Raw genomic sequence first — 121,896 nt, 5'->3', positions numbered from 1 at the left:
CATGGTTGGGCAAGTCTTTCTCACACCCAATCACTCGAACACTGATTCTCCTTCCTCCCTCTCTCACTTGTGATTACATTGGGCTCCCCTGGATAATCCAGATTACTTGAAGCAATCAGCAGCCTTAATTCCATCTGCTGCCTTTAATTCTCTCTTGCCACAGAACAACTTAACAGATTCCCAGATTAGGGTGTGGGTATCATTTGTTCTTGTTTAGTCTCTAAGTCCCATGTCTGACTCTTTTGTGACCCCCATGGGCTGCAGCCTGCCAGGCTCCTCTGTCCATGAAATTTTCCAGGCAAGAGTACCGGAGTGGGTTGTCATTTCCTTCTCCAGGTGATTTCCTGACCCAGGGATTGAACCCGCATCTCCTGCATTGGCAGGCAGATTCTTTACCACTGAGCTACCAGGGAAGCTCTGTGGATATCTTGGGTAGAGGGGTGAGTGGGCATTATTCTGCCTATCACAGTTATCCAGCACGTGATTTAGCAAAAATTCTATTCATAAGAAGAGCATGTGATAAGAACAGTGATGGGAAGTAACTCTCAAATATTAGGAGACTTGTTGAAACAAAGTCTTTGTTATTTGGCAGAGCACAAAGGCAAGAATAAACTGAAGATAAAGGAATCAGTTCAGAGGGAGAGAAAGCTCATGTGACTACTTTGTCCTAATGTGAGCTTTTTAATGTGTTTTATAATCACAGCCACGGGCTTCCCCAGTGGCTCAGCAGTAAAAAATACACCTGCAATACAGGTGATGTAGGAGACATGGGTTCTATCCCTGGGTTGAGAAGATCCCTTGGAGGAGGGTATGGAACCCCACTCCAGTATTCTTGCCGAGAAAATCTCATCGACCGAGGAGCCTGGCTGGCTACGGTCCACAAGGTCACAAAGAGTCGGACACAACTGAATCGACTGAGCATGCATGCTTGCATAATCAGAGTCACAGTTTTCAGATTTAAGCATTAACAAATGAGTCACAGGCTTCTGTTTCGTGTCCAGTTCCTTGGCTTCTCCTGTCCGGGTGCTCCCTGCATGAATAAGTAATTAAACCCCCTTGTTTCTAGGTTTGCTAAGCTTTGAAATTACTCTTCCACAAAAATATTTTCCCTCACTTTTCAGGGAAAGGGGAGAAAAGTTCAGTGCATCATTCTCTGGCCACTTCTGCTATCATAAAGCTACAATGGCTGTTGTATTTTCAGCCTGTTTTTTCTATCTGAAGGAACTAGACACTAGATTCTGATAAAGCAGTTTCTTCTTGGAGAGCTGGCTACAAACATTTGTTGACACGGCTCTTCCTACAGAGTTGCCCATTTGAAATTACAAAGAGTGGTAGGTGTAGAAAACTGTGGGTTTTCATACTGAGTCTTAGTTCTGTTATCTAAGTACTTTCTCCGAATTATTAGTGTAGAAGGAGAATAAGACATGACAGTTTAATGTGTGGATGTGGAAGCAATGATGGATGGGCACCTTTCTTCCCCACCTTTGGTGCTGGTAGGTCTCTGGGACAGAAGGGAGAACTAGAACGGGCTCTATGCAGAGGGAAACAGGGGACAAAACATAAATCTGAATGGAAACCTGGCTTCCAGGTTTTTGATTATTATGGATTATCCAGAAATGTTTCAGAACACTGGAGCAAGTGCATTGTGCTCGTTCACTGGAAATCCATTATAGGCCCAAGAAAGAAGTTAGAGCAAAAATCAAAAGGGATTTTAACTGTAGAAGAAAGGCCAGGAAATGGAAGTTGGAATAGCCTCTTAGATCTATATTCTCATGTCAGAATTCGGCTTTTTCTCAATGAAACTTTTTAACACCTCAGAAAAAATTTATTTCGGCAAGCACCAGTGGAGGTCTGCCTTTCTATGGCATCCATCATCAACTGAGGCATGAATGACAATCTCTGGCCACAAAGGAGCAGAAGATCTCATGAGGAGGATAAGACTCATAGAACAGGTAATAGTATGAAACACCATTTGAAAATTTTTATTCTGGAAACTTTCAAACATATACAATATAGAGAGAAAGACATTATCAGCCTCCATGTACCCATCCCTTGCTCCAATGATCATCAATATATGGCCAACCTGGTCTCATTCATCCCTCTCTCCACCCTGATACCTGCTGGATTATTTAAAAACCAATCCTACACATCATTTGTGTGTGGCATTTACATTAAGTAATGTAGATAGAGCTAAAGGGGTTCAGGGAAGATGAAGGATGTAGGAATCTTTATGAAAAAAGTATGACTTGATTTAGTTCTTGAGTGATGAATTACATTGGATAAGCACAGAGGAGGCACAGGGAGGTGGGAGAGAAAAATATGAATAGAAGAAGGAACATTAAAAAAAAAAAAAAAAAGGAATGGGTATTTCCCTGGCAGTTCAGGGCTAAGACTCCGCACTCCCAATGCAGGGAGCACAAATTTGATCTCTGGTCAGGGAATTAAGATCCTGCCAGCCACAAGGTGAGACCAAAAAAAAAAAGGAATGAAGTACAGATGCATGCTATAATGTGGATAAACCTGGAAAACAATATGCTAAGTGAAATAAACCAGACAAAACGATCACATATTGTATGATTCTATTAGATGAAATACCCAGAACAGGCAAACACATAGAAAGAACACAGATGATTGCCAGGGGTATAGGGAGGTCAGAATGGGGAGTAACTGCTTAATGAGTATGGGTTATATTTTGGTAGAAAAAAAGTCTGGGAACTAGATCGAGATGGTGGTTGCACAACATTGTGAATGTCCTAGAAGTAAATTGTTCACTTTAGAATGGTTAATACTATGAGACTTTCACTCCGATTACAAAAAGAACAAATGAACATAAATGATTAACACCCTTTGTGAGGTGTTCCAGGCACAAAGTGACAAACCAAGGATAAAAGGGCACCATTCTGGGGGCTTGCAGTCCTGCTGGAGGCAGCAGCCAGGTGAAGGAGCACGTGCAGATGCTACAGCAGAAATGTATCGAGGTGCACAGGAAGGACATGAAGAAAGGGGCTGCTCAGTTCCATCTGGGTAGCACTGACCGGGACAAATATGAGTCAAGCATGTAACGTTAAATTTTCCTGGCAGCCACGTTAAAAAACATAAAGTGAAACAATTGAAATTCTTTTAATGCTATGCTTCATTTGACTCAATCTCTCTAAAACATCACTCAAGCATGTAATCAACGTGTAAAACTATTACTGAGACATTGTGTATATGTTTGGCATGTATTTTTTCACGTGAAGTCTTTGAAGTCCAGTGTATATTTTACACTCACAGCATGTGTCAGTTTAGACCGGCACATTTCAAGTGCCCACTGGCCACACGTGCCAGCGGCTGCTGTGTCACCCAGAGCAGCTTCAGAGGGACAGGAAGAGCTTCCACGGTGGCAGAGCAGAGTGACCTGGGGCTTATGCTGCTCCAGGCAGACCAAGTTGCGGGTGGGGGTCATGGCCCGATGGGAGCTGAGGTCTGCAAGCTGTGAGGGCGATGTGCTAACCCTGTAGCCAGGGCAGAGGGCGGAGCCTGATTTTGATGGAAAGGGAGTGTAATAGGGAGGATGTTTTAATGCACATCTGGTATTTTTTTCTCTGATTTCCCAGGAATGGAGATAAAGAAGAGGAAACAGAGGTCGAGTTCCCATTACACATAATTGATTTAATGACCACTCCCCACACCCGACTGCACATCTCCATCATTGTTTTTCAAAGTGGAAATAAGTCTTGCAAAACTTGGATGTGAAACTTTTTCATCTCAACTTAGTCATCAGTGCCTTACTAAAGGTAAAGGTGAAGTTCAGGGAACTCTCTCAAGGCACCTGATTTCAGAAGTGTAAGGTATGTTCCCATAACCTTTCTCAACTTCAAGGTTATTTTGAAATAATTCAAACATATAGGAGAGTTACAAGAACAGTATGAGAACTCCTGTATAATCTTTATCTAGATTTACCATTTTTCACATTTTGCCAACTTTGCACACTATCTAGTTTACATCTATTTGTGTATACATACATACCTATTGTTTTCTATGAACCAAATTGCAGACACCATGCTCCTTCACTCTTATTTTCTTCAACTGATACTTCCTAAGGATAAGGCATTCTGTAAACATAAGTACAATGCAGTTGTTAAAATCAGGAAGTTTAACATCAGTGTACTACTACTATCTAATCCCTAGTTTATTTTCAAATTTTTCTTCCTATCCCAACAGCAACCCCTGCCCCCTTGTCCTGACTTTGGATATAGTCCAAGATCATGGCTGCATTGTGTTTAGTTCTTGTGCCTCTTTAGTATTTTATTTTTCAAGACATTAATATTTTTTAATATTGACCAGTGTTCTATAGAATGCCCCTCATTTGGGGAGTTATCTCATGCTTCCTCCTGCTTAGATTCATGCTCTGCATTTTGAGTTGTTGTTGTTGTCCAGTCGTTCAGTCGTGTCTAACTCTTTCTGACCCCTTGGACTGCAGCACACCAGGCCTATCCCTCACCATCTCCCAGAGGTCACCCAAGTTCATGTCCATTGAATTGGTGATGCCATCCAACCATCTCATCTTCTGCTGCCGTCTTCTCATTTTGCTTTGAATCTTTCCCAGCATCAGGGTCCTTTCCAATGAGTCAGTTCTTTGCATCAGGTGGCTAATCCCATAGGATTGATGTGTTTGATCTCCTTGCTGTCCAAAGGACTCTTAAGAGTAATCTCCAGCACAGTTCAAAAGCATCAGTTCTTCAGTGCTCAGTCTTCATCATGGTCCAACTCTCACATCCATATCTGACTACTGGAAAGACCATAGTTTTGACTACACGGAACTTTGTTGGCAAAGTGATGTCTTTGCTTCTTAATATGCTATCTAGGTTTGTCATAGCCTTCCTTTCAAGGAGCAAGTGTTTTCTAATTTCATGGCTACAATCACCATCTGCAGTGATTTGGGAGCCCAAGAAAAGGAAATCTGTCACTGCTTCCACTTTTCCCCTTTCTACTTGCCATGAAGCAATGGGACTGGATGCCATGATCTTGGTTTTTTGAATGTTGAGTTTTAAGCCAGCTTTTTCACTCTCCTCCTTTATCCTCATAAAGAGGATAAAGAGCCTTTAGAGCCTAAAGAGGCTCTTTAGTTCCTCTTTGCTTTTCAGCATTAGAGTTGTATCATCTGCATATCTGGTCGTTGATATTTCTCCTGGCAATCTAGATTCCAGCTTGTGATTCATCCAGCCCAGTATTTCACATATAAGTGAAATAAACAGAGTGACAATATACAGCCTTGTCATACTCCATAAGTACTCTACATTTTGAGTACTGTGTAAGTAACATTACTTCTTTTTTATTGTATCACATCTTCCAATAACTTTTGAACTTTCTATTCATTAAATTGAAAAGGCTATTACTGAAAAGTAAGTGTACAAACACTTAGCACAAGACAAGGCACAGAGCAGGCTCTGGACCACTCTTGTTGATTTAGGTTTGGAGACTTTATGCCAGTAAAAGAGAGCTATTACAGTTCTCACATGAAATTTATAAAACAAACTGAAGCTTCCTTCACATAAAAAGTGGCAAGCTTCTGATTTAAGTATATATGGGAAAATTCTGAAAATGTTTAGAATGTGGTTCCATTGAAGACATTTACATAAATGGAATGAAACAAACCTCATCTCATGCACTTTCTCTTGTAAGAACAGATCAGTTTTTATAAGGAGGCTACATTCCAACTTGCTCGCTCTCTTTTGGTGATGGTCTCTGCAAAGAAATCAGACAGATGAAGGACTGTCTTCAATAGGTGTGGTTCACTCATATCTATCTTTCCTGGGAGAACAGGGACACTGAATTATCAAATTCAGTGGTGTGTGAATTAGCATCAGGAAAGGGCAGAGAATAACGTAAAACGAGAGTCCCTTGGACTGCAAGGAGATCCAACCAGTCCATTCTGAAGCAGATCAGCCCTGGGATTTCTTTGGAAGAATGATGCTAAAGCTGAAACTCCAGTACTTTGGCCACGTCATGTGAAGAGTTGACTCATTGGAAAAGACTCTGATGCTGGGAGGGATTGGGGTCAGGAGGAGAAGGGGACGACAGAGGGTGAGATGGCTGGATGGCATCACTGAGTCGATGGATGTGAGTCTCAGTGAACTCCGGGAGTTGGTGATGGACAGGGAGGCCTGGCGTGCTGCGATTCATGGGGTTGCAAAGAGTCGGACACGACTGAGCGACTGATCTGATCTGATCTCTGATGACATGACTTATCATGCATCTTCTGTTCAGAATTTCCTTCCAAACACAGATCACAGCATGTTATAGAACTGGATGCTGTACCATCTGACCAACTTGCTCTCTTTACCTTCAGCATTTTCTTAGTTCAGTGGGTTTGGACAATAACTTTCTTGCACATTTACTTACCTTTCTTTTATTAATCATGTCAATTCTAAAGCTTATGTAGCTTTACAGCTAAATGGTATATATTCACTAATCCTTTACATGAAATGACTGAAAATGATACAAAGGTTTTGCTCAATACCTTGAACTAAACACAGAAATGCAAAAGAAACCCAGTTCAGTGAAGAGTGTGCCAAGCTGCATGCTCTGCTACTGAGCTGACATCTATGAGCAGAGTCAGCTTTAGGTCCCAGCACCATGGGCCTCATCCCCTGCTTCTCCCAGGGACCCAGGGTAAGGGGATACACTGGAAGCTGACATCAACTCTGAAGAATCCCCTTTCTTTTCATTCACTTGCCAGAGCAAAACTTCTATGACAGTTTTTGAGTGTGTGTATGTGTGTTGGGGGCCAATATGTGTGTGTGTATGTGTGTTGGGGGCCAATATGAGTATGTGTATGTGTGTTGGGGGTCAGTAATAACAGGTCATAAAAAGTGTAATGTTTGACTTGAAGCAGAGAAAGCAACTCCATAGCCATATTTGAATTTCTTGGAGAAGTTTGGATAGACTGTGGTTCATGGCAGGAGTCAATGCTTTAGAGTTGAAATTTTTAAATATGTTTTGCTGTTTTTCTTTTGGCCAATTTCTGACATTGGAAACATTTATCTACAGAGTCAAGGCTATGCACTGAACTGGCCAAGAAAGTTGCCTTTGTGAAAATAGTGTTTTTTCACTATGTACAAATTTGTAATTTCTCACCACTGCCCCCCATCCCCCCAAGTTTCTGTGGGGGATGACTGAGTAGATTGGCTCATTTATGTTCATGGCTGGGTCTTACAGGCAGGTGTGACTATCGGAATAGGATGGGACAAGAGTAGGGGGACAGATCCCACAAAGTCAGACTGAAAAAAAGTTGGAAACATTGATATGCAGCAAGTAGAGCAGCCAAAAAAAATTTTTTTTAATATATAAAACTCACCACATCATAACATTCTCTTTACAGAGCTGGCATTTCGAGATTTCCAGGTTTAAAAGTTATCTTTGCTTGTTATTGCTTGTCCTTGTTTGAGTGTGCCTTCATTTGCTCAATTGAGTGTGCAGAGGTTCATAAACAGAACGTGAAACCTGCGAGGCTGGAGAATCAAAGGGGCCACCTGTTGGGGCACGCTCCCAGAGCCAGCAGCTCTGACTCCAGGGGCCTGGATCACATGCTGAGCACCACCTTTGTGTCTCCTTGGAACCTGTGTGTTCACATCCTGGCCCTTCTTTCCTACATGCAACAGCATGCTTTGGTTGAAAGCCACTACTATCCTTCTGTTTAACCATTGCAAAACAGCACCCCTGTGATCCTGGTGGACCAGCTGTTATGCATATAAGAGTTCTGACTAGAAGAGGGCAAGCTGTGGGATGCCATTCGGTTCATGACCTCAGTCCATGTGACTGTGCAGTTATAGAAGGGTCCTGACTGTGGACCACTAAATTTCAATAGAAAAGACCATGCAGAACTTGTAAAAGTGACTCAGCTAACTTAAGTGCTTCTACAGTTTAAAAACCATTTGAAACAACTTAGAAAAGTTATTCTCTTTTAAAATGAGTTATCAATGGTAGGGAGGGTTGGAATCAAGCTACTGCTTGGTTCCACTCAGACAAAAATAGTTCAAATTTCTGGGCTGCCTTTCCAAGTTCAAAGATCAGCCTCATCATTAGTTAACTGTTAGGCAGCCACTAGTCATTGTCACTTATTCCTCATTTTCTGATGCCACTTGAGTTTTGGGTGGAGAGCTCTAGCTCTGAAGGGGGCAGGGGTCCAGCCCCTGGCCTAAGTGGTCACACGATCCACTTCTGGCTAATACCAAGGGCACAAGTCTCAGGGATGGGGCATCTCAGAGAATATTTTCTTCTCTTAAAAGAGGAGGGTATACTGGGTCATTTCTTTACCCATGTTGCTGCCAGTTTTCTGCCTTTGAACATGGTCACGTGAAGAAACTCTCTGAGGAGCTGTCTCTATTCTCTTGCAACCCTGAGAGGACAGGGCAAGAGAGCTTGAGCTGTTGAATCGATGCCAGTCTTATCTCTGGCTCCCTTGTTATATTAGGATAAAAAACCCTATCAATAGGGTATTCTGTTACTTGAAGCCAAAAATAGCCCTGGGTGTTATAAATAGCACTAGGTGTTAAATAGCACTGGTTACCTCAAGGCTCTGTGCTAAGACATCAGGGAAATAAAAGATCTATTGGATATGACTTCTATCCTTAAGGGGCCTGCAATCTAGTTGGCAGATGAAGGGCCAGAGAGTCAATACTTCAGGCTTTGTGAGTTGTACAGTCTCTGTCACAACTACTGAGCTCTGCAGCTAGTGAAAAAGCAGGTGTAGATGAGATGGAAATGAGCAAGTTTGACTGGGTTCCAACAGGACTTTATTTATGGACACTGACATTTCATAGGTTGCTCAAGTGTCACAAAATATTATTCTTCTGTTTTTCCCCTCAACCATTTAAAAATGAAAAATCTTGTTTAACATGCTGTACCAACTGTGAGATAGGCTAGACTTGGTTCATGCGCCCACAATTACTGACCCCTGTTCTGGACAAAGGAAAAGCCTTGAAAAAAAGACTGTATTCACAGGAAGGGAGAGTTGAAAGTTTTATTGAACTGCTTTTACTTTTAAACAAAAGATGATCTCTTGGCAATTGAGAAAGGCAGATCAAGAGTGGGGGAGGACTGGAAAACCAAGGTAAGGAAAAAGTATTCAAGGACCTTCATGCTTTTGAGGTTTAGTTTAAGAAGTTCTCTACTCCCCCAGGTCACTGAGATATTCACCCACACTTACTTCTATTAATCCCATTGTTTCAGCTTTCAGATACTGGTCTTTAATCAGTCTAGAGTTTACCTGGGACGTAGTGGTAGGTGGGGATCCAATTTTACTTTCATTCATGTAGTAGCATGATTTCCTAGGACCATCTTCTGAGAAGCCCTCTTTAACTTGGTTCGTTGGAGGCAACTTGTGTCTGCCACCTGGGGACTAGGAGAGTCAGATGTATAGATGGGCATTCTAGGATACCAGGCAGTAGGGAGAAGAAAAGCCTAGAAGTCCTCACAGCAGCTGAAGATTGAAGGGGGAACATGACACGTAACACACATATAACATGTGCATTCACCACTGTCACACAGCCTTTTCACAAAGCCCGAAACAGAGAGTCACCTTCAACCCAGAACGCTGGGGTCGGGGGGTGGGTAGTGGAATGGGAGGGAGGAGAGTGAATAGGAGAGTAAGTAAAATATAAAACAAGGGAATAGACTTCTGTGTAGCCTAATGAGAATGTGCTTCAAACAGAGGAATAAAATTAGCTCAACTCTTCATCTAGCTTAAGTTAATGAGGATCTTGAAAAACCAGATCTGTTTCATGTTGTGACCTGGGGTTTCCTGATCATTCCTGCCTTCTGAGGGAGAGCCTGCAGACTTATCCTGCTACAGAAAGGAAAATTCCTCTGAGGGGGAGTGGCAGATTACTTGATGAGTGAAAAAATGCCAGAGGTTTTGTCAAGCGTGGGCAAGTGTGAGAAAGGATGAGAGCAGGGCTGTAGGAAGACCATTTCGGCAGAGTTGTGAGGCTAGATTAGAGAGTTAATTGGCCTCCATCCAGAATGATGACAATGGCAATGACAATGATTGTTTTCCGTATATTGGACAATACAGTTTTACTTTCTTCACAATAACCTGCCAAGATGAGGTGGTAAGAGAATACTCTCATTGTTCTGATTTTTCAGATGAAGGCACTGAGGCACAGAGAGGTGAGGTAATTTGCCCAAGGTCACACAGTAAGTACTGGAACTGAGAGTTGGACATCTGCAGTCTGATTCTGGACTCGGCCACTGAACCCTCTTACAGGGCTGAAGTCTTCACTAGATATTTAAAGCACCTGATAAAGCTATATCATTGGTACCACTCAACTTCTGCTTGAGTGGTATTACTAGTTTAACTATAAAAGGTTGAATATTTTCAAAATATGGGGGCATTCAGTATTACAGGGAGCAACATATAGATTTTTTTTTTGCCTTAAAATCTTTCAGGAATATTTATTTCTGTGGTTTTATTTCTCAGTAAACTCATATGCCACCACTTATTTTTAAATAAAAAATATTGAGAGCCATATTCTTGGCTGATGCCACTAAATATACTGTGAAGTGTTCTTCCTGAATTTGGATATTGAGAATGACATAGGTGAGGAGTGGTTTTGATGGAGGTACAACTATGACAAATTAACTGGTTAACAAACCTTTTAATCTCTAATTATATTATTTGTAACTTAATCAGTGGAAAGGATCTTGGCATGCCTTCATTAGTCTCAAAAACAAATGATTGCATTTTGTATAACCAAACAGATGAAAATACTGTCAGTGAGCACAATATAATGAAGAGAAAAGAAAACGGTTAGAATAATGTCAGTGAGCTGAAGAAAAGGGAAAGTTAAAGATTTTTGTATTCAGAGCTGTCCAGTGTTAAACTGATCTTTCAGGCCAATGTTTTGGAGTGTGTTCAAACCAAGAAAAAAGAGTGACTTTCTTCATTAGCCGGAGATAACAAGAGGCATTTTCAGTGGAATTTAATGCTGGGTAGAGAGACTGCAGCAAGCATGGAAATAACTGAGTCTGAACTCATTGAACTGATTTGTGCTGTTTACTGATGTTCAGAAATAAAAAGACCCCATTGATTCAAGTTTTCTGCCCCCAAATCCTTTCATCAAGTGTGCAAGGAATTGGCATGACACTCAAGGCCACAAAGAGCGACGCCATGAAAAAGAGACGCGTAAAGGAAGTGGACTTTTCTGGCAGGAACACGCCACGGCCTGTGAAAGGGAACACTGGATGTCTGTGGGGCCAGGCTGGGGGCCACAGCTGTCAGATGGGGCCTGAGCGGAACACGTGGCTTCTGCCTAAGGAATTGGGTTTCTGAGAAAGAATTAAGGCTCGGCTGAGGTGGTGGACGAGAGCTCAGAATGGTGAAAAAGACAGCTGGGGTTGGCACCAGGAGAGCATACCAGGCCCCCTGAAAGGCAGCGAATAAGGGCCATTATTCAATGACATTTCAGCCCCCCAGGGCTCAACCAGACCTGCTGAGAGGAGGTCCCCCTGGGTGGCTCACACTGGACTCTAGGACACACAGAGCTGGGCTTTGAAGGCTTAATCCAACTTTTAAGAGGAGATTATAAAAACATGCTGTGCTAGGTACATCTTTCAGAAATACAGCCGGCCCTAAAGGGATACCTTTGTGAGACAAATGAAAGGAACAATTAGGAACATCAACGCGAACAAGGAAGAGGAGCAGGAGAGGCAGGAGGAAGAGGAGGGAAAGGGGTTTAAGACGGAATTCTTTCTCTATACACACCTATCTATATGTATATATATTTACATTTTACTATGGAAATTATCAGACATACCTAAAAGCAGAAAGACTCGCTGTACATCCATCACCTGGATCTACTGATTGCTAACATTTCAGTGTATTTTCTTCATAAATTTTGAACTATATATTTCTTTACCATTATTTTAAAATAAATCCCAGATACTTCCTGCATATTTCCACATGTGTTATTAAAAAGAATATTTTTTTCAAGGTTGAAATTGCTTTTACTGGGGCCAGCACTGTAAGCCCGCCACAGCTGGGTTAGTGTTCTGCCCTAAGAGGCAGCTGAAGCCTGACACCTCTGCCCTCCACCTGCCCCGCCCCCACCACTCCTACCTGGGTTAGTGGAACATACAAAACTTAGAGTTTGCAGGCAGGGGTAGAAGCCACCAGGACCTGGGGCTGGACAGAACAGGTACGTGTGGCAACAGACTAGGCTGCCTCGGTCAGCACAGACCACCCAGGTGGCATCATTGGGCCCAACACGGGGGCTAAGGCTCCCTGGGAGAGGCAGGCAGGTAGCACCCCAGGGTAAAAAGAATGTTTTTTGTAACTCCAAATTATAACAGTTCTAACTTATTAATTCCTTAATATCACTTCATACTTAGCCCACTGTAGTTATCTGCTGCTGTATAACAACTCCAACTTAGTGGCTTAAAACAGCACAAATTCATTATCTCCCAGAATTCATGGATATGGAGGGCCAAATGTATTATTAATTAAAACAATGGTAGTTAGTACTTTAGCAAACACATACACATTCTGTGACAGGTACCGTTTTAAACAATACTTTACAAACCTTAACTCATTTAAGCTGTCATAACAACCTTACTTAGGCAAATGCTATTACTACTCCCACTTTGTAGGTGATAAAATTGAAGCACAGAAGGTCAAGTAATTTTTCCAATGTCATACAGCTAATATAAGTAAGCAAAAGTCGCTCAGTTGTGTCCAACTCTTTGTGACCCCAAGGACTGTAGCCTGCCAGGCTCCTTTGTCCGTGGAATTATTCAGGCAAGAATACTGGAGTGGGTAGCCTTTCCCTTCTCCAAGGGATCTTCCCAAGCCAGGGATCGAACCCAGGTCTCCCATGTTGCAGGCAAATTCTTTACCGTCTAAACCACCAGGGAATCTTCCCAACTCAGGAGCCTAACCGGGGTCTCCTGCATTGCAGGTGGATTCTTTACATGAGGGAAGCTCAATAAATGATAGAGGTATGATATGAATCCAAGCAGACTGGGTTCAAGACCCAGACTGAACCCAAACCCAGAATCTGTGCTTGTACCACTACATCATACTGCATTTTCTTCCACTTCCTACTATACATCTCTACTAGTATATCTAAAAGATACTTTAAAGTTATCATGTACAAAACTGAACTCCTTATTTTCCCCCTCAAACCAACTGCTTTCACAGCATGATGGATATTGTGGATTTGCTTGTTCAATGTCTATCCCAAGCTCCTTCTAAAGTGCCTTCCCATACTGCAGAAGCTAGAAAACTAAAAACTGCATTTCCCAGACTTTCTTGAAGCTAAATTTCGAGATGTCAGTTAGGTTTCTACAATTAGATGCAAGACTTGAATTTGGAACTGATGTGAGGAGAGGCAGGACACATGCCATCTATTCACTAATGAGGAGCCCAGAAGAAGAGGCAGAGCTCTGAGGCCAGCGGAAGTTTGGGTGGCTTCCTAGTTTACTCAGAGGCAGCTTGCTGACTGTGGCAACTATGGTCATGAGACTGAGAGCTGTTCCTAGAAGCTCAGTATACAGCCTATATTGTTTGCCCTTGTAATGATCCCATACGTCATTTTAATACCTTGAAATATGTTTTTCTGTGTAAACTAGAGTGGATTTTTCTGTTAGAGTAGACTTTGTTCTCTGCAACTGAATCTTGACTGATGGTGATAGTCTGCCTTCCCTCAGCAGCTGTTCCATTTTTCCTGGGGGTGTGTGTGTGTGTGTGTGTGTCAAAGTTATGTAACTGCACACGTAAGTATGAGCAATATGCCATTTATTATACTTCAATAAAGCTATTAAATTAAAATGAAAATGTGATCTATTTGAGTTAGTTTTTATATGATGATCAAAGTTCATCATTTGCATGTAAATATCTAATTGTTTCAACACCATTTGTTCAAAGACTGTCCTATCTCTACTGAACTGCCTTCAGATATTTATCAAAAATCAACTGGCCACCTCTGCTTAACAACCCGGTAGTAAATGGCCCTGTGAAGCCACTGTGGTACATCCTAGGGGCGTTACTGGGGATTTTATGGAAGGCATCACGTGTCCACTAGAAACTCCGCTGATCTCAGCACATGGTATGCTTAGCCTTGACCTGAGCAGCTGCTTGTTTGTGTTCTCCTTTTAGGAAAAAAAATCAGGGTCACCATGGGCTCATCACTCGTTACTGATTCACTGTCTTGCTGTGAGGAAGCCAAGAGGCCACTCCACCACCACCGTTAGCAACCGCAGAGCCTGTTCTCAATACATTTTGGTGACAGATCTCACTCTTGGCTCCATTTTATCTTTCCTGCTCTCACTTTCTCACTTTCCTTTTGCTTTGGTTTCCTCACTTACTTGTTTAAAGTTTTAATCTTATTATGTGTATTTTTGTAAGTCATCTCATATCCTTTCTGGAAAAGGTTTTACTTCAATAAATAAATGACAATTGTTAAACTAAACTAAATCCACCAAAATCGAGTACCTTCTTCCCATAAAATTCTTATAAAATATCAAGAGTTTTGCAGCACCTACTTGTTGCAGCATATCATTCACAGGGGCATTCTGGCACAACAGTGAGTGTGGGCAGTCCCGTGGAGTCATGGGATTTGCTCTGTGAGGGCCTGAGCGTGGTATTGAAATGCTTCCAGGCCAGCAAGTCCTGTGACCCCGAATCAGCTGTTTGGGGCTCCTGGGGAAGAGATTACTACCTCCTTCTTCGTCTTTCTCTAAAGTAAAATAAACCCAAGTGAAATCAATGGCCACCAAACATATAAATCCCTGGTGTCGCCTCTGATACCTAAATGCAGCACAATTAGTTCAGTCTGTGGATTCTGCTTTGCTGCACCATCTATGCAGGAAACGGGGAACACAGAGAGCCAGCCACTAAATTAACTTACCTTGGCTGTTTGGAATATTGCAGGAAGAAGGATGGATGAGGGTCAGGTATCACATTTCTGAACTCATAATGTTTCAGGCAGCACAAGACAGCAGGGTCTTCTCAACCTGGGTCACCTTGTACTGCCTTCCTGGTTTCTGTCATATTTGGGTACTTTTTATTGTAGCTTTTACTTAATATTTATCTTTGTATCTATTAGTGACACCTTAATCTCATCCTAAGCAATAGTACCTGTAGACTCACAAACTATGTTTTTTTTCTATTAATATCAGTAGAAAAATGATCCACTGTAGCTAAAGAAAAGTAATCTATTGTAAAATAAATACTGGAAACCATTTGAAATTTTAAAATGTGTTCACATACCTCCCAAAGTCATCTCGGGCACCTCTAGCGGTAGACATGCCACACTCTGGGACCCCCAAAGGAGAAACTATCCTGGGACAGCATAGAAGTGTTGGTTCCAGTAGAACTGGGGAGACTAGAGATTCTGTCTTTTAAAGAGCCATATACATACATGCATTATTATAGACTGAGACATTGAATACCATAAATGTAACTGATCACTCCCCAAATTAATCTGGGGCTTCCCTGGTAGCTCAGAAGGTAAAGCGTCTGCCTGCAATGTGAGAGACCTGGGTTCGATCCCTGGGTCAGGAAGATACCCTGGAGAAGGAAATGGCAACCCACTCCAGTACTCTAGCCTGGAAAACTCCATGGATGGAGGAGCCTGGTAGGCTACAGTCCATGGGGTTGCAAAGAATCGGACACAACTGAGCAACTTCACTTTCACTTTCCAAATTAATCAAATCAGCAAACAATCGTATACTGATCCACTCCTCCCCCCTTTTTTTGGCCATATTATGCAGTATGTGGTATCTTAGTTCCCCAACCAGACATCAGACCCATGCTCCCTGCACTGGAGGGCTTCCCTAGTAGCTCAGGAAGCATGGTAACTCCCTTGATTTACCTTCTTAATTAGATAATGGAAATAGGCCAGCTGGGATTTCTTCTGCTTCAAGCCTTATTTTCTCAGTAAAAATTTTGTTTCAAGTTGAATAACATTCTTCTTGAGCTCCTTTCTTCTAAATCTCATGAATAAATAGGAACTAGGGACCCACGCAGAGATAAAATGCTACCTTCACAGGATAAAGAATCACTCATGTACCCAGATCTAGAAAAAAAAAAAATTAGGCTTTGGAAAACCAAAAAAAATCACGAGATAGGGACCATAATTTGTACACCATTCCTGACTCTGTTTTGAAGCTTGTGATAAAATTGAGTCTTTAAAGTAAATGTATCTACTAATGCCAATAGTGCAGCATTCGTAATACCCTTTAAAACAACGTGAAAAGAGAAAGGGTTAGTCGCTCAGCTGTGTCTGACTCTTTGCAACTCCAATGATGGTAGCCTGCCAGGCTCCCCTGTCCATGGAATTCTCCAGGGAAGAAGACTGGAGTGGGTTGCCATTTCCTCCTCCAGGGGATCTTCCCAACCCAGGGATCAAACCAGGGTCTTAGCAACTAAACAACAACTTGTTCATTCAGTTTACCAAGTACCAGTAAGAGAAAGTTTTATTTATAAAATATCAGCAAATGCTGTGACCTGAAGGAAGGCTATATTCCAAGCGGGCTGGGAGTTTTCCTGGGTGCCCCTGTGGAGTTGAGAATGCTGATGGAGAAGAGCAGGGTAGGAGAGGGGACAGTTTCAGTCTGTGTTTTTACTCCCTGCTGGGCATGGCGGGGAGGAGGAGGAAGAGGACTTCTGTTCTAAGGACTGGAAAAGGGGTTGGTGGCGTGTTGTCATGGAACTGAGAATGTGGAAGCTCAGGAGAAAAAAATGGGGAAAAAATGTTCTGCAAGTTAAAGAAGAGAAAGCTTATTTATCAGCAATGAAAGAAGGACAGAAAGTGTAACCAGGTAGTACCTGGAGATCTGGAGGGTGTTAGAGCCAAGTTCTAGGACTTCTAAACAGAAGTTAGCCCAGAGAGGTTTGTAAAGACATTATTTTTATAAATGACATTATTTTTACAAATGCCATTTTACAAATGACATTTGTAAAGACATTATTTTTAAAATATCAGGCATCAGAAGCAGAAAGAACACATCTCTCAGACATTCTTCTGAGAGATGCTGCATTTAGTTAGCCAGAGGTGCTGACTTATAGCTTCAGAGTGATGGATTGGCAGGACAGAGGCAGTATGAGATGGGCAAGGCCAGGACCATTCAGCAGAAGACCAAGACAAGGACTAAGAAGTCAGGCATTGGTCTGGGGGCAATGTTACCTCTTTGAGGCTGGAGGGTTGTGATAGGAACTTTCTGTGGCTTGGGGCATAGCAGCTCTTAGACAATGGAAAAAGAAGAGAAATTGGAAATGTCAAGGTTTTTAACAGTTCTTGTGAATTGACAGGCTGGAAGCAGAGGCTATGAGGAAGAACAGATTAGGAGAAAGGTACCCCTCCTGCACTCCCAGGTGGCCCAGGGAGATGAGAAGGCAAGTGGGGCTTCTAGAGAAAATCGAACCTTTTCTTTCTTCTAATTTTAGGTAAACTTCATAGAGCTCATGTCTTTTTACAGCTGGACTATATTTGGTGAACGGAAGAGAATGAAGACAAAGTCTAGATATTGCAGACCCCGGTGTCCCCTCCCCCCTTCCCTTCCTCAAAGTGGTCACAGGAACATACAATGTGACACAGTGGTGGTGTGATGGAAAGTTCCTTAAAAACACAAAAATCACAATTCAGCAGTTATGAGCTTGATGAGTTTGGTCAAGAAAGAACAGTGTGAGTATGAGCGTGTATGTGGGTGGTCAAGGTCCAGCAAAGTGCATCCTGGCATTATTTATGTTAGTAAATTGCTAGAAAAACCTAAATGTCCATCATCAAAGGAGAAGTTGAATACATTATGACACATTCATGAAACGGAATACTAGGTAACTGTTAAAAAGTTACATATCATATGTACATATGAAACTCTGGCCAGGATATCAGCAGAGCCTGTGTGTTCCGTGACTGATCCAGGATCAGAGGCTGTGAGAATTTTGTTGGGAATCCTGGGGATCATTTTTCTTCACTGACTCTCAGAGAAGATGTAGAGTCTGGGAGCTGCGGCAGGAATGCTGTTAGATGTAAAGGAAGTCTGAGAAGAAGCCTAACTGGTAGTAAGACCTTAGCAAGGTCAGTTTCAGTGGAATGGTGGGTGGGAGGCAAATCAGAATGGGTTGAAGAGTGAGGCGAGACTGGGGAGGGGAGTGATCAAGTGAAGTGAACATTCAAAGAAGCATGGCTGTTACAGGGACTAGAGAGCTGGAGTGGTGGCCAGAAGATAGAGAACGTTTGCATCTGTTTCCCCACCCTCTCAAGCAAGGAGATGCTACAGCATGTGGGACGTTTCTGGGAGACTCCAGAAAGCGGGGGCGTGGATAACTGTGGTGTCACATAGCATGTGTGAAGCACTGAATTTGGAGTGCAGAAGAGAATGACCAACGTCCTCTTGGATGGCTTCAAATTCTCTGTGAAGCATGAGGAGGGATCCCTCCTTCAGAGAGAAGATAGATTAAGGGACAGTGGAGAACAGCTTAGGTGGGAACAGGTGCCCAACACCCAAGAGGAACTGTGTGGGTTCCTGGGCAGCGTCACTGAGATCGCAGGTCGGGACTCAGTGCAGCTGTCTGTAGCAGCACTCCGCCCTGCTGGTGTGACGGTCACAGAAGGCAGGCTCCCAGGGGTTCAGGTTGACCTCGCAAGCACCTGGAGGAAGCGGGTGCAGAAGAGGTACATATCTTTGAGTGACTGCCTTGGGACTTCCATGGTGGTCCAGTGGCTAACACTCCGAGTTCCCAGTGCAGGGGGCCAGCGTTTGATCCCTGTTCAGGGAACTAGATCCCACATGCTGCAACTAAGACTCAGCACAGTCAAATAAATAAATAAAAATGTTAAAAAAAAAAAAAAAGTGACTGACTGATGGGCCCTGGGATCTAAGCTAGATAAGGAAGTACATGAGGCCAGAAGGTGCCTCAGTCACTTGGGGATAGTTCTCTCTTCCCTGACAGTTTCATTTTCTCACCCTTTGACAGCCTTTACTCATTTCTGTCTCAGGTTGGGCTTGTTAGAAGCTGCTTAGTCAGTTAGAAAGCTGGAGTTGTTTCTTAAAGCCACCTCAGTCCACTTCTGCCCCCACCAGTGAGCTGCCTAAGGTGGTACTTCCTGCCAATAAGTGTTTTTTTTTTTTCCTTTTCATTTTGATGAGATTTAGCTTCTGTGGTCAAGCACAAAAAATAGTATACAGGGCAGATGGCATCTTCATAATATTTGGGAATCCTGTCTCTCTGGGTCTCTGGATTGTTTCTTTGTCTGTATGTCTTAATATTATTCATTTATTTATTTGTCTGCTCTGGGTCTTAGCTAAAGCATGTGGGGCCTAGTTCCCTGACCAGGGATGGAACCCAGGCCACCTGTATAAGGAACATGGAATCTTAGCTACTGGACCATCAGGGAAGTTCCCAGTTTCTTTGTTTTTGGAAGTAAAATAATTATTTTTCTTATTGTTAATTGATCTAACAGATATCAGTGTGTTCAAAATAATAATACCAATAATGTATCTGATAATGTATGCTTATGCATGTATATTACATATATATGGAGCTCTGGTTTCAATGAAAAAAAGCACGTAAGACCTGAAGCAATGTCCATACTGGACTGGTCCAGGGGTTCACTGGAAGGGACTTACGGAAACACTGCTGATCAAGCTCCCAGTCTTCATGGCTCTTATCAATGTGCATTTTCAATGATAACAAATACATCATCTACTATGCTTTGAAATGTGAATAGGTTGTCTTCTGTTTTCTGGGCCTATATTGTGGGAAGGAAAGCAGGGAAGGATAAATCAATAAGAAATTTCAAAGAATAATTTAGCAAACTCTATTAAATAAAAACTTTTCACACTTTCAACTCGGCATTTCCATTTCTTACAAAGTACTCCCACAGTGCAAAGATGTATGTTCTAGAATGTCCTAGTAAAAGACTGTTGGCTCATATATAGGGGCCTGGTTAGGTAAATTAAGGAATGGACACACAATGGAACACTATATAGCCTTTAAAAACAGTGAAGTAAGCTGCTCCTGCCTTCTAAGATGGCCCACATGCTGCCCATGGAATGTGCATCTCTGCTTTGTTTTCTATGGCTTGCTCTTGAATTCTTTCCTGTGTAAAGCCAAGGATTCTCACTTGGGGGCCCATCCCAGGAACTTGTCAGAGACCTGGGACATGACCATCCCCTTGGGACCAATTTTCCTGCAATAGCTTTACAAAGGAAGCAGAAGAAGGTGGTTTTCTCTCCCTCCCCACTTTTCCTTTTGTTATAAAAATGTAGCCCACTTAGTTCTTGGGGAGGAGCTCTCTTGCCTGCCTGCTTCTATCCTTCGCAAGTATCCTATATTAATAAACCTACTTCTTATCAAAAAAAAAAACAGTGAGGTAAGCCTGTATGTACTGACACGGAAGTTTCTTTGCAACATTCTGTTCAGGGTAAAGATGCAAAACAGTATTATAGCATTGATAACAATAGTTACTATTAGACTATGTATAAGGAATAAAGATTGAAGAAATGTACACAAAAGTGTTAAAGACAATGTTATCGGGAACGTGGAGTATACTTTTCATTCTATGTATTTCAATGTGGTCTGAATTCTCTATAGTGAACAAGCATAATTTTAGTGACTAACATAATTTTTTAACATAATTTCTCTGCTAAACATGTTACATTAATTATTGGTCACACAATGAGTAGGTGGTGTATATTACCTATTCTACAGATAAGATGATTAGGAAAGTTAACCTGTCCAAGTTAAAGTTTAGATTCTTTATTTAAAGAGATAATCTTTTCAAACTATGTATCATAAAGTTAATATATTCTACCCAGGCTCAGCTTCTCTTTTTTTAGAAGCTGGCTCCTCTGGCTATTTCTCTTTCCCATTGTGATTTCACTTTCCTCTCACAACTATTAAAATTCATTTCCTCTGGGAAGTTACCACAGACTCCTGGCTCATTAACTTCTCTGTAGCATTTTGATGTACTCACCACTGTGCTTTTGCATATGTTACCATTTGAGCTGGTAAAGAATCTGCCTGCAAGGCGGGAGACCTGGGTTCAATCCTGGGTTGGGAAGATCCCCTGGAGAATGGAAAGGCTACCAATTCCAGTATTCTGGCCTGGAGAATTCCATGGACTATATAGTCAATGGGGTTGCAAAGAGTCAGACATGACTGAGCGACTTTCACTTTCATTTTCTACCATTTGAATTTGCATGGTTCTATTCTCATTCACAGAATACACAGAAGAACTATACAAAAAAGATCTTCATGACCCAGACAACCATGATGGTGTGATCACTCACCTAGAGCCAGACATCCTGGAGCGTGAAGTCAAATGGGCCTTAGGAAGCATCACTACAAACAAAGCTAGTGGACATGACGGAATTCCAGTTGAGCTATTTCAAATCCTAAAAGATGACGCCGTGAAAGTGCTGCACTCAATATACCAGCAAATTTGGAAAACTCAGCAGTGGCCACAGGACTGGAAAAGGTCAGTTTTCATTCCAATCCCAAAGAAAGGCAATGCCAAAGAATGCTCAAACTACCGCACAATTGCACTCATCTCACATGCTAGTAAAGTAATGCTCAAAATTCTCCAAGCCAGGTTTTAACAGTATGTGAACCGTGAACTTCCAGATGTTCAAGCTGGTTTTAGAAAAGGCAGAGGAACCAGAGATCAAATTGCCAACATCCGTTGGATCATCAAAACAGCAAAGGAGTTCCAGAAAAACATCTACCTTTGCTTTTTTGACTACACCAAAGCCTTTGACTGTGTGGATCACAAATTGTAGAAAATTCTGAAAAAGATGGGAATACCAGACCACCTGACCTACCTCCTGAGAAATCTGTATGCAGGTCAAGAAGGAACAGTTAGAATTGGACATGGAACAGACTGGTTCCAAATTGGGAAAGGAGTACGCCAAGGCTGTATATTGTCACCCTGCTTTTTTAACTTACATGCAAAATGCTGGGCTGGATGAAGCACAAGCTGGAATCAGACTGCTGGGAGAAATATCAATAACTCCAGATATGCAGATGACACCACCCTTATGGTAGGAAGTGAAGAACTAAAGAGCCTCTTGATGAAAGTGAAACAGGAGAGTGAAAAAGTTGGCTTCAAGCTCAACATTCAGAAAACTAAGATGGCATCTGGTCCCATCACTTTATGGCAAACAGATGGGGAAACAGTGAGAGACTTTATTTTTGGGAGCTCCAAAACCACTGCAGATGGTGACTGCAGCCATGAAATTAAAAGACACTTGCTCCTTGGAAGAAAAGCTATGACCAAACTAGACAGCATATTAAGAAGCAGAGACATTGCTTGACCAACAAAGGTCCGTCTAGTCAAAGCTACGCTTTTTCCAGTAGTCATGTATGGATGTGAAAGTTGGACTATAAAGAAAGCTGAGCACCAAAGAATTAATGCTTTTGAACTGTGGTGTTGGATGACTCTTGAGAGTCCCTTGGACTGCAAGGAGATCCAACCTGTCAATCCTAAAGGAAATCAGTCTTGAATATTCATTGGAAGGATTGATGCTAAAGCTGAAACTCCAATACTTTGGCCACCTGATGCGAAGCACTGACTCATTGGAAAAGACCCTGATGCTGGGGAAGATTGAAGGCGGGAGGAGAAGGGGATGACATAGGATGAAATGGTTTGATGGCATATGTAGTCCATGGGGTCGTAAAGAGTAGGACACCACTGAGTGATTGAACTGAACTGATTCTCATTCATCTTTGAGGATGAGCTCCAGGTGAGGAACTTGCCACTTTGTTTAGAATTTATGATAATCCTTCATAGCCTGTTTCTAAACCTTCTCATTAGATTTTAGGACTGAATTCTTAATGTAACACTTGCATTTGGTGGGTCATTAATATTGATGATCAATTCCTGTAAATCAAGCAAACTTTTTCTTACACAGCACTCTATGTTTTCTCTACTGAATTATGTATATAAATGTCCCTCAGTTGAGTAGCTTCTGAATAATAATTCCAGTAAAGTCATGTCTTCTCTTGATTTTTTTTCTTAGTGCAGGGGAGGTGTGAGTCATATAGAATCACTAGGTTTCCAAATGAAAAAGCTTGATACTTACTGTGTTTACACACACACACAAACACACACACACACACACACACAAATATTATAATTCCTCTATTTCTCTGTTTCAATCCTGACAGGGTTAAATGCTATTTACATTATACATGACCAAGTAAATAAGAATAGATTTCCAGTTGGTTGATAATATGTGGTTGAGAAAAGAACCTCAAGGTAACTGGTTATCATATTGATTCTAGATTATCTTCCTCGTCAGGTATAAGTAGAGAGACAAACACATACTCTTTCCCAAACAAGTGAATCAAAAATAATTTCCATTTTGCTCCACAAACATTTTAATTACTTTCAGGATTTCATGAGCGGCAAAAATAACATGGTCTACATCCACAGTTGGTTGTTCTTTAGAACAGTTGTACTCCTTGTACTTTAGTACTAGAATGACAAGTATCATCAGTTCAGTTCAGTTCAGTCGCTCAGTCGTGTCCGACTCTTTGCGACCCCATGAACCGCAGCATGCCAGGCCTCCCTGTCCATCACCAACTCCCGGAGTTCACTCAGACTCACGTCCATCGAGTCAGTGATGCCATCCAGCCATCTCATCCTCTGCTGTCCCCTTCTCCTCCTGCCCCCAGTCCCTCCCAGCATCAGAGTCTTTTCCAATGAGTGGACTATTTAATTCAAGATTTGGAAACAATATGACAAACTACTGGATTCATAGTGATTACTTCAGAAATCTAAAAGCTACTTTATAATACAATTTAGGGTGGGAAAGAAGACTTTCTTCTAAATTAAATCTTTAAAAATTTGTAAATTTATTTAAAGTATATGGAAAAACATAGAAAATAATATAATGGATAGCTATGTACTCATCACCCACTCTATAAAATTCTACTATTGTCATAATGTTTAAATTTTTAAGAATCACAGGTATAATGCTCCCTATATATGCCTTCTAAATCTCATTCTTTTTTTCCCCCTTTCCTGGACAAACTCTATTCTAAATCTGGTGCTAATTTTCTCAGGCTGTTATTCCTTTACTATGTTTATAAGTTTATAAACAATACATAGCATTGTTTTACACTCTGTACTTTCAGTGGTATATTATACCACCTGTGCTTTTTTGGCTGTGTATATGTGTAACTCGAGTTGTACAGATGTACCACAGTGTACCAAAGTATCTGCTACCTTGTGCATGAACTTCTGGTTGTTTCCCATATTTTGCTACTGTGAATAATACTATTTAGTTTTATAAGTCTCCTTTTCCCACGTGCAGTAGTTTCTCATATATTCATGTGCATACCATCCTCCCATAAATCTCACAAAAATGGAGACTCTGATTTGGTAGCTGTGGGATGAAATTCTACATATGTATTAAGTTCCCAGATGATGTTGATGCTGCTGGTCCTAGGACTACACTTCAAGGAGCAAGGGCCTTGCAGAGGAATAAAAACGTCTAGGTTGTAGTGGATGATCATCTTTAATGTTACTAGATATTGCCCAACTGCCTCTGAAGGGCCTGCACCCATCCACACTCCTGTCAGCAGCTCACAACAGTCTCCAAAATACCACATCTTCATTAACACCATCATTGCAAGACTCTGATTTTTGCCAATTTAATGGACAAGAAGTGGTATTTTGTTATATTAATTTGCCGAGTATTATTGATTTGATCAAATTATATTAATCTGATAAATAATATTGAAGTCTGACCTCTTGAGTTTCTTCTGCAATAATTTTTAACATAAACTAATGTCTGGGTAAAGAAAACGTCTTCATTCATCTGTTTTGTACTTTAAAAACAACCTTGTACAGCCATAGCCAAGATTAAGTCTTGAGACTTTCAGGGTAGAAAGACAAGTTGCTGAAACAGATGGATGACCTGAAGGTGGAGCTGTCCCAGCTGCATGTCTCTGAACTGCCAGGCAGCACAGCATCCAAACTCTCTAAGACTCAAGTTGTTTGCAAATCTATTGTTGTTCTCACTGCCATTAACCAGACTCAGAAAGAGAATCAGGAAATTCTACATGGGCACAAAGTACAAGCCCCTGGAACTGCAGTCCAAGAAAATATGTGCTATGCATTGCCAGCTCAACATGTATGAGGAGAATTTGAAAACCACACAGCAGCAACGAAAGGAATGGTTGTGACCACCGTGGAAGTACATGGTCAAGATCTGACCATTGTAGTATCAACAGAAAACAAACTGGCTGGAAAAAAAAAAGGCTGAAGGGCGTCCTTCAAGTTAAAACAGATGGATGATAAACAGCAACAAAAACAAGACAAAAACGTAAAACTCCTTCGTAAAGGTAAAAATAGAAATTTAGAATTATGTAGTGTTCGAATGTAAGTGCATAAACCACTTTTAAACCTGGTACAGAATTTAAAAAACAAAAGAAGCATAAAAAGTAATTATATATCTATGTTAACAAACATGCAATATTAAAATAGGTAATCTGTCTCAAAAACATAAAGTGGGTGAGGCAGAACTGGAGTTTTTATGTGACTGAAGTTAAATTATGTTTAAAATATATTATAACTTTAACACACTTGATGTAATTACATCAGTAACCACAGAAAAATTATAGAATGTACACAAAGGGAAATGAGAAGGGAATCAAAATGTGTCACTACAAAAAAAAAAAAAACAAAAAAACAACTCAGCAAAGCACAAAATAAGGCAGCAGGAAGAAAAGAACAAAAAAGTTATATACAGAAAACAATGAACAAAATGGCAATATTAAGTCTTTTCCTGTCAGTAATTACTTTATATGTAATAGGTTAAATATACTAATTAAAAGACACAGATTGGCTGAATGGATAAAAAATAAGAACCAACTAATAGGCTGTCTACAAGAGGCATGCTATACATCTAAGATACACATAGGCTAAAAGGATGGAAAAATATTCCATGAAAACAGGAATCCAAAGAGAGTAGAAGTGGCTATACTAAGATAAAATAGACTTTAAAACCAAAACTATCATATGAGACAAAGAAGGACATTATATAATGATAACAGGGTCAATTCACCAGGAAGATATAACAATTATAATGTACATGCACCTAACATTAGAACCCCCAAATATATAAAGCAAACATTGACAGAACTGAAGGGAGAAATAGACAGAAACATAGTAACAATAGGATAGTTCAATACTCCACTTTCAGTTAAGGATAGAACAAAGAGATCCATGAAAAAACAGAGGACTTAACACTATAGAATAATTGAACCAAACATATACTGAGCATTTCACCCAAGAACAGCAGGATACAAATTCTTCTCAAGTACACATGGTCGTTCTGCAAGGCGGTCCACATATTAGGCCACAAATCAAGTCTTAATAAATTTAAGAAGACTGAAATCATACGAAGCATCTTCTCTGACCACAATGGAGTGAAACTAGAAGTCAACAGCAGAAGGTAAAAACACAAATATGTGAAAACTAAACAACACACTCTTATACAACCAATGGGTCAAAGAATAAACTACAAGGGAACTTAGAAAACACTTAGAGACAAATGAAAACAAAATACAACACATCAAAACCTAGGCAAAAGCAGTGATAAGAGAGGAGTTAGAGATAAATGCTTGCATTAAAAAGAAGATCTAAAATCAATAATCTAATTTTATACCTTGAAAAAAAAACCTAAATTTAGCAGAAGAAATAATAAAGATGAAAGGAGAGTAAATGAAATAGAGAATAGAAAAAGTGGAAAAAAATCAGTAACTAATAAAACCAACTGAGTGTTTGTGTCCCTTACCCAAATTCATATGTTGATGCCCTACCACCAAAGTGATGGTATTTGGAGGTGGGGGTCTTTTGAGAGATAGTTAGTTTAAATTAGGTCATGAGGATGGCAACCTCATGATGGGATGAGTAGCCTTGTAAGAAGAGGAAGAGAGAGAAATCTATTTCTTCATGCACATATACCAAGAAAAGGCCATCTTAGTACCCAAGAATGGAGAAGGCAATGGCACCCCACTCCAGTACTCTTGCCTGGAAACTCCCATGGACGGAGGAGCCTGGTAGGCTGCAGTCCATGGGGTCGCTATGAGTCTGACACGACTCAGCAAATTCACTTTCACTTTTCACTTTCATGCATCGGAGAAGGAAATGGCAACCCACTCCAGTGTTCTTGCCTGGAGAATCCCAGGGGCGGGGGAGCCTGGTGGGCTGCCGTCTATGGGGTCGCACAGAGTCGGACACGACTGAAGCGACTTAGCAGCAGCAGCAGTACCCAAGAAGGCAACTATCTGCAAGCTAAGAAAAGGGTTCTTACCAGAACTGACCATGCTGGCACCCTGACATGGACTTCAATGGTCCAAAACTGAGAGAAATAAATGTCTGTTTTTTAAGCCACCCTGTCTGTGGTGTTTTATTATGGTGGCATTAGCAGACTAAGACATGGTCTTTTAAAAAGACCACAAAAATTGGCAAATCCTTAGCTACATTAACTAAGAAAAAGAGCTAAAAGATTCTAATAACTAAATTAGAATCAAAAGAGTGGATATTATGACTGATGTCACAGAAATAAAAACGGATTATAAAAGATTACTGTGAACAATTAAATATCAACAAATTAGATAACCTAGAAGAAACGGATTGATTCCTGGAAACATACAAACTACCAAAACTAAATCATCAAGTAGTAAAGAATCTGAACAGACCTATAATGAGATTGAAGCAGTAATCAAACACTGCCCAACCAGGACAAGATGACTTCACTGAAGGATTTTATCAAACAATTAAGGAATTAATACCAATCTTTCCAGAGAATTGAAGAGGAGGGAACATCCCCAAACTCACTGTATGAAGCCAGCATTGTTCTGATACCAAAACCAGAAAAAAAAGACACAAGAAAACTATAGACAAATATTCCTGATGAGTAACGATACAAAAGTCCTCAACAAAATACTAGTAAACTGAATTCAACAGCACATTAAAAGTATTCACACATGATTAAGTGGGATTTGTATCTGGAATGCAAAGATGGTTCACCATACAAAAGCAATCAGTATAAGTAAACAACATTAACAAAATGGAGAACAAAACCCATATGATCATCTCAACTGATGCATAAAAACACATTTGACAAAGTAAAAATTTTTTCATGATGAAAACACTCAACCAACTGGGGAAAATAAGGAAACTACCTCAACATAATAAAAGCCATACATGAAAAGGCCACAGCTAATACCATATTCAATCATGAAAGATAGTTTTTCCTTTAAGATCATAAACAAGGCAAAGATGCCCCCTCTCACCACTACTATTCAACACAGTACTGAGTGTCCCAGTCAGTGCAATTAGAGTAATAATAATAAAATAATAAATAAATAATGAGCTTTCGCCCATTGACTAGAGTGAAAACCCAGGTCATTTAAAAAAGCTATACTCCAATATATGAATCTACCAGATTAACCAATTTCCTGTTGTTGGACAACAGATTGGATTCTTTTACTTTTATGAACAATACTTGAACAATACATACTCTGTAGCTAAATCATATTATACCTTTTTAATAGTTTTAATATCAGCTTCTCTCTCCCTTTCTAATTAGCTCTCAGCTGTTATACCTCTATCCTTCTGTGATCAAATAATGAAGCTAGTTAGATCATTTTACTTGTAATATAAACCTTATATGCAATTCTGTCCCTTCCTCTAAGTCCTAGGGAAAAGAGGCGGCTGTTGTAGAAGTTGTGAAATGGGGTTGTCTGTGCTTATTCGGGAGTATACTTTTAATATGACCAGCTCTGTCAGAATTGGTTCTTGCCTCATTGAGTAAATCTAGATGGTAGTACTTGCTCTTGCACCTTTTGGTTGCCTCTTCCCTTCCACTCCTTTTTAGGGTCTTGAAACTTTATCTACCTTTATACAGGGTTCATTCCATTAGTGTAGGAGAACTCTAGGAGTCAACTGTAAGTTGAAAAAAAAAACAAAAAACATTGCAAAGTCCTTATAACGAACTTGAAATCAAAGCAGGAACTTAGGGTATATTTACCATCTCTATACCAAGGATGGTTTCAAACATACACCTCTTAGTTGGAACGCTGGGGTTCCAAAACTTAGTTTGAGTCATAAGTTCTTCAAAAAGTATAACAGAGAATCTGGATCCTCTGAGGACCAAATCCTTTGCATATATGCTAAAATCATGTGGAGCATATATCTTTAATAGGTAAGATTTTCACTTAAAAATCAGTTCAACACCTGATCTGTGTAAAGAAACTATTCTCATAGTGCTAGTTATACAATTTTCTGAGGCTTGAAAAAGGAACACAGAACTCTTGACACATATGCTTCAACTAATGATGTCTCTGGCTGCTTGGATCAACCATATATATAAGATACTCCTCCTTCAATCTGAGGGCACAAGGAGACCCAAACACATCTGAAAATTCTAATACAAACTCTAGAAACAGCTGGTGAGTCCTCATCCCTCTATATACACTATTCTTGGGGGAGGAAGAGATTACTGATAATTTTAATTTCCTTGTTCTAAGTTTCCAAAGTTGTTATAATAAACATTCTATAAAAAGGTTTTAAGAAATACACCAAAAGGAATGAGCATACCTTAATAACGTAAATGGAGGTGGAAGAAAGCCTAGACTTGCTCTTCAATGACCTTTTTCCAGTTATAAAGTTACTTCTCCGTTACTTGAAAAGAAAAAAGCCTAGAAAAGATGCATCTTGAATACTTGTTTAAAAAAAAAATGCTTTTCAAAAATGCATCTTGATGCACAATACTGGATGCTTGGGGCTGGTGCACTGGGACAACCCAGAGGGATGGAATGGGGAGGGAGGAGGGAGGAGGGTTCAGGATGGGGAACACATGTAAACCTGTGGTGGATTCATATTGATATTTGGCAAAACTAATACAGTTATGTAAAGTTTAAAAATAAAATAAAATTAAAAAAAAAAAAAAGCATCTTGAAAAACTAGCTTGATCATAAGTATCATTAAACTTGTCAATAATGTTTAGTTGGAAAAAGCTTCCTAATTTTTTGTGATCTTCTTTTAATTAAAAAAACAAAGTACCACATGTACCTGGTAAAATATTCAAACACTTCAAAATGGTATATAAAATATTTCTCCTAACTTGGACACCAATTCTTTTCCCAGAGGTAGTCATTATTAGCAAGTTTCTTATTCTTCCAGAAATGTCTTATGCATCTATAAAGGATATATATACACACAAATGCTCTTCATCTACATGAGATCGTAATTTCTAGTCCTCTTACAATCCATCCACTTGATGAGACAATGTGAGGAAAAAACAGAATTACATAAAAATTAGGCCAAGATAAAAACTAGTATGAAACTGTTAACAAAAACTCAAATGGTTCATGAGATGGCCAAAACTGAGGAGGAAAAATTATGAGGTGAAAATACTTCTTAGGTACTAAAAATAAAAGCTTTTACCCTTTAAAAATTATATTTCTCTCTTTAAGAGAATCTTCTGTACACGAAAGAAAGTCACCATCCTACTGATGTTTATTCAGTAGGTAGACTAAACACTTTAGCATTTTTTCCCTACTGGTTCTAGAAATTATCTCTTTCCTTAAAAAAAAAAGTTTAAAGGTAAAACTTTAAATGGTAAGACAGTATAAAGTGATACAGAATGAGAAAAGTACTTTATTTAGTGCACCCTAAGTTTTTTCAGTTCCATTCATCATTACAGTAAAAAAGAGAAAAAAATCTGCTGCTATTTTTTGTTGTTTTACTTAAATAGCTAGACTCAAGGAAAAATGTTAAATTTAAGAACTCCTAATGTTATTGAAAATTTATACTTCTTATAAATATATATGCAATATATATGCATATACATGTGTATGTGTGTGTGTATATATATATATATACTTCCTCTTTCATATGAACCACTCAAAACAATTTTAAAAGCCGTTTTTTTTCCTGTATTTAAAATTGCCCTTTTAAATATTCAGAAGTTCCACAGGTGGTGGCTTTAATGGAATTTTTCCCAGAGCAAATTTCTTGGATTGAAACTGTTCCAGTTCTTCTGCTGTTAGTTGATCCTTGGGTGTGAATAATGCATTATCTATTGTGGTGCTGCCAAGTGAGAATGAGAGAGAAGTAGGTACGCTGCTGTTTCCAAAGGTGTCACTGGATGACTTAGAGAAAGCAGTGTGAGGTTGTGAGCCTGGACTACCAAAACCAGCTACAGAACTGCCACTTCCAAAGGCTGGGGCCACTGGAGATCCAACAGGGCTTGCTGCCATAGAAGGTGAAAATCCTGAAAATCCAGATGATCCAAAACCAGAAGCTGCAGGGGTTTTAAATGAAAATGAAGCAGCAGATGTGATTTCGGGTTTCCTTAGGCCAAAAGTCAGAGTAGCAGCAGCAATGGCAGAACTGGCAGTGGGTACAGCTCCAAACGCTGGAGTATTCCCAAATACAGGAGGGCTTCCAGAAGGGGCTGTAGCAAATCCAGAGCTTGGTTTAAAACTAAAATTCTGAGCACTGTTGCTGCTGCTGTTATTCACTGGAAAACCTACAAAAACCAGAAAAAGAAAAAAGAAACGATTAGTCAAAAAATGTAGCTATATTACTACCTTGCCCCCACCTTTTCTTTTTCTTATTTCTGCCATGTTTAGATGATGAGAAACTTATTGGAAGGAAGAAAAGTGAAAATGAGAAGTTAGGACAAACTCTCTAAACCCTGTTGGCCTTTCTGCTACACTGATCTCATCTGCACTCTAATTTACCTTCACTTAAGAAGGCAGCTCTTGAGAAATCTCAGGGATTAGGGAGTGGACCTTCACTTCAGCTTGTCCTCTACTCTCGTTGGAGCTGTCACTTGAAGACAAAACTACGCTGTTATGTACAGGAACAAGAAAGTCCTCATAGGTGCTGTTACCGTAGCTATGTAGTCCTATGAAACTCTAGAAATACCATTCCTAAAATACACGTCTAAAACCTGAGCCATAGGGTCTTTCAAAGAACATGCCCATTCTGAACACCATTTCACAATGCTAGATGAGCCAAATTCTTTGAAGCTCTATTATGGAAGGTGGTAGAATTTGCAAGGGTGACTTAATATGGCACTAGAGACACCTTCAGGCTTTGTATTTGAAACCCATAAAATCCCATTTTTCTAAATCAATCAAGTCTTGCATGACTTTTCACTTACCTGGTGACCCAAATGTTACTGTTTGCCTATTGCCAAATCCAAATGAAGGTGTTGCTTGATTCACTCCATCCTGTAAATCGGACAGCTATTAAAAAAGAGGTAGGCAAGTGAATAACTCAAGTACTTTTTCTGTACACTTTTAGCCAAATTTAATTTTCAAACGTGCACTTTAAAATGTCTTCAATTGCTTAACATAGAAAAATGCCCACAAGTGAATATGCATAGAAAAAATGGGCCCTTCTCAAGGAGTTCAGAGTGATGGTCTGGCTGATGAATTGTGTTTTTAATTTTATTTATGTTCTTAAAACATTTTCTAAATTTCTTCAATGAACACATATTAAAATCAGAAAAATACTTTTTAATTCTAGATTTCAGTGTCTACAGGTTGATCTGCATTAACCAAGAAACCTAGATATTAGGTAAGGGACCGTTAGAGGCTACCCCAGTTGACTTACTCAAATGCTTGACTTGAAGTTAATTCACAATTACATTATTAAAAGCTTACCAGTAAACTCTACTAAACATTCCCTATTCCCTTAAAATATTTTATGTTCTTGCTATTTTCTGCTGTAGAAATATCTTTCATCTCTGCTTACTGAAATCTTAATCTCCTTTTCAATGAACTTTTCACTTAATCCTGACCACTAATAAGTCCTTCCTCATTAATACAAGCATATATTATTTCTCTCATTTGAAAACCCTATTGGCATTGTTTTTAAAAAATAGTTATTTATTTGGCTGCACTGGGTCTCAGTTGTGGCACTCAGGATCCTTTAGTTATGGCATGTGGGATCTAGCTCCTCAACCAGGTATAGAACCCCAGCGGCCTGCATTGGGAATGCAGTCTTGGCCACTGGACCACCAGGGAAGTCCCCAGCATTTTTTAAAATTCAACTTTATTGAGGTATAGTTTACATAAAATAAGATGCATCCATTGAGAAATTTATTTTTCAATGGGCTTTCATAAATTTATAACCATCACTACAATCAAGATTTAGAATATTTCCATCACCCATAAAAGTTCTCGTGTGTCCATTTCCAGGCAACCCTCTTCCAACCTCTGGTCCCAGGGAACCACTCATCCACTTTTTATTACTAGAAATGAGGTTTGTCTTTTCTAGAGTTTCATATAAATAGAATCATATAGTATACAGTTTTTGTTTTTTTTTTGGGGGGGGGCTAGCTTCTCTCTCTCAGCTTGTGTGATAAGCAAATTATCATATAAGGAATGTGAATAAACAAATCATATTATATCCATATAATGGATTAAAAGAATAATTGGACATAAAGAATTGATGCATGGTAAGCCAGTTGTAGGTAGGCTATCCAAGATTCTCAATTACAGAAGGGCCCGCTGGAAGCTGTCAAAGAACACAGAACTTCCAATCTTGAAGGAAGCTCCGTAGTTCTCTGAACTCAGTTACCTCTTACACATTAGCATTGGTGATAGTGGGCCACCTCTCATCTAGAGAAAAAATACTTCCAAGAAGTCCTGCTGCTGCTAAGTCACTTCAGTTGTGTCTGACTCTGTGCGACCTCATAGACGGCAGCCCACCAGGCTCCCCCGTCCCTGGGATTCTCCAGGCAAGAACACTGGAGTGGGTTGCCATTTCCTCCTCCAATGTATGAAAAGTGAAAAGTGAAAGTGAAGTCGCTCAGTTGTGTCCGACTCTTTGCGACCCCATGGACTGCAGCCTACCAGGCTCCTCCGTCCATGGGATTTTCCAGGCAAGAGTGCTGGAGTGGGGTGCCATTGCCTTCTCCGAAGTCCTGCTGAATTCAAATGGCATGACAACAACTGAAAGGCAGAAGAAACTAGCTTGCACAAGACTCTAGTCATTTAGAAGCAGATATTTAAGGAGTAGGGTATTAGGACTTTCAGTCATTCACTAAGTTCAGGCAGCTACTACTCTCAGCTTTTTTCAGAAAGTACAAAGAAAAATCACCTAGGAAACTGGAAATATTAAATTCTAAATGTAAATATTTTATTTAAAAATAATGCTCTTAAGAACACTTTTTGGGGGCAGAAAAATAAACTTTATCAACAGAGATAATGAATATGCTGCAGTAGTATCATGTATCTTTGGGGACAAGTGCGTATATACCTCCTAACAGCATTTCTGTATAAGATAGGAACATACGGTAAGTGTCCTCCAGTCACCAAAGTGTGTATTAGTCTACATGTGACTTCCCTGGTGGTCCAGTGGTTAAGAATCTGCTTTCCAATGCAGAGGATGCAGGTTCGATCCTTGGTTGGGGAACTAAGATCCCACATACCACGAGGCAACTAAGCCTACATGCCTCAACCAGAGAGCCTACGTGCTGAAATGGAGATATCATGTACCAAAACTAAGACCCAATGCAGTCAATAAATAAAAAAATAAATAAATAAATATGCATTCATATAATTTTTCAAAGCAATTTCTTTTTAAATGCTGAAACCTGTAATACTTGAATTTATATTATATAATATTTCCCAATTTTCAAAACTAGTACTACCAAAATTAAGAACCTAATCCTAAGAATAGTTTAAGAAAAGCATAATTATCTGTGCTTTTCTGACTAAGGAACAGAGAGAAAGGAATTCCAGAACCTTGACTCTAAATGATATATTATGGTTCTTGAGAATGTGTATCATAATTCTTTAGCTTTGTTTCACAAATCCAAAATGAAATTCTTCAAAAAGGCAACAGATAAGATACTTCCTTGTAGAAGATTCTCCAATACTCACCAAAGCTATTGCAGTTGATGTATTTAGACTTTTCAGTTCATTCACCCTGTTCCTCCACTGATTTATCAACTGCTGGACAGAATTTAGCTGAAGAAAGATGACAGAAAAATAACATGTCAGTATTGAGTGTTTAAGGTAAGCTCTTCAACAACTTCATGTCTTTATTTCCAAAGTCACAATAAAATTATAAAACATTTTTATGGCCCATAACTTGTAAAATTTTCATTGACCTACCCCTACTTGCCACAGACACTCCTGCTGTAGACCCCTTTCCCTTTCCCTATTCTCCAGCTCCTTGTATAACCTAGTTAAGATCCCAAGTACCTGGCAGCACAGAGTTATTAATAGTTATATTTGGATGGGAGACAAACATGTGTACTGGTTGATATGATACTGACAGTAGACAACAGAAAATACAGAGTTTATGTCATTTCCTTTAAGCACTAAACTTATTCTCACCCAGTTTTTCAATTTTTTGATACTTGATACATGAGAAGGCTAATCTGCACCCAACACTGCATTTGTTTTTCTAGCATTCACCAAGGTGTCTGCATGTACAAGATGCACCATAAATGTCTGTCAAATGATGAAAGGGTATGATTTCTGGGACTGATTGCTGAATAATTGGTAATAAAAATAAAAGCATTGGTAGTTACTATAGTCAAAGTATACTCTCATCACTTTAGATAACCAACCAATTGTAAAGAAAATAATTTAGAATATAGTTTTCTGAAAAAAAAAAAAAAAATATATAGATCTCATCCACTTTGCCAACACACAAGTGAGCCACTATAGAGAAGACAATAATTAACAGCTAATCTGTTAGTTAGATGAATAGGAAACAAACTTACATAACTCTGTAAGTTATTGCTGGTTAAGAAGTTATGGTATTCAAGTCTCAACTCCTCTGGTGAAATGTCTGTAAAACCTGAAGTGAGGAATCAATTGGAATCTTTAAATACCAATACTTTTGATAGTATAGTAAAATGAGAGGTGCTAGATAGGAAAATATGCTAATCTTGATCATTAGAAAAATTTCATAATCATTAAGGAAAGAATTAAAAAACTAGACTCTACTTAATAAAGTATAAAATTAGAATAAAATATAGTTCATTATTAATATTTGAAGGGGCAAAATTTTCTAAAGATAAACGGAGTGTAAGGAATAATACAGAAAAGAAAAAGAGAGTTGATTCCACATACATTTGAACTTATAAAAAAAATTCTGTATGTCAAAAACTGTAACAAGCAAAATTAAAAGGCAAACAGTAAAGTGGGAATACCATAACTGCAACATATATGACAGAAGAGTTAATGAGAATGTATAATTAGCTCTTACAAATCAGTAAGAAAAATAAGCTAACATGGGCAAAGATAATGAACAAGCAATTCACAAAACAACTCAAATAGCCAGTATACAAATGAAATTGAAAAGTTCAATTTAAAATTACAACTTAGGACTTCCCTAGTGGTCAGGGAAGATTCCACATGCCACAGGGCAACTAAACTGATGTGCCACAACAACTGAGTCCAAGATGTAGAACCCTCGAGCTGCAATCACTGAGCCTCCACGCCACAACCACTGAGCCTCCACGCCACAACCACTGAGCCTCCACGCCACAACCACTGAGCCTCCACGCCACAACCACTGAGCCTCCATGCCACAACTACTGAAGCCTGCATGTTCCAGGACATGTGCTCTTCAACAAGAGAAGCCACTGCAATGAGAAGCCCATGCACCGCAACCAGAGGATAACTCCCACTCACTGCATTAGAGAAAGCCCCTGTGCAGTAATGAAGACCCAACACAGGCAAAAATAAGTAGATAAAAAAATTTTTTTAAATAAAAATACAACTTAAAATAGACACAATGTTTTATTTATCAGATTGGCAAAAATTAAAAATGGACGATCATTATTAAGGATGTGGTGAAATGGACATTCTTCTAAGTTGCCATTATGGAAATCATGGTAAAACTTTTCTGGGAGGAAAATTGTCAATAAATGTCAAAGGCCTTACAAATGCTCATACCTTTTGATTCTAACAGAATTTCTAGAATCTGACCTCAGGAAATGATTGAACATGTAAACAAAGGGTGTTACATAAAAAAATGTTCATTCTAGTATTTCTAGTAATAGAGACACTGAAAACAACAAGGCTTCTGCAACACTAGATTATGACTGCTAATTATATATATAATAAGAAATAAGTGTGTACATGTTTTGAAAGAAATAAACTAAAATGTTACAGCTGTTATCTCTGAGATCAGTTGATCTTTATTTTATTTACATATTTCTGTATTTTTCAAATTTTCTATGGCAACAGATAATAACTTTCATAATAGGAAAACTTTTTGAGGGGAAAAAAAAAAGAAGAAAGAAAAATGTTCATGATTTTTTTCTACAGAGACTTACTGGTAACCAGATACCACTAACTCCAAAGACTCCTACCTTCGAATAAAAAAACCTAAACATTCAAATCAGATCCCTCGATGCTCTGTAACAATTTATCTTTACCATCTTTACAAACTACTCAGGCCACAAAACCAAGAATCACCTTGTATTTCTCTTGTTGCCTATAAGCCTCCTGCCAGTTCTAGCTCCAAAACTGAACATGGATTTGACCCATTCTGTCTCCACTGCAAGTAACTCTCAGTCAACAGCAGCTGTCTCCTAACTCATTTCCCTTCCTCTATTTTGTGCCCCCAACCCCTGTTCCCAGCAAACCATTTCTTTTCACTTAACAGTCTAAGTGAGCTCTTTCTAATCAGATCACATCCCTCCTCCTGCTCAAAACTCTCTGTGGCTTCCTAGTGCAATTAGGCCCAACATGATCTGGCCCCTGGCTGCCTCTCTCTGGCCTAATGTTGTATTACTCTTTCTCTTGTTTACTCTCCTCCAGCTATTCAGGCCTCACTAATCTACAAGTATGCCAATCCTGTTTGCACAAGGGGCTCTGCACATTGCCCCCCAAATCTTCCCAGAAGAGACATCTCGATTCAGGACTCAGTTTCAATACTGCTTCCTAAAAAGAGATAACCACTCTAAGTAAAGAAACACTGTTCCTCTGGTTACTTTCTCTTCCTTCCATCAGTCACTCATGGTGAACCACAAAGACAGAAAATGATCTGGGTGACTATTTTCTCAATTCTTTCAAAGGTAAGTATAAATACAGTATCATTCTAGTGGCAAAGGAAAAATTAATTTATTATAAAGGATGCCTACAGACAGTGATTCTCCTACTTTCTGACTTCAGGACCCTTTTACATTCTTAAAAATAATTAAGGATTCCAGACCTTTTGCTTACATAGGTTACATAAGTTAATATTCACCATATTTGAAATGAAAACTGAAAAATGTAGAAAATATTAATTCATTTAAAAATAAGAAATCAATGTGTCAACATAAATAAAAAAACTATTTTCCAAAACAAAAAATAAAAATTTAGTGATATAAGTGGCATTGTTTTATGTTTGCAAATCTCTTTAATGTATGGCTTAATGGAAGACTGCTGTATTATAATATCTGCTTCTGCTATTTAATCTGCTTCAATCTGTTTCAGTACATTGCCTGGTTCAAGTATATAAAGAAAAACTTCTCACACAGATATGTAGCTGGGAAAGGATGACTTTAATGGTCTTTTCAGATAATTGTGGATATTCTTCTTTGGTACAATACCAAAACTTGACAGGCAATAGTTTCTTAAAGGTTAACTATAATGTGGACTCAAATCATATTAATGATATCATATTAATGAACCAAACTATTAACTAGTTTACCCACTCCAGTATTCTGGCCTGGATAATTCCATGGACTGTATAGTCCATGGGGTCGCAAAGAGTCGGACACAACTGAGCGCCTTTCACATCACTTCACTTAGAATGAATTTTTCAACCATGTAACTTCACACACTGGTCATTTGGAAAATATTGGTTCACTGAGTTATCCAGAATTTCCAAATGTTAGCACATGTCATCTTACAATAGAAAAAAAATTTGTATTTGTTAACATTACTTTATGTGTGCTCCCCATTTGCACACAGAATACTTAAAAGGTGTATGCTTATAAAATTAATAACTTTTACCTCTTCATCAGGGACATTCTTAAGTGAAGATGTCATTAAAAATTTTTTTTATTGACTACTATAATCTACTAGTAGTTTGTTGCCTGTACCTCATCAACAGCTTTACACCAACAGTACAAATGTCAACACAGTGAAAATGGCAATTAATGTCTTAGTATTATTAGGAAAATATTTCTAAATTTGTATAGCTCCTAAAAAGGATCTCAGGAATAGGGCTGCCAGATTTAGCAAAAAAAAAAAAAAAAAGGATGCCCAATTAAATTGGAATTTCTGACAAACAAATACTTCAAAAGGTAGTATATCCTAGCAGTCCAGGGTTAAGACTTCACGCTTTCACTGCCATGGGCCTGGGTTAAAATCCTGGTCAGGGAATGTTAACACCCCACAAGCCATATTGTAAGGCCAAAGCCAAAAAACAAAAAAGTGTAAGTATGTCCCAAATAGTACATGGGATATCCATATACTAAAAATGTCATTACTTATCTGAAATTTAAATTTGACTGGATGTCCTATATTTTATCTAACAATGCTGCTGAGGGATCTATATTTTACACTGAGAACCACCGCTTTAGGACATTAGGCATCATGTCCAATTCTGAACTTTTTAAAAAAGGCTTAACACTTATTACTTTTACAGAAAAATCATTATTTAAAATTATTTATTTGTATTGCTTATTGCCTCCATCCCTCAAGAACATAAATTTCATGAGGGATGGATCTTAGCTATCTTACTCACTGCTATACCCCTACCACCTAGAATGAGGCCTGGCAAAAAAGAAATTCAATAAGTATTTGTTGAATGATTAGTAAATAAATGACTAAGGAGTGGTGTGACACAAATGCTCACAGAAAATGAGCAGGTAGAGCAGAGAGAGAAATTCCAGAGTTCTGAGAGACTGAAAGGGCCCTCATTTTCCAATGACTTCCTGTTCAACTTCACAGGGCCTAGGACCACTCAGAGCAGGCTTAGGAAACTGTGGTGGTCTAGCTTTCAGCCCCAAATGAGCTATGGACTAAAGAAAGTGGGGGAAAAAGGAGCATTCTAAGGCTCCCTAACTTCAAACATTACCTCCAGAAGAGGTATCAACATGCTTTATTAAAAATAACTATCCTTAGAAAAAAACAGGAAAGAAAGAGAACAGAGTCAAAGCCCAATGGCAGGTATAATATGACTCTTCTATTCTCTGCAGGCAGCTAAAGGTTCCGAAGTAGTATCTACGGGGAATCAAGGAAGTAGAGCCTCTTCTTAGGCTTACAGAATTAGAAATGTGGCAAGTGGCAAGTCCTCATTTTACTGGTTTTCTCAAGGGATCAATATAGCTTGAACTATATCTTCCAACCTCAATCTCTGAATTACAAAGTTCTGGTAGAATATTCAGGTATTTTAAACAATGTACAAACTCCCCTAACTGTAGCTAAATTTTTCGTTAATTTCTTTTTTTGATCTGGTCTTGGTTTTAGAAAATAATAGCGGTAAAACACATTTTAAAAACACATAATTTCTAGTTACCTGAAATATTTGGTTTCTTTTTCACCGGTGAATAAGAAGAAAACATCCACTGCCCTGATGATTCCCAAACCTCCATATCTTTAACAATTCCTTCCCTAAAAAAATAAAAATGGCAAAAGATCTTTTTCTTCTGCTTGGTAAAATTTATCGTTGATAATTTTCAGTGATTGTTATAGAAAATATATAATTTTAGATTTTCCACTATATTTTCTGAAGTGTCCTTCAAAGCAGAAGTTTGCAAAAATATGAGCTGCACTTCATGATTATAAATATTATAATATCAAAGACATTTATAATTTTGGTTTTCCAGTACACTGAACCATTAACCAATGTATTTATTGAGAACTCACTATAGTACTATATACATCTTAAAGAACTGAAATATAAAATACACAATACTAACTTAACATTTTAAAATACACAATATTACCTTTAATTTTCTGTTTATTATAATTAACATCAATGATCATTTAACTGAGAAAGAACGAACCAGTAAGTAATAAAGAACCATAAAATATTTAAGTAGGTAGGACTTCAGAGATCATTTTGTCTAATTCTCACATTTTGCAAAAACGGAACAGACTTATGTCCATGGTTAATTTGTTAGCAGAGTCATGGATATATTCAGCTCTAAATTAAATATTTCCCTCTTACCCAGGATGGCACAATTAATGAAGTAAGAATGGTAGTTGATAAAAAAATAATACTAAAATTTCAGATTTTTACAATAACATCAAATATAGGAAGGAGTGTTTCATTTGTCTTATTTTACTTATTCAATTGTATATGATACATGGCTCAAAACATTTACAACTAGTTCTAATTTAATTATGGGATATAAAAGACTAATAAATATATTTAAGCACTGTCCTAGTTGCTGGGAGCTGAGGGAACACTTACTTATATACAGCCAGGCACTGTTTCAGCACCAGTCATAAATTCTACAAATGTAGAATTTTGAGAACTACAAATGTTCTCAATAAATGATAAGAAATGTACTCCACAACAATGAAGTCAAATGTTTGCATGAAGTAACTGAAGTAAAAGTTTTATTATAGAAAGAAAAATACAAGATGCTGTAAGTGACCTCAAAAATAAAAAACTGCTTTAAATCACCTCATACTTTGTAAAGAACTCATAATTTAACATAAGCAGGATTACCTTAGAAAGATATTCACAGTACAGTATCATCTATAGAAAAGTGGAAAAAGAGTAATTATCCCCAAGAAGACATTGCACTGATATAGAAGAATCACATTTTAAGTTGAAATAAAGTCTAGCATGACACCTGCAAAACAGAGATTACCTCTGATCATGGATGCTTTTTCTTTTGCTTATTTTGATTTTATAACAATTTAATAAAGTAATAGGATCACTTCTTTTTTAAGGAAATATTATAGGTGCTTTTGGAAAAAAATAAGCAAATGGGTGGTAATTTTTCTGAAGGCTTTCACTTACAGAAGCTTCTTATCATCTTTCTGGTCATCAGAGCCAGGTGAAGCAAATGGGTTCTGAGATAAGCCAAATCCCCTGTTCTTGCTAGCAGACTCTCCAGAATCAAAAGCAGCAAAAGATGGCTTTTCTTGATCTCTGCTGCCCCCCCATGGTGTAGGCTTGGAGAAACTGGATGGCTGGATAACACTGGAATATCTCTGACTGGTGGTATTCCATCCTCTTCTGTTACTACCTGAAATAAACAACAAAATAAACAATTTTACTAGCAACTCATGTTTTCAATCTCTAAAAATTTCATTATATTTTTTCTTATTATATGCAGATATTATGTAAAGATTCGACAGGCACTACATGCCCACTCATTTTAAATTACAAAACTTTTCATTTTCAATTTATAGAATTAAGTGTAATATCAACAAAGGGGCTTGTCTGGTAGTAAAGAATCTGCCTGCAGTGCAGGAGATGCAGGTTTGATCCCTGGGTCGGGAAGATGCCCTGGAGAAGGAAATGGCAACCTACTCCAGTATTCTTGCTTGGGAAATCCCATGGACAGAGGACCCTGGAGGACTACAGCCCGTGGGGTCGCAAAAGAGTCGACTGAGCAACTGAGCGCACAAACACACACACACAGTAGCAACAAATCACACAATGATCTAGTTTAACAAGACTGAGACGACTGTAAATCCACAGAAAAATTATGCTATGTTTATTAAATAAACAACTGTTTGATAATGGAGTGGACAGAAGGCATGTAACCTATATCATAAGCTCCTTCATGATAAAAAGCTGTATCTGTATCATTCTTTGCTCCCCAACTGGGCCCTATATAGTAGTAAAATCTGAAAAAAGACCAATGTATTAAGAAGTTTATTGAAAAGATTAGATTCTACCTTCTGTCCTTGATAGATGGGTAAATCTATTTGACTCAGTATTCTGAGAAAGAAAACCTATCCTCCTATTTTCCATATAAGAATTGTAGCAGTAGTTTACATATGAATAAAGTGCATTGACTTCCTCTATTATAAGCATATTTTTAGTATTCTTATAACTATCAAAATGAGCCAACAGGACTTTCTCCTTTCTGTCTCTATATTTAAAAAAAAATCTTATCACTTCAACTATATCATTTATTCATCACGTCTCAGTTGGGGCCAAGATAATTCACCATGTTTCTAACTGAATTAGGAGATATGCTATTAAATATGTACAATAAAACTGGAGTGATGGGAGATACACTACTTTAAAAAATTCATCTCCCAATTCTAAAACTACTTAACAAAACCAAAGAGGAAAGGGGGAACATTGCTAGACCAGATCCTGCAAATAAGGGTTAATAATATTGTATTTTTCTAGAGTTTGATCTTTTTTCCTTCACAACTGAAGAAATTCATTCCATCATTTGGATATAGCTTTTGGCCTTCATACTTATTGATTCTGCAAGCATTTATTTATTTCTGGGCATTAGATACACTGTTTATTTAACTAGTTTTATTTACACTTTTAAAATCCATAAATCTATCCATTCAACATTTATTCTGTACTATATTTAGAGTAAGTCTCCACAGAATGTTAAATATTACATTTTGTTGTTCCTGGAAATACTCACATTTGTCTGATCCCGAGTCCTAATTTTTGGTTTGGAGTATTTCACTAGACTAATTGTGGGTAATTCAAAAAGACCGTCATCTAGAAGAGCTATAAAAGTGAAACCACAATGCAACAAAAGGTTTAAACATCAGATGAATAGCAGTACAGGAGGAAAGAGAAGGGAGAGGTGGTCAGCATCCTGTGGTACTTTTTAAGAACTAAGTCTCAGTTCTAAGAAAGTCTAACTATTCATCTGACCTCTAAAACCTTGCATTGTACTATAGATTCACATCGGATCCCTCCTCTCCTCGAAGACAGTTGCATCATCCACAATTGATTTAGTGAAATATTCCAATTTCGACAATGACTTAGGCCCAGAAGGCAGGTCACCATAGTCCTGCATACCTTTACCTCAGAACCCAGAGTTCTTAATTGAGCAGCCCACTCTCCCGATTTTACCTCCAATTTTATAAGCATGTGCATTTATATGAGGTTTACGGCTCTGTAGCCTAATGGCAACCCACTCCAGTACTCGTGCCTGGAAAATCCCATGGACGGAGGAGCCTGGTAGGCTGCAGTCCATGGGGTCGCTAAGAGTCGGACATGACGGGGCGACTTCACTTCCACTTTTCACTTTCACGCACTGGAGAAGGAAATGGCAACCCACTCCAGTGTTCTTGCCTGGAGAATCCTAGGGACGGGGGAGCCTGGTGGGCTGCCGTCTATGGGGTCGCACAGAGTCGGACACGACTGAAGCGACTTAGCAGCAGCAGCAGCTTTTATTAGATTTTCAAAGGAGTTCTCGACTTCCCCAAAGAGCCCTGACTCTGGCCCCACTTACTAGACTCTCCCTAGAAAAAAGTTTAGAAAAAAAATTACATTAAAAGCATCAACGGGAAAAACAAGTACCCAGAATAGTACAATGTTACAGCAAGGAGGCTTCTAGGTCGACTTACGCCAATTCTGGAACCACTGCCGTGCAAAGACTAGGTAGTTTTAATACGTAATTACGACTTAAAAATTCGTTGTTTTTCACTGTAACCATGAATAAGCTGCCGTCCGCTTAACAAAGTCAGCCGTAATTCCTAATCAAAGGGCGAAAACGTCAGTGGGCGGGGCGGGCGAGGGGACGGCGCGGGCACGTCCGCGTCACCTGACTGGTACGCCGCGGCGCTGTGCCCAGCGGCCGACCCCAGGAGGGACGCCGGATCCTCGCCCGCCCGGCCCCATGTCAGGCCTTCCCCTGCTCGGCTAGCTGCGAAGGACTGAGGAAAACATTACCTGAGGGCTGCTGTTGCCGTCCTCCGCCGGCACCCCTGGGGCCGGGATGTTCGTTCCAGCACCGGTCTCCGAAGCGGCAGCGGCCTTGAAGGAAGAACTGACAAATGGTCATGGCGACGGTGTCGCGAACGGAGCAGTCTTCATTTGGCACCCTCAGCGAGCAGAGCCCAGAGCAACCGGAGGTCCCGGCTCTGCTACTGTGATGTCATCTTCTTGCGCCTGGTAAAGGCCTTTTCTCCTTTGTCCCGCCCATAGTGTGATGAGAGGCGAGGATTTTACCCAATAAGATTTGAGAAGAGTGGGCCCTCCCGGCACGCCCTGAGCGCAACGTTGGGAGGGCGGGATGCTTGAACGGTTTTGCGGAGAAAGGCGCTTAAGAGCTTGATGCAGGGTCTTGTTCGAGGTAGACTTGAGATCTCAAATGCGAGGAAAGAAAGTTGGTCAGGCAAACCAAGGACTTCAGCCCTGGGAGGAGTATTAGCTGTGATTTGAGAAGCATAGTTGTATTTTCATTTGTAACTTCTTAATTAAAACCTGGCCAGCCGTTCATCAGGATGGGTAACAATGTAAGCCAGTAGTAACGTTTACAGGAAACAGATTTAAGGACAAAGTGCAACTAAAAAGTATCATAACAACCGGCATCTTTGGGTGAGTACTACATTCTTAAACAGAGAAACTTTGTTCTTTAAAAACCCACGTGAACGTTGCTGTGTGAACTTTTATCAGTAATAATGAAACATTCCACTCGTTGCCTAGAGGATCTAAGACACCTGACACAGAGAAGCAGCTTCTGTCTAACCAGGTGCAGAGCTGCGGATAGGGGGATTCCTGGAAAAAAAACAACAGTTCATATCGTCTTAACTTTGTGGTTTCCAAAGAAACATGACCCTACATCCACTTCTCACTCCAGATCTGGTGTTGATGCATCATTACACTGCTCTGCTATGCTTTGGGAGTATCAAAACTGTTTCATTTAGATTTTACCTGAACTCCACCTTTCCTACTATTCCTACAACTACCTTTTCCATTGTGTGGTGAAACACACTACAGTTCCTCTAGTGTGCCGTCTCCTTGGTTGCAGTGAGTCGATAGATCTGTTGGATTACAGGTTTGTCCCTGGTGGTTTAAAATAAAAAGATTAGCCATTGTTTTTGCTCATATACTTTGGATTTTGAAGACAGTGGAATCTACAGAGCACTGAGAATAACTGGTGCAATCTAGTATATATATTTTTAAAATTCCTTTCATTTCTTTTGGGAAAAAAACAAAACAAAAAACTGTGGGAGAGTTACATGAACGCTTTCCTGAGCCACTTGAGACTTTATTATAGACTTGATGCCCCACCACCCAATTATTTTATTTCCTACAAACAAGGACATTCTACTTAACCACAATAACCAAAATTAAGACATTAGTATTGCTGCATACTACTAATCCTTAGATTCTATTCATATTTTGCCTTAAAAATGTCCCAATAATGTCCTTTAAGTGACAAGGATGCAGTTCAAAATTATCATTGCCTTACTCATATTTCTTCAGGCTTCTTCATTCTGGAATATTTTCTCAGTCCCTCCTTGACTTTCATTACCTTGACTTACAGCTATTTTATAAACTTTCCTTAGTGCAGACCTAAGTGTTTTGTTAATTAGATTTAGAGTATGCATCTTCGGCGTCCATGGTCCTCACAATGCACCTGGCAAGTTGTGCACATCAGTTTGTCCCATTAATTGCAATGTTCACTTTGGCCGCTTCAGGTGTGATCTGGCAAGCTGCTCCACTGTAACATTACTCTTTTCCTCTTGTTATTAATAACAAAAGGGAGAGACTTTGAAAGTATGTAAAACCTCATTCCTCACCAAACTTTCAATTCACTCATTTATTTATTCCTATCAGTATAGACTTAGAGTTTCCAATTTTATTCACTGGGTTATTCTTTGTTACTACCATTTATTTTCATGTGCAAATCATTCCCAATTGAAACATCTCATGCTTCTTTGAGCACTTCACTTCCTGGCCTAAAAGATGCTCCAGGGTCATCTGACACTTTCCCTGCTCTCCAAGGAGATCTGGGTCTGTTTTGGTGGTACTTAGAAGCCAAGATCTGAGCTCTTAAGTTTGGTCATTGCTTTTGTGATATCTTTGTTCCCAGATCCTTTCATGGGCATTGCTAGAGAACATATACTATAGACAGACACATTTACATCAACGCACATTTCGGTTTCTATATGTATGACTTCACACTTTGATAACCTCCAATTTCAATCCAAGATCACAGAATTAATTTATTTCCCTTCTGTTTTTTTTTTTCCTCTTGCACAGTGAGAAACTTGGCTCCCATTATTCTTAACATATCTATTTTGAGCAGTCCCCTTGTGGTAACCATTCTCTCTTTGTGGCCAATGACTTCTCATCCATGCAGATGCCAGCATGTATAAGGACTTTGCTGGCATCAAAGACCTAAAATAATACCAGTTAGGCTGAAGCTTTAAATGAGGGGGAGGGTGGAGAAGATAAAGTGCTGTGTGAGATGATGAGAGTCAAGGACTGAGGAATGTAGAACTCATTAGTGATAGGGGAGGAGTAGATGGAAATCAAGAGAGTGGGGACATAGGAAGAAAACGTCTATTTTCAAGGTGACAGAATAAAAATACCTCTGCCTCCCTTTCCGCTTGAAAATATCTCAAAATAAGAGGGAAAACAAGCAAAAACTTTGTCTTTGATTATACTAGGAGAAAACCATAATTTCAAACCACAATTTATGAAGACTGAATGTACATATAAGAGTACATAGTAAATTTCTTAGAGGAAGAGTCATATTCCTTTAAGGTGGACAACTGGTGTCCCCAAAGAAGGCTGAAAATTAAGAGGCCTCAAGAATTAAGAACCACCAGGTATTGCAAAAGGGTGAACTGTTCACCCCTACCTGATGGGAGATAGGTGTTTTTCTTGACAAAAATGTAAGGAGAGAGGCTTCAGAGTCCAGGATGTAAATATAGAGGGGCAAGTTATGGTACTGACAAAGAGGAACCAAACTATGCCTGTTGAATGGTGCTTTGCCTGAGCTCAGAAATCCTGCAGCCAGGAGGACAGTCTCTTCCTAGTTTGCCCTCCCCCTTGCAAAAGGTGGGAGTTTGGAAGTTTTATTTTCTGGAGAATCAGACATCCCAGAAAAGTATCTATGAGATCTTTTACCAATCTCCAACAAAAATAGGCAGCCATTTCCTTATCTTATGATGAAGTTCTCTGACACTTCAGCTCACACTTGTACACGAAAGGTCACAATTTTTTAACATCTCATTTTAAATATAAATGCACAGTCAAGGACCAGATATTTGAGGACAGATTCCAACAGGAAAGATCAAAGCAATTGAAAAAGAAGTGAGAAGAAAGAGAAACACACCAATAGCATAAGTAATGTTAAGGTGGCTCAGATCGTAAAGAATCTGCCTGCAATTCAGGAGACCTGGGTTTGATCCCTGGGTGGGGGAAGATCCCCTGAATCTGGAGGAGGGCATGGCAACCCACTCCAGTATTCTTGCCTGGAGAATTCCATGGACAGAGGAGCCTGGCGGGCTGTAGTCCATGGGTGTGCAAAGAGACACAACTGAGTGACACACACACACAAAAGCAAACTAAAATGTCCTAAGGACAACCTGAAACAAGACCAACATGCTGTAGAAAAGGACAATCATAAAAAGAAAAATGCTCTTGGAGGTTAAACATGGATAGTGCTAACAAATTCAGTGGGTGGTTGGAAGACAGGGAAATCTCCTACAAGAACTGAATAAACCAGACCTTGAATCCCATTTTACAGCTTTGTTATCAGAAGAGGCTAAAGCTCTGGAAAGTAAAAAAGCTTTCTAGTCAGTAAGAGTGACATTTCAATAGAAATACAGACTGTTGGTTTTTAAAAATGGCTCCTTTTCATGACTAAATGTTTTTGATAGCAACAACTTTTTTCAAGACATTAAAATTTCATGTTCACACTGTGATTTTTCAAAAGTATAAACTGAATTGTTATGTCATGTAAATAGTATCACTGCAAAAAATACAATATTAACATGTTTACTAAAAAGAAAATAGAGCACTTTATAGGATAGGAATTTTGGGTGGGAGAGCAATAGAAAATATACTTACCAACATATTATACTCATTATCCTGATATCAACAATATCATAGACTATTTCCAGGACAGAAAACAGACAATAATTAGAATTACTAAGATTACTAAGGAAAAACACACACACACTTCATTATAACCTACATCAAAGCTATCTGCATACTTATCACAGTGTGTTCTAGTCAGCAGATATAACCTAAATAAATGGGTAATCTATTTAAAATACCTTAAACAGTTGTATATTCCATATGGGGCATTATTTAAGTAATATTAGCTACATAATATAACCAAATTGAGATATGACAAATCAATATTCTACCCTCAAAAATATTACACATTTTTCCCAACAGAGCAAAGGTCAAAACCCAACATAAAATTGTTCAGAATAACAAAATCTAGAAAAAGAAAGATTAATGGTTACCTAGGGATGGCGTCCTTTGGGAGATAGAACTGGGTTGAGTATTGTCTCCCTAAAACTCTAAAATGAGACCTTATTTTGGAGACAGCCATTGGTTAAGATAAGGAGGTGTGTGATTCATGTTGAGGTTTGACAGAAAACAACAAAATTCTGTAAAGCAATTATCCTTCAATTAAAAAATAAATTAATTTAAAAAAATATAAAGAGGTACATGCGTGCATGCTAAGTTGCTTCAGTCATGTCCGACTCTTTGCGAGCCCACCAGGCTCCTCTGTCCATGGGATTCTCCAGGAGAGAATACTGGAGTGGGTTGCCATGCCCTCCACCAATGAGGAGGGTGAGCTAAATCCAATGACTTTTAACAGTACCAGAAGACAGACAGAGACACACAAGGGAAGAGGCCATGTGAAGACAGAAGCAATGACTGGAGTGATGCAGTTAAAAGTCAACAAATACCTGGCTTGCCAGCAGCCACCAGAAAATACAGGAGAGGCAAGAGAAGTTTTTCCCTCAGAAACTCCAGAAGGAATCAACCCTTTCAATATCTTGATTTAGGATTTCTGGCCTTCCAAACTGTGAAAGAGTAAATTTCTGTTGTTTTAAGCAATGAAGTTTATGGTAACTTGTTATAGGAGCCATTAGGAAGTAATACAGGGAAAATGGGGAGTAACTGCTAATAAGTATAGGGTTTCTTTTTATGGTGAAGAACGTGTTCCCTAATTAGGGTGATGGTTGCATAACTCTACATATATTTAAGATCAATGAGTGGTACACTTTAAACAAGTGAATTGTATGACACATAAATTAATAGAACTGTAATGTACATAAAACCTTACATAAATGGAAATATATCTACCTTTATCTTTTATAATTCCCTTTTCATTTAAACATTTTTAGGTCTTAAGATTATAACCCTCATATAAAGAATAAAAATTTAAAAAGAAACATTGCTTCACAAGTTAAAAACTACCTAACACATTTAAGTGAAGAATGAACTTAGCAGTCTACTTGAAGTTTAAAAATATTTAATATTATCAGGTTTAAAAACATTGATGGTGACAGCTTTACATGGCTCATTCCATACATTTCATAAAGTAAAAGGGCAAAACATTACTAGGAAAGAAATGAACAGCTGGGTTTGTAAAAGATTTACTGAGCACATATAAGTAATATGACAAATATTTAACTCAATTACAAAACTTTTAGAGACAACTGGGTCAAATTTGCTGATATGTTATGCTAAGGAAAAGAAATTATGTACCTTTTTAATCTATAAGAAGTTCAAATTCAACATTGACAGTGTATAACTATCAGTGATATACTAGTGACCTAGAATTTGCTATAAGTAGCTTTCTTTTGCTAGGTAATATTAACAGAGTGAGCACTGAAGAGGTATAATTCTTTTTTAATCCCTGGGTTAAAAAAGTGATGTAAATTAATGATGGGTGCTAAGCTTGACATTTTGTGTTAAAAAGATGGAATTATTTAATTGTACTGAATATAGTTCATGAGGAGTTGATTACATTTTAACTCCCAAAATGTTTTTATGAGATATAAGTGTATGCTTTGACTCACTCTGGCTTGCTTTTAAGATGGCATACATTTGGCACTAAATGGAACAAATGAAGACAAGCAAAATTACATGAGACTAAGCTGCTCCATCAGAACTATCTTTGACTTACAATTCATACTATTTCTTAGTTTTTGACTGAAGAGAAACAGACATAACTACATAGCACTTCTATGATGTATGAAAATAGAATCTAGAGCTAACATGAGACTGCTTCAATCATGAGTCAGTCCCCCATTCTGCTATAATCATACTTACAAATGTGAAATTCATTTAAGAATTCATGTTTTCACCAAGTGCTTATAATTTTACAAGTTTCTTGCTAGATTTGTTCTTGGTTATATGGCCAGCGGAAATACGGTCTTTCAATTAAGGAAGGAAATCCATATAAAAGAAAATCTATTTTACATGAATCTTACTTTACTTGAAAACTCCTTGGAAAAAAAAAAAAAAACACCAAACTAAAACTTTGTGACTGCACTCTTGGAACAAAGCACGGGTGGCCATATTTTTGAGTCTCCAGTGAATCTTGAGGTTCAGTTTTTCATGTTTCAAGGGTTTCTTCATTTGCTCCGCAAGTATCAACAACACAAATTAAACAACTTGTTACTGGAAAAGCTCGGACTTTGGAGTTGGCAACCCATTTGTCTGTTTCAGTATTATATTCAAGGATGTTTCCTAGTCGACCCACACCTTGAAAACCAGCCAAGACATAAACTATAGAGCCAACTGCTGCACACTTCACTGTTACTCCCTTCCATGGCATTGGAGAGACCATCTTCCATTCATTTAACTTAATATCATAATATTCCACATTGTCCAGACCACCTTCAAAAGAAAAAAACATGAACAACTATGTGAACAATTCTACAATCTCTTAAAGTAATAATTCTTCATATTTTTCCAAACATTTTTTATGAAAAAGTTCAAACATACAGAAAAGTTGTAACAATTTTATAATGAATCCTTACATATCTACTACCTAAATTCTTATTCTGACTTTAACACAATAGGAATTTAACTTAATTTTTTTATTTATCATTTTAGAACCATAAATACTTAAAATTTATTCTGTAAAACTAAAAATGATCTATCTGCTGTGGAAAAATTAAAAAGGAAATCACTCAATGAAGTTTCTTTCTGATTAAGTTTGATTACAGTTATTCATATGTTCTTTTTCCTTCTACCATTTATCTGTCAGCAGTTTATGAAAAATATCAATGGAAAGAGAAGAAGGAAAAGAAGTTACTTCTTTGTTATTCTTAAAGATTGAAGGTACTGACTAAAATTAGCTTTGTGGAATCTATCTGTAGATTCAGTCCAAATTCTACATTATTAAAAGCCATTTGTTGGACTTCCTTGGTGACTCAATGGTAAAGAAGCTGTCTGTCAATGCAGGAGACATGGATTTGATCCTTGATCCAGGAAGATCCCACATGCTGCAGAGCAACTAAGCCTGTGTGCCATAACTACCAAGCCTGAGCTCTAGAGCTCAGGAGCTACAATTACTGAAGCCCACATGCTCTAGAGCCTGTGCTCCGCAACAAGAGAAGCCTGCACACCATAACTAGAAACTAGCTCCCACTCGCCACAACTAGAGAAAAGGTGGCGCATCAGTGAAGACCAAGCACAGCCAAAAACAGATAAATACAATTATTTTTTTAAAAGCAATAACTTAAGATTCTTTAGTACAACATTATTTATAAAAATTAAAATACCAAATTTAATCAATTAGAAGAGTAATACTGATATGTTCATGAAGTGTTTAAAAATGTTTAGGAAATAGGGCTGTTCAGAGCCTGGATACAAGACCTAAAAGTTAAATTTAAAAGTTTTAAACGTTGTATTAAAGTTCAAATATTTCTGTCACTCAACAGTTCTTAAGCTAGTGTGATGCCATTCTCCAGAGGGTATTTGGAAATAGACAAAAGCCATCTGAGACTGTCACAATGACTGCTGGCTACTACCTACATTCACGGACAGGAATGTTAAATGTATTATGACGTTTCATAAAATGTTAGTTCCCAGAAACTATAAAAATAAATGTAATGATGTATGTAATTAATGCTTGTATCAAGATCTCAAGAAACGTTTTTATAATTTAGGATAAGGAAACATCAGCAAATTCACTGATAATGTTGAACAGTGAATTAACATCACATACCTAAGCCATTCTGACCACCCACAGCAAATATCTTGTCTTTTACAAATACCAGCCCATGATTCTTTCTGGCTTCAATCATGGGACACAGCTCAGTCCACCTGAAAAAAATTAAGGAAAGTGTTTAGTATACTTGTTTACAAGAAGTAAAAGGACTTACATGAAATTACAGGAAAGGTCTGTTATCCCAAGTAAGTGCTCAGTTACAGCTCACATACGTGTATACACACACAAATATGCACATCTGAAAAGCTAGAAAACAAAAGTTAACTGGTTTTGAGTGATTTACAGGTGGGGTAAAAAGAGATTTTCTTCTTTCAACTCCAATAAAATATGGGAAGTAGAGGCTATCTGGAGACTTCTGTCATGTTTTTGGAAGAAATCTACTTCCTATAGTTCACAATAACTTGTAAAACAGTAACAAACAAGAAAGGGAAGATGTGAAAGGAAATATAAGGCATTAATACTGTCACATGTGGTTTTAATTAATATTTACATAAGTATAACAAATTTATCATGGGCCTCTAGCAATCAGCAAATTAGCCTATGGATTCACACATCCATCTTTAAATAAACACTTAGAACTTTTAGGCCGCTCTAGTAACTAAAGTCAGAGAAGACGATGGCACCCCACTCCAGTACTCTTGCCTAGAAAATCCCATGGATGGAGGAGCCTGGTAGGCTGCAGTCCATGGGGTCACTAAGAGTCGGACACGACTGAACGACTTCACTTTCACTTTCATGCATTGGAGGAGGAAATGGCAACCCACTCCAGTGTTCTTGCCTAGAGACTCCCAGGGACGGCGGGGCCTGGTGGGATGCCGTCTATGGGGTTGCACAGAGTCGGACACGACTGAAGCGACTTAGCAGCAGCAGTAACTAAAGTACTACTATCATTTTGTCACATTTAATAACTTATTAGCACACTGCTGTGTTCACAGGCTCTATTATAAAGAATGAGATTGAGAATATAATGTGGACACATGTCAGAGAATAATTTTCAGGTAGCTTTACACACACCATTTTGTTACTTTTTCTATAAGATTCAATCTCTTTGCCTAAACTCCCAGATATATAACTGACACCTGGGATTGTGCAGGTGGTGCTCTTAACGGGTGATATAAATCAAAAGGCTCCAGACAACCACAAAAAAAAAGGGGCGAGGGAATCTGGCATAAGTATAACTCTCTAATATGGTTATTTGTAACTCTTCTTTTTAGAGCATAATGAAGAACTCTGAAATATCAACAACTCTTGTAGCCTTATATTTACATACTTCTGGTTTATTTTAAAAATAGTTCTGACAGACACTACTCTCATTTTCCGAGCATTTGGTTAAAGACCTCCCATTTTTCAGGATAAACACACAGGCCCCCCCAGGGGAAAAGGTCAGTGTACAACTCAGAAGTGGGAGAGCCTGTACTCGACTTCTGACAGGCTCTGCACTCAGAGAGCTGTCAAAGCGCATTAAACAGAGTATCTGGGAAAAATTCAATACACGTACCCCTTTCTTCTTTATGATATAAGAGAATTTACACTAGCTTTTCACTTAGGAAAATTTAGGGAATTTAAATATAATAGAAAATATACAGAATTCAAATTTAATACACAAGCTTAATACATGAGTTGTGTAAATTTAAAAATATTCCCCAAACTGATTATTTCACCTAGCTTTTTAAAAAAATATTAATGTTGTAGATTCCTTTATACTTTTCCCCCACTACAATGAACAAGAATATACTGATTTACACTGATACTGCCGAAATACAGATCTCAAAATTCAGAAGCCTGGAGTTTATATGGTATGGGTTTTAACTTTTAAGACCTTTCTAAGAAATGAAACAATAATTAGGCAGCAGAGTGAATGAGATTACAGTTTTCCAACCTGCATGCTTTCTGAGTATAGAATTTATGGGAGGCAAAGTAGAGACTGATACAGGAGAGAGGACCATCTGTATACGCCCTGCTCCTACTGTTTAGGACAAGAGGGGCTGGATAGCTAACTGGCTGGCTGGACGATAGGATTAGGATAAGGGGTATCCCCAGTGAACCCTGGCCAGTACAAAGGTACATTTTTAAAAACCATTGAGAAGTATTAAGTTTGATAATCTCAAGAGATTTCCTAGTCTCAACACTTTAGCAAAAGATAAGTTTTAAGATAGAAGTGCTAGTCGCTCAGTCGTGTCCGACTCTTTGTGACCCCTTGGACTGTAGCCGTCCAGGCTCCTCTGTCCATGGGGTTTCCCAAGCACTGGAGTGGGTTGCCATTCCCTTCTCCGGGGGATCTTCCCAACCCAGGGATCGAACCTGGGTCTCTAACATTGCAGGCAGATTCTTTACTGTCTGAGCTACTAAGGAAGCCCCAAGTTTCAAGATAAGCTTCTTGCAATTCTGTTCCTAACATGGGAGACTAGTAGAGCAAGAAATGAGAGAAGAACAACTGCAACTGCACTTCTGTCTGGGAAAAGAGTTGATGGTTTTGCTTCCTTAAATCCTTCCAAAGTAGGTGGGAAGCACAAACAGCTGCAAATGACAATCATATTTTATAATTAAATGCTTACTCTTAACTTAAAAAAAGCAATAGCTAGAGTAGAAGACTTGTATGTTCTGTAGCCCGGCAGTATTTTCTAAATACAAACCTTGAGCACAAGAGTTTTGGTGCAGTTCTTTGGCATAACATTTAAGTTGAACATATTTACCCAATAACTTTTTCTGGTAAAGGAAGAACAATCCTTTCAAATGAACAAGTGAATTTTCTTATTAAAGGTCTATGTATGTTTCTGATTATTAATAAAAGTCTGACTGGAGTACCATCACCTGTGTTCATTTTCTCATTAGTCAATTACACTATACTTACCACCACTCCCACTATTCAATAACTAGTGCATTTCCTTTGGCTGTACTGGATGGGTTCTGGCATTAACAAGATCAGAAAAACTGGCTAACCATTTATTTCTTTATATTTTGCTTTTTAAAAAGGAGTTTTCTTCCCAGTTGATGAAGAATAATTTTATTTAATAAATGTGAATCCAAACATACCTTAGTAAGCACAAATTACAAAAAAAAAAAAAAAAAAAAAAACATTATACTTAGGGCTATCATTCATTAAAGCTATGAACCAATATATAATATTCATAATTAAAGGCAAATTTACCACTGATTATACATTGTTTTCCCCTCTCTACACTTCCTGATATCTAAAAAAAAAAAAAAAGGCATTTTGAATCTGATGAATCAGTCATATTTGCTCATCCTCAGGCATTTATTTATTGCACAAGCAGGAAAGAAAGAGAGGGGCTCCCACAAGATACAAGGTCAAGCCATTTCTTAAGGTGTAGAGGAAGGGTCCAGCGTATACACATGCCCCTGAACCTAGCACATTCTAAAGTGTATGTATTAATACACTGTTAATATAAGAACAAAATTCTTCTGTTGGGTTCCTTCTGCCTTTTAAGATTTTCTTCCTTGGAGCTTAAAGAATACAGTTAATACTGAAGTAAGATTTTTAAATTGACGATACATACGTTTCTGTGGCAGGATCATAGACTTCACACGAATTCAAGACGCGCCCAGAAACGTTGTTCCCTAAACTTCCACCACAAACATAGATCAGGCCATTGGCTTCCACCATCCCATGGCTGCACCGCTGAGTCAGCATGCTGGGCTTCGTGTGCCAGCTCTCAGTTCTCGTATCGTAGCACTCAAATAAATACAGAGCTGAGTTTCCTGTAAAAGAAAAGGACCCCGTCCTGATTAGCTTAGTGTGTGTGTGTGGCGAGGGTGGGTGGGGGGCGTGGTGGTGGAGGGAGCTTGGAGTGAGCTGACTGAGGATGAATCATTAATTCCTACAGGAAAGATTTGAGGGTTGTAGAGTCTTTTCTATTCTCAAGCAACAACAGCAGCCAAACATAGAAATAGTTTAAGAAAAAGCTACCCTTGTTTGTAGAGACCTTGGAAAATATTCAAAAAAGGATCTGTCAGAGATCCTTGGTAATTGCTAATTGGTTAATTGGTAATTAAACTTTAAGAAAAGAAACTGGTTTGATTTCAAAAGATTTTCAAATTAAGTAAGAAACGTTATGTATGTCTTCCAGCCCAGTTATGCATGATAGGAATTAACTCAACCTCAAATGTTTCTATAGAGGAGAAAAACAGCTGTTTACAGATGGCAAATACATATCTTAAATTATAAACCTACTATTTGAGAGTATCCTAAGGATTGTCATGTAATGTTCTAGAATAGCTACTGCATCATTAACAAAATTATTCTCCCTCACTGTTATCAGCTGTGTAGAGAATATTGTTGTATAAGTAGGCTCTGAAATCATGCCAGTCCTTTCTTAAGTATACACTCATAGCATTGTTGTATGTTTCTGGTGCTCTTTGAGTATACATTTTAATGGTAAAACACACTCATCCTGTTTTACAACTTCTGTACATTACAGGAGCTCAGTAAAGAGGTTTTTTTTTAGAAATGATACTATTAAAGGTCAAGTGTGTTTTTCTTTCCCAAGAAAAAAAAATTTAGAACTTAATGAAATTATGGCTTATCTCCAAGTTTTCTCGACTTTTCTAATGTTTAAAAACAACAGCACCCTTGTAATTCTCTATCAAAACCAAAGCCTACAAAGAGCAAAGATCAAAGAATACCAAATGGAAGAAGTAATATCATGACTAACAATAACTTCTTTTTAACTTTTTAAACATTTCCAATCTAGTAGATTCAGTCAGTTGACACAAGGGAAATTCACAGTATATGCTGCTGCTGCTGCTGCTGCTAAGTCGCTTCAGTCGTGCCCGACTCTGTGCGACCCCATAGACGGTAGCCACCAGGCTCCCCCGTTCTTGGGATTCTCCAGGCAAGAACACTGGAGTGGGTTGCCATTTCCTTCTCCAATGCATGAAAGTGAGAAGTGAAAGTGAAGTTGCTCAGTCATGTCTGACTCTAGCGACCCCATGGACTGCAGCCTACCAGGCTCCTCCGCCCATGGGATTTTCCAGGCAAGAGTACTGGAGTGGGGTGTCACTGCCTTCTCCGACACAGTATATAGTAGATACCAAAAAAGTTACTATTTGAGTGAAAAACTAAGAGTAAATGATGAAGAAATGAAGTTATCTACTATACTTTCTACAAAAAGTATATCTATAAAACACTTCCTACTATATTTAGGATTTATTGTTATTTCAAATATACTGTATTAGACATTCTGTGAAGAATGCTTTTAAAGAGGGGAAAGGTCACCTTCTAAAGTCACATTTAGAAACTATAACCTTTCTTGTATTCATTTTACAAACATTTGGGGGTGGGGAGTAAAAAATAAATATGCTGACCAAAAGTAAAACATTCTTTGGGCTAATATAAAAATGATCAAAGAAAATAAAAAGACTAACATTTAAATTCCATATCTTATGGTTACTTGGTCTTCCTAGTTTTGTTTATAAGCCCATTATTTAGCTAAAGAAATTATTTGAAAAGATGAAAGCATATAAAAGCTAATATGCATCTAGTCTGCACGTAGAATATTCATTTAGAAATTTTTTTCATTTAGAAAAGGAACACTAGTAGACACTAGCAAATTATCAATGAGAATGGCTTTTATACCCATACCCACACCCCATTCTGATCAAAAAGCCCAAGATACCATTACCAGTCTTACATTAAAAAGTGAAAGCATGAAGCAAATGAAAAAGATTCGTCTTACCTTTTCCTGATACAAAAAAAGCAAAGATAATAGATTTTAAAAGCTTGACTGTAATAAAGAGATCTTAAAGGGTCTACAAGTAAGCCACACTCTGAAATCTTTAAAGCAAACAACATGTATGCATGTGTACATTCGTGCTAAGTCACTTCAGTTACGGCCAACTCTGTGACCCTATGTACCGCAGCCCACCAGGCTCCTCTGTCCATGGGATTCTCCAGGCAAGAATACTGGAGCGGGTTGCCATGCCCTCCTCCAAGATTAGGTATATAAAATAACTAATCCACATGGCACCAATGAAGTTCAAATCCAGATGACGTCAACGAAAGCTTTATCATGACAGAAACTGGATAATTAACATAATTTAAGATGAAGTTCTCTTAATGGTTTATATAGACTAAGGTAAAACCTTCAAGGAAATGTGCTCTAAAATATGATAGCTATGTATTTCAATTATGTCAAAAAGTATCTGGACAAATAATACCAACTCTTTATTTAGATATAAAAGCCTATATATACACTTGGCTTTAAAGCACAAATACAAATACTAAATAAGTCCTTACCAACTTCGGAACCTCCGGATGTATAAATTTTGCCTTCTGCAGCACACGCAGCAAGGCTGTCTCGAGGTGTTGGAGGGCCCAGTTTGGAATACCAGCTATCCTTAACGACATTATAACAGTCCATTCGCTTTATAGGGAAAAGCTGGGAGCCACCCAAAATGTAAACTACATTGTCCCAAAACACGCATGCTGCATCTCTTCGTTTTTCAAAGGGGCAGCGGATGTCTGTCCAGCTATAATCCTGTAATAGGAAAGGACAGGAAGCTTTCAATGACGGAAAAATATAACTGAAAAGGAGGAAGCAAAGATACAGTTGAGAACATACAAAACATAAGAATATGTTAGTTTATCAGTATATATAAGAATGTTGGGCTTTCTTGAAACTATTACCTAATTTTGTGTGATTTCTTCTTCAGAATGTTGGTTAATTGTGGCAGAAGGCAAGAGGAAGACAGAGATGGCTTTGGGTCTTTTCTGGCTCTAAAATAAACTATAATACATTTGCATTCATCGCTACCACCCAGTCTTCTATTCTTTCTGTTACTGAGGATAATAACAAAAGAAAATTCTAAAATAAGTAGTTTTGTTAAAGACTTTAAAAAAAAAGAAATATGTGCATCCCTTCTTTGCCAGACGTATAGTGATGTAAAGAGTTAGTGGATAATTTGAAGCTTAACTGCCATTAGCTTACTGGTGTCTAAAGACAGAAGGCATTTTGTAGACTTCTGAGAGATATTTTTTGTAAATATTCAGTTGAGTCAGTATAGTCAGCCAGACTCTTAAAGCTGTGATATTTGTGATATACTTGGATAATCTGAGTAATCTGGAAGCTCAAACTTTTCCTTCTCAATGAGAAGAAATGAGCGCCTATTAGCACTTCACAAAAAAGGCTGCTCACAGCACCACTACTTTTTGTTTGCAGCCCGTGCCTGTCTTCTATGAAAATATGTGGGGGAATGCTTCCAAAGTTACAGCTTGTTGGATCCTCCCCCTTTTAAAGCAAGGAAGCTACAGTGTTCTGGCTGCATTCTGAAAATGGCTGAAAATAATTAGGGTCAGACTGAAATCCAGACAATTCCCAATCTTATCAAGCAAAGCACTGTGTGTGATTGATTAATGCTGAGTTCCTTTTGGGAAAATCTGAGTGATATCTATCATGCTAGCTCATCAAAGCATCATAGGACATAAGAAATGATCTCTTCAGGAAAAAGAGCACCTGATGTAGAGTATCTTGACTCTCATTCTGCTTCTTAGGTGACCAGAGAAACAGAGCCTTAATCCCTTTTTTATTCTCAAAGTAGGGTCTACTGAGTCCCCATGGGCTACTCAGTGGTATGTTTATTGGTAGGCACACAAAAAAAACTGTAGGGTAAATGTTGTCCTGAAATGTCAGTTTTATTCAATGGATTTGAAAAACTGAGGAAGAATATTTTAGAAATTTGTTTCCTTAGGGAAACTATATAGTACAGAATGAAAAAAAAGCAATAGAATATTCTACAGGGAGCAATATCTCAAAAGCAAACAAAGTTAATCTCTTATATATTATGCAAATTACTCATAATTCCTACCTGACCAGGTTGAATAGCAGAGAAATACAATTTTATTAATGATGTTATATTTAATGAACCTCAGGTCTTGCCAGTCTTATACCCAATTTATTTGATATTAGAAAATAATATGCAAACGATTCCAAAGATATCTTTAAGAACATGTTTCCAAGCTCTTCCTTAATTACAGGATGAGAAAGTTGGTCAGACATTCTTTGAAATGGTGTCTAACATCTGGTACTCTTCAAAATAAAAAGAGCTACCCATGCAGATGCTGGAACTAAGAAAACAAAAATGCTACTTCTTTTAGCTCAATGAACTTACGTAGATACTATGACATGGGGTTCAGAAGAGTGAAGTAATTTGAAAGAGCTTGGTAACAATAATTCTAACCTTCCAGTACTACTCAAGGACCTGAGTAGGGAATGGATGATCATTAAGTCATACAGGGCTAGGTTATGCTTCATACTCAAGAATTAAAATAAATTGCTCTCTCAGAACTCTTAAGTCCAAGGGAACTGATTAGCTAGTGTGTATGTAGGGTGTGTGTGAGACACAGGAATAGGCACATGCTTCTATCTACTTGCAATTTGGGCTCTGATTTCTCTAGAAGTCCTCAAAGTTCTTAAATCTTTTCTAACTCTTCCACTATACATGTTAAACACTATGCTTGATAAATATTAGCCATATATAATATTCTGCCTAATAGTTCATCTTCTAGGCAGATAAGTGAAATGATCTTTCTTTGCAAGAATTTCTACCTACAATGAAAAATAAGACTTCATTTCACATAAACAGTAATGTTTTATACTTGGGCTCATTATATGTATCTGTCAGGTGTTAAATGCACCTGTATCATCTGGCTTAGATTGTATGCAGGGGAGTTTATGGTATTTTTTCCTGTGTGTATATGGGCCAACCTCCCTTGGAAATATGCCCAATTCCTTCAATCTACACTTCATCCAAAGTAGAGAATGTGATTTAACATCTGCCCTTTAATAACTTATACTATATAAGTTATATACTGTCTAGGAGATGTGCGTAGTTGAAGAAGCAAGCAGAGAGGGGAAAACAACAGATGGGAAGTCAGGCCTGTCAGCTTAGTGGACATGAGTGCCAGGTCTTACTGCACTGACGGAACCACTCCCAATCCTGTAGGTGGAGGAAGAATTCCTTACGGCTGTCTGCACACATGGCCTATGGGCAAGGTAAAAGCACATGGAGCTTTCCTGTTAGCAACAGATGGATGACTAGCACTCGAGTCACACTGTATATGTGTGAGCAGGAAATTGTTACCCTAAAAATATAACTTAATTCAGTTAAGTTTTATTATCCATTCTAGGCAAAGTTGGCTTAAACTCAACATTCAAAACACTAAAATCATGGCATCTGGTCCCATCACTTAATGGCAAACAGATGGGGAAATAATGGAAACAGTGACAGACTTTATTTTTGGGGGCAGCAAAATCACTGCAGATGGTGACTGCAGCCATGAAATTAAAAGACACTTGCTCCTTGGAAGGAAAGTTATGACCAACTTAGATAGCATATTCAAAAGCAGAGACATTAATTTGATGACAAAGATGTATCTAGTCAAAGCTATGGTTTTCCAGCAGTCATGTATGGATGTGAGAGTTGGATTATAAAGAAAGCTGAGCGCCAAAGATTTGATGCCTTTGAACTGTGGTGTTGGAGAAGATGCTTGAGAGTCCCTTGGACTGCAAGGAAATCCAACCAGTCCATTCTAAAGGAGATCAGTCCTGAATATTCATGGGAAGGACTGATGCTGAAGCTGAAACTACAAAACTTTGGCCACCTGATGGCAAGAACTGACTCATTGGAAAAGACCCTGATGCTGGGAAAGATTGAAGGCAGGAGGAGAAGGGGATGACGGAGGATGAGATGGTTGGATGGCATCACTGACTCAATGGACATGAGTTTGAGTAAGCTCCGGGAATTGGTGATGGACAGGGAAGCCTGGCGTGCTGCAGTCCATGGGGTTGTAAAGAGCTGGACACAACTGAGTGACTGAACTGAGCTAGGCAAGGTTCTATGCTTAGCTGCTGAGAAGATATAAAAATGAGAAAACTGGAAAAAACACAGGTAGAAGGATTTAAGTTTTGAAAAATCGCCTATGCATGCATCCCCACATACTATAGGGATACACCCAAGTATAAAGTCCTATCTTTCCTGGTCCCAGTCAACCTTTCTTGCCTCTGCTGTGATACATCACATTCTAGACTTTTTTCAGGATCAAGACTTTTTTTTGCAAGCTTCTCTGATTACCATTTTCTGGATTCCTACCACACTAAAGTCTGGAGTTGACGACAGAGCACTTCATTACATGTTGTGATTTTTCAGCTGTAGGACACTGCTACAGGAAGTGAAAAGCTTCCTGAGTTGATAGGATGTAGTATTTTTCTTCAAATGCCTTAAGGCAAAAATATCAGCCTGATATTTTCCTTAAGAGAAAAGTCTGATTTTATATAATCTGCATTCTGAAAACACATGAATCCTCAAATAATAGAAACACTACACATGTAAATTTTAATAAGATATGCAAAATGCAGTATGAAAAAAACTTTTTAAAAATAAAGATTTGAGAACTTTATTTTGTATCATTTTGAGAGAAAATCAAGCAAAACTAGGGGAGAAAGGAGGTTTATGCCAGATGCCACAGCATTCCTAGACATAGTTTCATGAAAAGTACACCTATATCTAAATTCCTTTTTTAAAGGAAAAAGTTAGAATCCATTCAGTTAATATTTTGTATGCTTTTGCTTTTTATGAAAAAATTTAACAATTAAGATATATTCATACTTAGGATTAAATCTATTCTTTTCTTTCTGTTTCTATCTATCTAAACTCTATCAGTAAGTTCCCCTCAAAGCTCCATGACGCTTGCTGGACAAATCCATCCCAGAGGGGCCTTCTTTTCAGACCGCCACTGCTGCCATTACCTGTTTTGTACTGAGAGAGTTAATTCTGAGCTGGGTTGATAAGGAGTCTGGGGCCCTCCTTATACAAATGTTTTCCTTTTTCTACATTCCTTCACGTTATCACATAAGATGGTTTTTTTCTTCAGATCTGAGTTGTTATGGCAACAATCTATTTTACCTAAGACCAACTTTATTCAAGCCCAGAACTAATGATTACACAACAAAACAACTCACCTTGCTCAATGGTATGTTTTTCCTTAAGCTCTGTAATGATTATATTCTTTGGAACTCTGCATCCAAATGGGTCTAATCCTTTTCTCCTTTGCCTTTCACAGCTATTTATAAGGCCTCCTCAGACAAACATTTTGCCTTTTTGCATTTCTTTTTCTTGGGGATGGTCTTGATCCCTGCCTCCTGTACAGTGTCCATCCATAGTTCTTCGGACACTCCGTCTATCACATCTAATCCCTTGAATCTGTTTCTCACTTCCACTGTATAATCATAAGGGATTTGATTTAGGTCATACCTGAATGGTCTAGTGGTTTTCCCTACTTTCTTCAATTTAAGTCTGAATTTGGCAATAAGGACTTCATGATGTTAGCCACAGTCAGCTCCCAGTTTTGTTTTTGCCGACTGTATAGAGCTTCTCTATCTTTGGCTGCAAAGAATATAATCAATCTGCTTTGGGTATTGACCATCTGGTGATGTCCATGTGTAGAGTCTTCTCTTACGTTGTTGGAAGAGGGTGCCTGCAAACTCTATTAGCCTTTGTCCTGCTTCATTTTGTACTCCAAGGCCAAATTATATCAAGAATAGAAAGGAGAGATAAGAAAGCCTTCCTCAGTGATCAATGCAAAGAAATAAGGAAAACAATAGAATGGGAAAGACTAGAGATCTCTTCAAGAAAATTAGAGATACCAAGGGAATATTTCATGCAAAGATGGGCACAATAAAGGACATAAATTGTATGTGGTCATGTATGGATGTGAGAGTTGGAATGTGAAGAAAGCTGAGTGCCGAAGAAGTGATGCTTTTGAACTGTGGTGTTGGAGAAGACTCTTGAGAGTGCCTTGGACTGCAAGGTGATCCAACCAGTCCATTCTGAAGGAGATCAGCCCTGGGATTTCTTTGGAAGGAATGATGCTAAAGCTGAAACTCCAGTACTTTGGCCACCTCATGCGAAGAGTTGACTCATTGGAAAAGACTCTGATGCTGGGAGGGATTGGGGGCAGGAGGAGAAGGGGACGACAGAGGGTGAGATGGTTGGATGGCATCACCGACTCGATGGACGTGAGTCTGAGTGAACTCTGGGAGTTGGTGATGGACAGGGAGGCCTGGCGTGCTGCGATTCATGGGGTTGCAAACAGTCAGACACGACTGAGTGACTGAACTGAACTGAACAGAAGCAGAAGATATTAAGAAGAGGTGGCAAGAATACACAGAAGAACTATATTAAAAAGATCTTCATGACTCAAATCATCACGATGCTGTGATCACTCACCTAGAGCCAGACATCCTGGAAAGCAAAGTCAAGTGGGCCTTAGGAAGCATCACTATGAACAAAGCTAGTGGAGGTGATGGAATTCCAGTTGAGCTATTTCAAATCCTAAAAATTGATGCCGTGAAAGTGCTGCACTCAATATGCCAGCAAATTTGGAAAACTCAGCAGTGGCCACAGGACTGGAAAAGGTCAGTTTTCATTCCAATCCCAAAGAAAGGCAAGGCCAAAGAATGCTCTAACTCCCACACCATTGCACTCATCTCACAGGCTAGCAAAGTAATGCTCAAGATCCTCCAAGCCAGGCTTCAACAGTACGTGAATTTCAGATGTTCAAGCTGAATTTAGAAAAGGCAGAGGAACCAGAGGTCAATTGCCAACATCCGTTGGATCATCGAAAAAGCAAGAGAGTTCCAGAAAAACATCTACTTCTGCTTTGTTGACTATGCCAAAGCCTTTGACTGTGTGGATGACAACAAACTGTGGAAAATTCTGAAAGAGATGGGAATACCAGACCACCTGACCTGCCTCTTGAGAAATCTGTATGCAGGTCAGGAAGCAACAGTTAGAACTGGACATGGAACAGACTGGTTCCAAATAGGAAAAGGAGTACGTCAAGGCTGTATATTGTCACCTTGTTTATTTAACTTATATGCAGAGTACATGATGAGAAACACTGGGCTGGATGAATCACAAGCTGGAATCAAGATTGCTGGAAGAGATATCAATAACCTCAGATATGCAGATGACACCACCCTTATGGCAGAAAGCAAAGAAGAGCTAAAGAGCCTCTTGATGTAAGTGAAAAAGGAGAGTGAAAAAGTTGGCTTAAAACTCAACATTCAGAAAACTAAGATCATGGCATCTGGTCCCATTACTTCATGGCAAATAGATGGGGAAACAATGGAAACAGTGACAGACTTTATTTTGGGGGGTGGCAAAATCACTGCAGATGGTGACTGCAGCCATGAAATTAAGATGCTTGTTCCCTGGAAAGAAAGCTATGACCAACCTAGACAGCATATTAAAAAGCAGAGACATTACTTTGCCAACAAACGTCCATCTAGTCAAGGCTATGGTTTTTCCTGTGGTCATGTATGGATGTGAGAGTTGGACTGTGAAGAAAGCTGAGCGCCCAAGATTTGATGCTTTTGAACTGTGGTGTTGGAGAAGACTCTTGAGAGTCCCTTGGACTGCAAGGTGATCCAGCCAGTCCATCCTAAAGGAAATCAGTCCTGAATATTCATTGGAAGGACTGATGTTGAAGCTGAAACTCCAATACTTTGGCCACCTGATGGCAAGAACTGACTCATTGGAAAAGACCCTGATGCTGGGAAAGATTGAAGGCAGGAGGGGAAGGGGACGACAGAGGATGAGATGGTTGGATGGCATCACCGACTCAGTGGACATGAGTTTGAGTAAGCTCTGGGAGTTGATGATGGACAGGGAGGCCTGGCGTGCTGCAGTCCATGGGGTTGCAAAGAGTGGGACACTGAGCTGAACTGAACTGAATGATTATATAACAACAATGTATCTTGTCGAGGACAGTTTCTCCTTCTTACCAGGAGCCTTCAGACTAATCATGTTATTTTAAGATTTATGTTGTGGGAGTGGGCCTGGTAAGACTATTGTAGCAACCAGTTGAAGAAGTATATAAGGTCTTGATAAGACTGAGTGGGACACTCTGCCTCCTTCTGATGTCTATATCAGAAGCTTTCTGCATCCCTTTTTCACTGTAATAAAACTCTGCTACACAAAAGCTCTGAGTGATCAAGCCTCGTCTCTGGTCCAGAAGCTAAAATTCTCTTCTTCAGAGATCACAAATCTGACACGGTTCAAGGTAAGCTATCAGTATCACGACTTTTAAGTAGTTACACTCAGTGGCTGCTTCAGTGACCTCAGCCTCCGTCTTCTCTAACTGCTTCAAGGTTGTGTACACCTTATACACTTTGAGTTTGAGGGACAGGACTGATATATATCCTTCACAATCCCCGCTGCTGCCCAACCCCAAAATTTCAAATTCTGGTTAAACTGCACTTTTCAACCAGCTGACTGTACAATATGCTGTCATACAATCTGTTGTCATTTATAACAACTGAAGTTAATTATCTCTTATACTGATTACGGATTTTCTTTGAAAATCATCACAAGAAACCTATCTGAGCACGATTTTAGAATAATAGTTCTTACTGTGCCTTGGGATCATCATATGAACAATTACCAAAGGTAGCCAATAGTAATTTCCAAGTGACATGATATAGTAAAAATAGTGATAATTTCTTTCACTCCTGGTTGGTTTTCTTCAGCCTGACTCTTGCCCCCCTAGCATTGCATTTATGTACCCACTACCCTCTAGCTAATTCCAGGATGACTAGAATCCTTCAAAACACCACATAGACTTATCTTTCCCAGTCTCCTTATCCTTTCCCACCTAGGGCCCTCAATCAAATGCCTACAACTTTGTTTCTGTCTTCTCTCAGTCTTTTAAGGGGACTCCTCTGTTAACTGGTAATAATTATGGCTGACTGTGGCTTATGAGAGTGACTTTGAAGTCATCCCTCCCATGGTGAGTCGTATTTTCACGAAGGTTTCTTGCAGACACAGTGATTAAACACAAAAGGAACTGATCCCTGAAGCGGGGAACTTCAGGTACCACATCTATGTGTGGTACAAGGGCTGTGAGGCTGACTTTAGAACAAAACTACAAAAGTGTGTTATGGAGATGCTTATAAGGAAAAAAAAAAGAGGCTATCAATATTCCTATTTTGGAAAACATTCTAGGAAGGCACTCTACTGAGAATTCACCTCAGAATGTGTTCCAATCTCTTCTATCTGAACTTGAGGACCACCAAACTGCCTGCAAACAAGCAGGGGTGAGAAATACCTAATGTGCATAAGTGGCAAAGAACACTGGTTTTACCAGTTACCTATTATACTGACAACTAAGAACGTTTAAAGGACACCCATGTTGACCCATACTTGTCTTCCAGCAATGTCAGTCCCTGCGGGATACAGCTATGGGTCCAACCCACCTGGGATTACTGCTGTCCTTTGTGGAGATTCTGTTCTGACAGATGCTCCTGATCATTTCAGCAGCACTCCCTCTTGGACCTCAGTACACTACTTGTACAACACTCTGCTGGTGACAAACACCACTGACGCACTCTTACAAAACCTCTCTAATTTTTTAATGTAATAACATTTTCCGACTGAGCGACTTCCTTTCCCTTTTCACTTTCATGCATTGGAGAAGGAAATGGCAACCCACTCCAGTATTCTTGCCTGGAGAATCCCAGGATGGGGGAGCCTGGTGGGCTGCCGTCTATGGGGTTGCACAGAGTCAGACACGACTGAAGCCACTTAGTAGTAGTAGTAGTATAAGGTTTATACTTCTTTTACGCACAAGTCTTTTAAAATCATATGCAACATATAATCGCCAAGTTCCACCTTGATGATAGTATAGGACCGTCTCCGTACACGTTGGGCCAGACACTAAGCTCAGTGATGAGTCTACTTCAGAGTTGTGAGCAGGAAAAGGTACTTAGAGGCAATTCTCTGGTGGTCCAGTGTTAGGACTCCATTCTCTCATTGCCGAGGGTCCTGGTAGGGGAACTAAAAGTCCCACAAGCTGTGCCGTGAAGCCAAAAGAAAAAGATACACAGCATAAACCTTTTGAATCTGATGGTTCTGTAAAACATGGCACCATTGGTTTTCTGCCTCTGCAACCAGGACTGGTCCTCACCGTGTTGTTCTTACTCCTTGTCTGGTTTTAGCAGGGTATTATGCAGAATCCCTTTTTCTCTGAGGCAGAGTCTCCTATGTCTCCACCATGTGAAAGTGGTGAGCCAAGACCCCTACAAAGTTTTAAGCCCTCAAAGCTTATCATTTCACTGACAGGAATAGTCCAAATAATCTGGTCAATTAAGTCAACTTTTATTTTGGCATCAGTATTATAAAACATTCCCATGCTACAATTGAGAACACAAATTCTGAGAACAGAGCACTGGATTCAGACAAATAACTCTTCAGTAATCATTAAACACTTGATAAATATCAACAGGGACAGTGGGGAAGGGGAAGAGGAGACTCAGCAGAATTCTCAAAGGACGACAAGAACAGTATCATTTCAATTCAATATATAGCAACCCAAGATTTCTACTACTTTATCTACTTATCTACTAGAAAAAATATTAATATTTTTTCTTATCATCTTTCAATCAGCAATTAATATATTTGCTGCTTCTCATGAGTGATATCCAAGGAATATCTAAAGACAACACTTTATAGGGATACTGCTTAATTCTAGATAATTAAGTAGTACTGCTTAAATTGTCTCTTTGAAGGAGATCAATTCAGTGAAAATAATCATTTGGGACAGGTATAGGACACATATCAATGGGTTCCATTAAGGATAGTTAAAACCATTTTAACATCTCTGAAAATATTAAATTCAAGAATTTTAAAACAATTCCTATACAGTATTTATTATTAAGCAGTCTCCTTGAAATGGAAAATGAAATAATGTTCACTTTGGAGATTCAAGGTAAATAATAACTTAGAGAAATCAGCCTCCCGACTTTTAATATTAGAAATAATCATCAACTTATATCAAAATATTAAATAAGAGTAAATGGTGAAAATTTTTAAGATGTAGTTTTAGCAAAAAGAAAGGAGAGGGTGGAACTTCCAACAGAAATATTTAATAAATATTATAATGGGGTGCTAATAGTGTTAACATTAGGAAATGAGTAATAATTGATGGAATAAGAATTTTTTATTGGTAGTTATATCCTCAATTATTTAAATATTTCCACTATAAATCTAAGAACTTGTGATTGAGTATACAGAAGAGCACCAAGTATGTGCCATTTATAAGAGCAAAGCAAGACATCAAATGAGATTTCTGAAGTTACAGTCTCATTTCCAGGCTTGTGCAGCACACTCATCTTTTTTCAACTGTTCAATAAAAAAAAAAAAAAGAATCAAGTAAATTGTTACAACTACAGGCCAGAAACAAGTGCTAGTAGTCATTCCATATTTGCCTTACTCTAAAAACAATGCTATCTCCCAAGTGAAATCAGTATTCTCCTTGTACCTCTGTACATCAAAACAGACATCTACTAAAAGATAAAGTATTTACCAAAACATACGTTAATTGGGTTTTTAACTGTCAAAATCAACACCAAAGTTAGGAGGCTGTAACTATCATCAACACCTGAAAGCTGTGGTTCATAGAATTATAATTTAAGCTCCTGTGACTTTAGATTTTTCTTGGGGGAAAAAAGAACTGATAAGTTTCCTGCTCCTGACTCAGAAGGATCCTGAAAAATTAAAAAACAATGAAATTAAATAGCCACTGAAATGTCAACAGTCTTAACATTACTTAGTATGAAATAGATGTGTAGGTGTATCAACGTGTTAAGCACACTGACATTGTGCTTATTGCACTGTGTTGCACAGGCCATCAAGCTTTATGGTACCTGCCATTCACTCAGTCTTCTACTAAGGAAGGAAACTAAATGTCTTCAGTTAAAAAAAAAAATCAGTCTATATTCTGACTGTAGATAGATATATGACCCAAAAGCCAGTCACAGGGACAGTCCAAATATGATGATATTTAACCAATCTAACCTGCCACTCCTTCTCTGGAGGTCTTTTTCGGTATCTGGCAACACATATCTTCTGCAGGTTATATGAGTCACCACCGTTATGGCAGAAAGTGAAGAAGAACTAAAGAGCCTCTTGATGAAAGTAAAACAGGAGAGTGAAAAAGCTGGTTTAAAACTCAACATTCAAAAAACCAAGATCATGGCATCCGGTCCCATCACTTCATGGCAAATAGATGGGGAAACAATGGAAACAGTGACAGACTATTTTGGGGGGTGGCAAAATCACTGCAGATGGTGACTGCAGCCATGAAATTAAAAGATGCTTGCTCCTTGGAAGAAAAGCTATAACCAACCTAGACAGCATATTGAAAAGTAGAGACATTATTTTGCTGACAAAGATTCATCTAGTCAAAGCTATGGTTTTTCCAGTAGTCATGTATGGATATGAGAGTTGGATTATAAAGAAAGCTGAGCACCAAAGGATTGATGCTTTCGAACTGTGGTGTTGGAGAAGATGCTTGAGAGTCCCTTGGACTGCAAGGAGATCCAACCAGTCCATCCTAAAGGAAATCAATCCTGAGTATTCATGGCAAGGACTGATGCTGAAGCTGAAACTCCAATACTTTGGTCACCTGATGCAAAGAACTGACTCATTGGAAAAGACCCTGATGCTGGGAAAGATTGAAGGTGGGAGGAGAAGGGGACGATGGAGGATGAGGTGGTTAGATGGCATTACCGACTCAATGAACCTGAGTTTGAGCTAGCTCCAGGAGTTGGTGGACAGGGAAGCCTGGCGTGCTGCAGTCCATGGGGTTGCAAAGAGTCAGACACGACTGAGCAGCTGAACTGACTGGTGACTCTTGATTGTTGCATCAGGGCCAGGTTCCGGTCTCCTCACTGGACCAGACTGAAGCAACCACTAAAACTTGGTTTATAGCTTACACTCTGGCTAGTGTGTATTTCTGTTACTATCTACCCAAGATCATTAGATGGAATTTCTTTTCAACTGACAGAAAAGATAAAGTTATTTCATAGTCTGACTTCAAGATCTCTAGACTCTAACTCTATGCTATAATCTCAGCTGCAGGAGCCCTGGTCTATCTCACCTTGCCAAAGGTCTCCTATGTGGATGCCTATAACACTGATCAGTTCTGGAAACAGAAATGAACAGAAAATAGAAGGGATCCCACATGTCTTGGGAAGACAAGTGTTTCTCAAAACAAAAGTTATCCTAAAGTATGGTGTTGCTCACAACAGAGCTCCTAGATGTCCACAGGTCTGCAGCAGGGGTTGGCAAACTGCAGGCTAAATCCAACCAACTGATTGTTTCTGTAAATAAAGTTTGATTGGAATGCAGCCATACCCATTTTTTAATGTATTATTTATGGCTGCTTTCCGGCTACAGCATCAGGTTGAGCAGTTATAGCAAAGTATATGTAGACTATAAAATTCAAGTGTTTATTATCTCTTTTAGAAAAAGTTAGCCAAGCCCTGATCTACATCATGTTGGTATAACCCCTTGGAAATAAAGGACAGCTTGTTGCCCCAAGCATCTTCTAACACTTTACAGATGACACGTATCCTGTGTTTGGGTGTCCTACATTTACACTTTAACTGGGCAAACCAAAAAGCTGCCAGTTGTGAGCAAAACCTGGAGCAGCTTTCTAAGTGGGACAGGTGACAAAAGTACAGCTCAGCTGCTCAGGCTAGCCTGTGACCCTAGGGCATTGAGTTGCTGCTTATAACTTGAGGCATGTCCTAATATGACCACAGAACACACCCCTGGGATTCTAGAGCAGGGCCAACCTACTTTAGGCAGGTACCATTTTTTCAGGAAATAGCTCCTGGCTGGCCACTAGGGTCTGACAGACAGCAAATGTCTGACACCAAGGGAAACCAGGTGAGCATATCGTTAACCCATTTTGAATAGTGTTACCTGACCTACCATATCACCAATAGCATGGTTTCGATCCATGATCTAGTATTTAGACACAGAACTGGGCTTTTGGAGGTCTCAAAGGCACAGAACATCCAAATGGGATAACCACAACCCTTCCTCAGTAGGCTCCTCCCTCACCCAGGGTTATGTCTTCTTGGAGATGGTCTTTCCACATCAGCTGACAAATTTGAGAGACCTGAGCTTGGTTCATCTGTGACAGTACTAGCCAAAAGTACTAGCTTAAGCATTACAGTCCCTTCAGGAAAGGTACTGAGGCATAATACAGAAAAGACATATCCCGATATGGCAGATTTTCAAGCAGTTCCTTTAATTGTTCATTATGTCATTCAGTAGAGGAAGCCTGAGGTCAGTTTTTTATCAACTGTCAGACAGTGACTAATGGTTTACCCAGATGGTTATACCTGAAATAAGCAAAAATGAAAAAAATGCTGACAAGGAGATTCTCATGAGAAAGGATAATGTAGAAGCCTGCCCCACCCCGTTCTCCCAAAAGGAAACAAATTTGAGGCCCACATGAATTCTTACTGGAGTGCCCACAGCTGCAGCAAAGTCTCAGTAATCACGTGGTTAGGACTGTGTCTGCATCTTTCCTCCCCAGTGTGATGCTTGCTCAGTGGGCTTATGAGTGACTACAATGCAGTGATAGATGCATGCATTATCTACAGAAGTCAGTGGCTACAGAAGTCAGTGAACCTTTATGAGAATGGATACATATATATGTATGGCTGAGTCCCTTTGCTGTTCACCTGAAAATGTCACAACATTGCTAATCGGCTATACTCCAATATAAAATAAAAAGTTAGAAAAAAAACAACAAAAAAAACAGCTAATGGCCCTTCCTTACCCGAGGCCTACGTAGCTATCCACTACTGGCTAGCACCCACTTTGTGGGCAATACTGACCGATTCTAAGAAGCTGATTTGTTATCATACCTTGAGGGAACCAGTTAGTTACCTAATGCCATGCTAACTACACTGGAACCATCCCATTATTGAAGGGACAAAGATTCGTCCTCATTGGAATTGATATTTATTCTGGATCTGGACTGGCCCACGCTGTCTTTTGCACTCTTGACAACACTATCCTATGTGTATCACCACTATCATATTATATGGAAAGCCTCCAAGGACCCACTTCTCAGAGAAAGTAGTATCAGAAGTATCCTGATGTAAAAAGGATGCTCTGGACTCATCCAGGTATCTATCATCAACAAAAAATGGGCCTATAAGATGATGAAAGAGATCGTTAAGTGCTGAGACTCAACATCAGTTATGGGTACCATCTTGCAAGGTCAGGTGCTATCTTTTTAGGATTATGGTATTATGTGTTCTGCTTGGCCAGTATATGTAGCAATAGCAAAATATAGTATTCTCTCTCCAACAGCCAAAAGTCACAGGTCTAAGAAAGTCACAAGAGGTAGAAATATGAATGGACTTTCTCATAATCTATTTTTAAAAATTGTGTTCCTAGACCTATGACTCAAACTCTGCTGCCCAAATGGCATAATGTAAAACACATTAAAATTGGTAATAATATCTAGATGGTTGGGGAAAGGTAATTTTATCTTTTTCCTCATGATGGTCTACATTTTTCACATTTTCTAGAAAGACTGTATTATTTTATATTCAAACATAATTACTAAAGGGGGAAAAAAAAAACCCATAGCTCCAGAAGCAGATTTTCATTGAAAATGGCACATAAGGAAAGCAAGGAGTTGAGATGAATGCAAGGAGTTCCTAACAAATTAGAAGAACTGCTTTCCCTTTTCTTTGATAATGGTTACTATGTAGCACTCCAGAGCAGTCACAGAGACATTTGAAATCTGACTAAGCCTCAGTTTCCTTATTTGTAAAATGAGATATAACTCTGTATCTTATAAGGTCTATGAAAGAACACCATAAATTATAACATCTCTGAGTCATTACTATCTGTGGTAGGTGCCAGTCTATCTGCTCAGTGCTTTTAGAAACAAAAACAAAGATAAAAGTTAGTTACCTTTGGGTTAAAATATCTACAAGACTGTGGTTGGGAGCCTCCAAACAGGGCTATGCGGTAGTCATGTTTCTTCCTTCTGGGCCTTGTGCCTTCTACCAGTTCTTCTCGATCCTCTGGAGAAAGGAGATGATACCTCATGCCACCTGTAGAAAAACACATGGCAACTCTTCAAGAACTTCAGGTGCTTTAATACTTGCTTTGAAAAGGAAACAAACAAAACAGTGCTCTTATTTCTGTAACCGTTTTGTTTTTTTTTTTTTTTCTATCCTCTCTCTAACATTTATGGAAAGAGTGAGGGGGAATGAGGCAGGAGAAATGGATAATAATCTGAGTGCTAATCGATTTATCATTCTCCGTCATCACCTTAATGCTAAGATTGTCCTACCCACTTAGTAAATATCAGTGAATCACCTGGCTTTTCAAGCAACAGCAGCCATAATATTAATTATTGAAATTCAGATCTCCTAACCCAGCAGTTCTCAATCTTCACTGTACATTAGAGTCACCTAGAAAATCTCAGAAACTATCGCTGGGGCCTACCTCAGCAGAGTTAAATCGAAACCTCTGGTGGAAGGGTGGAGGCACTGGTACTGCCCCTTGCTGCTAAGTCACTTCAGTCGTGTCCGACTCTGTGTGACCCCATAGATGGCAGCCCACTAGGCTCCCCCGTCCCTGGGATTCTCCAGGCAAGAACACTGGAGTGGGTTGCCATTTCCTTCTCCAATGCATGAGAGTAAAAAGTGAAAGTGAAGTCGCTCAGTCGTGTCCGACCCTCAGCGACCCCATGGACTGCAGCCTACCAGGCTCCTCCGTCCACGGGATTTTCCAGGCAGGAGTACTGGAGTGGGGTGCCATTGCCTTCTCCGTATATGTGGTTAAAAGATCAGCAACTTCATTACCTGGGAACTTGTTAGAAATACTGAATCCCAGAGCTACTGAATTAGAATCTGCATATTTAACAAAATCCAAAAGTAACTCAGATGCACATAAAACTTGGAGAAGTACTTACTGCTTAGATGATCCTAAAATGCAATGAGGATTCATAACTATTGTGATCTAAAATCTTTCAGCAATTACTTAATTTTGCCAAGTCAAGGGACACTCAACAATTAAAAACTTTTAAGATGTCATTTCAAATCAGTGTGGGAAAAGTAGATTATTCAATAAATGATGATAGACAGTGATATGAAGAAAACACCCAACTTCATACTTTACTCTAAAGCAGATTCCAAATCAATAGAATATTTTTAAATGTTTTAAAGCCTTATAAATGAACTAAAAGTAAAACAGGAAAAGTTAAAAAAAAATTGGCTCAGAATGAGGAAGCCTGAAAGTGAAAGTGAAGCCACTCAATCGTGTCCGACTCTTTGCGACCCCATGGACTGTAACCTACGAGGCTCTTCCGTCCATGGGATTTTCCAGGCAAGAGTACTGGACTGAGTTGCCATTTCCTTCTCCAGGGGATCTTCCCAACCCAGGGAATGAACCCAGGTCTCCTGCATTGCAGGCAGACACTTTACCATCTGAGCTACCAAGGAAGCCTAAGAAAAGACAAACAACACAGAACCTAAAAAAAAAAATTAGAACTACATAAAATTTTAAGTTAAATTATTTTATGGCAAAAAGAAAAAACCAAAAATCAAAAGACAATGACAGGATTTCCCTGGTGGTCCAGTGGCTAGGACTGCACTCCCAATGCAGAGGGACCAGGTTCGATTCCTCATCTGGGAACTAGATCCCACATGCAGCAACTAAGACCCAGTGTAGTCAAAAAAATAAGTAAATGTTAAACGAAAAAGACAATGACAAACTAGAAAAGAATTTATAAATCATATAAAAGACATATAAAAGATACTCAATAATATTCAGATGATCAAATAACAGAAAGTTAGATCATGTATCTGAACAAAGTTCACAGAAAAAGAACTAATTACAAATAACTCTGAAACGCGAAAAGATGCTCATGTGCTCTAGTCAGAGAAATACAAATTAAAATCAAACTTTCTCATACATCAGACTGCACAAGATCAAACTATCTAGAACACAGTATGATAAAGGAAGTAGCAGTCTCCTACACTCCTGGTGGAGACGTTGATGAGTGCAAATTATCTGTGAAATTATTATTTCATACCTTTTAGCCAGCAATTTCCCCTTTTAGGATTTTATCAACCTAAAGTTCACTGTCAGGGAAGTGGTTAAAAATTATGGTTATCCACACAATAGAACACTAAATATGGTTATTGAGATGAACAAGGAAGGGTAATATGTACACACAGGATGAATTCCAAGAAATAATGTGGAATGAAAAAAAGCAAGATGGGAAAATTCCCTGGTTGGGGAACCAAGATCCCACAAGCTGACAGGAAGGCAGGCAAGGGAGAAAGAAAGACATAGAAGACTACACAGAGTGTGACTTTATTTATTTTAAAAATTTATTATATCTTTATTTATATATATGTATACATAATTTATACAAGCATTTGTCAATAAATGACTGTGTATGCACAGACTCAAGACTTCTTTTAGAAGGATATATACAAGATAATAATGGTTACCTCTAGTGAGACTTTTCACTATCTACCGTTGAACTGTGTATGATGTACAGTATTACTGATCCAAAAATAAAATAATGTAAGCAATTTTCAATACATGCAGGAAACACTTCTGTTCATAATGCTGTGTTGGGCTTTTATAAGAGGAATATAGAGAGAAGACAGTTTTGGATAACAGGTTGTGAATGAATGAAAATCGGTATCAATATTTCTAGCATTTCTTTCCACTTTAGAGCATTAGTAGACGCACTGTGCATTAGAACAGCTGGCACACTCAGCAGCCACGACTCAGATGCCTACTCTCAGTCAGGGGTCCGCAAACCTGCTCCAGAGGGCCGGACAGCAAATATTCTGGGCTCTGTAAGTCACATTTGGTTTCTGTCATATATTTTTGATTTGTTTTTTCACAATCCTTTACAACTGTGAAAAAACACTTTTCCTCATCCCCTCCTCTCTCACTCTAGCTGTTAGACTGTAGTTCTTAAAAGTGTAGCTCCCTGACCAGCAGCATCACTTAGAAACTTGTGAGAAATCCCAATTATTGAACGCTACCCCAGAACAGATCTTGTGGAGTTTGAGAGCCACTGCTCTAGGAGGGCTCCACACAGGGCAGATGTGTCCTGTGGAATCTATGAACACAATTCTCCCAACAAGAGAACACAGGCAGTGGGGAAGAAGAGATTCAGGAGGGGAAGGTTCCAGGCAACAGGCCATGGGTGCAACTGTACAACAGTTGCCGACTGTGGCCGACTGTGTCCACCCTTGGAGGAAGCACAGACTGTGGCTCCTTCACTGATGGGCTGTTTCTCTCCCAGGACAGGGCTGAGGACAAGCTCTCTGGGACCTTTCCCTGAGAAGCCCCTTGCTCCTTAGGCTGATTCCTTTGGGAGTTAGTCCTTTGAGAGGCAGGTACTATCATTTGAAGATTCTGAGTAAGAACTTGGTCTGACCCTTTGTGGTGGCTTTGACTATGATCTTCATTTTAGGACTCATTTTCTTTAGTTGTAAATTCTCTCAGTTTAGTTTTAGTCTACATTCCTATCATCTTTTCTGTTTTTTTTCTCCTCTCAGAAGGCAGCCTCTAGGTCAGATGGTAGGAAGGTAACTGACAGTCTGAGGAAGGGAGGCCTTCTCTCCACTGAGCTTTATTCAGGCTTCAAAGCTGCATGTGTCTAGTCAAGGAATTTTAGAACTGTTCTTTATTAGAACAAGACAAAACAAAGAAAAAAAGAAAATGTAGCAAAGATTCCTGCTCAAGAGCCTAACCCCACACTTGGCTGGATTTCTGGAATAATGCCAATATTCTGTTTCTAAGTCAATTCAGAATCCACATAAGAACTAAGCACTATATTTCATTTAGACTGGCTAATTTATCTTCAACAGCTTACTCCATGTGTGAATAAACAGATGCAAGTCTCCACCCAGTGAAACCAGAAATATGACACAGCATGCAAATAGGGGTATAACAAAAAATCCGATATTAACACATACGAAATCCACATAATGAAAGCACTAATCTAAAGGTGTCTTCTTGGTCTTGATTTTCTTTCACCTCCCTGTACTTAAAATCCTCCACAATTGTATACCTTAGGTTGGAGGCGAGTTAAAGCATTGAAGTAGGAAGCAGGAAATTTACTATTTGCCCTAATTTTAGAAAATATGTCCCTTAAAATTAGCTGAAAACCTGAATGCTGGGTGGGAGTAATAAATAAATGAGAGAAATATTTATTTCCGTTGAGTTTTGCACATGTGAAAATTTTGTTAACTAGGACCTTAAAGATCCTAGGGTTTGTTTTTATTGTGGGGGAACAAAAATCTTTTGCTAACTCTGGCATTTTAAGGTGATAGAAGTCAAAGATTGTTTCCTTCGGGTTGAAATAGTAACCAAAATATTCTTTACTTAGGGGCGTGGGATGTGGCTGTTGGCTACACATTTTCTGGTGGGGTCTTTAATTCAGTGATAAAATTTAAATTAAAAACAAGCCAAAAATTATAGGTTTCTTTATTTTCACTAAACAGGCAATTGAAATACATGGTACAAAAATAAGTGGTAAGATTATTGTAAAATGAATGGACAGAATAAATATTCAATTTAATTTTCCATCTATGAGAATTTCACAATAAAATCACAGTTTACTTTGTATTATAAAAAAAAAAAAAAGAAACTAGGTACTATCTATAATCTACTTCTTTAAACTCCCCAGACCTTGGTTTTAAAGATAGCAGCTTGGGTGAACTCTCCTTTTCCAGTTCTTTTCCCATCACCCCTTAAGGGATATGTTCTTGATTCATACCCTTTTTTCCCCTCGACACCTTAACTAGAACCAAAAGGTATTATACCATGCACTGTCTTATGCTATTGCCACTCACGAAAAATGTTTATTATTAAATATTCATCTCAGATATTTTTAGTAAATATAGAGCATTCCACTGTATGGATATATCATAATACTTTCCCAAACTAGGGGACAGTATTGGGTCAACTTACCCTAAAACCATAATATTATTAACTAGTAGCCATGTGATAAGTCTAACAGAAATTTTACTTTACTTCCAAATCAAGGGAAAGTGATACTATTTAATAATCAGGTGGGTGCCTAAAGCCTGTGCTCTGCAACAAGAGATGCCTCCCCAATGAGAAGCCCATGTGCTACGACTAGGGTAGTCTTCGTTCATCACACCTACAGAAAGCCTGCCCACAGCAATGAAGACACTGCTCAGCCAATAAGAAAAGAAACAGATGAAAGGAGAAATAGTGAACTGGAATATAGATTTGAAGAAATCACCCCAAGTGCAACGAAAAGCTTAGAAATTATGGAGTGGAGAACTGACAACCTTTTTAATTAAAATCCCCGAAGAAGTTGACACTATTGGAAGAGAAAATGGCTGAGAGTTTTCCAAACTTGATGAAAAACATGGATTCCTCAGACTCGGGAAAATGAACAAACACTGAGCAGGATAAACACAAACAAATGTCCAGCTATATTTGATGCTAAACATCAAAACCAACAGAAACCCTTTTAAAAAGCCACAGGCAAAAAATGCACATTGTCTACAAAGAATGACAAGTACACTGACGGGAGACAACAGTAACGAGGGAGGTGGGGGGTATCTTCAGAGTACTGAGAGAAAATACATTCAACCTAGGATTACATGCCCAGTTCACCTTTAAGAATAGAGTAAAAGCAAGAAAAGATTTTTATATAACCAATAACTGGAACAGTTTAAAATCAATAGACTGTCAGTGTATGAACTTTATAAAGGATGCTCTTCAGGAATATAGGGAGAAGGTTTAAGATACAAGAAGAAATGGTGTGCAAAGAGATGGACAAATATGGATAAATTTAAATACTATTAAAAAAATGAAGTCCCATTTGAAAAGTTAAAAAACACTAAAATACAGAACAAAAAATATTTACTGTTTGCATTATTCTTCTTTATAGATTTAGGTACAGCTTAAACACACATACTAAATTTTAAAATAGCACTATAGCAATATTTGTCAAAATCCTCACACTCTCAGGAAGAAAGCAGTAACTTTTATCAGTATCTGCTAGAAATAAGTTTAAAATTCAGGAAAACAAAAGTAATTTCTTAATTATAGACATCTCTTACCTACTCCACTCATATCTACCTATATACCCCAACACATGTATCCAACTAATGTCAAAAGCCAGTCCATGGCTCTAGGTGAGAACTAAAGGTATTCCCATCAGCGTAAGGGAAAGACAAGGCTAATATTTATCACCACCATAGTTAATTGAACACCGTTCAATTAAAAACTTATTCAATGCAATTAGGCAATATAACAAAAGAAAAAAGTATAAATATTAAGGGAGAAAACTAAAATCATTATTTGCAGATCATGAATTATTTCCCTAGAAAAAAGAAGTCCACTGAAATTTTTAAAAAAAAAAACGATCAATAATGACTAAAGAAAAAAAAAATACAATCACAATAGCAGCAACAAAAATATCTGAAAAATTTTTTACAAGAAATATAGAATGTAAGAAAATTACAAGTTCTCTAGGGACACACAACAATTTAAATGAAGTACAACAATATTTAAGGGCTTCCCTGGTGGCTCAGATGGTAAAATATCTGCCTGCAATGCAAAGATGAATCATTCAACAATGATATACTGGGTTAGAATCTTGCCAAACATTTAGGAGGGAAAATAAAGCTAGGCTCTTATTTATTCTGGGTGGCATGAGATTATTTCATATGTAATCAATCTCAGTTGCATATAAGGTTTAAAAATTAAGGGAAAAAAAAAAATCCATAAATGCACAAAAGGAAAATTTAGGAATTTTTAAAAAATCATCTTGGACCAAGAAAGACCCTTCCAAACATATTTCTAAAGCTGGATATAAAGGAAAAGACTGATTAAGATTTATCAATACAAAAACAACTTGAGATTACACTTGCCATTTCAAGACGTTTTCTTTCCTCTCTCTTGAAAGCCACTCTCCAAAAACAAGGAAAGAAGAAGCAAACAAACTCTACCTCTGATAGTGCTAGAAGATTTGCAACTCCTAAAACAGTTAATGAAGACAGCTAGCAGACAGAATGTTAAACCTGAATAGTTATGGCAAGAGACACCAATGAGAAGCAAGCCAAATGATCCTGCAGAACCCTGGAATGATACAGAGTACCCCAAAAGCTGGAGTGGGGATGAAATCAAGAGAACTCTAAAATTCTAAAATAAATGACTGCTGAATTGCCAGGTCTCCTTTCCCTACTGCAGTCAGATACCTATGCTTTTCCCACTATAGGAGACAGAAGGGTTGGTCTTTGGAGATTCTGAATCAGAGATGTCCAGATTCAGGGAATCACAAAGAAAGGGGTGTAAAACTGAAAACAGGGATTAAGTGAAAGCCTTCAAGTCAAAATGCTCCCCCATTCAGTTCCCAAATGCCTCCAACCCAACTACCTGAGAAAATAACTACAGATAATGACCTTTGGGGGTCCCCAATTTAAAAACTGTCTGGCTATCCTGATTATCCTACAGTTTAGCCCAATAAATGAGAAGACCACTCACATACATAGCATTATCAATTTTATAACACAGTCTTATAAATATGATTCACAGATGATATGAAATATTTGTTTTCAACAACAAAAAGAAAAAAAAAACCAAAGGCAATACAGAAAAAAAGAAAAAAGGAAGGCAATACAGGAAATGCAGGCAAAATAAGAAAATATTAAAGGCATTATAATGCTACTCTGGAATAAGATATTATAGCCATGAAATAAGAAGAGAATAAAACTCACAGAAATACAAAATAACTGAAATAAAAGTGCTAAAAGAAAAGGCTATTTCCAAGAAAATAGAAAAGGCAAAGATGGATAGGAGAGACAAGAAAAGATCACAGACTCAATCCCTAAAAAAATCACAATACCAGCAATAAAGAACTGAGAAATCTGTGGCTGAATAGATAAAGGATGCCAGTGTGATAACTAAAAAAAGATGAAAACCAAGGTACATTACTGTGACCCTTCAAAATACCAGGGATTAAAAGAAAATAAAGTGTTACATGCTTACAAGGAGGCATACTAAATAAACTGGCATCAGATTTCTCAAAAGTAACACTGGAAGCTAGTAAACAATGGAAAATGCCTTAAAATTCTAACTGGAAATGATTTTTCAACATAATTCTATACCCAGTTTAACTATCCTTCAACATTTTATGATAAAATAAAGATGTGATTTGTCAAATTTCCAAATATTTACTGATCATATACTCTTTCTCAGGAAGCTTTTAAGGATATGTCCAATCAAACAGAATTTAGGAAGGGGAAGACGTGCGTTTGAGGAAAATAGTGAAATCTAACTTAGGAAAAGAGTGAAAGAACATCCCAGGATGGCAGAGAAGTCCCAGGATGAGAACTGTGCCTTAAGTTTACACCTACAATGCAAACACTTCATACTGGAACAGGCAGAAAGAAGGCTCTATGAACAGTGTTGCCAAAGAAAGAAAAGCAACAGATTGTTTAATTGTACAATTTTATTAAGTGGCATTTTACAGAGGGGTTGGAACTCAAGTATGCAAGTCAAGAAAAATTAAGTGCATCAAAAAAGAATGTGGCAAAAAATGTGCTCCAGGTGCAACAAACCAACATTTTTCTTCAAAAAAGAAAATGTGATCAAAGTACACTACTTAGCTCAATTATTTTAAAAAGGAAATAAAACACATAAAATGAAAGTTGCTGTACATGAAAGGAGACAAAGTCTAATTTTTTATCTTCTATCCCAGGTGTTCCTATAAAATAACGGATGAGGCTAAGTTCCTTCCAGATAGACAGTTGAGAATCCCAACAGATTAACTATACAGAAGGGCTAAGTGTTTCTCCCTGGCTGCCCCATCTGATCCAATCTGAAGGGTTTTAAGTCCATGAGAAACTGGCTAGATGATCAGGTTATAAATGGATATTAAGGAAACTTACTTATCACCATCTTAAGGCATTCGGGATTGTCTTGAATAAGTGGTTCGGCTTGTACTGTTTTACTTAAGAAATTCTTTGAGATAAGAGGAAACCTGACTTTAGCAAGGATGTCAACCATAAAAGGCTGGCGATTAGGTTCATCATATTTCAACCACCTGACTGCAGCATCATAAACCTAAGGGGAGAAAAACAGCATGGTAAAATTTTCAGATGGCAGCAGCACTTCCAATTACCTATGTTTACTCTCCCAGTGAAGGGAAAGAATCTCATTAAGACATAACTGCTTACCCCAAATATCTTATTCAGATACTTGTTTTCATCCCCAAATACCCATCTTTACTTCAGAACAGTTTACACAATGCTCTAGTGATTCTTCTAGGTAATATGCTTTATAGAACTTATTACTACTGCATAATGTAACAATAAGGAGGATGTTGAATACATATTTTTAAATTGCTTTTAAACAAAATATAACTTCTGTTTTGGAAGGAGATATGATATACATTTCCCACTGAAAAAAATCTGTTGATCAATGCTAGTTTCAATATTTGCTTATATGGTACCAGGAAAATGTTATTTCCTCAGAGGCCTTCTACCCCAAGAGATATGAAGGTCATCTAAGATTTTGTTTCAATCTAATATTCCTGAATTATGAACTGATAGACCTATGTGCTTTCCACAAACTTTATGATATAAAAATTCTATACATATAGAAGGAAATTAAGAGTATTTATGTAAGAATTGCTTTCTAAAATAAATAATTCCTTTAACTACCAAAAAAAGTGCCAAGTTTATTAACATAATTTGATTTACAAATCACTAGTTTAAACACACTGAAAAAAGTCTAGTATTTCATATACCACATACTTTTAGGTCATATTAATAAGGCCTAAATTTAATTTCCCCATGAGTCAGTTAAATTTTTTATAGGAATTAGTCTTTTATTTTTAAATAAGTTCTTTATTGGGATAGTTTTTGATTTACAGAAAAATTGGAACAATAGTGTAGAGAGTTCCCATATACCCTGCACTTAGATGTTAATTGGTACATTAGTATAAAACTCTCATCATAAATAACGAATAAATGTTGATACATTAAGGTCCATACTTTTAAAAAATCCTTTAGTTTGTCTAATTTTCTTTTTCTGTTCCTCAATTCCAAAGAAGATACATTACATTTAGTCATCATATCACCTTAGGCTCTTCTGCTGCTGCTGCTGCCAAGTCGCTTCAGTCATGTCCGACTGTGTGCGACCCCATAGACGCCAGCCCACCAGGCTCCCCCATCCCTGGGATTCTCGGGCAAGAACACTGGAGTGGGTTGCCATTTCCTTCTCCAATGCATGAAAGTGAAAAGTGAAAGTGAAGTCGCTCAGTCCTGTCCGACTCTTCGCGACCCCATGGACTGCAGCCTACCAGGCCTTTCTGTCCATGGGGTTTTCCAGGCAAGAGTACTGGAGTGGGTGCCATTGCCTTCTCTGTAGGCTCTTCTAGACTATGACAGATTCTCAGACCTTCCTTGTTTTTGACGATTTTTGATAGTTGTGAGTTCTAATCAGTATAGACTGTCTCTCAGTCTAGGTTATCTCATGATTAGGCTGGGGCTATAGTTTTTTTGGGAGGAAGACAGAGATGACATGCCAGTCTCATTATATTAAGGGTATGTGCTATCAACATGGTATCACTGATTTCCATGTTATATAATACATTATCACAAACTTTTTGACTTAAATTACAGAGAAGGATGGGGAACTGAAAATAGAGATTAAATGTCTGCATATTAAAGCATTACCCCATCTAGCTCCCAACGCTGCACCCAGCTTACACCTCTTAAATGTCTGCATATTAAAGCATTACCCCATCTAGCTCCCAACGCTGCTCCCGGCTTACACCTCTGACAGTTTATCTGACAGTTCTGGAGATCACAGTCCAAAGTGGGTCACACCCTGGGCAAAAATCAAGGTGTCAGCAAGGCTGCCTGAAGGTCTAGAGGAGAAACCATTTTCTTGACTTTCCTAACATCCAGCAGCCATGAAACAGAATTTGGAATACTCTATTTAGTATAAATACCGTCTCTCCTAATATGATTTTTTTCTTTGTCATGTATCCAAAAATGAAGTGTAAGAAATTCATAGGAATATTTTTACTAAGAATAATGTGGGAAGGCAATTTAGTTACCTGATCCTCTGCTCTCACAGTCAGAGTGTCCTGGTTGAGGAGATGTGTAACTCGCTTGACATCAAGTTGTAGAAATTCATCGGTTTTATAAACTTCAGTAAAATGCTGATGAATAAAGTCATCCGCAGTTGCTTTCAATTCAGGACAGTCTAGACACTCTGCTAATACACTTATACCTGAAGATAGAAAATAAATGAACCAAAATACCTTAAAGATACAGTAATTGACTCTAGGAAAATGAGATAATAAATTTCATAAATCTTTTCCATTGATTTGTCTATTGTTATGCCAGCATGGTATCATCTTATATGTGGCTGAATTTGGTACTTGGTAGGACAGACCCTCTTCAATGTTTTTTCAAACTTTTCTTGGCTACAAGTAAAACATTTTCTCTTGCAAATAAATTTTAAAATAAGCTTATAATGTTCTACTTTTTAAAAATTCTAATATGTCTTCAATTAGGGTTGCTAAATATTTGGATTACTTTAGGGACAGTTGACAGATCTCCACTTAGATTTTTTTAGTGATCTTCAATGTAATTAATTGATTATTAATGTTATGTATCAGGAATCTGCAAAATACTGTCCATGAGCCAAATCACTCACCTCTAACTGTAGCGTCAGCAGTTAAGAATATTTTTCCTATTTTTAAAGGGTTGTGAAAAAAGGGAGAGTAGGGGAGAGAAAGAAGGAGGGGAATGTACTAACCAATAAGATGGCATGCTATATACTCATGGTAAGCAGTTGGCTACATATGAATGTTTAGGCTCCCAACAGGGAAATGATACTATCACCCCAAACCAGTATTTATTTATTAATTAATTTTTGGCAGTTGAATTTGTGGTGATTATATAACCAAATAAAGTATCATGTGGATCAATAAAATATGAATGTGAAAAGTAGTTGTTTCTATGAAGACTAATTCTAAGGTTTAAGACAGACTTGAAATAGCTCACATCAAGCATGACCAAGACAATTGATAAAATCTAAGAAAACATTGCAAAATTCCAGAAGGATTCTGTCATCAGGCTTCTTGCTGAGTTATCAATTTGTTTTAAGGAAATTAAGAATAAAAAATCATAGATGATATATTATTGGTGTGACTTATGTAAGACAGATTTAGGTAAAATCAGTATTTATAGAGTTGGGCTTAGCATCAAACAGTAGCAGATTGCTATATTTATATTACACTAAAATGCAATCTTTACAATTGATAAAAACCTTCTTTAACCACTTACTACATTAATGAAATTTAAATTAGCCAACTAACTACTGTTCTGATTATGCCAAATAAGGAAATTTCTATTGTTACCATATTTTTTCTTGACTGCACTGATGGAAACCTTCAGCACCAAATAAGGAACTTTCTATTGTTACCATATTTTTTCTTGACTGCACTGATGGAAACCTTCAGCACAAAATTGAACACTAGCATGTTTCCATGCAAAGAATATTTGCTATCAGTTTCAGACACATATAGATTAACTATTTTATTTCTAGTTTAAGAGTTTTCATAAATATAGGAATGAGTACTGAAATACAAAAGTGCCTTCAGCATCTGTTCCTATGGCTGTAAGTATTTTTATATAAGTATAGCATGTTGCTGCTGCTGCTGCTAAGTCACTTCAGTCGTGTCCAACTCTGTGCAACCCCATAGACGGCAGCCCACCAGGCTCCCCCGTCCCTGGGATTCTCCAGGCAAGAACACTGGAGTGGGTTGCCATTTCCTTCTCAAATGCATGTTAGCATAGTAAATTATGTTTGTTTTTTTTAACACTGAATCATTCTGGCATTTCTAAAGTAAATCCTTGATCCTCTTCTATACACACAAAAAATCATTGCTGATGTTATTTTTTATTTTGGAAAATGCTGATACAGTATTTTATGGCTTGTTTCTGCTGAGGTTAATAGGTTCTCCCTAAAAGCAGAGACATTACTTTGCCAACAAAGGTCCGTCTAGTCAAGGCTCTGGTTTTTCCTGTGGTCATGTATGGATGTGAGAGTTGGACTGTGAAGAAGGCTGAGCACCGAAGAATTGATGCTTTTGAACTGTGGTGTTGGAGAAGACTCTTGAGAGTCCCTTGGACTGCAAGGAGATCCAACCAGTCCATTCTGAAGGAGATCAGCCCTGGGATTTCTTTGGAAGGAATGATGCTGAAGCTGAAACTCCAATACTTTGGCCACCTCATGCCAAGAGTTGACTCATTGGAAAAGACTCTGATGCTGGGAGGGACTGGGGGCAGGAGGAGAAGGGGACGACAGAGGATGAGATGGCTCGATGGCATCGCTGACTCGATGGATGTGAGTCTGAGTGAACTCTGGGAGTTGGTGATGGACAGGGAGGCCTGGCGTGCTGCGATTCATGGGGTCGCAGAGTCGGACACAACTGAGCGACTGAACTGAACTGAATCTCCTCTTAAAATATATTCCTGCAAAATTTTTTAGTGAACATCTCAAGATTAAATAAGGAAAAAAGAAGATTAAATAAAGATACTTATAACCATGCCTTTTTTCTTTATTAAAATACAAATTAAAGTGTTTATTTTATTATTTTTTTAAAGTGTTTTTTTTTTAATAGGAATCTCATTTCTTACCAAGACAGTTTGAAGCATCAACTTGTTCTTTCAAAAAATCAACACACATTTTCTTCACAGGTTCAATCTGGTACTGATTTGCTGCATCTAACAAGGACTGAACATTGTTGCTATTCACAGAAATTCTGTAAATAAGGTGAAATGAATATTAATTTCCTAAAATTTATTGTTTAAATAATGCTGCTGTAAAATGTATCCTACTGGCCCCTAAAATTAAACAAAAAATTAAGATTTTTCAGCCTTTGAACTAGTATAGCATAGGATCCTCAAACCCCACCCCTACCACCCTTATAGTTTTTCATTCTGAAGAATGTGGAGCACACCAACTTGTTATAATAATACTTAGCCATGGCAGATCCTGACCTTACTTCTCCACAGCAGAAATGATCCTTAACTTACCTAGCTGTATAAGCAAATTCCACAAGTTGTTCAATAATGTCAGGTTCAGCATCTTTGAGCTCCACTTCAAAGGACTTTGATTCAAGCATGTTAGCTAATACAAAGAGAAGAAACATAAGTGGCATAAGTACTTCCATGAGTCTAACTGAAGAACCAGATCATTCTAGACTGTGTTAAATGTTAGAGAAAAATAGCATGACAGACACTTCTCTGAAAGAAAACACCCTAGAAAGCCCACCCACCACTCCCCTATATTAAATGCAAATTAATTCTCCATACTTGAGATGTGCCTTAAAATAAGATATTAGTCAATTAGTATACTTAAAAAAAATAAAAGGCCAAGTAAACAGAAAGACATAAATCTAGATTCAGTATTTCCCCAACTCCTACATTAATTCGGTAGCATTCTCTTAAATTGCTATGGGAAAAATGCCTCTGATACAGCTGGAACAGACCTATAAAAACAATGACAATTAAATATACATAGTCAGCTTTCAACAGCAAGGCTCTCATTCTTCCCCAAAACCCTGGTAGGTAGCCAGGGCATTAAAGAGAAAACTTGAGGCAGATATATTATATAACTTGATCAAGCTCATAAGCAGTACTAAGTAAAAGAACCAGGACTCGGACCCAATTCTCAACTCCAAAATATGGCTTTTTTTAGCATGTTATATTTCATTTTTCATTTTATTTCATTTAACTTGCTAGATAAAATGCCATAAGACTTATCTGCTCCTTTGCCTTTTCATCTGAGATTAAGAAAAAAACCCAGTATTCAACTAGAAGCTGTACATTCATTAATAAACACTTAGGGGCCTGTAGGGCTAAAAAAAGGACAGGTCTCCTTCGAGCAATCATCACCATGACCACTCTTCAATCTCTTCACTGTTCTATGGCCTAAGTGCTTTTAAAACTGGCATATTAAATATGAAAACGGCATATTTCCATTTAGACCTCACCAAAATCTCAGAAAAAATATTATGTTTCATCTTCAGATACTTACTTGTGAACATTAAGTTAAAAAAATGACTGGCTGCAGCAAGGACAACACGATGAGCAGGTATCTTTCTTTCCTGGACCATAAGGATCACATCACACAGCGTTTTCTAATCAAGAGAGAAATAAATACAATTAAAAAGGGCTCAATGGGAATGGCTAGGCAAAGGAAAAAACAGGCGCTGACCAAATGCTTTATCTCTATTTTCCATTTAAATCCAGTACTTCCCCAGCACAGATCTTGTTTATAATATAAAATCTATTTACAAAGGACTTACAGAGTTGCTGTCATGAGTTTGGTGTATCAAAATCTAGCACTAAAGCTCCCAAGAGTCAGAAAAAAAAAAAAAAGATCTTTAAAATCAGAAAAAAAAAGTACTAACCTTTTCAGGAAGCCAATTTTTTTTTTTTTAATCTGACACTAATTCTAAGATGTTTCTCATAGTGAGATTTTACAGGGACATTAAATGACAATGTCCTTGGTGGTTTTTCAAACAAAACAATATACTTTTAAAAACTGTCCTTGATAAAATGTAGAGTACATACTGCATTTTCCAAGAAAGTTGCCTTCACAGACCTAACCCGAAACAGGAACAACTCAGAACACAGAGTAGATGAACCAAGTGTCCACTGAGCACTCTTTCCTTAAATAACACTTCTCTAATATGCACTTCTGATAAGACCTGGAGAGCAGCCACTTTTAAATTGTGATATCTAACCAAGGGCAAATGTGTCACTGTAGGTTACTGAAAGAAGGCAAATCTAGATTGTATACTTAAGTGTTAGAAAAATGGGGAACATAAAAGTTTAAGATTTACTTTACTTACTTAAAGATGAGTTTCAAGAAAAAAGAAATGTCTTGTTTATCAAATAAAATTTCAATTTCTTAATGAAGTTAAAGATATAATGTATAGATTTGGCTCAGAAAAAATATGTAAAGCACTCTCTTAGGCACTGGGCTACGGCTAAGCTACTTCAGTCGTGTCCGACTCTGTGCGACCCCATAGACGGCAGCCCACCAGGCTCCCCCCTCCCTGGGATTCTCCAGGCAAGAACACTGGAGTGGGTTGCCATTTCCTTCTCCAATGCATGAAAGTGAAAAGTGAAAGTGAAGTCGCTCAGTCCTGTCCGACTCTTAGCGACCCCATGGACTGCAGCCTACCAGGCTCTTCCGCCCATGGGATTTTCCAGGCAAGAGTACTGGAGTGGGGTGCCATTGCCTTCTCCAAGGCACTGGGAATACGAGGCAAATAATATTTTCAGAGTCATAGTACTCACAAATCTAAATAATGGCCCAATAGCTCAGAAGATATGGAATTTTGCAAATTTAGGTATTTTACTAAAACTACTGATATAGTTTCTGATAGATAAATCACTATTTCCTACATTACTATTCCACGAATAAAAACCCAAATAAGATAGTAACACTTAGAATGAGAAAAGAATGGGTCCCATTTTTTTAGAACCCTAAAAATGGGTTCTTAGTGGGCTAAGAAATGAACATTTCATTCTTAGCGCTTACTTAAGGACTTTTTTTTTTTTAAGGGGCTTCGCTGGTGGCGCAGACGGTAAAGAAACTGCCTGCAAATGCGGGAGACCAGAGTTTGATTCCTGGTTTGGGAAGATCCCCTGGAGAAGGAAATGTCAATCCCCTCCAGTATTCTTGTCTGGGGAATTACATGGATGGAAGAGCCTGGTGGGCCACAGTCCATGGGTTCACAAAGAGTCAGACACGACTGAGCAGCTAACACTACTAGGAACTACAGACTACTGCTTAGACATTATATGCAGATCCTAATTAAAGCCACTGTTACTCCAATAATGTCTTACATTTTTCTTTCCATTTATTTGGGGAAGGGGTACAGAATAGGCATAGCTTGCAGGTGATTTTGCTGCACCAAAAAATACTAGGTTGCAAAACCAAGCCAACTATTTGGTTACCATCAAAAACAAGCTGATCAAGTTTGCTTAAGAGGAAGAAAGAGAAATAGACGGGGAGAAGTGAGGGAGGGAAGGAAAGAAAAAAAGAGTAAGAAAGAATACTGACAGAATAGCAAGCAAATTAGATAGGAGAGGGACCTATGGCTGCTGACGGGAAGTTCCAGAATATGTCAGGTTAAACTGAAAAGCAGCAAAAAACCTTCCCAAGGCATACTTGGGGATGGGAAATGTTAGTGCAGTGAATTAACAGACACAGAAGAAGTCAGGGAAATCAGAGGGCTCTTTGTACAATTTAGTCTTCGTCTAAGATTAATCTCTAGCTGGATATAAATGTGTACAGCAAGTGGGAGGAGGTGAAACGGGAGCAATCGTTTACATCCAAATGGTCCATTTATTTGACTGGACTACAACAGATTAATAGGTCCTATTCAACAAGAAATGGGACTGACCTAAAGAGAAAGGTCCCTCCTGCTATCTATCCTTGGGGAAGAGGGGTATGCACAAACAGGAAATGGGAAGAGACACAGACTCAGGAAGCTGGAGAATGAAAGCCCAAAGTGAACAGAACAGAAACTTAAACAAAACTACCTTTTGAACAACATATCTTCACTGGATTAAACAAACCAAAAAACCTTGCAATTTCTGTTTATGTCCTCATATTTGTTAGATCTTTGTATTTATTATTTTCAGCTTTTGAATCTTAAGTCTCTTATAAAAGCATAATTTTTGTGTAACTTTGCCTGAGGGTCCCACAAAGATAATTTTTAATAGAGTTTAACATAATCCTGTTTATCACTAATAACTTAATTTCATTTTACATATGCTATCTTTTTAAATGCTATTTATTATTTCCTTGCTATCTTCATTTTTTTTTTAAACTGTGAGTTGTTACTTTGGTCACATATTCTTTGCTTTTTTCCCTCTTTCAGGGACTTATATAGAGATCTGTCAAGTATTTGCAAACTAAGTCCAGCAGGGTATTGTTCTAGGCATGCAAGAAGGGTACAAGAACAATATATCTATTAATGTAATTCATCATACTGATGGGTTAAAAGAGAAATTTTTCACGTAGAAAAGCTTTAATATATGGCAAAAGGGTGTGTGATAATATTAAAAATTCATTTCCTAAGATTCTTTAATAAAGAAAATGATGTGTCTGTATGCTTAAGGTCATTCATCAGAATCAACAGCAAACATCACATTTAATAGTGAAACAGAAGAGGCATTCTCATTAAAGTTTGAAATATATATACACATATACACACATCCTGTCACATTTTTCTGGAATTTTTAGCCATATCAGTACAGAAATAAAGATAAATCAATTTAACACTAGAACTCATATTGAAAGTCAGTAAGGTGGCTAGACAAAGAAGATAAATATGAAAACGCAATTAGATGTAATATGTCATTAAAAAAACCACACAAATTAGAAAAAAAATCCTAATCACAGCAGTAAGAAAATAATTACATATCGAGAAATAAATCTAAACAATGTGAGGGATCTACATTAATGGGAATTTGGCATATGATAAAGATACCATTTCAAGTATGTGGTGAGGAGGTGGGGCACAGGTAATATTTAAGGCAGTGAAATTATTTTGCTTGATACTCTTAACAATGGATATATGTCATTATACATCTGTCAAAACCACAGAATGTACAAAGAATGAACTCTAAGACACACTATGGTTAATAATTTAACAAGGCCTCATCCATTTTAACAAATGCCTCACACTTAGACAAGATGTTAATAAGAGGGGAAACTGGGGCAAGGGGATGAAAGGAGTAAATGGAAAGTACTTTCCGCTGAATTTTTCTGTTAAAACTGCTCTAAAAAAAATTAAGTTTAATTTTTAAAAGGTGGTGAGAGATTTGATAACTGACAAAATGGTATTGAAGTGGCTGTTACCAATTTATGAGAAAATAAATAATAGTTGTCTCTCTCATAAAGTGCTCTCTCTTCCTCTGGTGAAGGTAAGTACTGGGAAGGAAGTCTCAGTCCTTTTCTCCATCCGTCGCTGGTGGAAGAGTGACTGCAGGATGAGCAAGAGCATAGCAGAGGTCACTGACTACACAGAGCCAGGTTTCCCAGCTCACTCTTCCAGGAATCTGCTCCCCAAGCAGAACTGAATTCACTGGGACAGGCTTGCCTCCGTCTATGGCAGGAGAGGACTGTTTCCATTCCTCAGCTGCTCAGCCTCAGATTGGGTGGGAAAGTTTTTAGTTAAGGGGGAGAAGAGGAGGAAGCCCACTTTATGCTCAAGTCAAGGCCATGCTCACTAGTCTGTCTTCACCATTAATTTATGTCTCCTGTGTCTATTTCTGAAATATTTAGAACCAGAAGAAGAGGGTCCCTCAAACCACTATGGATAGACACTCAAACCAAGGCAAACAGCAACTCTGGGGCTGCTTTAGGGTTTGCAAGTATTAGGCACTTCTGTGGGGAAAGTCCTTTGGCTTGAAAAGACTCCCCTCAAAACTCCCCTAAAGGCAAGCATTTTAGACATGCATTTGTGGAATGACCTTTTGCTCTCTTTAAGTAGTTGCCAGACAGGACTGCAAAAAGGCACTTTAGGTTCCTGTAAGTTCCACAGCATTGCATGAGGTTCTAGCTTTCTGCAGTATGTGCTGGCGTTAGAAGAAGGCATGCAAGCAGCAGTCCCAAATTCTGTTCTTCACTGTATCCCAAGGAGAGGACTGAGGAATGACTAACCTTTGGATTTATGTGGCTTGTCAACAAGGTTCTGCAATCAGTCCCTCCCAGCGTGAATTCAAGTTGACCCTGGGTACAGATCCCTGGGTAGACTGTAGATTCAACTATAGTTGGGTGGTGGATTTAAATCACTGAAAGGATAAATGAAAACGGAACCCTTATTACACAGGAATAAATCATCATTTTGGATTGAGATTTACTAGAAAAGCCTCAGGGAAGCCCAGAAAAGCCTCAACAAAGCAATAATAAACCCAAAGGTTAAGAGAAAAAAATAATTTACATGACTTTAGAAATCTTTTTTGTTCAGAAAAACAGCACTGGGCTTAAATACATGTATAATCAGGATAAGGCAAGTGGGAAAGTAAAAGAAAAACAAAGGAACACACCTAGATTAATAAAGGAGATTTCCTTCCTTAAGGGAAATATATGACAAGCTCAGTCAAACAGCTTTGAAAAGAAAAGCAGATAAATTTTGGTGCAACTGATCTTTAAAAGATGAGATTAGAGGGGAAAAAAGGTTACTTTTGTTGTTATTTATTCAATGAAGGTGATGTGGACCAAAGAGATATATAACAAAGGAAGAAAGAATTCAGGAGCAGACTAAACAATCTCTCTCAGAAAGAAGTTTGACCTAGGAATTTTTTATAAGATTTCTTTTAAAGCTAAAGGTAAGAAATCAAACACATAATTAAAGGACTGCCCTCAAAAGACTGGGACAGTTACAGTAGGTGATTACAGTAAATTCAGATTGATTTGAAAAGGGGAAATGAAGATCAGCAATAAAGTATTACATGCATTATTAAATAATCTGCAAGGTGATCTGGTGAGAAGACAGGAATGGTAAATGCTCTAGTGAAACATATCTGAGAAGTTTCTGGCAATTAAGACTATGGGAGAGTACTAGGTCCCATTAAGGGGAGCCAAATAATTCAGACCTGTTAGATGCTGGGCTTCCCCGTAATTGAAATTACCTTACTGAGGGTGGTTAAGGGTTGGCAGTAAACCTAACACAGAACTCTTATATTTTCTACCATGGCAATGTCTATAGACTTTGAAAGGCACTAGAAGTAGGTTAGCAAAACATCTGGGGCCAAAATGAAAAGGAAAAGAGGCATTTGATCTCAGCAATGTTAGCTCTACAGGATAGGAAAATATTCAACTTAAATAGGTTAGCAACTCAGTTGGGGTTGTCTGGAAGGGACAAATGGACACAAAGACACCGCCCACTTTAACACAAATAGGAAACAGAAAGGAATGTGTCTGCTACCACCAAGTTTTCCAGGCCTGGCAAACAAAAGATGAAGAAAGGCAAGGTTTCGAGGAGCACGTTGTAAAGGGCCACAGGCCTTAGAGGAGTCTGTTAAAGGTCACGATCCAGCTGAGACAAACGGAGGGGAAAAAAGAAAAGGCTCTTACGTGAACTAAGATTAATACATAGAAGGAGATTGGATCACTCTGCTGTACGCTTGAAACTACACCGTAGAGTAACTATACGTCAATGTATTTTATACACACATATATATGAATATATAAGGAATTTCACAGCAGGTGAGGATTGTAATGACACAAAGGTGCAGAGCAACCAGGAGGATCAGAACTGCCGAGGATTCAAGGCCACAAACTGCTCTGCACAACCGCCCGTTACGAATGCGAATCCCTCTCCTCCCAAACAGGAGGGAAGACTTTGTCACTAGACAAAGCTCAACTATTTTGGCACCGAGTTGCCAGGAACACAAGGTTCAAATAAATGAAAATTAATCCTAAAAGTGCAGGATGGACCACAAGGAGAAAAGAGAAACCCTAGCAGAGTCAGCAGCTGAGAAACTCCGCTGGCAAATTTCCATGGAAAACAATGTATCCTATGCCAACAAAGCATTATTATGCATAGATGAAATTCCTTCTCCAGGAAACAGCGTGCCCATTAGCCTCCTCACCAAAGTGATTCCTCCAGGCTGAGTTTAGTCTTAGGGTCTATCAATTACAGACAGCTGACAAAGGCTAGCAATCTGTCAAAATCAAAGCCAAGATTTTCTTTGAAAACTGTTTCACCAGAAACAAAGTTTCTGCTCTGTTTTTGGCTGGCAACAGCAACAGTGGATTAGGACCATATAATATTGTGTCAACATCTTTTCTATTTATTGAGAGATGGGAGATCTGCTTGTATAGTTTCAAGTTTGTGGGGATGGGGGTGACACTATGCTCATCTTCAGAGTCCTGAAGACCCTCTGCCATACTGAAAACGTGACACAAACTGCTTTGAAATTGGAGAAGTTCTGGAAGTGCTCCATTAACAGTCTATTCAGATGGAAGACAGCCTACACTGAAGGTGCTGAAGAAGTTATCCTGACCTGACCTTAATACTTAAGTGAATGCCTTATGGTTGACACTCAGCAGCATAAGGAAATAGGGAGAGCAGACTTTTGCATTTCAACTGCTTTAACTGACAGGGAGATTATAGATGCGGGAATTCAACGGTAAGGGGGTTCATAACAGACAGGCCTGGGGGATTTTGTTGCTAGTATGGAATTAGAGTACTGTCATTTGTTCACTGCAGACAATCTAGAGAGCTATGAATGACATCTTGGCTGAGAACAATTTGAGATGAGAAATGAAGTGCCCTTCCAAGTCTAGAGTTAACAGATATCTACCCATTCCACACCTTTCTGCACTCCACAGCTTTCTGGAGTAAATAATTAAATAACTTCCTGAACCGTTCTTCAGAGGCTACACAAAGGAACAGTCAATTGGTAGAGGATGCCCCGTCAGCATCTGAGAACAAAGCACTCCCTGTGCCAGTAACAGAACACCTAGAAGACAAAGCAAACCTGGGAATACGAACTCACAGTACTGTGTCCAGTTAACATCTGTGAGAGAGCTGGTGCCTGGTTCAGCTCTCTAAGATTCTCAACTCAGGGAGTTTATCTGAAGATCAACAGCCAAATGAGACATAATACAACACCCTCCTGACAGACGAGCAACTACCCAGTAATCCCCCATAGGCAGCGCTTCTCTAGTGAAATAAAGTTGGAAGACGAGGCTTTGCTTGAGAAGAACACCTTGTAAATTCCAATAATCTAAATTTTATAATCTGAATACTCATGTGTCCTGCAAGAGGGGCAGTGGGAAAGATGGCTGGGCCCAAGTCCAGCATACAGAGTCCACTGTAAGACACATCTTACCTGTCCTATTGAGCAGATGGGGAACTCAAGCAGAAGTATGTGAGGAATCTCATCATTAATAAAACAGCAACGTCTTTTGTTCTAATTTAATTTTACTAGCAACTTCGCTCTTGTTGGGTAAAATTAGGAAGACAGATGTGAACTCAAGATACCTTGTGCCTTTCCTTTGAGAGAAGTGATGATCAGAAATATTCTGTTCTCAGTACCAAGTAGACACAGAGAGACAGACACACACAGTTTATTCTTTTTTCGGGGAAAAATCTTTCATCTGTGGTTTTCAAAGCTTTTTCTTTAAGCAGCTGAATCCATTTTCAAGTGATTTGATTTCATTTAATTTGTACAGACAGAATGGTTTCTAGCCAGAACTAGCCTGGCAACCAAGGTATGGAAGAGGCTCCCCTCACTAACACGCTTAATGATGCATTTACAAAACTTTTGTTTCTGATCTCAGCAATTAGTCCTTCTGGAGGTGGGTTGTGGTAGCAGTTTAGAGATTTGGGGACCCAGAAAAAGAATCATTTAATCAAGTGATAAAACAGCATTTCCACAGAATTCAAAGTTAAAACTGTGACCTGGCCATTTTGGCCTCCTCGTGCCACTGGGTAAAAAGTTACTACAGTGGGGTAGATGCCTGATCCTGGCCAACAAGAAAAAAAATTGTTGCTCTTCTCCATGAGACAAAAGATGACTGGAACTCAAGGGACCCCCACTGGATTCCTTCTGGTTGTTGGGAGAAACAATCCTCTATGGTTCTCGAGTTCCTGGACATGCTAAGAATGCAGGGTTCTGTCACTTTTTAGCCAAGCCCCCATTTCTCGGGGTTTTCCTGGCAGAAAGTGACCATGACGGTGAGACAATGTCTCCCTTCCAGGATAAAAAGCAAGCCTGTCTATGGTTTGCTATAAAATTGGCAGATTCCTTAAACTCAGTGTTCATTCCTTAGCTCCAGCACAAACCCACTGTGGGTGTAATATCCATCCAGGCCCCACCACGTCACCCTCATAGTACTTCTGGGGCAAGGGGAACTGGTGCGTACACACTGATGCTGGTGACGCTGTGCAGCGAATAGCCAGGTCTGTGGCCCCTGACCTAGGAGTCTCACGTCTTCTGCCGGCATCCATCCAACAGTAACAGGCTAACTTAGTCAGCTTTTAAGTAACATAAAATCAGATCCCAGAGGTAACACTGATGCTGCCAAATGTAGCAGTAAATGTTAATGTAAGACTAAAGTAATCCTATACAGGGAAGTCCGAAGGTTCAAGATACCTAGGAAGAAAAGATCAGGTCACCGCCCCATCAGGTAAAGAAACTTGAGGAGCTGGCTAAAGACAAAGAATACGATGGCCAGTGAAGAAAGAAGCCACAAATACAATTAGTAAACCATGATAAACAATAAATGTGGCTTCTACTTTTTTTCTTTTTTATAAAATATTTACATAATAGTTGCCCTTCCCCTCTAAAATCATATAAACTATCAATTATCATATATAGCCCTTAGGATCTTAAAGTGACTTAGAAGGAATGGATATCACTAAGTGATCCTGGAGTTAGACACTATAAGTGAAAAAAAATTTTGGTGGTATATATAACTGAACTGATACATATTTTTAATTATAGGAATGAGAATAAGAGCATGCATGTTTGTACTGGACAGCCTAAGGCAGAGGTCATGGTGGGTATTTGTGGATTCTGGCAATCTAGCTTCCAATTTCCCCCTCCTATTAGAACTCCAAACTCTCATTTCTGGGGGAAAAAATCCTCATTATGAACTATCCTGGAGAGAGGGCAATTCTCTGAGCCTGCCTCTCATTATGGAACCCATAAGTCAGACAGTTCTTCTATTCAGTCCGTAGCAAAGACCTAATCTGGCAAATAATCAAAGGCCAGCCAATTAGATACCTACTTTCAGGATTTTGAAACCTGAGTGAATGATGGAACACTAGGGCAGAGTGTTGGGGATGGAGACATCTTTATAGTCGCACGAGCTAGTCGTCAAGACTGTCCCTGCATTGTAACCTTGGCTCTGGGGTTTTTGCAGCCTAGTTACCAAAGAATCCCTTGTTCCCCCTGTTTGCCAGGCCTGCTCAGCTTCCAGCCTGCGGTGAATGCAGTAAGCTCCCAGAAGTCTCTAGACAGAAACTCCCTCAGTCTCTTGATTCCAAACATACCCACCTACACACTTACCAACCCTCTTTTCCTTCCTAGTCCTATGGAAGAGGGACCATCCTCCTTCCAAACGAGATTACTCACCTTTACTTCGGACTTCATCTCAGGAATTATCAACTACCCGTTCTGTCTCACAAGAACTCAACCTCTCCATCTCAAATGAATTCTTCCTACTAGTTTTCAAACACACATACATCTCCCATTTAAACAAATAACATCAAAAGCCTTCATTTGACTCCCTCTCTCCGTTGAGGGTCAAATTTCTCAAATGAACTGTCTCCATTTTCTGATAACCTACTCACACTAATCTGACTTCCATTTGTCTCCTCATCAAAACAACTCATCACAGTCAATAAACCCCTCTTTGTTATTACATCCTACAAGCATTTTTAGATCTTATCTTACTGACTTCTCATAGGCTTCAAAATTTGCCATCTTCTTTCTGAAACAATTTCTTCTCTGAGTCTCAAAACTCTCACTTTCCTCCTACTCTTCTGGCCATTCCTTTTTTGTTTTCCTTACAGGCTCATTCCCGATCCAGCCTTTATCCTAGTCTCTTAACTCTCCACAGCTTCAGTGAAGTTATCTTCTATCTGCAGGTAATTCATAAATTCATGTTTTTAACCCACAACTCTCCAGACCTGTCAGCTCAGATACCTAAATGTCTCAGCAGCACTGTGAATCAATTAAAATGCAAATTACCTTTTCCTCAAAGCCTTAATCCAAAAAAAAAAAAGCCGTGGCCCATTTCTAGTATCTCCTCTCTTACTAAACAGTGTCATGATCCATTTAGTTATGCACTCTAGAACCCTGGGGATCATGAATGACATCCTGTACAGAAGTCCTCAGCATTCAATCAATCACCACCTTCACAAAAGCAAAAAAAGCAGCCAACTTTTATTGAGAACTTACTCATTATCAGGTCCTGTTTTAAGTTATCTTGATTATCTAATTTAGTCATCACAACCACACAGGATGGTTATTATCACTAACCTGTTGATCTTACCTCCTAAATCTCTTCAATATATCACCTTTGCTGAAGCTCCAATACTTTGGCCACCTGATACAAAGAGCCGACTCACTGGAAAAGACCCTGATGCTGGGAAAGGTTGAGAGCAAAAGGAGAAGGGGGCGGCAGAGGATGAGATGGTTAGACAGCACCACTGACTCAATCAATGCACAGAGTTTGAGCAAACTCTAGGAGACAGTGAAGGACAAGGAAGCCTGGTGCTGCAGTCCATGGGATTGCAAAGAGTTGGACAAGACTTAGTGGCTGAACAACTTCACTGATATTGCTGTTGCTGCTCTCACCTCTGTCCAAAGGACCATCTCACTGGGAACTTCTGTTTGGTCTGTCAGCAAATACTGAGTTAATTCACTTAATTCACAGAGCAGTCAATCATCTTTGTCAAAAGAAAAGCTGATAACACCTTTTCCTCCTCTCACAGACATATTTGAAAGGGTATCAGAAAAAAGGCAAAACCCACTAACTTGACTTATGAGGCTATACCTGGGTAGATCTCTAACAACTTGTCCATTTTCATCTTTCACCATCCTCCCACTGTGTTCTGTGCTCCAGTCACACTGGTCTTTTACCAGTCTCTGGGACCTGCCATTTTATGTTAAGTAGGTCTCACACAGTGGATTCGCAACAGATATTCACCTGAACGGATGAGTTAAAAAGCCAAACTGAAATAGGGGAATAGATAACCAGTGAGCCAAAGAGGGAGAGAGGTATTTACAGGGAACTACTGAGACGAAGAATAAGTGGATTGGTTTCTTAGTTGGTTTACAAGCTAGAGAGGTTAAAACATGCCTAAATGCTGATAGCTAGAATCCAGCAGAGGAGAAGTTAATGATGCCTAACAAGGATAGAGTAATCAATGGTGCAGCAACTTTTCTGATTAGACTAGTACTGAGAAAGGCAAGGCCCAGATGGAAGTACTGGCTTTCAATGGCCTTAGTCACTGTAGCAGAATTTTTAAAAAGTGCCAAAACAAGTTTATAGATTTGGTGGTGGAAAGATGAAAGCTAGATAGTTTCAGACTAATGACTTATATTTATTTGTGATGTCAAAAGAGGGATGATCTACTGAAAGTGAGGATACAGGGTTCAGGTTAGAGGAAAATAGTAAAATAGATAGATAAGTGGGATTGCTCACCAGTAAGTAGCACTGCCAGGCCAGGTGAAGTCAGGACTCACCCGGTGGAGGGCTGCCCAGTAATGGGATATTCTTCAGCTGTGCTTGGAAGCCTTGCACAAAGGTGAACAGTCATCAGTGCTGTTTGCCCAAAGGATGTGAAAAAAAGGACAGAGGGCCAAGAAAGCTTGGGACACTGAAAAGAGAGCAAAGAGAGAGATATAGCTCCTAAACCGGACAGACAAAAAGAGAAAATTGAGAAGAGTTAAGGATAGGGAGGTCTGGATAATAGGGAGTTGTCAATGGGCGCTAAGAAAATTCAATGAGAAAAGCCTATAAAACGCTTTGCAGAATGGCTGCTATATCCAAAGTAAGGCTTGAGAAGTGTTTCTATGATTGAGGATTTGATGCAGAAGGCTTAGATCATTGCAGGAGACCCTAAGGATTACCGACGTGTAATAAGTGACAGTCTTGGAGAAGTGAGCATACAGAGGCTGAGTTACTTTAGTAATAGTAAGAGCATTGAGGTGACTGCTCAGCAAGCATCCAATCCTCAAAATTAGCTTTGCGGTTCTCTCACTTCACTCTCAATGGGGCTTTAACATAGGCTCTTACATTCTAATTATTCTCTAATTCATTTAACCTGAGGAAACTGAACTATAGTGGTACTCAAAGTTCTCAAAACATCTCTCAATTGATAAGGATCTTCTGGACTGCATTAACAAATAGCATCAGTGCTGGATATGTGCCATAGTGACTAATGACCCTGCCCTGCTTTGAAGAGCCCCTTTCTAGTGTAACAGATAATGTGAACCTAAACAAAAAGTTAGAAAAATGACAAGGCACTCCACCAAATAAAATAAGATGCTACTATACAGCCACTAGAATGGCTAACGTCATAGAGACTGACAATACCAAGTGTTGGCTAAGACAGAGCAAAAGCCTCTGTCATACAGAACTGGCTGAAGTGTGAACTGGCACAACTTCAGAAATTGTACTCCTATACAGAGTAAAGTTGAATGTAGCCCGCCTTATGACTCAGCAACTCCATTCTTGGGTATTTCCCAACAAAGGCACGCGTATACACATCAAAAGAAAGAAAGAAAGTCACTCAGTCGAGTCCGACTCTTTGTGACGCCATGGACTGTAGCGTACCAGGCTCTTCCATCCATGGGATTTTCCAGGCAAGAATACTGGAGTGGATTGCCATTTCCTTTTCCAGGGGATCTTCCCGACCCAGGGATTGAACCCGGGTCTCCCGTATTGTAGGCAGACGCTTTACCATCTGAGCCACCAGGGAAGTCCAAAGACATGTACAAAAATGTTCAAAGTAGTACTAGTTTTAATAATCCCAAATACCCAACATGATAGAAGGGATAAATTGTGGTGTGTTCATGCAAGTTTGTATGTATGCAAACTACATTGAAGATGGACTAGAGCAACAAACGACAATATATATAAATCTCACAAAGAAGATGTGAGCTTTAAGAAACCAAGACACATGAATATACGCTCTATGATTCCACGTACGCAAGTTCAAGAGCAGGAAAAACAGGTCTGTGGCAGCAGAAATTAGAATAGCGGTTACCTTTGAGGAGGCAGCAACTGAGAAGGGCATAAGAGGGAGACCTCTGGTGTATTAGTCATGTTCTTTTTCTTGGAGGGGGTATGTTCATTTTGCAATAATTCTTTGAGCTGCACATTTATGATCTGGACGCTTTTTGTGAATCTTACACTTCATTGTCAAGTTTACTTAAAAACAGGAGGCCAGAAATGACTGAAAGGACAATGCAAGAAAAGGCTTCACAGGAAGCTGAGGCTGCTGGCTCAGCAGCATCCCCTTTCACCACTACGTAGAGATTGACGGCAGTGTCACGGAGAGATGAAATGACCTAATCCTTGTCTAAGATCACAGAACTACTTAATGATAGAGCAGGAATTGGGATTCAGGAATTCTAAGTTCACAGAAGTCTTCACTTCCTGTATGGATGTTTCTGGGTGTGTATAGAAGGACCCTTGTCATCCCATCTTCAAAGTAATGACATAAGGGAAAGCAAAAAATAGTAATAACACAAAAGTATTCACCAGAGAACAATGACAATTTAAAAACTGGTCCTCACTCCAACATTCCTCCTCTAGCTTACACTAGTTTCTCCTTCTGCCACTTCCCATCAACTGCCCTTGTCAGTCCTTCTTGGTGAGCCTCTTCTGTGTTATGTCAAATAGAACAATACGTGGACAACGTAAATCAACTGCAAAAGTCAAACTACACATCTTACAAAAGATGCAGGATTCCAAGAAGTTGGTAAAAATGCTACTGGAGAACTGTTAGCAAAGCCATCAACAAAAAGCAGAAACTGGCAGATTAAGGCCATTGTGGAAGAAATTCCTGATGGCTCATCCAGCATCCATTTTCCCCTTCCCACTCAGTACCAGAATCCTGGTACTTTAGTAACTGTATTTCTATTGTAACAATAAATAAACAGATACTAATATTGCTTAAGGCTATGTCTAAGAAATGGTTATGAATGAATTTTAAACCCCCGAAGCTAAACATAGTCTCAGGCAATCCCCTCCCTCTCAAGCAGACATTTGATGCTGCACCCCAGTTGCACCATATCTACGGAATGAGGCAATGCTTCACAATGCTATAGTCTGCATATGAAAACACGCATTTGGGGGAATGGGAGGATTGTTGGAAACAAATCTGGGTGCTAGTCAACTAGGGCTCATTTACCTTTTAGAGGCAGACACTAGTTAAATGCACCAGTAATGTGAAGTCAGTGGTGTCGTAAATATAAAAAAGGTTCACATGAAAGGAACATGAATGTATACATGTAAATTTATGCATGAAAGTTACATAAAATATTGAATTCAGGCATTCACAGCTACTTCTGCCCAAAGACCAGGAAAGATTTACATGCACTCCCACTACCATCTATTACACTCGTGCACAATGTCAGGAGCTAATGAACAAAAACAAGATGCCAGCAGAGTTTGCTCAAAGACACCAGCAATTATTATCTTAAAAAAAGAATCTTCAAATTCCTCTATTATTGTCCATATTCCCATCAGAATAGAAACGGTAGGAAAGGAGGCAGAGCACAACCTTTAAAAGGGTGGCGCAGCCACACGACATGACAAAAACTGGTTAAAACCAACTTGGTCCAAGATGGTGGAAGATTCGACTTCCAGTGGACCTTGAGCCTCATTACACACTTACGGTAATGCATTAGCACAAACTAAATGGCACACCCACCAGTGCCCTGACTCTTCTGAGGTTAACCATAAAAGGCCAAAAAGTGGGTGATGGCCCAGTTCCCAGAAATCTCTGCCCCTTCCCCTGAAACCGTTGGGATAATCTTCCCACTCATTAGCCTATGAAATTATCCAGCCCAGGAAAACTAACCATATTCAAGGTGCATTCTCAGGTACTGAGACAGACTGCATTCTGTTTATGGGTTGTGCATCTCTAAATAAATCCACTTCTTACCTATCACTTCACTGAATTCCTTCCACCATAAGACAAAGATACTGAGCTTTGGGAATTCCCTGGAGGCCCAGAGGTTGGGGCTCTTGGCTTTCACTGCTGGGGGCGCTGGTTCAATTCCTACCTGAGGAACTAAGGTCCTACACAGCCGCAGGAAAAAAGAAACCGACCTTCAATAAAGTCCGGAGACCAGCTGTATGCTCTCAATTAAGTTCAAGTCCCAATCTGGTTTGTGCAGTTTCAGCACCACCAAATGAGCAAGCTAGGTTTTGCAGTTGCACTCACATCCTGCTTTTGTCATGAAAAAAACAGGACCACAGGCACAAAACTGAAACATTCCCACAGATCTCCCTGGACGCACATTTCTACAAACAAAGCTTCCAGGATGAGAAAATGACCAAGCGACTTTTCTGGTCTAAGAGGCATTTATAAACAAACAGATTCCCTGGTCTACATTCTTTGGCATTAAAACCCGTTCTTTTCACAACCCACCTTTCGCCGACGTGCTGACGACTGTCACTAAAACGCCACACATCAAAGACAGAACAAAGACTCCTCTTAAATAACAGAGGCGCAAGGGACCCTTAATGGATGGCACGGAATTTATCCACGACTGTTTCTGCTCTAAATTAACACGTACAGGAGACTCTGTCTTCTCCTAGCTCCACCCCGGTAACACAGAAGGGAGGCGGGGATCCTTATTTAAGAGGAGCTGATGTCAGGGCCAGCAATGCTTCTCCCTTCCTCGAGGGCTTCGGTTTGGGCTGTGCCAATGGGATTCTTCGCACGAGATCTCACGGCATCTAAAAACGGCTGGCCAATGGAGGGATGCTCGGCTCACAAAGAGATAACTAGGGCACAGCTGTTATACAACCGATACCCGACGCCGGACGCCAGCCCGAGAGGTCCCCTAGGAGTCTGACCTGGGAGCCACAGCATCGGCGGACAACGAGGCACTTCTGCTGGAGAGCTGTTTAACGCGACCCTCCACCAGCAGCTGCTTCGCGGGCGTGCGAAAATGCAAGGAAGGGCGAGGACAGAGGAAGAAGAGGGTCGCGATCCACGGGGCGCGGGTTTCAGCCGGGTCCGTCAGGGGCCCAAGCCCCGGACCACCTCCCCCACGCCGACGGTCACTCCCATAGAGGCGGTACCTGTTTCCGCATGTTATTCATGACGCCCATGAAACCTGCCAACAATTTGGCTTCCTCTCGAGCAGCAAGTTTCTTCTCGGTCTTCTTCTTGCTGCTCTTCTCTACCCCAGAGGCTGCCATCCTCCTTCGGTCAGCGCGGCTCACGCCCGGGACTCGCCGGGCCGGGCGAGGGGTTGCACTCTCCAGGCACGCTGGGGCTTGTGTTCACCAAACCACCGAGGCTGGGAGAGTGGCTGGCTGTTCCACCCTGCCTGCGAACGCGCGGGGACACCGCAGCCCTTGCAGTAGGGCAAGGCCAGACGACCCGCTCAGAAGATCTCTGTAAGGCGATGTAGTCGCTGGGCTGCGTCTCCAGCAGAACCGGAGCCCGGAGGAGGAGCCTGCGCACTTAGCTCGAGGGGGCGGGGCCGCTATGAAGGAGTTGGGGGCGGGGTCTATGCGTCAGAGCCGCGCGCCTCTCCGAGCCGCTGGAGGCCGGTACCGAACGTCCTTTCCGTGCGCCGGCTGTTTGGTTTCTAGCTGGTCCGGAGTTGCGCGTTCCTTTTCCTTTGCCCAAGACAGGTTTTACAAATTTGGCTGACGTGGCGAGATTATCTTTTGGGGATAACTGGGTGATCAGATCAGATCAGATCAGTCGCTCAGTCGCGTCCGACTCTTTGCGACCCCATGAATCGCAGCACGCCAGGCCTCCCTGTCCATCACCAACTCCCGGAGTTCACTCAGACTCACGTCCATCGAGTCAGTGATGCCATCCAGCCATCTCATCCTCTGTCGTCCCCTTCTCCTCTTGCCCCCAATCCCTCCCAGCATCAGAGTCTTTTCCAATGAGTCAACTCTTTGCATGAGGTGGCCAAAGTACTGGAGTTTCAGCTTGAGCATCATTCCTTCCAAAGAAATCCCAGGGCTGATCTCCTTTAGAATGGACTGGTTGGATCTCCTTGCAGTCCAAGGCACTCTCAAGAGTCTTCTCCAACACCACAGTTCAAAAGCATCAATTCTTCGGCGCTCAGCCTTCTTCACAGTCCAACTCTCACATCCATACATGACCACAGGAAAAACCATAGCCTTGACCAGATGACCCTTTGTTGGCAAAGTAATATCTCTGCTTTTGAATATGCTATCTAGGTTGGTCATAACTTTCCTTTCAAGGAGTAAACGTCTTTTAATTTCATGGCTGCAGTCACCATCCGTAGTGATTTTGGAGCCCAGAAAAATAAAGTCTGACACTGTTTCCACTGTTTCCCCATCTATTTCCCATGAAGTGATGGGACCGGATGCCATGATCTTCGTTTTCTGAATGTTGAGCTTTAAGCCAACTTTTTCACTCTCTTCTTTCACTTTCATCAAGAGGCTTTTTAGTTCCTCTTCACTTTCTGCCATAAGGGTGGTGTCATCTGCATATCTGAGGTTATTGATATTTCTTCCAGAAGTCTTGATTCCAGCTTGTGCTTCTTCCAGTCCAGCGTTTCTCATGATGTACTCTGCATATAAGTTAAATAAACAGGGTGACAATATACAGGCTTGACGTACTCCTTTTCCTATTTGGAACCAGTCTGTTATTCCATGTCCAGTTCTAACTGTTACTTCCTGACCTGCATACAGGTTTCTCAAGAGGCAGGTCAGGTGGTCTGGTATGCCCATCTCTTTCAGAATTTTCCACAGTTTATTGTGATCCACACAGTCAAAGGCTTTGGCATAGTCAATCAGGCAGAAATAGATGTTTTTCTGGAACTCTCTTGCTTTTTCCATGATCCAGCGGATGTTGGCAATTTGATCTCTGGTTCCTCTGCCTTTTCTAAAACCAGCTTGAACATCTGGAAGTTCATGGTTCATGTATTGCTGAAGCCTGGCTTGGAGAATTTTGAGTATTACTTTACTAGCATGTGAGATGAGTGCAAATTGTGCGGTAGTTTGAGCATTCTTTGGCATTGCCTTTCTTTGGGATTGGAATGAAAACTGACCTTTTCCAGTCCTGTGGCCACTGCTAAGTTTTCCAAATTTGCTGGCATATTGAGTGCAGCACTTTCACAGCATCATCTAGGGGCAGGTTCAAAGAGTTGCTAATCAACGAAGGGAGGAAATGCAGAAACAGAAGAGCAATCAAGAAACAATAGCACAGCCTTGTGGCAGGGTCCTGGTTTCCCCCCTCAATGAATATACACAGCAATATCTTTGAGCTATTTTGCAGATACTGAAACCCCTACCAGAAAAAGTTAACCATGCGCATCCCAGAAGCATGTAGACCCCAGATTAGTTGGACCAGAAGATTGACAATGCTGACTCCCAATTACCTCACCACCAACCAATCAGAAGAATGGCTATGAGCTGATCACACCCACCTCTTTGAACCGTTACTATAAAACTCATTACCTCCTCTGGAGCCACCACATAGTTCTGAGGGCATTAGACTGCTCTGCTTCCCCTTGCCTCGCAAAGCAATAAAGCTATTCTTTTCTATTTCACCCAAAGCTCTGTCTCTGAGATTCAGTTTGGTACTAGGGTACAGAAGCTGAATTTCAGCTACAAGCATGGTTTGTTAAGATGGGTTTTAGGCAAATTAAGTGTGAGATAATATATGCATAAAATATCCAGTAAGTCATTGAAGACACAGGACAGGCCAACAAGAAAAGAATACTCAACTAGGGAAAATACAGTTTTGACCCTGAGGAGGAAAAGAATTCAGCAGAAGCAAAAAATGAAGTATTCAGAGTGATCTGGATAAGCATGGCCTCATATGATCCTTGCCAGTCATACTTCCCTGTATTATACAATTTAGTGTGGTATGCATGACTGCAGGAAGTCCAGTTTTTTTTGAGTTTTACTCCCCAAGAACTGTATATACAAGAAGCCCCAGGTGTTCTGATTCATGTCCAAATATTTGTCTGTCTAGCTATTATTCTTCCTTCTTAAACCCAAAACTCAGTGTGCCCCCTTGAGGTCAGAGGATTCCACAGAACAGCCCTGATGCTGTAACACTCCAAAATGTGCTGCTGTTGCTTTGTTGACTGAAATGCCTGGTACACAGCCTTCTGAAACCTGAGCAGACCAAAGGCATGTCCTGACCAGCCCAAGCTGTTGTTACCCAGAGACCATCGGCACTGTCACTGCTCTTGCTGACCCTGAACCTCAGGACTGCTGTCTACTGACCCAGGCCAACCTCACAGAGTGGCTGTAATTATGCCACAGACCCTAGCCCAGGCGATGGCTGTTCTCTTTGTACAAAGGAGAAATGCACAATTTGTTGTCATGTGAAATTGAAACTGTACCCTATAGGGTTAACTGAAACTGGCGTCTTAAATCCCAAGTGTGTCTTACAAAACAGTAGATAAGGGAATAGCTTATTAAAACCGTCTCTGTAACCTCCCTTCACTAATTAGTAAATGAGTTTTTTTTTTAAACAACTAATTTAGTTGTTTTTCTTTTTTGTTATTGTTTTGTTGTTGTTTTTTGTTGTTGTTGTTTTTCTTAATTGTCTACCCTCCAAGCTTCAGGTAGCCCAGATAATATATTATAGGGCTCCTTAACCACCCCTATAGATAATGTCTCTGACGTATGGGTCACTATGGTAACAGGTGGATTTAAGTTGTTTTCTAGAAACCTAGAGTTGACTCTTAACCCAGTTCAAAGTGGTCAAGAGTGGTTGGGACCACCAGCCCCCAGACTGGGCCTGCTCAGGTGTCCAGTGAATGATCTTTTGACATCAGGAGGCTAAAAACTGCACCATTTTTTAACATGTATCCCATGAAGAAGCACGTAACCCAGAAACACCTCTGCAGAACAATGATTATCTCACTTTTTCCCTACCTCCAATCACCTTTCCCCACACCTAAAACCACCCTGCTATTAAAAAAAATTTTTATTTTATTTATTTATTTTTGGCTGTGCTGGGCCTTGCTCGCTCAGCAGGCTTTTCTCTAGTTGAGGCCAGCAGGGGCTACTCCCGAGTTTCTGCTTCCAGGCTTCTCATTGTGGTGGCTTCTCTTGTTGCAGAGCATGGGCTCTGGGGTGCTCAGGCTTCAGTAGCTGCAGCTCCTGGGCTCTAGAACACAGGCCAGTGGTTGTGGCTCACGGGCTTAGTTGCTCTGCAGCATGTGGGATCTTCTGGAATCAGGGGTCGAACCCATATCTCCTGTATTGGCAGGTGGATCCTTTACCACTGAGCCACCAGGCAAGCCCCGCCTTGCTTTAATATCCCATAAATATTTTCCCTTCCAGAGGGCATATCTGAGACTTGTTCTCCCATCTCCTTGCTTGGTTGCCTCATGAATAAACTTTCTCTGCTATAAACACTAACTGGATGTGCACCCAATATGACTCGGCCTGACCACCTTCAAATGCTTATAATTCGCATAGGTACTTGCCTGAAATCCATCAAAGTGTTAAGGTCTTTTGAGTGAAAAATTTTCATGGCCAAGCAGAATCTTTGGAGTTGGTACTGGGATACAAGTCTGCCTTTTCCCCAGGTTGCTGGCCTCCTGAATAAAGGCAAGCTTTCCTTTTCCAGTCAACGCTTTCCTCTCCAGTACTGGCTTTAGAGCAGTGAACACCCGAAGCTGAGTTTGGTAACAAGCATCTTCGTCCAGCTCACCTGGAATAGCCATCTGATACTCTCTTCTCAGTTTCTCAGCTGCACTCACTCTGATGTTTTTAAGGACAGTTGTGTTCTCCTGCACTTCTGTCTATCCTCAGCATTTGTCACCGCCCTCTCCTCTCCCTGACAAATACACAGATGGGAGCGACCCTGCAAAGTCAGTGAGAATTCTGCTCCCACACCCCCTTCTCATTGGAGACTTACAGACCAGACTTTCTAGGTAACCCTTGCCAGCCTCTCTAAGTTTCTTTTCTATCGTCTTCTCCATGTTTTCACCAGCCTTTCCCCATAGTCCATAAATCTTTCCAACAATAGACAAAACAGAAAAATTACAAGCAATTCTTTTCTAAATCCCCAAATAGGTTGAGCACAATTTACAAGTACCTATTGTTGTACCGACATTCAAAGTCTTTTGCGAAAATCTTTCATCACCGTGAGGAAGTGGTTCAAAGAGACAGCCTATGATATAGAAAGATAGCAGAACATAATGAAAATACATAGAAAAACTGTCTGGAAACCAAACTATAAATCAAACTGCTAACAGTGCTTATTTATAGATGAAGAACATAAATTAAAAAGGAAAAATTATTCTCAAGATCCCTCAACATAAGCTCTTCTTATTTGAAGTTTTAACATTTGTTTTAGGGAAACAAATAAGGATTGAACCCGGTCTGTTGTGTTGCAGGCAGATTCTTCACCATCTGAGCTACCAGGGAAGCCCTAATAGAAACAGCAAATATATGGGAGTTACAAATATTACAAAGTTCTTTAAGAAATGCTTCTGGATACACGTCTCTTGGCACAGAGTGTTGGCACTTTGTTACATTCAGATACTTACACTGAAGTATCTAAAAGGTCCTGATCAGGTCCTTCATAGAGCCAGTCAACTGATGAGAGGCTGGGAAGGAGAGGCCTGAACAGCTGCCATGAGCTAAGAATGCATCTCTCCTGGTCCCAACCACAAAGCCATCAAAACTACCAATAAAACATACTCTGGGATGAATATTGAGATGGTTGCCTCCTTCTGTAGATGGGGTAGGAGCTAAGAAGTAACATAGATGAGATATCCTTGAAATTCTCTCAGTCTTTGAAGAGCAGCTAAGTATCTTAGATAATGCGTGCGACAGAGCTTTAAAAGCCAATGGTAGTGGTTTAGTTGCTAAGTCGTGTCCAACTCTTGCAACTCCATGGACGGTAGCCTGCCAGGCTCCTCTGTCCATGGGATTCTCCAGACAAGAATACTGGAGTGGGGTGCCATTTCCTTCTCCAGAGGATCTTCCCGACCCAGGGATCAAACCCAGGTCTCCTGCACTGCAGGCAGATTCTTTACCGACTTAGCTACGAGAATACAGAACTTTAAAAGCAAAATTCTTGAAGAAAGTTATTTGTTAGAATGTATCTAATTTTTGGATTTCCCAGGTGGTGCTAGTGGTAAAGAACCTGCCTGCCAATGCAGGAGACATGAGGGATGCAGGTTTGATCCCTGGGTTGGGAAGATCCCCTGGAGCAGGGCATGGCAACTTGCTCTAGTATTCTTGCCTGGAGAATCCCATGGACAGAGGATCTTGGAGGGCTACAGTCCATAGGGTCACAAAGAGTTGGACATGACTAAAACAACTTAGCATTCACGCATCTAATTTTTATTAGTGAGGGAATCAGGAATTAAGCAATTAGACAATAGAGTTGGTTTCCTTGCTTCACACACACACAAACGTGTATACAGTTAGCAAAAGGAAATGTGGCTAAGTGAGATACAAGCCCGGGTAACATTCTACATAGTATCTTCTGGGTTAATGTCTCTAAAGGTTATACAATCATAACACCTTATCAAATCCTTCAGGGTAACCTCCAACTTTCTAGGGCTATGGCACCATTTGCTCTTTTATCAGCTGTGGATGTTGGTCAAATATACCTTGAAAACAAAGCTACTAGAATCAGATGAGGGTAAACCAGGACTGCATGGTTCCACTCCACCTCCCTACTGAAGAATCTCCCTCCAGTATTAACTTTAAAGTTCTCAAAATGTGTCTTTGTAAGGGAGCCAGTATTTTCACGTACCACCATGGCTAGATTTGTATATAAAATAGGAGTAAAGGCTCCAGGAGGCACACCTAGGGATTCATCCTGTGACTTTCAGTACTTGGAACATGTGAAATTGGTTTTGGCTGCTCAGAAACATCTATTATCCACCAGGTAATTCCCCATTGAGAGCTCTTTAGGCAAAATGATCATTCCCTTCTAGCTGCCTTCACAACCAAAGCTGCTTCTTTTAAATTCAAGAGTCGTGTAAAATAAATAGCCAGTGGGAATTTGCTGTATGACTCCAGGAACTCAAACCCAGCTCGAGCTCTGTAACAACCTAGAAGGGTGGGATGGGGAGGGAGGTGGGAGGGGCCCAAGAGGGAGGGGACATATGTATACCTATGGCTGATCCATGTTGACGTATGGCAGAAACCAAAACAATATTGTAATTATACTTCAATTAAAAATAAATAAATTTTTAAAAGAAATGAGTCAAAGAACTGCTTGTAAAGTCAGGACCAAGTGAAATTCTGGTGGCAGGGCTTTGTTTTTCCTTCTTACCTTTGTATCCTTAGTCCTAACATGGCAAACACTCAGTAAAATGAAGTGAGCATATACAAGCTTAACTAGACTATAAACATTAATGTTTCTTGTCTATAAACTTTACCTAGTACTAAACAGAGTGTGTGAATTGCCTGTTCAAATTTCAAGGAGATCCAACCAGTCCATCCTAAATGAGATCAGTCCTGGGTGTTCATTGGAAGGACTGATGCTAAAGCTGAAACTCCAATACTTTGGCCACCTCATGCAAAGAGTTGACTCATTGGAAAAGACTCTGATGCTGGGAGGGATTGGGGGCAGGAGGAGAAGGGGATGACAGAGGATGAGATGGCTGGATGGCATCACTGACACGATGGACGTGAATCTGGGTGAACTCCGGGAGTTGGTGATAGACAGGGAGGCCTGGCATGCTGTGATTCATGGGGTTGCAAAGAGTTGGACACGACTGAGTGACTGATCTGAAGGCAGTAAGGTATCCTGTTATCCTCACCTTCATGTCTTTGATTAGTGAAAATCTTCTATACATTTCCTCATCTTCCTCCATTTGTGAGGCTGAGTCCTCTAAATTTTGTCTTCCACAAATAATTCAAAAAGATAGTAATCAAATGTGTCCCCAAATTTGGTTCATTTGTGGTTCTTAAAGGACAACTTCTCTTTGGGGGTAATATTAATTTCTCAACCATTGGAAATGAATAGAACACTTCGTACTTTCTACTTACTGGGCATTAACTGTGACTTGCTTCACAGAGAAAAGGAGAGAGGAAGTCATTTTCAAGACAGAAATATCATTATTGGTTGATAGACCCTACAGTATTCTTACAAAGTATATAGAAGCCATTCAAGTCCATTCTTTACCTGGTAATCTGTGATATAGTTTTAGGAAGAATCTTATTATAGCACAAAACCATTTAACTATTTGAGGTGTATTTGTGCGTGTTTGTGTACATGTGTATGTGTGTGAAAGAGGTGGGCACTTAAATGTTGATTCGATCGTCTGAGAAATAATTTAGATTTTAAGAGACAGATTGGTCCCAAGTCACATGAGCTCTGTGTTAAGGCACAACCAATCCATGGAAGGTGCTATGCTCCCTTCACCCTCTGGGCTGCCTCACATGGGGACTAAGAGGATGCCTCACTCTGAACTCAGATGCAGCTGTATTTAATGCTTAGATCCAAGGATCTGACATTAGTCATGGCTCCAGTTCTCTGGGTGAGGCAGGATGCAATTTGTTCTGAAAGTGCAACTAAGGGAAGGAAGCTCAGTGGGGAATGAGCTGAAAAGAGGAAAACTCTTTAGAATCAAGTGGTACTTGGTTCTCATAGCCAAAGCGAAAAACTTTCTACAGTAAAAAAGAAAACTGTGTTTCCTGCTTTAGAGAACGCTCCAGGGGAGCCTAAGCCACAGTTACAGCGTTCTCAGAGAACACTGACTCTCTGTCACCACCAAGGGAGAGGTTAGAATGAATATTTCACTTCATCCAATGTTGGAACCCAGTTTGAACTCAGGAATGGAGATTGTTTAAGACAGAATCTTTGTATTCTTGTTCCTGATTCATCTCTTGTCCTTATTCTGTCTCTGAGTGATTTTCCCAAATCTTTGTGATTTCCGACTCTCTTCCATTCTCTGGTCATATGTGAATAACTGTATGTAGAAGATTAGGACAAGGAAATAAGTTAGAATTAATATACAAATATTTGTTTTGCAGCTCCCCACCAAGCCACCTTCTGTGCATCTAGAAAGCTAAGTTTATGTATTTTTCCAGGGTTTAGCATGTTTTCTTTAGCAGAAACATGGTAGAGAGTCTCAGGGGTCAGTAAAACCCCAGCCTATAAGAAAAGTATGACATAGAAACTTAATACATGGGGAAATGAGTATGAACTCAAGACTTCAAAAACATATGTTTTCTGACACTGACTTCTCTAGTGCCCCAGCAACAGTAGCATTCACTCACCACTAACTCTCGTGTGTACTTATGATGCCAGTATTTGGGTCTTTGATATTTTCTCCACCAAAAAGGAGCCTGGACTCCTTGGACTGTAGCAGTTTCCAAGATAAGAAACAGGAAAAAAAATCGAAATGGGTCAGAAAATATCCTTCTATTGCCAGAAAACAAGAATTCTTTAAAAATACATTTGAGTTAGTGCTAAAAGGGCATAGGCACCATATTAAAGATGTTCTTGTGTTCTTCTGGATCAGATCCCTGGTTCGGGAAGATCCCCTGGAGAAGAGCATGGCAACCCACTTCAGTATTCTTGCCTAGAGAATTCCATGGACAGTGGAGACTGGTGGGCTACAGTCCAGGGGGGTCACAAAAAATCAAACATGATTGAGCAACTAGCACTTGTCAAAATTTTGAAAAATTCACAATCAAATTATTATTTTTTAAGTTTTTAATGATAAAATAAAAAGATTAAAATAAAATGTAAGAAAAAAGATGGATACAAGACAAAAGAATGATGGAGATGAATAGATCTGTTCAATTTTTACTTATTAATGATATTCAATAGTAAATAAAACAGGTAGTTTTTCCTTTCCAATTTCTATGTCTTGCTAAAGGATAATTTTTAAAAGCAGCCATTATTTCTATATGACATTCTTATGTAGATATAAAATCTATGTGACTCATTAATTAATGAGGGAACCAGCCCTGTGTTACCACTTGATATATGACCACTGGAAAAACCATAGCCTTGACTAGACGGACCTTTGTTGGCAAAGTAATGTCTCTGCTTTTCAATATGCTATCTAGGTTGGTCATAACTTTTCTTCCAGGGAGTAAGCAGTTAATTAAAAGTAAAAGTGAGTTTTGACTATAATAGAGGTTTAATTTAGTAACCTGTGGTTTGGGGTAGGATCACTGGTTTATGGTAGAACTGTATAACTGAATTCCAAATCCAATTGAGAAGCAACAATTTGCCTATCCAAATCCTTCAGTGCTAATAATCAGCATAATATGTGTGTATGTTTTGTCCTCATTATAGGTTTTTAAAGCATTTATAAGAATCTGATATGTTAATTTACGATTTTAAATCATTTATTTACTTTTATTTTTTGGCCATGTGGCCTGTGGGAGCTTAGTTCCCTGACCAGGAGTCAAACTCAGGTCCCCTGCATTGGAAGCGTGGTTTCTTAACCACTGGACCTCCAGTGAAGTCCCTAAGCCATTATTTAGACACTATAATTTTAAATAAATTTGTAATCAGTGCTTGAGTATCTGAGAAATTTTGACTGGTTAAATCTGTGATTTATTGGGAATTTGAATGTATGAATCTTTTGGATAATGTTTATTGTTTAGTAACTAAAGAAATGCTGATTGCTTAATGCATCAGTCAGGTTCCTGGTATAATAATACTGATGTATAAAATACAACTCTCAAATCTCTTATTTCATGTTCACGGCCTGTAGGTGGGGACTGGTGAGTCTCCTTCAAACTCTGCATGAAGTATGTTCCATGTGTTTCTATTGTGGGATCAGTGAATACTCAAGGATCTTTTCAAGTCAGATGACTGAAGTACAAGGGAAGAGAGTAGAAATGGGTAATTACCTGGACTCAAAACTGACAGGCTCTCTTGTCTACCCACATTCCATTGCCAAAGCAAGTCACAGGGCCAAGGCCAACATCAAAAAGGCAAGGAATGCCCTGCCTTCAGTGAACCATGGCAAAGGCGGGGAGGGAAGGAAGACTTGTGAGCAAGTAATGTAGTCTACCACTCTTATTATATCCATGAGATTAAAATACTGGATGTTAACCACAGTACAAATAGCAGGGGCCATTCTCCATGTACTGAGTAGTAACAGTGCGTGGTGCTCAGTTGTGTCTGAGTTGTTGCAACCCTGTGGACTGTCGCCCGCCAGGCTCCTCTGTGCATGGGATTCTCCAGGCAAGAGGAGCTGGAGTGAGTTGCCATTTCCTGCTCCAGGGGGTGATCCCAACCCAGTGATTGAACCCAAGTCTTTCGCATCTCCTGCACTAGCACTTTACCACCGGTGCCACCTGGGAAGCCAATTTCATGTGCTAAAATCTCTCATAAATAAAGATCTTTATTAATAACAAAGTCCTGAGGAATAAAAGACTATTTTTGTGGGGTTAAATGCAGTCTGATGTGAACTTATTATTTGATCTCAGTGTTTTGTAGCAGGATTGCGAATTACTCAAAATACAGAAATTTAGAGAACATTTAGCTTCTTTATTTTGTCTATAGCTGATCTGGTCTTGTGGCCTGGTAGGTGGTGGGAAAGAAAAAGCAAAACAAGACTAACTTGGCTGATCTGGTTTCATATTTCAACCAATAATTTAACCACCTCATTAGAAAATTTTTCGGTTCTCAGATTTTTCACATTTTCACTTCTCACTGCCCTTTTACCTGAAAGTACATGGGGCAGGATACAGCTTATTGTATTCTTGTGGTGTGGGGTGGGGAGAGGGGATCTATGGCCTTGTCCTGGTTCTTGATTGTGTACTGGTCAGCTCATCCAAGTTTTGTCTACAGACTTCAGTGGCTCCTAAAGTGGTCTATTTTCCCCTGATTCTTTCTGTCAGGGCTTGGTCATCCTTCCTTATTTGCTTGGCCTTCCTTCGACTCTCTCTGGCTGCAGACCTTTTGGGTGTTTCCCCATCCAGCCCCTGGCCAGGCTCTCCATCCTGAAAGCACTGTGGGATCATCGATCCCATTGCCACAACAGGTCCCATGGCTAGCTTCTGGCTCCCAACTCTGTGTCCATGTCATGGGTACCACGGGAGGGTTTGGAGTGCAAATTAAGTTTTCTCTCTTTCTTTCTCCCAGGGAGGGACCTCAAGCACTGAGGCCTTCTAACCTGTTGAAGTGGAGCCACTCGGCATAACTCTCCCAGGATCCTACATGGACAAGATGACTACCTGGGCGTGTGAGTCTCTCATTGTCTCCTTCCCTTCCTCTGGTCCCTCTTTCCCTTCTTACCATCCCCCAGGCCAAGAGGACAGTTTTCTTTTACTTCTTCTCTATCACGTCCTCTTTCCACCCACCTACAGAGTAAGAAGTTTCTTGGCACAGTGTTTAAGCAAAATAGGGAAACCTCTATGATATGGTTTGCCAAGTCTAGCTCCTAGCATGTTAAATGGGAGTCAAAGAGAAGTAGGGAAAAAAAAATCTTCTTCACCTTGACTCTTTCTCATTGTAAAATCCTAGCTTCCACGTCAGAAGCTGCCTGTTATTTCTTTCATTCCTAATTACCACCCTTTCCCAAAGATGGGAAGATGGGTGCTTTTAGCTCTTTAAAGGGAAGGTCATGACTAGGAAAAGCAAAAGAGAAGAGTATGTGGATTTTTCAAAGTTCAGCTGCTGTTACACCGCCACTTTGCATTGTCAGGGCTCATGTTGGGTAATATTTTAGCAAATCATATTTGTCTTCTACTCTTAGGTCTCATATGTTCTTAGGCAACATGGTGGAGCACAATTTAGGATATACATGACCTGAAGGTTGACATTTACTTTTAAATGCCTGTGTATTTTGAGGCTGGGTGGCAGCCAGGAGTGATGAGACTTATTTAGGAATATGAAAGAAAAATTAGTTATCTCCAAATTACTTGTCATTATTGGCTAGGCAATAGGAATCATTTTCATTTATCACCCACCCTTAATCTCTGATCAAAAGAAGTCTCATTTGCATTGTTATGTTTCCTGTGCGACCCATGGTAGTCAGGCTCTGGGATACACAACTTTAGGACAATGAGTTGCTTCACTGTGACATTTGTTATCTCAGAAGGATACTACCTCTTCTCCTGGTTGACAGACATCTGGGAAGATTAGAAGCATTGTTCTAACAGGAGCCTTATGGTGTGCGTGTGTGTGTGTGTGTGTGTGTGTGTGTGCACGCGCACGCACGCTCAGTCGTGTCTAACTCTTTGAGACCCCATGGACTGTAGCCCACAAGGCTTCTCTGTCCCTATAATTTTCCAGGCAAGAATACTGGAGTGGATTGCTATTTCCTACTCCAGGGGATCTCCCCAGCCCAGAGATGGAACCTGAGTCTCCTGTATCTCCTGCATTGGCGGCCAGATTCTTTACCACTGCTCCACCTGGGAATCCCAACAGGAGCCATAACTCACAGAATTAATACTGCTCCTCCTCTTTTAAGAAATGGAAATCACTTCATACAGGCTCCTATCCAGAGATGAGTGTTGTAGAAACTCCTAGAGGAGATTCCAAACCAATTTCTAACTCCATCAGGACTTGATAAGATCTGGGAAATGAACTGATTCCTCCAATGAGGAAATGCCGTATCTACTGTGTCTGTTCCATTACTGTGCTGACACCTAGGGTTAGCAGAGATACCTTGATTAAAAAAAAAACACTTTGATAACATCGTGTCCTATGGAATGATACTCTGAGAGTTATAACCTTCTTGGTAGAATATTTTCTCCTTTATCCATATCTCTGGGCCTTTAAAATCCTTTCAAAACTCAGAATCATATTGATACAGACTTTATGGGAAAATCCAGGCTCTTAGATTATCTAGTCAAGAGCAGAACTGCAAATATTTTGCAAACATTCTGGGCAAAATGAGAAACAGCATTCTAGGGAATGGTCTCTGCAATGCGAACTCAGTTGCCATGACCATGAAACCAGTGAGGATAAAATTATGTGTTCACATCTCCAGTCATTTTGACTCAACTTCATGGCTTTATATGAGCATTCCAACCCCAAGATGCTCCTGATCATAGCAAAAGGAAACAATGGCTGAAATGATGTCTCAAAGCTCAGATCTTACTGATCCCTTAGACAGAGTCTTTCCAGTTCTAATGACCTAGGGAACCCTGGTCATTACCAGGCAGAAGAGTCTCAGTATTTTCAGTTTTGTTGTAAACCTCATTAAATTCAGCCACCAGTTACAGCTCACCAAAGTTGGATATTCTATCTGGGCAGAGGTCTCTACTGATCCTTGATTCCAGGTACCAAATCTGAGTGGATTCAAACATGCCTGTGCCCCAAGAAGAACCTCAAGAAGATTGAGTATTTTTTATGAATAAAACAGAGCTTCCCAGGTGGCTCAGTGGTAAAGAATCCGCCTGCCAATGCAGGAGACACAGGAATCGTGGGTTCAGTCCCTGAGTTGGAAAGATCCCCTGGAGGAGGAAACTGCAACCCACTCCAATATTCTTGCCTGGAAAATCCCATGGACAGAGGGGCCTGTCCATGGGATTACAGTCAGTGGGGTCACAAAGAGTCTGACACGACTGAACACAAGCGTGAGCATGTATAAAACAGTGATCTTCCTCAACTACATAGGGGGTGGGCATTGCCCCTGGAAGGGGTATTAAACAATCTCCAAAAGAAGATATTCATTTATAACGTTCATTTAATATTATAATATACCTTGGGAACTGGATATTAAATGAACGTTTCCTGTTATCTCAAAGTTTTAGCCGAAGCTTTGTAAGGGAGGAAAAATTGTTCTCTATCCTCTGCGGTTCTTTCAGCTGGCCTATCAGCTAAATTAACATATGAGAGATGAATAGGAGATAACCAAATTTAATTACATATTATGGGAGTCCCACAAAGACAGTGAGACAGCTCCTGATAGTTAGACAATTGAGGTTTTGATGCCTTTCTGAGCTAGGAAGATGCGGGTAGGGTCCTTGTACTTCTAAGGGAAGGAAAACAATTCACCAGAAGATGGCAAGAGCAAATGTTAGGTAAACAAATGTTTGCCTGGCCATGCAGTTGAACAAATGGGCCCTCCTGAGTTCCTCCCAGCCCATCACACTTATCCCATGTTCTTTGTATTTACCTCTGATGATGGTTTTCTTCCTGGATCAGGCCCTTTATCTAAATTATTTTAGGCAGATGAGGGGGAGAGAAAAAACTCTTCCTAAGTCTTTTGAGCCTCTGTTGTC

At 39.4% G+C, this 121,896-nt stretch overlaps 2 protein-coding genes and 2 long non-coding RNA genes across 12 annotated transcripts; all 4 read right to left on the bottom strand.

Moving 5' to 3' along the window:
• Positions 1–2,561: 2,561 nt before the first annotated feature.
• On the bottom strand, positions 2,562–5,977 carry LOC102398515. The gene is made up of 3 exons (XR_006552709.2): positions 5,638–5,977; positions 4,009–4,094; positions 2,562–3,030 (listed from the first exon to the last, which is right to left on the bottom strand). It is a non-coding gene; the product is annotated as an uncharacterized LOC102398515 (long non-coding RNA).
• Positions 5,978–12,855: 6,878 nt separating this feature from the next.
• On the bottom strand, positions 12,856–29,809 carry LOC123334674. The gene is made up of 3 exons (XR_006552708.2): positions 29,601–29,809; positions 19,612–19,733; positions 12,856–18,632 (listed from the first exon to the last, which is right to left on the bottom strand). It is a non-coding gene; the product is annotated as an uncharacterized LOC123334674 (long non-coding RNA).
• Positions 29,810–30,644: 835 nt separating this feature from the next.
• On the bottom strand, positions 30,645–45,081 carry NUP42 (nucleoporin 42). Of its 4 annotated transcripts, XM_044946538.2 has the most exons (8): positions 44,498–44,649; positions 43,561–43,649; positions 41,958–42,186; positions 40,500–40,594; positions 35,758–35,834; positions 34,907–34,993; positions 32,176–32,260; positions 30,645–31,536 (listed from the first exon to the last, which is right to left on the bottom strand). In XM_044946538.2, the coding sequence occupies exons 4-8, from the start codon at positions 40,573–40,575 to the stop codon at positions 30,959–30,961; spliced, it is 903 nt and encodes a 300-aa protein (XP_044802473.2). In that variant the 5' UTR covers positions 40,576–40,594; positions 41,958–42,186; positions 43,561–43,649; positions 44,498–44,649; the 3' UTR covers positions 30,645–30,958. The 4 variants fall into 4 exon arrangements, with proteins under 4 accessions (XP_044802473.2, XP_006043430.3, XP_006043431.3 ...); XM_006043368.4 differs by lacking the exons at positions 43,561–43,649; positions 44,498–44,649 and adding an exon at positions 44,823–45,081; XM_006043369.4 differs by lacking the exons at positions 43,561–43,649; positions 44,498–44,649 and adding an exon at positions 44,823–45,081 and having other exon boundaries at positions 32,176–32,245.
• A 5,287-nt stretch (positions 45,082–50,368) lies between these two features.
• On the bottom strand, positions 50,369–107,219 carry KLHL7 (kelch like family member 7). 6 transcript variants are annotated; one of them, XM_006043371.4, is made up of 12 exons: positions 106,849–106,988; positions 94,723–94,853; positions 90,073–90,175; positions 89,070–89,163; positions 88,671–88,795; positions 86,078–86,253; positions 83,901–84,075; positions 74,902–75,044; positions 59,354–59,594; positions 56,616–56,817; positions 53,095–53,192; positions 50,369–51,758 (listed from the first exon to the last, which is right to left on the bottom strand). In XM_006043371.4, the coding sequence occupies exons 3-12, from the start codon at positions 90,149–90,151 to the stop codon at positions 51,475–51,477; spliced, it is 1,617 nt and encodes a 538-aa protein (XP_006043433.1). In that variant the 5' UTR covers positions 90,152–90,175; positions 94,723–94,853; positions 106,849–106,988; the 3' UTR covers positions 50,369–51,474. The 6 variants fall into 6 exon arrangements, with proteins under 6 accessions (XP_006043433.1, XP_044802471.1, XP_006043432.1 ...); XM_044946536.2 differs by lacking the exon at positions 106,849–106,988 and adding an exon at positions 102,229–103,144; XM_006043370.4 differs by lacking the exon at positions 94,723–94,853 and having other exon boundaries at positions 106,849–107,219.
• Positions 107,220–121,896: the final 14,677 nt, after the last annotated feature.

This window comes from Bubalus bubalis, chromosome 8 (genome assembly GCF_019923935.1).
Source record: "Bubalus bubalis isolate 160015118507 breed Murrah chromosome 8, NDDB_SH_1, whole genome shotgun sequence".
Taxonomy (NCBI): domain Eukaryota; kingdom Metazoa; phylum Chordata; class Mammalia; order Artiodactyla; family Bovidae; genus Bubalus; species Bubalus bubalis.
Note: the sequence above shows the minus strand (reverse complement) of the source record. Positions and strands in the feature narration are given on the sequence as shown.

Bases quoted from the DNA above. Each gene is read 5' to 3' on its own strand.
- NUP42 (XM_006043368.4), bottom strand. From the start codon at position 44,934: ATGACCATTTGTCAGTTCTTCCTTCAAGGCCGCTGCCGCTTCGGAGAC. The intron at 35,835-40,499 runs GTAACTAGAAAT...TCCTCACTTCAG, and splicing joins AAAGAAACCAAATATTTCAG to GTTTTACAGACATTTCACCA. The intron at 32,261-34,906 runs GTGAGTATTGGA...CTTTTTTAATAG, and splicing joins CATCAACTGCAATAGCTTTG to CTGTCCGATTTACAGGATGG.
- KLHL7 (XM_006043370.4), bottom strand. From the start codon at position 106,968: ATGGCAGCCTCTGGGGTAGAGAAGAGCAGCAAGAAGAAGACCGAGAAG. The intron at 88,796-89,069 runs GTAAGTTAAGGA...CCTTATTTACAG, and splicing joins GAATTTGCTTATACAGCTAG to AATTTCTGTGAATAGCAACA. The intron at 53,193-56,615 runs GTATGTATCGTC...AATTTTTTTCAG, and splicing joins TATGATCCTGCCACAGAAAC to GTGGACTGAGCTGTGTCCCA.